Source organism: Apus apus, chromosome 11 (genome assembly GCF_020740795.1).
Source record: "Apus apus isolate bApuApu2 chromosome 11, bApuApu2.pri.cur, whole genome shotgun sequence".
In the NCBI taxonomy this organism is placed as follows: Eukaryota; Metazoa; Chordata; class Aves; order Apodiformes; family Apodidae; genus Apus; species Apus apus.
Window position 1 is genome coordinate 17,388,732 of NC_067292.1, and position 115,303 is coordinate 17,504,034.

Consider the following 115,303-nt stretch of genomic DNA (forward strand, 5'->3'; position numbering starts at 1 on the left):
GCTGTATAAATTAATGAGGTTGTGTGCACTGTAATTATGGATGGCCAAACAGCATATGAAAATGGGAGTGAGGAGTCACTCATTTGGAATGAGCATTCAATGCTAAATATAGAAGGGCTGTAAATTCTGGCAAATGGCTAGAAAGCATAACATGTTTTACACCCTTGCTCAGTTTCTAAAAGAAAAATCTGCAATTTTGGTGTGTGTGCATGTCAGAATGTTTTACTTTAATGACTGTGTTAAATGCTTTAATTCCTCTTAACTCTATTACAACTGATGTGTGACTTCCTGACTACATTAATCATTCGATTCATCCTAACCAATTCTAGTTGCATTTGCTGTGTATGTTCCCTCCTCAGCACTGATTTTAGAGTAGTCACTTCAGCGTCCAGTGCTTTCCATCTAGAAATTGTTCTATGCGCATTATTAGCTTTGAAGAGCAATCTGTGACTCGCCTGTAGGAGTTTCTCCTGTGCTTCTCTTCTGCTGTACTTTCCATAAACAGAAGGGGGCAGTTTTTTGGGTTGTTTTTAGAGAAATACGCTGGCTACTGCTGCAGTGTTTAACGATCCAGCCATTGCACTTCTGCATTCTTGCAGAGGGTGGCAATTGAGACCGCAGTTGGGTTGGAGGATATTTAGCCTCACTTTTCAGAAATTTTTATTTTTGATGTGGTGTGAATGTGCTACTTGCTCAATAACCAAAGCTGTGCTCTGTTTTAAGTATTTGCTTAGTGGAAATGTTTCACTGCTGGTCCTATGGAATTCAGTGAAGCAACTTTTTCTATCACAAGACTACAGCAAGCAAACAAAAAAGCAGCTGTGGTTTGTTTCTTGGTACTGGTTTCTCGATGCTGATGCTGCAGAAACTACACCAAACAATACCTGCCAGAGTGTGACCCACGGGCACGGGGAGAACTGTGACTTATCTTTCTTGTAGTCTGCTTGTACTCTGCGTATTAGAAACATGAATGAGAATGCAAAGATATTTTTACTAGCCTTTTAGCATGGATGCGCTCACTGTGGGGCTACCTCTAGGGCCTTGCTGGTTGGAATGCTTTTTGGAATGTCCCGGGCTCCCAGCCCAACCCCACCCTGGAATGTGAGGTTAAATGTTGGCGGCACAAATACAGAGTTTGAATATCAAAATCCTAGAGTTCCCCAGTACTGCAATTTCAGAAAGCTGGCAAGTGAACCACATGTCAGTTCAGCTGCTTTCTGATTCAAAGAGTAGGCATGCCATGGGTTGCTGGGGGAGGAGGGGTAGGTAGGATGTTTGGTTTGGTTTGGTTTGGTTTTTACTTACCCGTTATGACCTGCAGAAGGGCATGCTTCTCAAAGACGTTAACTGGCAAGATTGCAGGAGGACCCAAACAGGTGTTAGCTAGAAAGAAGTCTTCATTCACAAAAGTGTTTTCTCAACGCTTCTTTAGTCAAACCTAGAAGCTCAAAATATTTGAGAGCTGTTTTCTTATTAGACAGAATTTTATATTTGGACTGCAAGTCAAAAAGCTATGTTGATGAGATGGCCTGTAAGGCTAAAGTTTCCATCTGTACCGCAGTGCAGGAGGCCAATGTTTGAGGCTTTTATTAAGAGTTTCTGATGACAAAGCTGATGAAAAACATTAAAAGCAAGAGGCAAAGTCTTTGGTGAGGAGAGAGTGCCTTGTGTATTGTTTAACAGCAGTTGTTGGTCAGTTGTGAAGAACTGATGAGCTCCAGGGGGAGTCTAGTCCAGTCATCCTTGCTCAAAGGAGTATTAACCTCACTGTTTTTATGAGAAGATGTTTAAAAAGTAGGCAACATTTGTGTTGTTCACTTGGCTCCCAAATGAAACTGTGTTGTAGGAGTTAATGTGAATCTGCCTTTTAAAATATCTATTAGATAAATAAATAAATACTTTTCCTTTGCCCTGACATGGTGGGAGAGTTCTTGTTTTCCATTTTTAGAAAGTTATTGTCTGATAGATATCCTCTTGTGAGAGTTTAAAAAGCACCATAGTATAAATCCGACACTACTCATTTTAACTTGATTTTTCTTTATAGACTTAATGTTTATTAATGCTTCAGTGTGTCATTGTTTGATACAAAAAAATGAGCTTCCTGTTTAACTGCCTTTAAAAATTACTGCTTCGTGATTGTAACTGAAGTAGTTTTAATCTATCTGTAGTTATAAATGTGGATTTTTTTAAATAGTATTCTATTGTATAAAGCTGACAAAACTGGATTTGAGTATGGATCTTCAGTCTATGACTTTTAGCTGTTTTAAAACTGTATATACGTTTTTTTCTTTCCTAGTAAGATTGTTTGTTGGTTTGCAAATGTATCTGTGCAGTGGTAGGATGCTGCATGTGCCACTGTTGTGTGCACAGGTGTTAGCAAGGATTGTTAGCATTTGGTCACATTGAACTTCTTGTAACGGAAACTGATAAAATGGTTTCCCTTACTGTGGTCTGAGAAAAGTAAGAGCTACAAAGATATTAAACTAAGAGAGAGTACTTTTTTTAACCTTCTTTATTTCAAGTGTTGGAAAACATCCTTTTGAGGATAGACAAATAATTAGGCTCTAATTAAGCTTCTCAGTGACTTGTGATTTGATTCAGTGCACACCCATTTGCTTAAGAAATTAACTACTGCAGTTTTCTTTAAATTTCTCAAGCAGCAAAGGCACGAATGCCATTTAATACTTCACTGTTTCACTAGCCTTTTGAATCGTTATAAAATGCAAAGCAAGTTTCTCGGCCATCTGTTTATTTGCTCTACTTACATGTTCAAAAGTCCCACACACCAAACAATTCAAAAGCTGAAACCATTGTCATTGTTTTGTTCTCACTGTTCTGAAATAGACCAAAATCCTGGACACCAGACAGAACACAAGTAAACATGTCTGGGTAGAGGTACCTATAGGAACCACAAAACCCATGAGATCTTAAGAATGTTAAAAACAGTATGGGACGATGGTTTCACTTCAGCAGAAGCATGTATTTATTTCCCCTGTTTGGCATACAATGCTTTTTTTTTTTGCTATTTTTTTTCTTCAGAAGTTAATTGAACATTCAATGTTGAGACCCTTAGGTGAGAGGGTATGACAGATGGAGTGTTCACAGGGGCATTGGAATGATATGGTTACAGAAAGCTGGAATACTGAGACTGCAGGATTATGCCAGTAGATCACTATACAATTAGACCATGATACCTACCTATTAGATCAGTGTCATGGTAATTCTAGTTTACTGTCTTGCTGCCCTGTGAAGTTCTGTTATTACAGCTTTGATATTTTGCCCTCCCTGAGCATGGAAAACAGTTGTAGTACTTACAATTTTTATTGCCCTTAAGCTTTATAAGTACTGCACTATGAATCCTGAATTAGTAGCAATTGAATAAACTATCTTTTTTCCCGTTAACTTTTATCAGTGTATAAAATGTTGTCATGTAGACTGTAAAATCAGTGTTGGTTTCCTCACTAGTACAGGTAACATGCAAGACTGTGCAGTATGACCCGAGATGTGTGCATATTCTGTAATAGCAGTTTAAAATTTTCCTATAGATTCAGCATTTACCTTTTTTCCTCATGCTCATCATCTGTAATTAAACTCTTGTAAATCCATAGCAGAAGGATTCTTCTTTGTTAGGGACAAAATGTGTAACACACAACTGATTTAAAATTATGCCCTTACACTAGTGCATTACGAAAGCAAACACAGCTCAAAGCACGATGGAGGACAGAGTTTCCATTTAATTTCTTCCTGTAGAGAAACACATTGAAGACAAACAGATTTATTCCACCCCCACTTTGTTACTTTTTTCGTACAGCTTTTTTTTGTTGTTATTGCTGTTCAATTAATAGAAGTAAAAAGATCTTCCAGAAAGGGTTGATGCATTTCCATGAAAGGAAGAGCTGACCTCATCCTGTTAAAAAATATCTCGCATCTTCACCTATCGCTGCTACCCTGCCATGATGTGCACTATTTCCCCCTCAGCCCAGCCTGTAAATTCACCAGGTCACCTGCTTGGAGAGAACATTTCACCCACACAGTTTACTCTTCTCACTTCCCCTGTGCCTTAGAACCCCACATGAACCATGTCGTTGTGCTGATGTCCTCCATGGCCCAACAAAATAGTGATGTTTCTGTGTCGGTGCGTGTGTGAAAAGTGAACAGTGTCCTTCACAAACTTTACAGGGCTTATGGGAGCCAAATCTGATCCTCACACCATGAAAACTTCCCCTCTGGGAAAATGAGAGAGGTAACATAGTAGTTGTCTTGTTTTAGGATGTTCTGATCCTCTAGTTACACCCTTATAAACTAGGTACCTGGGGCCAATGGAAAATGCTTCTGTTCCAAGGCCAGAACTCTCACCTAGGTCTGTAGTTTTTTCATGCTGGCTGCAGAGATAAGTGCCTACAAGCAAAGAGGAAGGATGTTCCTCAGTTTAGTATGCAGTGACACTTTTTTTTAAGAGTTCTAGGATCCCCTAGGATCCTAGACTCTCAGAAAGCAGCTGTATTCCTTCTTGCGTTAGGACATTTGGTTCGTTTCTCTAGAACTGTAACTTAAACTGATTTCAAGCAAATACAACTTGGCCTTTTTTCCTGTACCTTTTTAACAGATGTGATACTGACAAAAACTAATCTTAGTTTATTGAGGCTACTGTTCACTCAGATCAGTCTGGATTGAGAAGGAAGGGTTTTCAAATGGTAATTCAGAATACTTTCTGCTCAGTTGTTTTCTTAGCCTCACTAAGCTAAAGTTAGCTTTTGTAAATACCATTCTTTTCTTCCACTGTAATATTTAGATTAGGCATGTCAAGCTGACCAGTCTTTTTATCTGAACATAAATAGTTACCTTGTTAATCCCTAAATTTCCATTGCAAGCCCTTATGTTCTTTGATGCTTCTATGCAAATTAGCATGGGCATTGACAAGATGAGAAGGTACAGACCAACTGGATCTGCAGTTGTCTGTTATGCTTCCTTGTGATGCAAGAAATGGAACTGGGAAACATCTGGCATATTTCTATCCATTATACTTCCCATCTATTTACTACTCAGTGTGTTGTGAGCAAGTTCCTAAGCTTTGCACAGCAAAGAAAACCTATCAAATTAATTCTGCTGATTGGTATAGATAAGTCAATTAATGAACAATATACAATATTGAGTGCTGTCAACAACCTGTGTGTATATATGTTATTAATATACCCACAGTGCATCATGAGCTGCTGTAGTTTAACATAAAACTAGCACCAGGAGGATCTTCCTTGATAAGTGAGGAAGTGGTGTGATCTGTCATTAGTTTCCTCATAACGAGAAACAAGTATCTTCAGCCACATCTTTAGACTCCCACGCCATTGTGGATATCAAGATGTTAAGATGGGTTTGTTTTAAAGGTCATCATGTGAGATCTAAGACACGATTTCTAAACTATAAACAAAACATAACTCCGCAAAAGGAAAATGCAGATTACCAAAAGTGAGTGAAACTTAACACAATGCCTAAAAATAGACTCCAACATTGCTTTTACAACTTAAAGACTTTAGCTATTATGCCCAGGGTTTGGGTTTTTTGGGGGTTGTGAGATGAAGTTCAGGACTGTGTATAGCTTCATTGTATATACTGTAGCAATATCCAAAGCAGGCCAAGTGTTAAGCATATGGAGCATTGCTGTGAAGAATTTATCATCTAAGAGAACAAACATGAAAGGCAGGGCTGACAGGATATAACTGTATACAAAGGGTGGAAGGTAGGGAGGGGCACAAAGCTGACTGACCCATTTTTAACAAGAGTAGAGGACAAGCTGGAGTACACCTTTCTGTACTTTTTTGTCTTCTCTGTGACAGAAAAAGATGGATGTGGTAAAGGAGCGGGAAGCTGATGGACTTACAATGGACTCATGTCATAATCAAGGCATGGTAGAAGAAAACTTCATATAAAGCAGCTTGAAGAATGTGTTGTTGGATGAACTGGTGAAAAGAATGTTAAAATAGTTAGGGATCTACATGAAGCCAAATCAATGTCACAGAGTAAAATTATTTACCATTTCCTTGAGTGCTTTTATTGGTGATTTAGATACGGTTCTGAGATGCTGGTTCATGTCCTAAATTCAGATCTACCCACATATCTACAAATAAGGGAAGTAGTGACATACTTCCTTATATATGCTTCTTGACAGGACATTATTTAAAATGGAGACCAGCATTGTTTCAAGTTTTCTCTAGTTGGCTAAAAAGCTTAAGACTGAATTACTTATAAAGGATGAAATGCTGGGTAAATTAGATGGATTAAAGTAACATATTTTGGATCTAAGTTCTCACAAACTTAAAAGCTATTTAGGCAAGGAATTTTGCCTCAAGCCCTTTTCTCTTTGAAATTTTTGAATTGTGTGCTCAAAAAAAAGAAAAAAAAAAAAAAAAAAAAAAGAGCTGGTATCCAGTACTTCATGGGGACTGCATGGGGTTCTTTTGAAATATGTTGTATTTTACTGAGATGGGAGGTGGATGGGAAAATGCTGAAAAGGGGTATTGAAGGACTACCAGTTAAGGAAGCTGCTCTCTGTCCTGTCATAGGTGTGTTAGAATGACACTGTTTAAACTGTGTAGCCAGTATGTTCTTGGGACTAATTATTCCTGAAACAAATAACATAATTCTCAGAGATACTCAGAGCTACTGTAGCATTTAATTAAAAATAGTAAATGCTTTCTTTCTTGAATGTGTGGAGATATAACTAAGGCAATGGACAATCAAAACTGACTTGACATTTATTCTGAGCTCTTGTATGGAGCTATTCAGGCTCACCAGTAATTCCATCCCTTTACAGTTCCAGTTCCTCTATTAGCATGGAGATGTATTTTATCAAGGCTCACATAATAGGCTATGGGTCAAACCAAGTTATCAAGTTCTTGCCCCCTGCTTCTTGTTGGAACCTCCATCACTTTTAACTCCCCCCTTGTGACACTGCAGACACTTGCTTATGGCTCCTTTTTTATTTTTCAGGTGAATAGGAGGGATATGGGGACTGCTGCAGTCAATATTTATCACCTAGGAAGTCAGGACACCACAGCTCCTCCATAAACTTCAGGCCCAGAGGGGAACCTCTTGGCAGCCTCAACTTTGCATTTGTAGATCTTGTTTACAGGCAGGATTCATATTAGTCAAATATGAATTGTAATTTTTTGCATCAAATTATCCCAACAAATTGTGCAAATTGTGGCAATAGAGCCCTCCTGCATAAGAGCACTATCCTTTGGGAAACAGTTTCCTTGGGAAGTTCTGTGATTCCTGAGGGCAGTTAAGACAAATGTTATTTCCAAGTAATTGAAGTTGTATTGTTAAAATACCAGTTAAAATGACTGGCTACTGGCAGAACAGCCAAGCCAAAGCAGATCTCAGAGCTGGCTAAACTTCTCAAGTATTTATTCAATTTTGTAGAATGTCATGCACCCCTGCAATGAAATCTGTGCTGCAAGGGTTCAGTTAAGCAGCAGCTCATACAGCTGCTGTGTAGCCAGACTGGCTGTGCCTGCATGAGCTGTAGCTCTAACAATGCCTACAGTGTCCATACACTCTCAGTCACAGTGGGAGAAGTTGATGGGCCAGTATCTGTACTATTTAATGGTAAAATAGTTGTAATTCTGATAGACTACCCATTGGTTTTGATGCATATGGCAGCAATGTGGGCTTGTGCTGAAAATCTCAATTTCTGAGCCTGTGGTTGTGATTTTAGGGAAGACCATACCTTTTAAACCCTGGACATTTTATTGCCTCTTGCTAGGCAACAACAGGGATCATAGCAGCTGATAAACAATTCAGTCAAGTGTAGAATCTAAAATTAAATACCTAGTTTTACTTCTTCTGGATTTGTGTTTGAAATTTGTGGTTTGGATTAGTGTCTGAAACACTCTTATTCCCATATAGGATGACTTTGAACCAGGCTATATAGTTCCTGGGCTATCCATGGCCCCACAGTTCATATTAGCAGATGCTTTGGACAGTGTCTCACTCCTAAATTAAAGATGAAAATAGATACTACTGAAACACAGAAGTGGCAGCTGTAAGTATTTAAAGGGTAGATATTGGCAACTACAAATGAGCTGAAATGGAAGCTAAGTGGATTCTTGCATGGCTAACAGACAAAGAGCATTCTTGTACAAAGTGAGTTGTCTGTCCTGGCAGTAAGGCAGTCAGAGTTGTTTCTTGACTGTTTAACAGATGCTGTGCCTCTTCTGTGTGCACGTAAGATAGCAGCATTTAACATTTGGAGGGAGGCTGCTCTGCAGTGAATGAAAGTTGTGGTGATTCAGAACATGGACAAGAGATCAAATATATTTCATCTGAGCAGTTTCTGAGTTAACTGGTTTTAATTGTAAAAGATTATTTTTAAAATAGAACTGCCAGAGGCTAAACTTTGCAGATCATTAAAATATAAAGACTTTTTCCAAATGCTCATCAGTTTCTCTCTTTAAAGAAACTGCTATATAGTTGCCTACTTCTATGATATTCCAGGGGTTTCCTAGTGAGTTTTCACTCCTTTCTTCTAGCTTATGGTCTTCATTCACTTTGTTTTAGAGTATTAATAGCCATGGTAACCAACTGTCAGTAAGAACCTTGTACAGTTCCTAAAGTAACAAGAGGCAACAAAAAAGAATAATTTTTTCATTCCTTTCTTATGGTTCTCTGATCATTTACCGTAAAAAGCAGATTATTTTGACAGAACCAGGTTAGGGAGTGGCTCCATGTGTAGTCCAACTGGCAGATATGAGAAGACTGGCAGTAATGTTCCTTTTCAGATCAAGGCAGGGAAGATGGAAACTCCATTCTCAAGGTGTCTTGTCACAACAAAAGGCCCAATACGTGCTCTGTTTATGGTCCGTATAATTCCTGAATGATAAACTTCAAGTTCTGATCGCTCTAGACAGGCAAATGAACTTGATTCTTTGCTTTTCTTGGCTCTGAGTGAAGCCAAGGTTTGCAGAGAAATTCTGAGAGTGTAAGAGATGGAAAAATGTAAGGAGAAGGTAAGTCTTGAAGGGAAAGAATTGAAAGAAAACTTCTTCCAGGATCCACACTAACTTTTTTTTCAGTACTCTTTCATGCGGCTCCTGAGAAGCTGCTATTTTCTAAACTAACAAGGTGATGACATCTCTAGGTTGTCTTCCTGATGAATCCAGATACTTCTTGCAGCTGCTGAGATAAGTGACTGACAAATTAGACATTGTTATCTCTGACCCATATAATGTATATTTGGGAAAGCATATGAACTTTTTGACATTATTCACTCTTGAGCTTTAAAGCAGATTGGCAAAAATAATAGTTAACTCTTATTTCCATGTTTTTATCACATCTAGATATGCCTAGATAACTTAAAAGTTCCTTTAAAAGGATTTATGCAATTTAGTTTTCATCTGACTATTTTTTTCTATAGGTTAAAAAACCCTAAATGTGCAGGATTAGCTGGAGTAATTTCTAAAGGGAAAAACTGGGGAGGAGCAAAACAAAATTGTGCCTCTGTTCCCTAGAACAAAAGTATATTCTTTGGAATCTCTTTATAGGGATTCTGTATAGGAAGCATATACCCTGATCAGTATGTGAAAGGTACTCAGTCTAGTCCCACTGCCCTTCAGAAAATTTACCAGGCTCTGGCAGTATCACTGGGGAGGCAGATAAGACCTGTAAACAGAATAAACTTTGGGGATTACCTTATGCCAAAACAAGTACTGTATTATATAGACTAATAACTCAGCCCTGTATTCATAAAAGTGGGGAATGAGCAGCTGCTTAACAGTTCTTTTCTGAGTGTTATGGAACCTTTAAAAATCTGTCTGATTTTTTTTACCGACAAATGCCTGTATTGTGTAATCTGGTTGGGGGATAGACAAACATACCAGATTTTGGAAGTTTGTACATTTATGTGTGGTTATAAATAGTCTGCATGTTTTAATTTTAAATTTTCCAATAAATTGAAAGAGTCAGTAACAACAAGCTTGTTCATACAAAAGCAGTAAGCAACTGCAACTCTATCTGGGGTGGGAGGGAGAAGGAGAAAGACCGCCTTGAAGACGAAGCAGAGTGAGTTTATTATAATAGGATCTCAACTGTGTGTGACCCTTCTTAAGTGCATATCTTGGTCCTCGTAACAAAACTCTGCATTATAGGTGGATGTTATTTATTGGAAGGAAAAGGCAGTGGCATGTATTTTGTGCACAGACAGAATGCCAGCTGAAGTATGAATTCTGAATACATAACATTGAGAGAAATGGCCCTTTAAAGATTCTGACATTTTAATAAGAACTGCCTCTGCCACACAAGCCCTATGTAAACAAGCCCAGTTTTGCACATTTATTAAATATGCTATAATATGGATTTGCAAGGAAGCAGGGAAAAGTGCATATTTACAAGGAAGTCACTCAGTTCTACTCATTCTATTTAAATGGCACCCCTGTGGTTTCAGTTTAAAAGATAGTTTTATTATTTAAAGGACAAATTTTTTGCTATCTTTAACTGACACCTTTTTGCTTTCCAATAATTTTCCTTTAATTGGCTGTCTAGATAAGTAGCAGAAGCATCTTGTGCTCATACAGGATGGCAGCTGTAGTTTGATGTAGACCTTGTGTCATGGCTCCTCAATCCCAAATCGTTCATTCCTGACAGCTTTGTCACTGTCTCAGTTATGGCAGTACAATTGTTCATGGGATTCTGTGGTAAAACAGATTAGGGAACCGATACAGGGTAAAAACACCCCTTCCACCAGCTCTCCCAACAGCTGTTCAGGGGCAACAAGGGAGAAAGAAAAGGAAGGAAACAAGGAGTCTGGAGGCAAGGCTGGTTTAAATCTGTACTGGTGACAAAAGCAGTATTTATCAGACTGTGTTCTGTAGACATTGGCTACCTGGTTGACTTGGATGTCTGTGACATTAGAAATCTGTTAAAGACTTCCCAGTAGAGCTAGTCCAAGGAAGTATAATTCACAGCCAATTGTTTCAGCAAAAAAAGTACCTGATCTGTCAAAAGGGAGAATTGCTGTGATGTGCTGTTTATCTCACTGCCCTTGGTGAGGTAGAACAGTCTGCTGGAGCTACAGCATGAACATTTATGTGCACATGTACACCATAGCCTGTCCCTGCAAATATGTGTATTTGTCAGATAAAGCTGTTGGTAAAAAAAAAAAAATTCAACAAGTCTAAGTAATTTAAAAGTTAAAGTTCTATTTTCAGAACTAATGTTGGAGACCACATTCCACTGACTTATAATGAAAGACTGATACATTTCTAAGGCGTTTTGGAAATGAAATCTAATTTTTGGAAGCTACTTATCTACTTTAGACAATGTACTCCATCCACAGCTAAGACCCTAGTCCTACTGTGCTGTGTAGTCAAGCTTCATATCAAGGCACTGCCACAAGAAGGTGGTGGTTGTCAGAGTTACTATTCAAGTTAATTGAGAGGCATTTTTGGTTTAGTGCTATGTAACTAAAAATCAAAAGTTGTTTTTCAAGTTGAATATGTGGGGATTTTTTTAACTTGTAAAATCAAAACAATGATTTCTTCTTTAACTGCATGCAACTTTCCAGTTTTCAGCAAAATTTTACTTTACCATCCCATTGTCTTTTATTTAACAAGGGGCAAAGTCAGTTTACATAGGATAAGAGTCTCACCGTAATCTTCTATTTTTAGAACTGAACTTTTTCCCCACAGCTCTTAAAGACAAAACACCATGTGAGAAGTTGACTACTCTCATCATATTCCAGCTGAGAACAGAAATAAAAGTGCCAGCAACATAACAAATAAGCCTTTTTCTCACGAGACTTAACAGCACATTTTTTTCTGACAGAAAGCATTCAGATGAATTTCCAAACTCTTAGATGTTTATCTGAACTATACCCACATTTTTTAACCTTTTGTAGTTCTTACTTATATCTGAGACTAAAAAATGTTTGTCAGGGCCATGGCTTAGAGCAACAATCATCCTTAGTGGATAGAGTGTTTGTTTTCAGAGTTACTGGTATGAATTGTGGAGAGAGGGATAAATTGATTAATTGTTTAAGTACTTTAGAGATTCTCTCTTACTTGAGGTAAGTTTCAGTCCATTTTTCATTATTTACTATTGCATACCACTTGCTCCTAGCAATCATCCTTTGAAGTAATTATTTTCTTTACTGAATACAAAATGCACCTCTGAAACTAAGGTTAAAAAGAGAGAGTTGTTTAGCAAATAATTCTGTAGCCCTGCCTTTACCACTTGCAGTAAAGCCTCGTTATTTACTTTTCAGACTTACTTTCACCAAGTTTCACTATTCATCAGCGTCATCACAGGTTTTCTTAAGTCACTGTATAGCAATATGTTCACAGCATTTAGCCTTGAGATACTGTGTTCATTTATGTCCTTGTTCACAGTTTGTTTTTTTTTTACTGGCATTAGTAAAGAACGTTGATTCCAAGGCAGTGTGTTAGAGTGTTTCTCTTGAGCTCTTGCCCCTTGTGGCTCTGCACAGTGACTGCTGCTCTGGCAGTTCCATCTCATGACACAAAGCATTTGGCAGCTGTACTGACTTCAGATATCCTTGGTCTGCATTGCTTCTTGCAGCCACTACACCATCCCTGAACAGTTGTGCTGACACAGCTTCTTGTGGGCCCACACTGTGGATCACATCAGGGAACTTAGCTGACCTGAACAATCCCCCCCACACCCCCCAAATAAAGAATGAAGCTGGGTCAGTTCCCTTGGTCTGGCTCACAGGGTGGTCTCACAAATTGTGCCAAAACAGCTGAGCAGATGGCATGCTTCTGTGGTACAGAGGGAAGGAAGAAACCATTAAGCTGGTATTGCCTAACCCATATTCTTAGTAGTATCAAAGTACAAACATGTAAATGTTAAATTTATTTCTTAGTACTTATTGTTATAACAGTGATTTACCTTAAAGGCTACATTATTTACTTTAAGCATAAATTACTAAAGAAGGGGTTTTTTGAGACTTAGCTGTTATAATTTATCATGTAGCCTAAATTCATTTATTCCAATTGATTAAAAATGTTGTTAGAGAAAGTTCTATACTTAATGTACCCAGTTGGCATTAATGGCAATCTGTCTAACTGGTGTGGATCAAAGCACTGCATCTTTTGCTAATTATTCTTTCACTGCTAAATTAATATCATCTTTGGTTTGTTATCTGGCACAGTATAGATACATGTTTCAAACAGCAACAAAGGTCCTACAAATGGGGTCAGGTCTGGCTCTGTTCCCAAGATTAGACTGTGCTCTGGCATTCAGTCAAATTGAACCAATTCCAGTGATTTCTGTACTGTGCCTGACTTGGGCTGGCTTTTCCTGCAAGTATTGTAGGTCAGAAGCCTGTGATTGTTCATTCGCTGCCCTGCATTCATTCTGTATAGATTGTTCTTTGATCCAACCTCCAGATACCCCATATTTTTTTTCTCTCTCTATTCTTTAGCACAAGGCAGACAAGGGACAATTTCTGTTGAAGCATTACCTTATTTTTACTGAAACTGGGTATGTTCAGTTGGTACAAATTTTTTATTTTTATTTTTTAAATGGAGAAGGTGTGTAGAAGGCACAAAAGAAGAACAGAAGGGGGCTAGATGCAAAGCTCTGCATTTCACATCTCTTGTGGTCTCATTGCAAGATAGATGCATAATGAGAGAGCTCTGGTACACACCCCAAAGATATCTCAGAGAACTGGTTCTGGGGCTTAGCCAGGTAGGTTGTTGGTGCAGAATATGAAGGTGATAAAGTTATGACCAAGATACAGGTTCCATCCTGCTCTTCAAAGGGGGCAAAGGAAGATCTGCTGTATAAGCTGTGTAGGCTAATGTAGCTTATTTTAACTGTTCCTGGAAAGGGAGTGTTCACTGCTCTGCTGTGGAAGCTGTGTAGGTGGCTGGGAGAGGTAACCTCTTGACCCAACCCAGCAGCAATCAGACCAGGACATGAATCCACAGCAAAGGCAGCAGGCTGAGCTGAAAAAACCTGCTGCTGCCAAAATAAAACATTTCCCTTCCCACCTTATACTGCCCCAGGCAAAAAATGAACACAGCAAAAGTGGGTGAGATGTTTCCATCTGGTTTAGTGAGTTAAGTCAGTTCTGAGGGTCATATGAGAGAAAGAATGCAGAAACCCTCCTTTCCAAAACAGGAAAGTGTGAGAGTGGTGCAGCTATCTCCCTGCACTTCTACTCTCTTGGTTGTAACCAACAGTTTATAACAAGTCCTGCTAGGCGAGCTGTGACATTCTGCTGAAAGATGTTACTGTTCCCTTGTCAGAAGTCTTAGTTTTAATGAATTTTCATCTGTTTAATTTACTAGCTGTCATATTAGTGGAATCTAAAGCTAATTATAGTTTAAGTCACTATTTAGACTGTGCACTATGGGGCTCCTATAAAGATGGTTAACCACTGACTGTTGGACAGCTGATGGTCCCAGGGGCTCTCTAGGACCTTGTATCAAACATGCACGGAAGGGAACTAGCTCAGGTCCCTCCCCTCTGCTGCTCACGCTACCACATAATGAGCCAGTTCAGGGAACGGAGACAGAAAGTTGCTTTCTTTGGAGAGCTAGTTTGTAACTGGCTCAAATCCCTGAGCTGATTTACTGCACAGTGCTCACATCAGCACAAATCAGCCAGCAGCTAAAGGTAGGGTGGAGGACCAGGCTGTGGCAACTGTAAATTAGGTTGGCTTAATGTGTTAAAGAAATACACCCTACACTGAAGCAGCAAAAATATAAAAACTTCCCTTTAAGAATACTGTTTTTCTTGAGTGTTTGAGCCACTGCTGAGAAATGCAGAGAGATTAAGTACAGAGGAATATAAATCCTACACAGTTCTGATTAAATTTTTAATTTTGAGTCATATTTGGACCAGTTAATTTATAAATGTTGAAGGAGATTTCCCAAAAAGGAACTATTCCCACCCTTTTGTTTAAAAACCTGTCATTCTGGTGACTTTATGGGTTAATTAGTTCATTTTCTGAAATGTATTTCTGGGATATTTTCCCTTTAACTACTTCGACCCATAACCTCATGTTCTGAGAGTTACTTAACCTTTGGTCTTGCACAGATTACTGGCAACCATTCCTTTCCTTTTAGGATCTTTCTTATTTGTGATTCTCTTAGCAATATAAACCACATATAGCTACTATTTCCTAACATGATGCCTCACACAGTGAACTGATGTTACAGAAGAGTTTTAGATATTTCACGAAGTTACTGACACCAGGAACATTGTACAGTAATACCAAATGTTTTACATCATTTACTGTAATAAGAATTGTAATCCCAGATTAAAATCCTACTTAAAAATTGATCTAATTTATTTTCCAACTAAAGAACTGCTGTAGGAAAGAGTTAACGTTGCTTGGATATACTATATGAGGTTCTATGCCTTAACAAGTTTGGATTTCTTTCAAGTTTTGCTCTAACAATAACAGTTCTTGGCTTACAGTTGTTTTCTGCTCTAATTTTAAACTTTTTAGAATAAGTTTTATAACAGCCTTGTTGTAACTTGTTAGGGCATTCCCAATGAGAAAAAGTCAAAGAAATCCAGTAAGACTTTTAAATGCTCTGAAGGTATATATATATACCAACTTGAAACTATTTTTAGTCTGCTCTTTTGTCTGATTCACTGGTACATACCAAATGGTTTTGTACCAAGCACACTCAGAGTCCAGTAGCCAGTTGAACTGGGTTTACAACTTTGGAAGCTGCTAGACAAATAACTTTCATGTACTGTCTTGACTGGAAAAGATTAATTTCCAGTTTATGGTCATACTGTAGAAGACACACCCTTCCCTTTGTGGTTATAAATATGAATCTGTGATACGGATCTTTAATATATTGACTGTTTTTGGAAAGTGCTACTGTAAAAAATATAAAAGCATAAAATGCAATTTTTCTTAGTATAGGTAAAACTTGAAGCAAGTTTCCCATTTTGTGCCTCTGGTGCTTTAGAAGGCTTTTCCTTCTAATGTTTCCTCAACAACTGTGTAAACCCAGAGGATTAGGGTTGGCCTGCAGGAGAGCACCAAGAGGGGCAGCTGTTGTTCTCTTCAGCATTTTTTTAGCTGAGCAAAAGCATGTCAAAGCCTTCAGGACAGTTCAATGCTACTACATGCTAAAAAAGCCATGCATTATAGTGATTGTGGGTACATACAGTCCTGCTGACTGCTTCCTGCTGAATCCCTGCCCAGCAGAAACCACTTCATGGCTGATTGATTGTTTCTTCTTTTTTAATTGAGCAAAACTGGAGATGATGTGTATGTTTTAATTCAAATGGAAACTCAGTAGCAGGTTCCAGAGACTTTGCCTTTTCTTGTTTGTGAGTACATTTAGTTCAGCAAAAGGGTTTATTAATTCAATTAAGAAATTTTCATGAAAGCACTAGCACCTCCTTGTATGTTATAATTTTATGATAGCTTATAAATATTAAAATACTTTTTAAAACCTGCCTTAGTTCCATCTTTCTATTTAGAAACCTGTCATTTTGGTGGTTTTATGGGTTGATTCTTTTTTAAACTGTATTTATTATGCATTTTCACTTGAATTGCTTCAACCTGCCTGCTCTAAGAGGAACCTAACCAAATGTATATTACTGGTATGCACACTATTGCTAAACCACTTGTTATTCCTCAGGATCCTCCCCTTGATGTTTTTTTTCTTGTACATGTTTCAGAAAACATTTTGGGCTGTTCAGTTGCAGACTGAGCAAGACTTGGAAAACAGGCATGTTTAGTTTTATTTGAATAGGAAATAGGCAGTTATCATCCTGGTATCTATTATCACCAGCTAGTGTGACATGAGCATCTATTTACAGTGACAGTGTTGCAGTCATACTACCACAATCTTTTGAAAATGTGTCCTTTGTTGTCCCACCTTGGATTTCAGTCTGATACCCTCTATTCTGTGGCTGACCAGGTAAGAGTGTATGTATGGCATCTATTTCCATGAGTTTATTTGCTGTGATTGTGTGGAGGGCACTGTTAGTGGTGGCACTGTTAGTAGTGCCTACTTGTAAGTATATTTACATATCTCTTTTCTCTCCTCTTATAACATTCCTCTTCCAGATGTTTACATTAAAACCCTTACATCTAGTGTCTGCCTATTTTCTTTGTTTACAATAGGATGAAAGTTGGATGCCATATCAGCAGTAAACATTTTACCTGGAAAAATTACCCATCTTTTGATACAGTTTTGCTTAGCTTTTAGTCCATAAAAACAGAAAGAGTCAAGGGAGTCAGAATAGGCAAAAGAATAGTCTTCAAGCTTTCATTCCTTGCAATTATGTGAATTCCCAGTTGGAATATCTTTCTTGGTGTTTTCCTGATTTATTATTTTTCTTTCTCAAATGTTCCAGCTTTTTGTGAATTTTACCCCATTGTATTATCTTTATCAAAAATGTATCTTTAAAACCTATTTGAGTTCTGTGAAAGAACACTGTGCCATGCAGTAGTGCTTTTTTTTAGATCTTCAGGGATTTTACATTCTTTTTCATCCCGATATTTGTTTCACAGCAGTCATTGCTAAAACTCTTGAGGATTTTTTTTTTTTTTTTAAGTCATCCATCTACGGAGAAGGCCTTGAAGATGGTTTGCAGAAGTGTATGGCATATTTTATTCTTCAGAATAGTGGCTGAAGCCATAGAATATCAGTTCTGACCAGAATCTGTTTCCAGCCAATGGTTTAGCACTGCTAGTCTGCAAGTGTCAATTTAACAAAAGCATCATTATTGCAAGTGTCAGTCTTTCGGCTGTGGAGTGAAGATGACAGAAGTGTGCTCACTGGAGTTCACAGTGTAGGGGACAGGTTTGTTCACAATTTGCTGCCTAAGCTGTGGCTTTTGTGCTGTTTCCTTTGGTGGTATCATCCCAGCATCTTTTACAAACCATGTCTCCCTCTTGGTTTTGTTTAAGGACAAACCATAATTGTGTTTCTGCTATACCTCATGGATGTTACATACATAGTATAGAGATGGTTTCTACTATATTTTTTTATCTTCCATTCTACTTTCTCCCTAAATAGCTTTTAACTTTGATACACTTTCATATCACCAATTTAGATACAGGCTATAGATAGCATTTAATTGAGAGATATTAAACTGCATGTTACCAATCACTTACCTTTACCACAGAGGTGATCAGTTTCCATTGCCTTATTTTCTCTTTTCTAATGACTGCAAAATGGATCCAGTTCCAGGAGTCCAGGATCCAAGCTACCAGGGAGCCTTTAAAGCTTCCCACAGCGTTAGAATCTCTTGTTTTACGTTGGTGTAATCTGATCTGAATCAAGGACAAAAGAGGGATTTGCACAAGGCTGACAGTCCTCACTGATGAGTGAGTCCATCAGGCCTCATACAGAAACCTAGGAACATGCATCTCTAGAGAAGATTAGTAGTACATTTATTCTGGCTGCTTATTAGGGTGAAAAGCTGGGAAAAATACTCTCTTGCTACCTCGAAGACAATAAATATATTGATAAATCTTTACTGATAAGCAAAAACACCATGTATCATTTCTTAAATTACAATATATAAGGAGGAATGACTTGAGCACATGAGTTACTGTGGTTATATCTTTACTAATCAAAGGATATCAAATGTATATATGGAATACAGAAAAACTGGTTCGCCTTAAACTGCACATACATTACACTTGAACACAACAGATCCCTATCATAGGAGTATCATGGTATGGATAAATCCTAGAATAGAATAGCTAAAGGCTCAGAGACTGAGGTTCCGTTTTACTGTAGCAGTTGTGACGCTTCTCTTTCTCCAGTAGAAAGAGAAACATTAGTCCAAATCATGTAGCCAGGCTGCTTGATTGTTCATACACAGTGTACAAGAAATATTCTAGACTTGAGAGTCCTTGCTCAGAGGAATTTGCAATCTAAGTGAAAAGAGGAACAGAAGTTGTTATCCTCATTTTAGAGGGAAACTAAGACAGTGGTTTAAGTGTTTATATAAATAGCAAGTTACTTGTGCCACTTTGAGAAAGTCTGAAAATTAGACTACAAGAAATTGGAAGCTTGGAACAGAACTTCTGTTTTCTGTATCCCAGTCCTGTACAAGAGAACTGTCTTCTGGCTAATGAACAGTCAAAAAGTGAAGCTGAAATATGGAACAGTAAGTAAAATGCACCTTAGTCTCTGTATCAAGCCTAAGAGCTTTTATGAAACCTCATTTGAGTTTCCACAAATATTTATCTTATGCAAACATCACTGTGCATTAAAGGAGTTTGTTCTTGTTCTGGTAGCAATCTCAGTTGTCATCTGATTTCACTCACAAACCACTTTAGGCTTCGTAATAGGACTCTAAGGTATCTGTAAAAGCAATCATTTCAGAAGCAAATACTTGTGTCTGGAGTGTCCTTATATATTGATATAAGTAATAATGCAGCTGATAATTTTACTTGGCTTTTACTTGATGATCTGAGAGCACCATGCTATGAATATAATGTCTGTGAAGAGAGCCATGCAGTTAAGTGCTGGGTTTTGAGACCCTCTAGGCTTTTTAACACGTGGGATGGTAACCTCCAAATGGGAGGACCTGCTCTGTAAAACTATATGGAATATAAAACAGCAGCAAACTTTATGAAGTAATGTCTGCTTTACATGGCAGAATGTTAAACAAATAATAAAGCTAAGCAATAATTGTTTAATATAAAAATATATTGAAGAAAAATACATTAAAGTGTACTAATATGACTGCAGTGAGTTTAGGAGAGTGATGAAACTTCTTCGGGAAAACTGTAAAATGGTTAAATGAGACTGAGACCTCATTAAGTTTTATGTAGGTATGTTTTTGTCAACACACGCCTTCTGGGCAGGTTTGGGTTTTTTTTAATTTTCTAATCTTGCTATTACAAATGCCCTATTGATCAAATGCTGAGCACAAGATCTAGACAGGAGTGTTACAATTAAAAGTCATGGCACAGGGAGTCTCAAAAGAATTGACTGCAGATTTTTGCTAAAAACTTTAAATATATCCAAGTTCAGTCACATTACTCCCTTTTACTGTGTCTTCTGTGGCCATATATTCTAATGCCTGAATTAGGACAACTCTTAATTTTTCTGTAAAACTTTCCAATGCTATGCAATCTAGTTTTGTTTTTTGTTTTCCTTTTAATTCCCCAATGGCAGAAGTTTCACATTTCACCCAGGCACTGGTAATTAGCCAAGGAAATTATTTAAAATGCCAGATGTCACATATTAAATATAAATAACCTGTGACCTTGTGTGCAGACTGCAAGCCCCTTTCCTATATGACTGCTGAATTTAACTTTCTTGAACATAGCCTCCATACTGAAAGTGTCTTTCTGCTACATAACCCCATTCTGCATCCTTAAAAAATGGATGTGCTGTGTTAGCTGTAAGAAACATCAAGGCTGTGATAATTTTGCTTGTATGCCATTTGCAAATGAGTTTTAAGTGTGTAAGGATACATTGACATCAGTCAGAAATTTTCCCCTGTTGTGTTTTTTTTCAATAGTAGCTGTAAAAGGCATAACCACTGCTGCAGCCAAGGATCACTATCTGCTGATTCCAGGAGCCTTTCTCTGTGCTTTCTCATCTACCCTTTCTCTGCCACGCTGATGTGTGTGGCTTCTGAACAGGTCCAGATTCAACCACAAACGGGAATGAGATCAAGCACATGAAATACAACCTTATGCCTTATATTCTTAATTTGAGGCTGTTTGGTTTATTGAATCATGCAGAACGAATGCCTGACCATGCTTCTTCCAAAGCCTGTTCTGGCTACAATGGCACAGCTGGGTTTGATTTGCTGCCCATAGAAAGGGGGGAGGAATCCCTATTACTCCAAGACAAATACAGATCTGGGATGTGGCTGCAGATCCAGAATTCCGAGCTATCCAGCACAGGATGATGTGTGGAAAATAAAACACAGCACAATATAGCCCTGAGGTTTTTGGAGCTGAAAGTCACAACACGCCTAGAAAATAGTCCCTGCTTGGAAAGGATTCAAATACCACAGGAAGCGTGTTCCTTACTTCTCAAGGCACATGCAGTAACTCCAGCTTCTGACCAGATCAAGGTGTATCCCCATCTGGATGCAGTAACACAGCCTAAAATCAGCACCTATCAGAAACCACCTATGTATATTAAATAAATGAATGAATAAAAGCACCCCCTCCTCACAGAACCACAAGTGAAATAAGGTTGTCCCTGTTACTGCCACAGTTTTACCTCTCGGTCGCAAGCCAAAGCCAAATCAGCCATCCATGCAGTTGGACCTCAAGCACGAGAGTTGACATAAGTCCCTGGGAATTGATGTAAGCCCACGTCAGTCATTTTAGGGCTTCTGCCAACTCACTCTCAGTCATGCCCCAATTATTCCTTAGCTGTATAGAAAGGGTTTGAAGGTGTTTTTCTTTTTACAAATTCAAATGCAGAAAGGATGCCTGTTTAGGTGCAGTAGGACAGAGATGGCAAAATGAAAATTATGGGGAAGACAAAAAGAAAGGATATTGCTGGCAAGAAGGGGAAGTTCTGAACTCAAACCTGATTTTGATGTAAAAAGTTTTAGGATACTGTAAATAACTTGATTGCTTACAATGGCATGTTGCTTTCCACATATTCTGTAAAATCTTCCTAGCTAGATATTAATGATGTAACCAGTTCCTCTGTTTTAGTAGATATAGCCCTTTTTAATTGACAGTTATAGGTAAGACTAAAAGCACTGCCTCATGACCTGCATGTATCATAGCTTTCTGAATAAGTGTCTCAAACAGGGGAGAAGTGGTTTGTCTTGTAATTCAGGGAAAGGAACAAGACAATAATATACGTATTTTCAATTCAGCATATTCATTAGAAGTATATTCAGGGCATCTTATCAAATAACATGGATGAAGTGCTTTTGTTCAAGTTTTGCCTTCTGGAGAGCACAACAAGTTTGGTAATCTTTTCCTCCAGGGACATGCATAATGAATAATCTACTGGTATAGCAGAACAGGAAGCTGCTATGGTTACTCCAGGTGCTGTAATCTGACACGACAATTATTTAACAAGATGAGAAATTCTAATATATCTGTTTTGAAAATGTGAAAGATTACCCAAAAGTTTTTAAGACAAAAATTAGCTGCTAAGAGCCATTTTATATCTATTTTCCCAAATTGTACACTGTAGACCTATTTTCATTCAGGAACACGAGGGTTTTTCTTACCTATGGTTAATCCAATTACACATTCTTTTCCAGCTTGTCTTGCTACGTGACCTTGGATTTAGAGGTAAAAAGAGGCTACAGGCCAAGTGGGTGAGAGCTTCCTTCAGGAGAGGGAATTGGCCAACCCGACAAGAGCATCAGCCTTTGGTTTAAGTATTTTAGGAACAGTAGCTGTAGTTGCTACATGTAGGTACTATGTATTTTAGGTAAAGAAATAGCTAGTGGTGTCTGGGAAGAACGGTGCTTTAGAAGATGAAGTAATAGACAAACATATGGCTGCTTTGTATTCTGGGCACTAGAAGCAGCTTCCTGTTTTCACTTGGGCAAACTCCTCCTGTCCCAAGTTCTACATAGTTGTTGTTTTTTAATACGATGCTTTCTGTTTCCTCTAGACTTGCAAAATCACTAAGCAGCTTTTCATTTAGGCTTGCTTTCTTCAACACAGGTTCCTGGCCTCCCTTACCAGTGCACAGGTGGAGAGAATTAATTGAATTCTCCTGTGTTCTGCACGTGTTCCTCTTCACATTAGCTGACTTCTCTCACTTTCATGCCTGTGTAAACATCTAGATACAAACGGGATTAGGATACGCCTCTTTGGATCAGTCTGAGCAGCAACCAACACAGAAAGACCCTGTGCATGGAAACAATTTGGGTTAATTATTTATTCATCAAACAGTATTAGCAGATAAACCTATCATTTCCAACCTTGCCACAGAATCGTGACACACTAACGCCGGTTAGTTTTTCAACTAAGTAATGAAATCTGGTCCTTTAATGTTTAAAATACATAGAAATTATATTTCTGGTTAATAAGAGTTTCACAGTCCATGACACAACTGAAAGTGTATGTACCACATCACTATTCATGAGACTGGCTGTGAGTAGTTACCAGCAGCCCCCAGGTTTCAGCACAAACCTGAAATCTTCCTAGATCATATATATTGAGGATTAATCCTATATTAAATTCACAGCACCCAGTGATGTTTTCATTAACTTGCACTTGGATTTCTGCAGTTCGCCGGCACAGCTGCAGGCTCTACCCTGCCATCCGCTGCCGGCAGCAGATGCTCCTGCTCTTAACAACGCCTTCAATTCCGCCTTTTCTTTTGCCCTTTTATCTGTATTTCGACTTGAACGTGCAGCGGCGCGTGACGGGTGGCTACTGTGCGGGCAGAGGATCCTGACAGCCCTGCTGGGCTCCCTTTTCTGACGGCACGAGTGGCTGAAAAGTGTTTTCATTGGTCTCCTCGCAGTTGCTTCATCGCCCCGGTTCCCAGGGCGCCCGGAAGGTGCGCGGCTGCGGGTCCTGCAGCCAGCACCGCGCGCCCGAGCCCCGCCAGCCTCCCTCACTGCCCGGCTCAGGAGCGCCGAGCGCAGCCCCTGTTCCCAGGCGCCGCTTCAGCAGAGGCGGGACCCGCGTCCCCCGCAGCAGGGAGCTCGCTCCCGCACGCGCAGCCCCGCAGGAGGGGCGGCACGCGGGGCCCCCGCGCCGCCCGCGTCCCGCCGGGGCTGCCCCCCCCCCCCCCTTCCCGCCCCGAGGCGCGCGGCGGCGGGACACGTGGCACGCGCAGCCCGCGCGCGGCCCCGCCCCTTTCTGCCCAGCTGGCTGCCCCGGATTGGGCGCGCGCGCCAACTACAAGCCCCGGCGGCCCGCGCGCTGGGCGCGAGGGGGGGGCGGGGGGGGGAGGGGGGCGTGGGAGGGGCGGTGGCGGCGCGAGGCCCGCTCCCCCGCGGCACGTGACCCGCCGCCCCTCCTCCCTCCGCGGCACCGGGGCCGGTCACGAGGCGCCCTCGGTACCGCCCGACGTCACCGCGTGAGAGCCCGGCTGTGGGAATAGGCGGGCGGGGGGTGGGCGGGGGGCCCGGGGGCGCGAGGCGGGGCGGGGCGGGGCGGGGCGGGGCCGGGCCGGGCCGGCCCGTAGCGGGGCGCCCCTCCCCCCGCTGACAGAAGGCGCCCAGGCAGGCACGGGAGCTCGCGCCGGGGCCGCAGCCGCTCGCGCCGCCCGCCTCCCCCCCCCCGCCTCGCGCCTCCTCTGCCCCGCGCGCGCGCGCTCCCCTCAGGCCGAGGCGGCCCGGGGGGTTATGAGGCGGCCCTGAGGGGCGGCGGCGGCAGCGCAGCCCGGCGGGAGCCCGGCGCGGCCCGGCAGGGCGACGGGGTTGCTCGTTTTCGCCTCGCCGGCCAAACCCATGACTACGGCAAACTGCGGCGCCACCGACGAGTTCGACTTCAGGCTGATCTTCGGGGAAGACGGGCAGCCCGGCCCCGGGCCGCCGCTGGGGCCTGCAGGTGCGTTCCTCCGCAGCCGGGTCGCGGGCGCTGGGCCGGGGCCGGGGCCGGGGGGGGTCGGTTTCCTGTTTTCCTCCCAGTAAGGGCAGGGGGGGCTGCCGCTCGCTCGAGACCGAGCCGGGGGAAGCGGCGCCGTCCGTCCTGCCTCAGGCTGCGGCCGCTTCCCGGCGCCGCTCCGCTCGCCCGCGGGACCGCAGGGCTGAGGGGGCCTGGGCCGGGGCTCCCCGGGCCTCTGGCCGCCCTTACAACTTTCTTCGGGAAAAGAAACTTAAGAACTGGCGTCGTGCGTGAGGAGCCTCCCCCGGGGCGCGGTGGCTTTGCGGGGGGGAGGCCCCGGCTCTGGCGGAGGCGGGGGGCGGGTTGGATCGGGTGGGCCTGGCGCAGGTAGCGCCGGGGGGGCCCGCCCTCCCCGGCACCGGCGCCGAGCCCGGGAGGTGTCGCGGGGATCGGGAGGGGGCTCCCGGCGGGGGCTCCCGGCGGGCCAGCCGCTAGATCCGGCACAGGGCGCCGAGCAGCAGAACGTTCGTGGTGCTGGACTCGACTTGTCGGGGGCTCTTGCGATGGAAAGTTTCAGCCTAACGTTTCCCCCGTTCCTAAAGCATCGTGTGTGCTCCAGTGTATTCTTACAAACTTTGTACACGAACGTGTAGGTCTCTTTCGGTCCATGTGTACGAGTACGTACACACATTTCAGAGAACTTCCATTTTTTTTCTCTCGTCGTATTGGAACCGGAAAATCCCGTTTAAAAACCCCTGTAATTCTTTCAATCGCAGAAAATAGTGTTCCCTGTCAGTGATGATTTGGGAATCAGTAAGAGCCAGCTGTGCATTGTGCAGTTGTACCAGAGTTCGATGGCTGTGTACATTTTTCTGACCTACTTGAAATAAGTATTAATTGGTAATGGAGCGTCTTAAGTCTGACTGGTTAGATGATTAGATAGCTCTGAAACATGATTGTGTCCAGGCTAGATGATGCAGCCATGTTGTTTTGTTCTCTGACTCTGTTGTCTGCATAAGTTGATTAGAAAAAAATTGTTTTATACAGTCTGTGAACACTTGGTATTAATTTCTTAGAAGATTTCTGACTTTCTTGATGCTAAGACTTAGTTTACAGATTCCTTCAGGTAATGGGAGATTTTCTTTGCCGATTTTCCAACTTACTGGAATAGCAGATGGTGCTTTTGGGAAGGCAGCCTCAGTTCTGCTAGCCAAATAAATGTGTTGCAGTACCATATGAAAACAATGGGGAATGTTAACAAATTACAACAGAAATAATTATGATGCCCCTACTTCTATTCTTTTCACGTAAAACTAGTAGTCTAAATTATAATCCTCTGCCAATGATAGAGGTGATTGAGAAAACAAGTTGCTCAGAAAACTGAAAATACTAGTGGTACTCATTTCACTTCTGTAATATTTGTATTTTGGTAGTATTCTTTAACAAGCAGATCAGATATTGCTCTGAATATAGAGAATTTTCCATGCTTGGTTAGTTAATAAAAGGCAGATTCGAAAATGTCGTATTGGGACCATGAACTGATTTGTTTGTTGTAGATATCAGTAAGAAATCCAGCATCTGTAACCTAGTAATTTCACTGTTTTGTGGAATACTGGAGATGATTTCGCCTGCTCTGCACAGATGTGGCCTTCAGGTGAAAGGGTCAGAAGTGTTCTTGCCTTCAGGTGTTCTATCAAAAGGATTTCCAGAGTTAAGCTGTTTATTATGCCCATATATTTCACATATAAAGAACTAGATTGTGTATAAGAGAGGACCCATACTGGAAATGTGATATATTTCCCTTCTCCCTCTTGCAAATATATTAGATCATCAGAAGTTCTTTGATCTCCCTAAAGTTTATATTTTTTTAATCCAGTATCACTTGCTTCAATGATGCAATCAGTTGTGCGGCAAAGTAAGGGTTTTTGGTTGTTTGTGGATGACTTTTTTTTTCCTAACGTATGCTAATAATAAAACTTGGAGATCACAGGGAAAGTTGCTTAATTTGAAATAAATAATATTAAAATTACAGTCTTCCATGGTGATGTAGAATGCTTGAAAACACATTCTGATGCTTCATGCTATATCTCTAGAAGTTTGGGATTGGCATCTTTGTGAAAGAAGTGTCTAGTTCTTGTGTAAATAACATGGAAATCTACCTTAATGCTTCTGTTCATGCTGAGACTACTGTAGTGTTGTGAGGATTTTATTATTTTATATAGGTACATATGTAAGTATATATATATTAATTTTTATTTGAAAGAAAAAGTGAACTTGTCTTTCATTTAATATACTTTTGATTTCTGAACTACTAGGAAAATGCTAGTCTCAGGCAGTGGCTTAGCCTTTTTATGACATTAAAAGGACAATTAGAGAAGTTAAATCAGCTGGGATTCTGAGTTGTTATACAGAACAATTTCAGTGGGTTGCATATTTAGATTTGTGTTAAGTGACAGGAATTGAGACTTAGGTTCTGCAGTATTGCTTGTGTATTTCACCTGAAAGTTGTAGTTCCTGCTGCAGAGGGGAGTGCATGAAAGATGAATTAAAGATGCTTAAAAGTCTGTAGTGTAATATTGCAATATTTGCAGCACGCTTCACTTGAAATCAAAGGGATAGTCCATTTCATGTAGCTCGTGAACTGAAGTAAAAATCTGCTCAGGTGTTTGCTGAGTAAGAGATTATCAAAACCTCTTCAGCTGCTTTTAAGTGGAACTTGGGTGCTAAGCACCATCTGCAAAATCTTGGTCTTTTTTTTTCTCTTATAGTTTAGTGTCCTTGTGCTAAAGAAGAAAGAAATTATCACTATGATTTTATATTGATTGGCACTCAAAACAGTGCATTGCAGTTCTAGGTACTAATGTGCCTCATCGTTTTCTGACAAGATAATTCAGGCCTCCAGTGCCCAAAGGTAATGACACAGAGCATGGAGAAGTGAACCAAGTCTCTTTGGTATACCCTTTCTTGGGAAACTGTTTAGTTGTGGTAGCATCTGATTGCATCTTGCCACCTTGTATCAGTTGCATTTTAAATGCCTAAGAAGGCATTTGAATTACAGTATCATTCAGGTCCTGTACACTCTACTGAGATAGACTGTCATTTAAGTAACTTTGTCAATTAATGGATTTGAGGTGCCATCGTGTTTCATTTTTTTAATTATTTTTTTGAGATGCAATATGTGACATTTGAATAATTGAATTTAACTTGAATACTTGTCTAGTGATGCCCCATACCCTCACCTACCCAGTTTTGCAATACTATTCAGTATAATTTTGGGAAGTTTGCCTAGAATTTAGTAAGCATTAAGCAAATATACTATGTTAAGGTCTTCACACTACGTTTTAACAAAACTCTGCTGAGGCTGTGATACACTGTTTAAATGCCAAACTGTGCAAAAGAGGGGCAAATGCAAGTTGCTATTATTATTTTTTTTTTAGCTGAATTTTTATTTTAATAGTTCATCCTCTATTTTAAAGAATTAGTTTTTACAAGGTAAGGGCCTTTAAAGAACTTGGGGTATGTAGTACTTGGATTAAGAAGTAGAGGACGATAAATTCATATTATCTTTCAGTATAAGTAATCATCATTGGTTGATTATGTTAATTTATTTTCCCAAAATATGAGGGCTTTAAAAGTGCTGATAGAAGTACCCTTATTGGACTCCTGGTTCATAATATCTGTTTTATTTTCTTGGAAACTATGAAACAAGCTGAAAAGGGGTTCTCGTATTTCCTGTGACTTAATATTTGGTTAAGTAACACTATTTAGTAATATTGTTACAGATGAATCTCACAATCTCTCTTACTTTTCTCCTGAGAAGTATGGTACGAAAAGTATGAGAAATATCCCAGTTCTGTGATGAATTTATTGACAATTCAAAACATCTTTGTGAGCTGGAGCCTCACTCTGGATAAGGACAGTATATGTGGATTTGGATCTTTAGTTTATTTGAAAACTACTATAATCTTGTTCTTCTTTGAGGTGTTTTGTTGGTTTTTTTTTTCCCCTCTAGCTTAGAGTTTATTAGCTTATTGGTTTGAGGCTGTTACTAAATATCAAGATTTAAATACACATTTTGACATTCTGACTGTCAAAGTAATAACATGATCCTTTTTTTTTTTAAGGTTTCTGTGTCTGACTTTCTTACCCTGTGAGCATCTGCGAGCTGCTCCCTAACTCAGCAGTTACCTCATGTCCATGTGTTACGTGGGCACCTTTTCCTCAGGAGCTAGGCAGAGTTCTCTGTAGCAGAAACTAGCACTATGTGTGTCATTTAAATTAGATATGCAGAAAAAGCCTTAAAACTAATGATTTGTACTGAAATATCACCACAATACTAATATTTATAGCTTTGCCTTGATTGTTAATATGCAAGTTATTCTTCTTAAATCTGTATTCGTGACAGGTGTTGCTGTCAGGGATTGTTGGTAGAGAGCAGAAAACAGTGTAAGCTGTTTACAGAAGTTTGCAGTGTGCTTGAACTTTTTGTTCTTTTCCCTAGGATGGTAATTAAGGTAAGCAATACTAAGAAAGTCCACTTCTGGTAGGAAAGAGAGTAGTCTCATGATCAGGCAGTGGAAAACTGAGGGCTGGATGCTGTCAATATTTGTGAACTTGAGATGTGAGCTGATTGTGAGGGCTGCTCTTGGTGAAATTAATTTTTGTGATCATATACTTCTGATCCAGAACTGCTACAAAGTTTGCTTTTCTTAGCTGAGTAAGAGAAGCTCATAAGACATGATCTTCTAAAGTCTTTTTAACAGTCTGTCTTGCACACCTGTTTGGTTTACCTGAAGATGTGTTCCTTTTTAAGGTCTTTCTTATGCTGTTTAGATTCGGTTGCCTATATAAATGGGTAGGAGAGAAAGTCTTTGCACAAGATGGTGACTGTGGTTAGTACATCTAATTGAAGTAATCCATATAAATACAGCTGTCGGTGCTGGTCTGTAAATATATGTTATACAAAAGTGTGCTTAAGTGTGGCTTAAGACTAGGATCAACTGGTGCAACTTTAAGAAAGCAATGAAGGGGAAAAAATATATTTTTTTTCCTCCTTTAGACTTATAATTATGTTTTTAAACAGAAATGTTTGTTTATTTATTAGATATTGAGTATTTAATGAACTGTGATAGGAACCATCACCTCAGGAAAGTTAAGTAACTCTAATTTTATTTTACAAGCAAGTGGATGCTGGTATCTGTGCATGTAAAAGACTGGCATGCAGGGACACAATGCAAATCAGTCACAGGCTGTGGTTATATAATCTTTTGATGGAGGGGAGGAGGGAAAACCAAACGGCTGCATCTGGCCAAAAATAGAGGGTTTGTGACAAGAACCTTTCGACTTCAAGGTAACTTAGAGAGACACTTGAGGAAGAACCAAAGGAAAATGTGTATTACAGTAAAATCTGGTATCAGTGGAGTCCAAGTTGCCTAGCCATTAAGAGTAACAGATTAGGATGGTAATCTTGGGAAGCTGGCATGTTTGAATATGTTGTGCTGTTTCACTGTATACTAGCTAAGTGAAGTGTTGCCTAGTTGGATAAAGCTTGACAAGGACAAGAGCATCTGGAAAAATACCAAATTCTCTTGTGTGCCGTTGCAAGGCAGTTGTAGTTGCACCTGATGTTGTTTCTTGACTTTTATGGTTTGGCATATGGTTCTTGGATCGCTACATGGTGCATCGAGAATCACTATGTAGTGAGTAACTATGTAGTGCAGGGATTTGAAAAGATCTCTCATTTGAGAAAATGTCACTTATTTTGAGTGTGAATTCATAGTCGCACCTCACCCTCTGTCCACTCTCCCATCTGAATTACAGACACAGTGCAAATGGAAAAAAATCCTGAGTGTTGGGATAGGCAGGTACAAAAGCATTTGTGCTAGTGCTTTTATCTTACATATTTCTGAAAACTGGAAATAAACTCCCTTTTCAAAGTAAAATGTAGCCCTGTGCTTAAAACATTACGGTCTTTTTCCTTTTGCTTGTATTGTACAACTGTTGTATCCCACTGAAGAGTAGCCAAATAAGTAATGTTGCTGTGAATGAGTGAGAAATGAAAGATTGGGCCTGTGTCAATAGTAAGCAGCAGTTTGGCTGTTCACAGCAATAACGTAAATATGGGAGTTGTTGCCTAAAGCTGCCCTAGTGGGCCAGGGAAGTACATGGAGCAGACTTGGCAGTAAGCCCAGCCTGTAAAACAACATCCAAGTCCTTGCATTTGTCCAGGCATGCCATGTGGGGTTCAAATGACAGTGGAATTTAAGATGAGTGAAATGATCATTAAGGCTAAGTAAAATTGCAAGGCAGGAGCAAGCTTACAAACGAGCAAGCCAACATTCTGTTCTACCTTTAGTATGCCCATTTGTGAGTATTCTTGTGAAATACCAGCAAAATACAACTTCTAAAAAATAGTGGAACTATTCAAAGTCATTCAGGGAAGGTCAGCTTAAATCCAAAGGAGTGCAGAACTGGTTGATAAACATGCTTTCAGGTTGCATTGTGGCCTGCACATCTCATGAGTTAAGAGCTGAACTTCACCATTTACATGGCTCTTCTGAATAAATGTCTCAGTGGCATTGAATATTTATGGTTACTTTTTCAGAAAAAAGATGATAGATGTGATAGAAGATACTTTTGTCACTTTTCTTTGGAAGGCCCAGTCCTGATACTTGAGGAAGGAGAGTAAAATCAGCTTTCTGGGATCTGACTACAAACCATGACCTTTCAGCAGTAAATTGATGAAAATACAAGTTTGGGGTTGGTTTGGGTTTGTGTTGTGATTTTGTTGTTGTTTTGTTGTGATTTGTTTTTTTTTGTCTGGTTGTTTTTGGTTTGTTTTTTTAAAGCAGAAACAAAAGGTTCTTTTGAGCCTCCATGAATGCCATTTGTAGGTAGAAACATGAGCAGGTACTTAGAGCTAGTTTATTAATCCAAGAAATGTAAAATCATATTATTCATTTACATTAATAGTGTTTGCTTGTTTAAAAATGACTTCTCAAATAGCATTCTGGAGATTAGTCATCACTTCTAAAAATGAGAAATATTTTTAATATAGCAAAAAATTGCTGGATGGAGTTGGATTTTTCTGTTTGTTTTTTTTTTAACAGGTTAGTTGAGAGGGCTATTTTAGAAATCTTGTAAATATTCCTCTTCAGACTTACTCATAGATCCTTTCAAACCAATATCTTTTCTTATGTGTTAGGTTATTCAGGATTTCAGGAGGAAAATAGCTTTGATTTCACTGTTAAATTAGTGTCTCCATGTTTTAGTGACTGCTAATTTTGCCTTTTAGGAACAAATGCTGTGAGATATGTCACTTTTGATTCCAGGTTTTAATTTTTAAGTCATTTTGGTAAACAGAAAAAAAAGGGAAGAACATTTAAACAGAAATTCAGTGATAAGCAGCGTTTGTATTGGACTGGAGAGGGAATGGGATTATGATTGATCATACTTGGGATAGGGCACAAACTGTTACCTTCCAACCAAATTTGTTTTAGTAGTAACCAGACCTTTGTGTCTTCATACCCAAAATGAAAACATACTCTAAAAACAGAATGATGAGCTGACAACACATTCAGGATGCATTTATTAATCATTAGTGACAATGATTACTGCTTTTGATGGCTGCATAATGGGCTGTAATAATGTCTGCTATGATTTACAGCTACTTGTGTATCTTAGATGCTTTCTACTAGTTGTTCCCTAAATCAGGAACACAAAGGAGATGAGGAGCTGAAGTAACTGTGTGACTACAAAAGGCTTTACCAGTGTCATTTGGGACAAATGTAGTCAAGTGGGAAGGCCACAAGAGAATGTGTGATTTAATCCAAAGAACCACTAAGAAAATCTGTCAACATTTTGTATTTTGTATAGGTTCTTTAACTTAGGTCAGAGTCTCTCTATTTCATCAGTGTAATTTGTCAAATTTTGGCTTTTGAGAGCAAATGTGGCTGACTTTCAAATTATCTAGCTTTTTTGGCTGGGGATGCGAGGTTGGGCTGACTACATACAGTATTTGATGAAACCTCCACTCCTGCTGGAATAATCCCAAGCTCTTTAGGACTCTACAGAGAGATGCAAAGTTTCAGGGCTTGCATGTGGCACAGCATGCTGACCTAGTCTCCCTTGTATTTTGGGGGATCATTGTGAAAATTGCTGAAAAAATGGCATTCATGCTCTGGTTGATTCTTCCCTTTCGCATTTGGCTGTTTGATTCCTATTTCTGCCAGTTATGCTTACTGTGTCAATCTAAGCAAAGTGGACTCAAGGTGTTTCTGATTCTACATTTATGTAAGCAGCTGGGAAAACAGGAAAGTTTCAGATTATCATTCTGGCTCATTTCAGTCCTTTGATGTACACAGCCTTTGAGAGTCATGTACCTGAAGTCTACATTAACGCTGTATTGTAAAATATATTTGTGAAAATCTGCAATATTAATGATTTAAAATACTGAGTTAACTATACGGTGGGAGTGCCTGCTGTGGAGTGGTTTGCCCTCTGTCATGTTGTAGGACAGCTGCAGAAGTACAGTGTAATTTTGCTGAGGTGTTAAAGGTTCCCAAACTAGTTTGTTCAGATACTATCAATACCGGTTCTTGGCCTCTGTGCCACTCTCTGTTTGATAAACAGAAAGTGACATACGCCCATTTTGGTCTCCCTTCCTCTCACTGTGCAGTGCCTCCCCACTCCAAATTCTCACCTCGACTTCTTGTATTCCTTTTCTAGCAGTTTTTACTAAGACTTCAGCGTATGTTACCATACTGTCCTAGACACTACCCATTTTCTTGCACGCTTCTGTTGTGTTCTGTTTGCTATGGCCCTACTTAAGCATTCTGGTATTGGAAACTTGGGTTCTGCTCAGTGCTTGATTCTGGACTGGAGCATACTGTAAACCTGGAGATGTCTGTATAGAGCAGCAGTTGCTACCAGCCAGCTCATTGGTGTTAGAAGTTTATCACTGGTAATGGCATCTATGTAGGTAGTTAGGTGAGGATTTCAGTTTATAGGTACAACATAAAACAGAACTTTGAATAACTGGAGAACCTTTCATAGAGGCTCTTAGTTTTGCCCCCACAAAGGAAGAATTAGGTTGTGGATGATAAATTGGCCTGCAATACCAAGAATCCTGTCAACTACAGCACAAAATTCCCTTATTCTCTTCCATCTAATGTCCTCACTTATCTTTATGTTCAGTCTTCTTCTTGTGGGTCAGCCCCAGTTTGGGACTGCTCAGTCTTCTCTCTATGCCTACACATACCAGATGCTCTTGAACTGCAGGGCTGCACGCCTTTCACAAATTCTAACTGATGATATAGAATAAGGTATGTGATCTTCAGAATAGCAGTGACAAATAGGTTCTTACTACTGTGTGTTCCTAAGTGCTGCATGGGTGTGTTGTGTCATTTTAAGAATCTCTCTAAAGGCCGTGGTGTATTTCTTAATATCTCTGAACTACTGGGTCACGTTAAGTTGACTTTCTAACACTGAATGACAAATGAGGCTTCATCAAACTCGAGGGCAACAGCTTTTGTTTTGTCTACAAGCGTATTAAGCTGTAAAATGCTCTTGAATTACATAGTCGCTGAGAAAAAGAGGAAGCAGAGAGGAGCCTGTAAAACTCGGATTGTGTTTTTTTAAATCAAAAAATATATTTTTTTAACTTGTTATGAGTATTAATGAGTAAACATTAAATACCAAACCACAGGCTCTATAAGGATGAAATTAAAAGTCATGCTTCATAGTCAACCAGAAGTACCAGGAGAGCTACAGAAGGCACAGGTATAAACATTGCCCAGCACTCCCCTTTGCTATTTTCTGTTCTTGTAACTGAATCTAGAATGATTAATTCTTATTAAACCTTACAGTTACAAGCTGGATTCTTTACCTGCTTTGTACATCACTTTTTATCAAAGTACCTCAAAGCACTCTGCTAGGAAAGATCATGAGAATTTATGTAAGAAAAGGAAAAGACTTCAATTTAGGTTAGCTCAATTTGCTTCAACGAAGTACGTAATTTTCTGAAATGTGCTTATGGCTTAAACAGATCCATTTGATTTTTGTGTTCATTTGTGTTTTTCTTAAACACTGGATAAAATTCCATTACTCTTATTTCCCTATTTGGAACTTAATTCTGCTACTTCAGAGTGAAGCTGGATGTACACTCAGGCAGCTGTTCTAGTTTTAAATGCATACCAGGCTATGGCCTAAGTGTGTAGTTGCATGGTAAATTTTTATTGGTAGTGAAAACACCTTCAGTTCCTGTCCTGATTGCTCATTTCTTCCCATGTCCTAGAGTTTGCCATCCTGTCATTTATATATTTACAGGTGTTTATGTTAGTACACTGCAAATCTGATTGCCAAAATCATCTGGGTTAAAAATACCTCTTCTCTTTTCCCCTCCCCCTTTGTATGTGAGTGTGCGTGGGAGGGTAGTTACTGCTGAAAAAAACTTAACATGTAGCTACACCCTGAGAGCCAGTATGTTCTTATTTTATTGTAAACTAGTGCAGCTTCATTATTCTTCTATGTTTCTACCAAGGATAAGGTATTGTCATCCAGACTAGAATTTGGAAAAGACTCGTTGACAAGCTCCTACTGTTGAGGAGTTTGTTTTTCTTCTACATTTCCAGTGTTCTTGCTTAACACAAGAAAACAAGTGAAATTCTGATGGGCACAATAGAGCTGCCTCTAACATACATGACTGACTGAAGTAATTTTTTTTTTTTTTTCCTTTTTGAGTTATCTGATATGAATATGAAACAGAGCACAAAATCACTGGGAGAACTGCTTCCTAAGATGACAGTTGATATAAATAATCCTTTTCTGAAAGCTTAAACTTGCACTACTGTTGTGTGTATTGCAAAACTTGGGTCTATAAGGATGTCTTCCCCCTGCTCCACCTTGCTGTCTTGTTTTCACAGTTTATACTTCTTAGTACCACATTTGGTGGCTTCCTAGTCAATTATACTCCTTATAAACTTGGTTCCCTGCTCATGGCAGGGGGTTAGAACTTGATGATCTTTAAGGTGCCTTCCAACCTTAATGATTCTATGATTAAACTAATACATTATTATGTTCTCTATGGGTTGTTTTTTGTTTTTTTTTTTGGCTTGTGTTTAAGTTAATGATTAAGCTTGTAGGAAGTGTCCTGGGAGAACTTAAAGGTTGCAATAGAAAATTGGAGTTAAATATCCAATTATAGAGCTTTAGTGTGGTAGTGTACCAGCAAGAACTCTGATATATTGTCTGAAAGTGCACAAAAGGAAAACTATGACTATTGGATATTTTGGGTTCTTTGTGAAGATCAAGAGTTCTCTTTCATCCCAAGAAATACATAAACTGCTGCAAATCAGTAGGATAATGAATTTTTTAAAATGGAACTGCATATGCGTTTTGTTCATATTTACAGCTACTTCTGTGGCATTCTTTACCATACTGTTGTGTTCAGAAAGTGATATGGGTGACTGTCATGACAGAACTGAAAAGCAGAAGTTCTTTTTCTTTTTAAAGTTTGGGAGTGGAAACAGATTATATGACTTGCCTGAGAACACACATGATGTCTGTGGCAATGCTCAAGTCTTCCCTCGTGCTATTTAAAGGACTTGATTACTGATCCTGTTTTCGCAGTAGTATTTTTATAAAGGCCTAGGTCGTGTTGCACTTTCTTAGTACCTTATAACAACTCCTATTGTTTGAACCTGTTTGTTTATGGGCTTACAAACCTAGAATAATGAAGTGGTTCAGATAATTTTGGCATGGGGCTTGTATTCAGACATTTAATAGTAACTGACCTTCCTTTTGTGGAGAAATCTGGCTCACTGCACAGCTGCACATAGTCTGTGCCAGTACATCGCTGAGGGGTGAACAACTGGTGGGAAAGCCTCACTAGTCCTGAATGTGCAGTTTGATATGGCAGACAGCAAGCAGAATGTACTTCAGGAGCAGTTGCTGTGGATATTATTTAATTATATTCTCCAGTTAGCTTATGTTGAAGCATAGTTAGCAGCTTAGTAAGGGATGAGCCAGCATTGTTCAGTAGTGAACAGTAGCTTCTGTAAAGTGGTCTGTGTCCAGGCAGGGGCAAATGTACGTTCAAAGCGACAGACCTTCTGGTCCTTATTGATAAAGGATGACACAGAGGCCTAATGTAAGATTGCAATAGAAGTCTGCAGCTTTATATAGATTATATGCACAATGGAAATATAGCCCATCTGCTGACTCTTGTGATCCCACAGTAGTAAACCTGATCTCAGCAGAGTGGGGAAGAAGCCTTCACTAAATTTCTAAAGACTCAGTGGCTTCTCCAGGCATGGTAGTGTTAAAAGTCTCAGTAAGTTAAAACAAAGCTGAGCTTCTTTCTGTGCTAGCTATCCAGAAGACCTCTTTCTTCAATTGTAAACCAAAATTTGTTTGACGCAGTTTTGTTCTTAGCAAACATTGACTCCTTGTTTTGTTTCCCTGTCTTCTTTTTAAAAGCTTCCTGGAACAAATAAACTATTAATACTACTTCTAAAACTGAAGTTAAACTTATTGGCCCATAATTCTTCATTACTTTTTAACCTTTTATTTAGTCCAGTTTTCTTTACTTTGCATTGCTGTTAACTTTGTTTGGAATTTATTCACTTGACTTTACTAAAGAAAAAGCATTTAACACACTTGCTTTTCAGGGTCATGGCAGGCTTTTGCTGTGAATGGTACTGCTTTTCGTCTGTATATTTTGCTGTATTTATCCTATCTAGTGATTTGCCCCCATGTACTTTTGGTAGTTTTTATGCTCTACCTTAGTAATTTGACCTAGTTTCTATTTATTGAATACTGCTTTCTTATATTTTATGGGCAATGAAGGCCTCATGACTTGGTCAACTTCACTTCTTTACTGTCTTTCCTCTTCAGATAGGATTGTTTGTATGTAATAGCTTTCCTATTAAGTAACCACAATTCCATAACTCCATTTTTTGCCTTGGGCTTCTCCATAGCTCTTTTTTTGCCTTGCTCATGCCTATTGTGAGACTTCTTTGAGTTTGTTTACCCTCTGCTTTCTTGAAGCCTTGCATTGTGGTTTTGTTTTTTCTTTCTTTTTCTTATTCCCATTTCTTTCACCCAAGTTATACCCATCTTTGTATGTTTACTAGTTCCTTCAGATTGGTAAGAGGGCTCTTCCAGATTAGATTCTCTCTACAGTCTTTAATTGGACAAGAGTAAGAATTGGTAAACAGTCTAGTAGAATTAACGATGTGATTTGTTGTTGTCCTTTGTATGAGCAATTAACCTGTTATTTTAAGGCATGACTGCAAGGGGGAGAGTTGGTGTGCACAAACTAAAAGAAACCCACCTGTTTTTTGGTTGCATCTGAAAATGGGTTGGGTGATTTAGATTTCAAAATACATTGTTTCCACAGCCTTAACCATGCTTTTGGGATTTGGTGTTCATTAGATGCATAGTTCTTACTCTAGGTTTCTAGCTTCCTGTTTTGCTGTGTGTGTATGTATGCTGCTGGGGAGGGGTAATGGGAGAGAAAGGTGCCAAACTCATTAGGAGTTATTTGTTGTGGAGAGGGACCAAAGAAGCCTGAGTCAGAAGAGTACTCCCCTGCCTCTCTTCCTCTTCCCCGGTTCTTTCCAGCTGGTGTTGATAATTCTGTGCTAGTCTCATCTTTTCACCTCCACGAAACTTAAATTTTCAATGTACATCTGTTTTTTATAAATCACAGTGACGTTGAAAGTAGACAATTTGTCTTAAATATTTTAAGATTTCTTTATTATTGCTGCAAGAGAAATAGGGCTCTTAGCAATGGTGAGAGTTTTAGCATAAACAATGTGCTGCTTTGTTTCTAAAGCCATTAATGACAGTAAATGGTTACACACAGGACTTGGAGACTTGAAAGTGTTTTTCTGTAACATTGTTCTTATTTCAAAATGTCTGTACCTGTAACTTTTATATCTAAGTTTTGAGTAGCTGGGTAATTGCTTTTCTTTGGTTTCCTTTTTTCTCCCTTGACCTATGCTTCTAATACTAATAATGAATTAGGAAACAAGGACATCTGTGATCTTGCACATTAATATACTGATAAATATGGGAAACATGCAACTAACTACTGTCTGCATTTCATGTTTTGTGATGGGAAACTGCAAAAAAGTCCCCAAATTAAGTTTTAAAAAATGCTTGTTATCCTGGCAAAAGGATAGGAAAATGCAGTTTTGATAGTGCTCAGCACAGTGACCTTGTGTTAACTATTTGTGCAATATACAAAATAGTCCTTCCTGCGTATCCTTTTAGTGTACGCATATTTAGAAATTAACCTGTACAATTTTTTTTTCTCTTAAAACATATAATAGTAGTTAATGAACATAGTCTGTTCCTTGGTAACAGTATCCTTGCTATCCGTTTGAAAATACTTACTTGTCTCTGAGGAGATGCTGTTTTGTTTTGTTTCTGTTTTAGTTAATTTTAAGCTGATTGCTGTTAGCAAAACTGGTAATAGAATTACTTCATTAATATACTAATTTTTTTTTCATCATGGAAAGGCCTAAAATAGATAGCTTCCTGTCTGGATATTTTATCTGATTATGAGAGAGACTAGTTTTCTTTTAGAACAAGAATGAATATTCTACTGATACCTAAAATAAAACCAATTTAAAAAAAAAAAAAAGCTAATACCCAGAGATGCAAATGATGTTATTCGGTCTGGATTTATGGAAAATAATTGTATTAATATGGTGCCTCATCATCACATTTGACATAGGAGCATTTTAGTTTGCAGAAACATTTATGCTTCTACATAATAATCCCCTGCTACTGATAAAAACAGATTAAAAAAAATACACAAAGCACTGGAAAGTGTATAATTTTAATGATGATGTTAAATGTTAGTGAAAAGTCTAAAGCTCTTAAAGTGATTAAACATCAAAACAAATTACTCAGGTTGTGGAGACAATACTGTTAACAGATTTTGAAACTAGTTTCAGTGTCTAGTGGGGATGGTCCAAGTAAATTTAATTTCATCTGCTAGGAGATGATAAACTAGTGAACTACCTGAGGTCTCCTGTATGCATATTTTCTATAATTAGAGAGGGGAAGGCCTCTGTTTTTCAAAGGGAAAGAAACCAGAGTGGAAACAGTGGTTACAAAATAAGAAAAAAGCTGCATTTTCTGTTCATTTCAGACAAATGTCTCATACTGGCAGTTAATTCAGTATTGAGAAGTGGGGCAAGAAAATCTGTTTCAGTTTGGTGACACAAAGCTGCTCAATTTGTTAACTGGACCTGCACTCCTTCTCAATTGCTTGTCTTTCTTTGGAATATTTCCGGTATTTTGGCTAATTTCTTGTGCGATCTGAGAATATTTTATTCTGCCTTTTTATGCTGAACAATTTGTGCTCAAACTTTGTGAGACTGCACTTGAAAAATGCCTTTCTGTTGGATGGGAACTTGAGAGTTTTCTAAGCAATCAAGAAAGATCATTGAAATAAGATTCTTCATAATATCTTTAACAATATTCTTTGTTAGTCCTCTTTTGATTATTTTTTTTTAGTTGTTCATAATCTTCATTGAAGTTTGAGTCACTGTAAGGTGCTTTGTAGTGTTAAAGTAGATAAACATGATATATGTGATATTCCAGTGCTTTTAACTATTGACTAGTAGGCTTGCAGAAAGTATCATAATCACATTAATGTTAAAAATATTATGGATTATTATTTAAAATGTTTAATTATGAATGGAATGTGGTTATGAAAGCTAAGTTTTTAATTGAGTGGTCCAGCTTAGGTCCTTTCAAGATTTTAAGCCCATTTTCTGTGTGTATTGTATATTCTGCCTCTGAAGATGTATATAAATGGTGGAATCTGATTGGAAACAAGATTCATGACTGAAAACTGTGCTGTAGTCATATTTAGCTGTAATTATAGTTGGGGAAAAACCAAGAATTAGCTTTATTTAGTGTGGCTAGCATAATGGGAAATGCCTAGGATGTTGAAAACTGGCCATACCCGGGAGACAAAGGGAATTTTTTTATGGCGTTTTCCAAATACTTTATTCTCACTGTGTTCCTCTTTTTTTTCTTATTTTTTTTTCAGATCTTGAGTCAGATGACTATGCATCCATATACATCTTTAATGTAGACCAACCACCATCCTCTGTAAATCAGCCAATTTGTATTCCTCGCCATGGATTGCAGTCTCACTCCTCTCCTCTGTCACCACCTACAAGACTTCAGAGTCACAAGAACTATGAAGGAACTTGTGAGGTACCAGAATCCAAATACAGTCCACTAGGTGGACCCAAACCCTTTGAGTGCCCTAGTATTCAAATTACATCTATTTCACCTAACTGTCACCAAGGGATTGAAGCCAATGAAGATGAATTGCACACAAATGGCACAGAAAATGAGTATATGGAAAGGCCTTCACGGGACCATCTCTATCTTCCTCTTGAGCCATCATATAGGGAATCATCCCTTAGTCCAAGCCCTGCCAGCAGCATTTCGTCCAGGAGCTGGTTTTCAGATGCTTCTTCATGCGAATCCATTTCCCATGTTTATGACGATGTAGACTCGGAGCTAAACGAAGCAGCTGCTCGATTTACCCTTGGCTCTCCTTTGGCATCTCCTGGTGGTTCTCCAAGAGGTCCCAGTGATGAAACTTGGCAGCAGCCTTATGGGTTTGGGCATGCCTTGTCACCTAGACAGTCTCCCTGTCATTCTCCAAGAAATAGTATTACTGATGAAAATTGGCTAAGCCCTAGACCAACATCAAGGCCCTCATCAAGACCTACATCCCCCTGTGGGAAACGACGACACTCCAGTGCTGAGATTTGCTATGCAGGTTCTCTCTCTCCTCACCATTCTCCAACTCCATCACCTGGCCATTCACCCAGAGGAAGCATAACAGAAGACACGTGGCTAAACACTTCAATTCATAATGTACAAGGCCTTAATTCTGGCCTTTCACCATTTCAGTGTTGTACAGAGACTGATATTCCTCTAAAAACAAGAAAGACCTCAGAGGATCAGACTGCCACTTTATCTGGAAAAATAGATATCTGTCCTGAAGAACAGGGTAACTTATCATCATCCCTTGAAACTGCAGTTGATGACAGCTCTGGATCTCAGCACAGCTTGAAAAAAGATTTGCCTGGAGACCAATTTCTTTCTGTTCCTTCGCACTTTACTTGGAACAAACCAAAGCCTGGTCATACTCCTATATTTCGGTAAGTGGTCAGAAAGTCCTTCTCTCCTGTTTTTCCCTTTCTATGCATCTTCAATAGAAATATAAATGTGCTTGTATTTCAGTCATGCATTAAGACTTCTTAAAGAAAACTTCTTGTAGGCAGACCAATTATATAATTGAGAAAAAAAAAAAAGCTGAGACACCAAATACCCGTAATTTTCTTCATTTAAAAATGCAGTAGATGCATTGCAACATAGGATTAGTTTTATTTAAGTGAAGTTTGCTTGCACCCATGCACAGAGCCCAGCTGATGTCTTCAGATCTTGTGCTCGCTTTGCAGTTCCATTTAATCTGAGCAGTTAACATTTTAATACAGATAAAGAAACCTGACTTCTATAATTTAATGAAACTGCAAGACCACAAGATGGGAAGCTTATTTGCTTTTGTTTTTACTTGTGTCTTTGGACCGATAGCATTCTAGAAACAGAATAAAGAAAAAAAATATGCGTGCCATTCTGAAAATGATCCAGAAAGAATTGATTTCTGGGGTTTAGTTCCAAGGGTATTTCTACCATTGTGGTGCTGAGTTAACTAGCTCTTTTCCTTTTGTAGTCCCATCCTGTGCTAGCTGGATGATTTTAGAGGCTCAGAAGAGGGAACTAGTTTGATTGAGGGGGAAAAAGTCACCCTCCTTCCCATTCTCTTACTTTTTAGATGGAATAGTTCCATGATCATTCCAACCACACAGCTTCTGGAATCACTTTGCCAGTACAATGCAGTGGGTGGAGTAGAAATGAGCACTCCTTAAGCAGCTTTGCTGCTGGATGGACAGATACTGTAATTATGCAGCATGAGTCATCCATTTGATTCCTGAACCTTTTCCTTGCTTTACTAGGTTTTAAAAATTAAGAGGTAGGGAGGTACTGGGAGGAAGAACCTGCGGGTGGAAATTTGTATAAAATTTGTGTGGAAATTTTGTATAAAAAGTATGTTATATTGATATCTGTAAAGTACATTTATCCATATAAAAGCCACATTAGAGGTCAGTGCTTCCATGTTATTCTGTATTAATTTTAAAATAACTTTGATTAAAATAGTAGAATTCTCTCCACAGGCAATGCTTAGGATTTGCTCTTCAAGGATGTGGTGGATGAAACAATTTCCTTTCCTTAGAATGGGGGCAAAGGGGTGTGGGGGGGTAAGATAGAGTAGGATTTTTTATATATATATATATATACATACACATACATATATACACATACATACACAGTCTATTTGGAAAAAAAAAAAAGTTCTAAAAGCTAATGACAAAATACAGTGTTCTTCTCATTGCAAGGTCTTCTTTGCAAAGCACTTGTTTTCACACAGTATATTTACTTGTTAGAAATAATGGCTTAGAAAATATTAATGGTTTTAACATATTCCTCCCTCCTACCACTTCCTGCCCCAAAGTGAAACAAAATACAGAAATGTATGTTTCTGACCAAATGTCAGAGATGCCCTGTGGTAGGCTTTTTTCCTTGACTCTTGGAGTTTTAAATTATTAGCAGAAAACTAGAATTAACTATTGACTGATAAGCCAGACTTAATGAAGAAATATTTTGGGAGGGGGACCCCTCTCAAAAGCACAAATGGTTGAAAAGTGGATGGCTGGTTTTTGTGGCAACATGCTAGTTTTGCATAATTTTTACATCTTGATGTATTGTTTCCTGATGAATTATCAGATTATCAAGTCTGTTGAAAAATATTTTAGAATACCTGTTCTGGTTGGATATGTGAATATTTGCAGAGGTGTCCATCTTGTGGAAATAAAAGCACCCTGCCATCTTTTAAAGATTGCTGTAGCTGACCCTTTCCACGAGCGTTTTAGGCAGAGAACTAATAGAGAAAATTAATCTGTAGCTTTTTGCTATTGAGTACTGAAGATATGTACACAAATGGGCAAAATACAAACCAATGCTTTTAGGGTACAGTGAAAGATCTTTAAAACAAATGGGAGATATTTTATAATGTTAGAATTTATTTAGAAGCTGGCACAGGAGAACTTCTCTAAATATAAAATGGGCAAGCAGGCAGAATGCAATAAAGACTACACCTGTCCACAAGTCCACTAAATAAAACTAATAAGCTGTAAACACTTGCTGCCAAAAATGTGTAGCATATGAAAAAATGTGTGTTGTGTGTGTTGAGTCAAATTTCTGTGTCCTCATCAAAGATAAGTGTAGACAAGTGACAGTGGATAGACCAGTGCAAGAAGTCTAGGAACTAGGTAGCGTCTTCTCTATCTAGGAATCATGAAATACCTGTTGATGATGCCATTAAGCAAGTGCCTAGGCAGATGAGCACTCTTTCCGTGGCATATTGAACTGGCAATTTAAAGAATATTCAGCAATGAAGTTATTTGATAATTTTATTTATTACATTATTACTGTTAAGATCCTGCTTTTTTCCACCCTTCAGCCTTCTTCAGGATGATGGATAAGAAATCACTTTATTTGTGTGTCTCATGTTTCGCTCCCCTCCACTTGGAAAATCCCTTTCTTTTTTGGATCTTAATGTACTGATAGTAGATCTGTCCCCTCATTTGCTTAGTACCCCAACATTTCATGAAGATGCTGGTTTAATGACTTTTTCTTGCACTTCTGCTGTTAGAGCTTGAGCTTTACTCACAGAAAAAAAAAAAAGTCAATTTCTTTCAGTAAATCTCTTTGAAATACCCGTTTCTAGGCTTTTGCATCAAGTCATTTCAGATTCTTTTATTAATTGGATTCTTTTTTTCTTTCACTCCTTTCCCAAATACTGGCTGTTGGAAGGGAAACATAGACACTTCAAATTACACTTTCTTATTTAGATAGCCCATGTCAGTATAGGTTATAAATAGTCTAGAAGAATACCAGAAAAAAATGTTTCTTGCTAGACTGTATTAAAATTCAAATATCTAAATTTTATTAGCTTGCTTAGTCTCAGGAACATCTGAAAGGTGTTATTGTGCTCCTGTGAATTACCTTAAGCACATCCTTAAATAGAAATTTCAGAATTTCAAGGACTTACTTAGTAAATATTTATGAAGCTATGTAATATTGGGAAGCTTTCCAAGACTCATCCCTTTTATTAAAATGTTATTGTTTAGATTCTAATCAGCCTCCTCAAGTACTCATTTGCTATATTAGGAAGATGAGTAACAAATAGTATTTTGCAGTGCTCCATACACTTGCTTTAGAGAAATTACTGTTCAGTGTTAGTGTATATAGCTCTTCTGTGTCTGATCCATCTCCCCTGAAACAGGTTTGCAGCTGTAACATTTCCAGAAAGTTGGGGGGAAAAAAAATTAGTCTGTTTTGCAATGCTTTATTTAAACTTAATCAAGGGGAATAAAAAGGGTAGAGGAATGATCTAGAAACCAATACTGAGCAATTAAGAGAATATAATATGTTTTTGGTGAGAACTTGTAGTAAAAGTACAGTTTATAAGACATCAGCAACATTTGTGATGTTAACAACCATGGTTACAGTGTTCTGGAGTTGACAGCCATGGCCAGGCCTGGTGGGGCTTTTGTTACAAGAGTGGACAATGATGAGACAACTGAAAAGGGTTGGGGTTCTGTTATTGTTGCTTCTGGGTTTGTTGTTTCATTTTCTTTTGCTTTAAGCTCATTACTTTAAACATGAATGTTTGGTGGAACAGTAAGTTTCAGATTTTGTAAAGTAGATCTTGAGGATTCAGTTTGTGTCTCAACCAAACAGGCACTTTGTAGGGTAGTAAACCTAAAAAGTAATTCATTTTTTTGTTTCTTTAACCGCTGAAGTATGTGATGGGATCAAACGGTGCTTTTGTGTCTGGTAGGTAACCCGCCAATATTCATTAATGGCCAAAAATCTTGAGATAAAACCTAGTTGCTTTTTCTGTGCCTTCCTTCATGGAATTCTTAAGAGACTTATACACCCACTGTAGATATAGTTGTAGATGTAGTGATGTAGAACCCACTATATAAACTGTTGTCTTCAGACTCTGTGTCACAACTGTAGTCTAGAGCACCAAGAACTGATGGGAGTAGTTTCTTTGTTCCAGTGGTGATGAACAGACAGGCTTTGATAGATGTATTTACAGTTCAGAAATCGGTCTAGTGATGGATACTTGGTGGCAACTTGAGAGTATTTTACTTGCAATTATCTGGCAGTGACCTCTGGAAACTAGGATTGCTGACAAAGTTGCTTTTTCTCTTTTGAAAAATAATAGTTCAAATATCATGGGAGATGGCCAAATACTTGGAAAAGTTGTTTCTTCTGTATGGATCCTTCTCTTGAAAGTCTGGGGAGTAGAGAGAAACAGAATGATGTATTTTTAACAAAACTGTTGGGACTTCAGTCTTAATTTTATAGATCTTAGGGTGTGAGTGGACTGTAGGCAAACCTAGTCTGCTAAATAGTTATCTTATTTTGATAAATAGAAATAACACCAGCTATGCTACATTGGCAAAACTTTAAAGTGAAAATATTTGCAAATCACTTACTTTGAAGATAAGGACATACTTAAGAGAAAGAGAACTTTGAACCTCTTTTTTTAATAAGCTAGGCTATTGCTGTAATGTTTACACGCCATTAATGAATCCAGAGAAATTCAGGTAGTGTTTGATATGCAACCTTTGTGCTGTACGTGTGATTCAGCTCTCTGCTTTGCTCTGAAAAGATAGTGTGTAGATTTTACTTGGCAGTATATTGTATCAGTACTCTGAAAGCACAGTTACTGCAGGTCTGCTAGTAGCAGAACAGTGATATTTTCAATGTAAACAGTATTTTAAAAGGCTATTGATAGGCCACTGTCGCAACTGGAATGACACCAAACTTACTTCAAAATTACTCCACTGGGGAGAATGTTGCTTTGTTCTAGGTAGCAAAGAGCAACAATATTTTGGCTCACAAACATTCTGGAAAAGAACCATAGTATTGCATCAGATTTATGATGTGAGATTCTCAGGAGTTTGCTGTGTTGCAACATTGACTTGTCTAGGATATGCTGTTAGTTAATATCTGCAAAAACTTGGAATGAAGAAAAGTTGTGGAATATCTATTGTATGGTCAGTTAGCTTTTTCCCACAGTGACAGATTTTGATGTGTTGGAAGGAGCTGTGAGTGGAAAATGTTATTTTTGCTGCAACTAAGTAATAATAAAAGAATCACTCTAGGAGATCTGTGAATGTCAACCAACGAAGGAAATACTTTCACAAGCATCTTGAGATCCTACTGGATATCTTTAAAAGGTTATTTCTAGAATTAGTGACTACAAAGAGGCAGGAATATGTTCATACAGAGTGGCTAAAATGAGTTCTTATACTAGTTCCACTTGTTTTCAAAAACTTTCTAAGTGGGGAGTCCAGAAGAGCATTAGATTAAAACTGAGCTAATTGCACATGTGCTTCAGCTGAGGTACCAGCCTTAGCAGTTTGTCCCTGCAGAGACCCCGCTATTTGTCCAATGAATTACCCAGGAAGAGTGCTACAAATGGAAGATAACTGTTTTAAGTTTGTAACTGTATTGTTTTTAGTGGCTCTCTTAACCTTTGCTCTTCCTTCTCTCCCACATGTACTGCTGCAGGGTCACAGTCAAATGCAAAGAAGCCCACTTGTTTCTGGGGTTGGTTTCCTCCTGTGCAAGAGGCGTAGTCAGCCCATGAGCTGGCCCCTTACATCTGCAGGTCTGAATACTGAAGCCCATCTGGACACATTTGGCTGTCCTTGTGCTGAATATTAGATGTTTCTCCATCAATTTGTGCAGCCTGAGTCAGTTGCGTTTTAGAGATGATGGTTGTAGAGGAAGACAGTATCTGTTAAATTAATATTTATTAAATTATCACTTTGGTGATCATTTCAAATGCAGTGGCTTCTCTGAGGATGTTACTGAAGGATTGCTTCTTTACTACTTAGTTTCCTTTAATAGCTGCTGTTCTCTGAAGCCTTTAATCTTGATGTGATAGGAGTATGAGCTTTTGGAGACTTGCATTAATCAGATTATAAAACTCTCCTGGTATTACTGAAAGAAGGTTTACAGATTGGTACTGTTTCAGGAACATGCTAAGAACTGATTTAATGAAAGTTTTAGAATTACTGTCATTATTTCTGTTTCCTGACATGATTTGTTGCTTTACTAGTAGGTTACTGTGTGGTTAGTAAGGTTTTTTGCTCATATAAACAAAAAAAAAATTAGGAAACGTTTGTAAAAGACTAGGTCTCAAGCTATGGTAACAGTAATTTGGCAATGAAGCAGGCAGAATTTTGTAAAGGAACACGTGGAAGTGTCTGCAAATGTGTTCTTCCCCCATCAAGTCTGAAAAGGGGGGGATGGGTTAAATAACAAATGTTCTTATTTCACTTATTATTTTGGCCTGAAATTACTTGAAAAAAGTCCACAGTCACCAGCTGATCTGGATTCTGGGTTCTGAATGCAAAATTAGATGGCTTTATCAATAATGCAAATGCTATTGTACTGTGTCTAAGCTGGAGGAGAAATGAGTCTTTTTGTAACACCAAATTTTTGCTCATTTCTGAGGCAGCTGAACTTCTTATTCTTAAACAAGTTTCAGGTATTTTAAGAGTAACGCAGCACTAGATTTTGAACTTGTCTAAGCCCCAAACTATCAGATCACTGGAGTTCAAGGCACAGTTAAAAGCTGATAAATAACTGGTGATGTAGAAGTCTAGCAGTTCTACCACTGATCCTCACCTGATAGTGCAGACGGAACAATATTTGATTGAGAACAGGTCCTTACGTGCAGTAGAGCTGGCAGCTTCAGACTTACTTTCCCCTGTGGAACATCTGGTACAAAAATAGCATTACCTGATATTGAAGTGTTCAAAATATATGGAAACTTGTTACCTCTTACCCCCCAAACACTGACATGATTCTTCTGGTTTTATATCGATTTCTACATAGTGTAAACAAACACAACAACAACAAAACCCAAACCAAAACAAACAAACAAAAACCCCAACCAATAAGAGTTTGTGAACTGTATTTTGGTGTTTTTAAAATGTATTTAGTGTCCAAACTTGTGGGTCTGTGTGGCTTTCAGAAGGTGACAGTGCTGGCTAGGAAGTTCCCATTCTGCCTCTCTCTCCCACTAGTTCTGTTTGAAGAAGCTCTATATATAGCTGAGGCTCAGGTAAATTAATAGGATTTAAAAGTTTACCTTTTGCATTTTAAAATGAGGTTAGATCACTGATCCAGTTCAGTGTGTATCTCTACAGCATTTGTCTCAAAAAAGTTAAAAGTGATGTGGAAGCAGAAATCCTCAGAAGTACTCATGGCCAGTGTACCCTAAAACTTAGTAAGATTCCATTGCTACTAAGAAGTGGGGGGTGATGGAGACAGCAAGAAAAATATTCAGAGAGAAACAGCAGTTTGGGTATCCAACTGCTACATCTAGAAAACATCTATTTGATGCAGCACAGCCTCAAAGGCTATGTAATTTAATTGGAAAACTGTGTTCTGAAAGCCTTCCAATTTTTTGATGTTTTAGGCATTTGCCCATGTGTTGTGTTTTTGCTTGCTCTCTCATGCTGATATTTCCTATTTGTTTTCAAAGAATGACAAAATTTTGAGGCTTCATTATTTTCCTGTCTCTGTGTTTGTACTAGTATTCCAAATATTTTTTGAGGAGATAATGGGAGTTTGATACAACTTGTACCACATTTTGATTAGTTAATTGCAGAAGGAGTAAACCTCTTTGAGAGGTATGGGAGAGTGGTCACAAGCAACAAATACTTCTTTCTTGACTGAGTTTATGATTAAACTTTCAGTTATACCTCCCAGAAATTGATATATTGTCTGCAGTGTGCATCTTATCCTAAGTTGTCTTAGGGACCATATCTATTCACTCTGTATGCCAGCTATTTTGACACAGAATATTTGGTTATATGGAGGGGGAAAAGGTTTCCAGAAATACTAAAGAAAAATTTCTCGCATGCTAGATTTCTTTTTAAACTCCTTTTAGTATCTTCTAATCCTGACATTTTCTTTCCTTTTTCAGACTGAAGACTTGAGTCCTCTTCTCCTTCAGTAGCTATAAAAGTGAATGGCAAGGTCTAGTTGATAGCCAATAGTAGCATTTAGGCAGTACATCTTGGCCTGTGGTAAGTATCTGGAAGGATTGGGCTTATACTGCATTCCTGCCAGTTTCCTCTTTTATTGCTGACATTACCAGTTATCTCCTACCCAGCAAATACTATTGCTGTGGAAGGACAAGTCATCAGGTCTCCTTACTGGGGGAAAAAGAGTCTTTGCTGTACACTGAATGGTTGTGGAAATGATTTATTGCTCACATCTCTTCCTTTCAGTAAGAAGAAAGGGAAATAGTTTTGTTTCTCCCATGGCTCTTGGAAAGGTGTTTCAGGAGATAAGGCTGCTGTTATGTTAGCTTTCTCCTGAGGGGCACAGAAGAGGTACTCCATGAAGCAGCAGGTCAAAAGGCTTGTAGGTTTTTCTCCTGCAGGAGGAGGCCAGCAAATGGTGCCCTTTCTTGTCTCTCTTTTCCATGCCTAGTGACAGTGGTTTTTGTAGTACAAGGTAGATGTGTGGTACTGCAGACTGAGCCCAAGTCCGTCCAGATACTTGCTAAAGACAGAGGTTTTTTCTCTCTTGTTCAGTCCAAACATTATATTCTTTCTCAACTGTGAATATGTTTTATAGGTCTTAGCTAAATTCTCCAGAAGGTAAAATTCATCTTTCTTGGACCTGTGGCTATTCATGTTTGTGGAAATTTGCATGCCTTTGGATAGGTGGTGGGTTTTTTCCTGATTTCCTGTAAAGTGGAAGGAAACTGAATTGAGCTTTCTCAGATGATGATACAAACCAGTATTTGTCCATCTCTTTAAATCCTTATTTGCTTTCCTTGTTGGTCAGAGTAAGGTAGTACTAAACTATTTTAATAGCAGCTTATTTTTATTGTAAAATTTCTTGTTTGGTCCACAATGCTATAAACATTCACTTGTAAATGCTCACAAAATAATTTGCTCTATGAGGTAATTACTGACTTGAATCTGACTGTTCATTTTATTGGAATCCTAAGTCTGTAAATCTGTGCAGGTAAAAAAGGGTAGGTATGAAAACATTGGTGATACCATGTGGCTTATTTCCCTTTGTGGTCCTTCTGTATTACTTCTGTTACTGCATTTTGTTCTCCTCCTTCCCTGGAGTGACTTTGCTACTCTGTGTATGGGTTTATATAATCTGTGGATAAGCTAGGTGTGTACTTTAGGTTTCTTTGATGTCTGTTGCAGTAAGGAAGTCAATGGGACTACTAGCTTTAAAAATCTGGATCATTATGTAGTGTTCATTTTAATTATAGTTAATAAAGTGCAGTGCTCATTGAATCATAGAACATAGAATCATAGATCTATTCAGGTTGGAAAAGACCCTTGGGATCACCAAGTCCAACCATCATCCCTACTCTGCAAAGTTCTCCCCTAAATCATATCCACCAACACCACATCTAAACGACCCTTAAACAGATCCAGGGGACTCCAAAAAAAAAAAAAAAAAAGAAAAACAAGAACAACAAGCTGGAAGATAATAATGCAGGGAGTTAAAACTTAATGACTTGCAGACTGAACTTTGCTGTTCCCTCTAAACAACATTTGAACTTGCTTGTTTATACACTTGAGAATAAAAAAATTAATATAACTGCATGATAGAACAGCACTGCTAATGTGGGGTAGGGGGATCCTAGAATGCCTTTCTTTAATCAGATATTGGAATGAAGAAATTCCTTTCTCACAACCGCAGAAGAATTACTTAATTGAAGAGTTCAATGAGCCGGCAACATTTTAGGATTTTCAAGTACCAGTTTTATTCCAATAGGTATTTTTACTTTGTCATCATTTGTTAAGAGAGTGACATCATTGTCTATGTTTTATGGTGAAGTTACTTTTGCTTGTGCTGTGGCCAAATGGCATAGTTTGTTTAACCACAGTGTGCTTGTCTTGATTGCAGCACATCTTCACTGCCACCTCTTGACTGGCCTTTACCAAGTCATTATGGGCAGTGTGAACTGAAAATAGAAGTCCAGCCCAAAACTCATCACAGAGCTCACTATGAAACAGAAGGAAGCAGAGGAGCAGTAAAAGCATCTACTGGAGGACACCCTGTGGTGAAGGTAGGAAGTCTTGAATAGAACACAGTTCTTTAACTACAATTATTAGTATTTACAATGCAGTGCTTTGTTACCTTGTGTGAAGCTGACAGTCCTATTTAAGATTTTCTCCCTCAAATGTAACTTGTTCAATACAAAAGTTAGTTTTAGATGTTTAAAAATTCACAGTTTGCTACAGTGCATGTCACAGGTTTCTCTTGGATGCAGTGCTATGCTTGTGAACGGATTCATGGTGCAATAGTGTATTACTTAACGTATTCAACGTGGGCTTTGAGAAGGAAGGAGTATGCATGGGGACAGGCAAAAGTAATGATAATAGATTAGTTGGAGCTATACTGAAGAACTGCTTCATCTGAATCAGAAATTGTGTTTCTTTTAGTGTTGATGGTGTTTCTGCATACTATAAATGCCTCTTGTTCCTGGTTTCATTAGGTTATTTCTGTGAAGTGGTATCCATAAATTCTTAACTTTCCATTTAACCGTCACTTAAATGTTTGAAGCAAATTGACCTTGACTCTTCTGTCTGTAGCATGAACCAAAGATTATTACAGTTAAATGGGAGCTATCTTACTAAGTAAGGCATCACCTACTTTGATTAGATTTGGTAAACTGTGAGGGCAAGTAAGACCTGCTTTTTTATATATATAGTTTCTCTTGTCTTAATGGAATCATACAAGCCTTTTTGTTGCTTAGAACAGTTTAGATCAGTTTTGGGACTAGAGAAAATACTGTAGCCTTATCTGGCTAACAGAGGGTTGTGATGTACTGACTCTTGATAACTGGTACCTGCTGTTAACAGCTGCTTTGGCTGGGCTCTTCTGCTAGTGCTAAATATTCCAAATGCTAATGGCATCTAAAGATTATTATTTAAGTGTTTTGCCAACACCAGCCAATAATTGTTGAGCTCAGAATTAAATGTAAGGTCCTGATAAATTAGGCTTGGCTTTCATAAGCAATCTTTGCCATCATACTCTCTTCAAAGGGAAGGATGTGAGGCTTGTTACTGTGGGTGTAACTCTGCAGGAGCTGTGACATGCTCCTCTCTGACTCTCAGAAGACAGGTGTGCATACACAGATGTCTTGCTCTATGCTGGGAGGAATTCTGGGTTACTTCGGGGTACTCACTGATACCTCCTTTAATATCCATGGTGCCAGCTGGCTTAGGCAGCTTGAAAGGGAACCCATGTTCCCATTCACTGGACATGGGAAAGGTAGTGCAGAGGAACTGTGGGACTTCTCAGGATGCCTTGATTTATCAGTTTGTCACATCCCCTTGGGTGAAAGCAGTGTCTCTTCATTTATTCACCTTGATCTTGCTTAATGATCTTTATCTTAGTCCCAAGCCAGGTTAAGATAAAATTTAATCGTTCATTTATGAGTCAAATCAACCAGTAATTACAAAATCTTAAGACAAATAGGAAAAAATAGTGACCTACTTACAGTAAGGTTACAGCAGGTTCTGTCTCTTCTCCTAAATCCAGGATATTTCCTCTTCCTTTCCAGCAATGCAGTCAGGGTTTCAGTCCTTAGTCTTTCAATACAGCAGATTTTACCTTAAAATGTGGTTGATATATTTATCCTAATCCAATAGTTGGAAGTAACTCATTACAGTTTGAGACCAGATGTAAAGTTAGTCCTCATTATTTTTTTTCCTGCTTATACTGTAGTTAAATACACTATGACTTTTTCTCCTTAGAGTTTGTTCCTTCTCTCTGGCAAGTAAATTCTGACATGCTTTGTAATTGGAACAGGTCTCATATTATACCTACACCAGTTAAGATGTCCCAGTAGAATTTAATGTCTTGGCCTGTCTGCCCCTTTCTACTTGCCTAAGCAGTACTCTCCCTCCAAGCTCTTCATCTGATTAATTTCTTCCCTCAACCTGAATTTACTAATATTCTTTGAGCTATTTATCAAACTCTGTTTCTTCTCTGATAGCTTACCTTGAATTTTGTCATTTCTCCTTTTTTCCTCTTAAGACTTCGTAGCTTTTCTTTCTCTCCCTCAAAAAATAAGGGCTGGTTATGTACATCCTGGCTTCTTTCTTGAATGTCTTTCCTTTTCCTTCCATTTTCATTCTTAAACTGAGCTCTTTATCCAACTTTCATGTTCCCTACAAAGTTGCTCAATATTTTCCTTCTCACAATACCATGGCCTAACCAGCTCCAGCCTTCCCTTACTGTCAGACCCACTAGATTTCTTAGCATAGCAGAGGCAAGGGCCAAGTGCTTATCAGGGAAGTGTATGCCACAAACCAGAGAAAACTGAGGATGCCTGGATGAGGCTGCAGTCTGAAAGCTGGCCAGGCACATTTCTTCGTGTGGAGCATTGTGTTTCTTTAGTTGCTGGAGAAAAAGTAGTTGTAACTTTCCCATGACAAGGTGCTGGCACTGAAATTTAACATACTTAAAGAGGACAGGAACTTGGGAGATTTTAGCTGACAAAGTAAGTCTCTTCTGAGCTTTTCTGAATGGCATTCAGTTTTACTACTTTTATCCCTCTGGGTGCTTGTGCCTTGCACTAATATTTGCATTAAGGGAACTTGTTTTGCTGATGTTTATAAGATTTGACAAATGCATGTAGGCTTTGTTTTGCTTACAGTACTAGATGCTTCTAAGCTGCAGTAGGAGATTCAGTTAGAAAAGACAGATCTGTAATCCCTGTGATTTACAGCAGTGGTTTTAAAGGCTTTTTATTTGCATTAGAATTGTGAAATACCTTGCTATGACAAGAAAGCAGTTTCAAGAATATGGATTAGTATTTATGTGTCTGACAGTGTCATGATTAAACACATGGATTGTACTAGGCCTCTCTAAATTAAAATGAATACAAATGCAAATCAATATTCTATTTTGTGATTTGGTCTCTTCCAGCTGGATTAGAAGGTAATTGTTGTGCTTGATGGGAGAGAGGAAGTTGTTATGAAACAAAATATTGATTTGTATTAACTTTTTACTCACTGCTGGGAAAAAACAGTGTGCTAAGGGCCAAGTGTGGTGGAAGGTACATAACAAATAGCTGTAAGCAGATGAAAATCACTTCATTTAAATACAAATGTGAAATCTTTTGTAGCCCTTCTGGAAGCTAATTATGCAAATCCAGTTTGCGATAGGCATGGCTATTTGTTTCTGACTTTTCTTTTTGGTGCTTTTAGGTTTATACCAGTCACTGCCATACTTGCAGTAAAGTGCTCAGTATTTTCTTGTGTGAAGTAAGTGTATGTTAACCAGTGTCAGAGACGAGAAAGGATGTGGGTGAATAGAATAAAGTCTTTCAGTTGGAAGGGACCCACAATGATTATCAAATACAACTGCCACGTCTTTGGTGCCTGAAGGCCTGTGACCTTTTGCTTGCTACACAATTTGTTTTGCTCTTGAACATTATTTTATAGGAAGCAGAGTATTTAACTTCCAAACTGTGAAACCTCTGCGGTTCTGTATGTGTAGTTCATATATGATTTAAATTAAAGATTTTAAGATAGTACATATCTTCAAGTCATTAATCTATTAGTGTATGTCATTAATCTATTACTAATACTGTACCATATCTGTTGCTAGGAAACTAAGCTTCTGACAAATTTGGCATCATCTGTTGTGAGTACATTTAATCAGCTTATTTCCAAATGTGAGCAAATAAAATGAGTGGAGCATCATGCTTTGCTTTCAAAGTCCATTGACTTTAAGGAACCAAATTATGTAATGAAATTAGGTTGTTTTCAGCTTTTTTTTAATGCAAAATGCTCTAAATAGCTGATACTTGACATTTTAATCTGCTTTCTTGTGAATATGTTCCAGCTAATCCATGTCACCTGGAACAATTTCTTTTACCTTCGTAAAGAATTGCAAGATAATGCTGATAATTTTCACAGGGGAGGAATCAATAACTTGGCAGAATGTTTACCAAGGAGAAAAGTGGCACGTTGAACTTTAATTGTCCAAATTATGGGAAATTTTGTATTGCATTTTCAGAAGACTGTCTGCCTTTACATTTCTAATTCAGTAGGTTAGGGTAATTACTGTACCCATCTACAAAGGCTTTTAAACAAATAGCTGCTACTTTGCATCTGACTCTAAATAAGTGATCATCATTGCTTAAATTTTCCACCCTTTCCATAGGTCAAATTGTACATCATAAAATAATGTTTACACTGACAATTTGCTACAATGGGTTCTTACTGTTATGCGAATTGGTTAGGGTTCTTCGTGAGGCTTCACTTGGATAATGCTTATGGGTCAAAACCACATAAGCCTTTTAGAGATGCTGGGCATGTAATGAGGATCTGTCAGGGATAATTGCTTTGGTTTGTGTTTTTTTACTGTTGTACTTTAGCTTTCTGATCTAAAATTACTTTTTTCCTTTTAAAACAAACTTGGTTTGTGTATTGTGTTCCTGATTCATATCGGCTTCCACAATTTTCTGAGTGTTTTAAATTATATATTTTGGTAGTAAATTCCGTAAGAAGTGTTCTGTTTTTCTCTTTTGCTGGGTCACTGGTGAAGGTGATCTACGTGATGTTCACCTCGATAGCCGCACAGTGTGATGTACTGAGGGACTGTTGAGCTCACAGCTGCTTGTTACTTCTTCTTGCATATAGAACAGTGCTGTCTGTCCTCTGTCTTTTACCACAGTGGGAATCAGTTCTGGATGTGACCTATGAAATGGGTAGTTTATTCTAAAATCATCTACAGCAGACTCTATAGCACGCAAAACAAATTTGAGGTGGGGGTAGCTATTGAGAATTTGCCTGCACCAGAAGTGTCTTTTTGCCATATTTTGAAGGGTTTATGGATAGAATAATGCAATTCCTCTATTGTAAGCAAGATTCTTACTGTGGTTGATTATGCAGTAGCAGAGGAGTGGAAGCATTGTGTAATCCATATGGACAACTCGGGAGTATTAAAACTAAAGAAAGCTGCAAGATCAAAAAAATAATGAAATGTTAAATAAAACCTAGTTTATTTAAATGGCTTTATGCTTCTAGTCACTGAGAAGCAAACAGCAACCTCCTATGTGAGGTCTAATGGAGCCCTGTGAAAGAGAGGCTGAATGTCAGCTCTGTTTAAAGTGATTGCAGAGTTTCAAGTGAGGACTGAAGAGCTGCAGTGGAAGAAAAAGTAAACTAATTGAGCTAAAGTAAACTAATTTTTAACTACTTTGAAAATTCTGAAAAAGGAATGTGTCCTCAAAAAGCCTGTCTTCTGAGTTCTTGTGGAGGAAACTATAACCTACAAGAGAGGATTTAACTGTGCAATGTCAGAGATGATGTGACAAAAATAAATTAACAAAGGATTGTCTAAATGAGTGTGTTTCCTGGCCTGTAATTCTGTGGCTGTCACCCAGTTGTTCTGTGTGGCCAATTCATGAACTACTTGAACAGCAGGTATAACATCAGAGTTCTTTGTGTTCCCTAAGACCAGTGAAAACCATGCTTTTTCTGTGTTTTGTTACCCAACCCATTCTTACTGCCTTTCACTTTTCTGTTTTTATTTTTGTCTGAAATTCTTCCCTATTTTGTATATCACTAGGCTGTATCCCAGCTCCAATTGCCTACTGTTGTTTGGTGACAAAAACCTGCAAATAAATCTAGATGGCAGAAGCTAAGTCTCACCTTGTGTAAATCATGTAGTGGGCTGTTAGAGGAAAAACACTGATCTTTGGATGGGAGTCTAATCTATGCAATGCAGTAGTTAATGTGAAAAACATAAAAAATGGCACACTGGATGATAGTCTGCTTTTTTGTATCATATGTTAACTAAAACGTGGAAAAGTAGTAATTTTTTTCCAAAGTAAAACCAGTTTATGGGTTTTTTCTATAGGTTATGTGGGAAAAACTTCTTTCTATCCTGGAAATGCTTGTCCAAAAACTGTCAATAGCATAATTTGACAGTGGGAGTTGGTATTTCAGGAACAGCACATTATTTTCAGGAGTGTTAGAAACACTGGTGATGGATAGTGTCCTGTGATGCCTAGGTGGATGTCACTGGCAATTCTGCACTGTGTGAAATTGCACTATTGGTTTCACACTATTTAGCTATGACTTGATCTCCTTTTTCGGGTAGCATGGACTGGGTTAGGGCTCACTTCAAAATATCCCTGAAATTAGTATTTAAAACACTTCCTGTTTACAAGCAGTGAGTGAGTGCTTAAGAAGAGTGTGAGATTTCAGAAACTGAAATCCAAGCCCTTAAACCTTCAGGTATGTTTTGTTTGTCGTGTAAATGTATGGTATCCTGCCCAGTAATGCACTGATATTTGCAGGTGTTCGCTTTAGCCCTTTGCAGGACCCTTTTGTCTTTGTGATGACCTTTAAACAGTTTTAAAAATTGGACTCATGCGACTATCTAATAGTTTATTAAAGTTTGTTCCTTTTATGTCTCACAATTTTTTCAGAATTTCAAAGGTTTGTACTATTTTAAAGTCAGTCTACTGGATAAGTTTATTTAGCAAAAGAGGAAGGAGGATGCTTTTTTTGATGTGCATGCTTTTCCTTCTCAGTTGATAGAAAGGTACATCAAATAATCAAGTGAAAGAAAATAGTACTGCACTTCAGGAAGGGGAAGTAGATGTTGTCTTTGTTTAACATATTTAATTTTCAAATCAGACATTTAATTTTTTGTAACATTATAACCTTTGCTGAATCAGAAGGAATTTATTTTTTTAAAATTTCCATGTGCTGTTAAGACTTTCTGAGCCAGTCGCTGGGTTATTGGCTAATAAATCTGGATGGAGTTTTCTTCCATTCATTTCTCCAGTTTCTTTTAAACAGTCCATTGAAGGTTATAGGTCAGTGCTCATTGGATCTCTGCAAGACCACAAGGCATGGCTGTGGTCAGTCTGACTTTCAAATTTCCTTGAACTCTCATTTCTTGGGGGTTTATGTATGGTTTGTTTCACACTTTTCAAAATGCAACTGTTGATAAATTGCTGATAAGTTGTACCACTGGTGTTAGTCATTGTGTGTCTTTGGTTTCAAATTATGTTTCTCTTCATGACTTTGGGTCTTTTTCATCCCTTGCTTTTATTCCCAGGCCATAGTTAATAGGTGTGCTGTTCAGCTTGGCAGAACAGCCCTTTAGCTCTTAAACCAGCAGTCTTCATGGCTCTTTAGGAAAGTAGCTGCACAGCACTTGAAAGTAAAATTCTTGTGGAGACATGTCTGAAGAAAAAGATTTGGTTCTTCAGAGCTATGCACCAGTGTGTCTTTGACATTCTTGTCCAAGCTATTCCAAGCTTATCTGTGTTGTCTGGAGCAAAAATGCTTTAAAGGCGGGTGGTTGTTGTTGCTGTTTTTCTTTAATTGGAACTTCTTTAAAGAAAGCGTTTTTTTACTTTTGTGAGGTCTAGAAGTGGAGTAAAAATTAATCAGTGAAGTTCTTTTCCTTTATGGTTGTGTAGATTTCATGGTGAATCATGCCATATCTTTAGTCATACAGCCTTCCCATACCCAATTCAAGAAAACAGCTTTATCTTTCCTTTCAACTCCGTGTACTGGGGCCTTCGGTCTCCTCTTCTGCCCTCCTTACCTTGTAACTTTGGGGGTTGTTCCAAGGAATAGAGAAGTCACTGAAATGCATCCAGCTGCCATGAGACTATCAAGGAGGACATAACTAGTTACAACGTGCTTTTCATATCAAGGTATTGAAAAGCCAAGGAAATCTCCATCTGAAGTAAATACTTAGTAAGTGCTTGTAGTTCTTTACACAGCTGTTTATTTCCTTCTCTGTTCTTCATGTTGGAGCTGAGGATTTTCATATGGATACTGGTGCATTTGTTGAAGCTAGAGATGTTAATAGTCTTTTGTTCACTGAATTTATCACTGATTTTTCCCCTGACATGGCCTGTATTTCACGACTATGCCCTATTTTTATGGAAGCCTATTTATATGTAAAAGCTTTCTTTCTAATCAGCCTACTTTACCCATGCAGTAATGCCAAAAGCAGTTAATTAATTGTGCAAAGGGGAAGAAGCACTAAAGTGCTGATAGGATCCTCATCTTCAATTTGCAAGCAAAGGAAAGGCACATAAAAAAAAAAACATTAGTATTAAACCCCACTGAAAGTTTGGTTAAACATGGCAATTTCCTAATAAAGCTGGCGAGTTTTGCAGGAAAATTGCTTTAAAATACAATCAAATGGGTTCTGGCACTATCTGAAAGTCATTAGTATAAGTATTGCTTGATTGCTGAGTGTAGAACTTAGCTAATGAAATTATTTTTCTGACTTCCTCCTTCCCACAAGTTATAATTCCTTTTATTTTTTCTTTAGCTGACATTGCTTCTGGATTCAGTGATGCTATTATCTTTTTTAATAGTGGAAGGTTTTGTTCAGAAAAACAGTCTGTATCAAAATATACTATTGTCTAATAAATACCTGTTTACTGTGAAGAGTATATTTTCTGCTGGATATTTTTCTCAAGTCTTGTTACAGGTTTTTAAGTAATCACATCTTGGGGATAATTAGTATTTACATGTGAAAAGAGATGGGTAATACTTGGGTTAATGGAGAACATAGACAGAATCTTCTTGATTTGTGGTTAATTTGTGGTTGTGGATGCCTGTTTCCTGGAGGTGTTGAAGGCCAGGTTGGAAGAGGCTTTGTGTTGCCTGCTCTAGTGGAAGGTGTCTGTGCTCACAGCAGGGAGGCTGGAACCTGATGATCTTTAAGGTCCCTTCCAACCTTAACCATTCCATGATTCTATTATTCTAATTTTTTAAAAAGGCAGGGAGGAGAGGTGAAACTTCTAAATATTAGAGACTAAAAAAGTCTTATCAGAAGCTTGTGGAGTGTTGCAAGCTTTCCTTTCAATCAGAGTATGGAACAGATGACATGTGAGCCAAATATAATCTGCATGCAATCTGGAAAAATGCTAACTTCTTTTTTCCAGGTTGATGCCTCTTATTTAATGTGACCTGTTCACTGTATTCAGCAAGGAAAAGGTTCTCACAGCTACCACAAGATTCCAGGTCTAAAAGCTGCTGTCTTCAGTGGTTAAATTAATCTATGTAGTTGAATGCTACACTTTTTTTTTTAAGGATTTTCCATATGTACAGGAGTGTATGAATGTTTCTGTAATACAAAACATGACTTCTTGATGCAAAAATCCTCTCTTTAGCTTACTGTCTTTGTAGTTACTCGGTAGGAATTGTAAGCTAAGAACTGACATGCATGCATGAATTGACTGTGTGCAGCATAGTAATACGGCTAGAACTGCTTTGACGTGAAGCTCTTGTGGCTTATCCCGTAGTGACCTTCAGTCTTCAGCCTTCCAGCTTTAGTTTAACTTACGCATGCACTGACCTTTGCTATGGAAACGATATAGAAACACAAAAACAACTTGGCTGAGTTTCCTCAGCGAAGCGGTGGGTGGTGTGTCAGTGTTCTGTTACAGGGGAGGGTTTCTAGAGGTCAGGAGTGACAGTGTGCAGGAACTTACTAGTTGTCTGCAGCACACTGTTTGCTACTCCTGGGAAAGGGTTAGATCTCTTTTTAAGTAAAATTTGTAACTTTTCTTTGTAGTGTGCAGCTCTAAAATTGCACATTAATAGAGTAATTGCTGGAAGGTGTACTTGAAAATATCCCTAGTGCTCAGCCAGTAGTTTAAGTTACTGTCTTTCTGTAAGTGACCCATGACTGAATCCTGAGCAGGCTGGTATTGTAGCCATTTATTGTAATGCATCTTCATCCTGGTGGTTCTGCAGGACTTACCAGTAGATGGTGAAATGATGGTAATTTAAATACCTGTGGGCTGTGTACAGACAATATTCCTGTATTTGTATATAATCAGTATTCTTTACTGAGGTGACCTATTTGTACAAATACCACGACTTCAGTGGACTTTTGGAAGAAACAGTACCTGTTCTTTCACATTAATTATGCAGGTATTTTCATTGAAGAACAATTAGCAATTTTTTCTTTTACTGACTTAAATGTTTGGGCTGTCCAACACACAAAATTGTGCATAGAGCAGATGAAGCGGGAGGGTGTCACCCTGCTGTCAATGAAACTAAGAACAAAACTTTTGGTTTTGTCCTTTTAAAAGGAAAGTGTTTAAAATTCCAAAATGTCTTCTTTTTTTGTCTTTTTTTTTTTTTTTTAAATTGGAAGTTGCTTTGGGGTGGTAAAGTCTCCTTGAGTATTTGCAAGACAAGTGTTGCATCAATAATGGCAACTCAGGCTCCCATTACCATCTTTCTTTTGGGGCTGAGGTGACACCATTCCTAGGAAACAGAAGGTAGTTCAGATTCTGTGGTAATTTGGTCTCCAGCAGGAAGCACATGCGGTGGCCAGAAGGTTCTGCTTTGCTTAACTCTGTTCAGTTTGTATAGGGAGAGACATCCAAGGCTTGCTCTCAACAGGATTATTCCTATACTGGACTTGAGAATACTTCCATACTCTTCAGCAGACTGCTGAATGCACCTGCAGGTAAATCCTGTTGGAGTGGTCTCAGGTACTTGTCCCATTGTCCCGTGCTCAGGAATGGTAGGAGCAGGCTGTGTTTAATTATGTGAAGCTGAGCACAGAGTGTTGGTTTCACCGAAGGCTTTGAAGGATTATGTAACAGCAATGACCTGGGATGTGCAGGCATCCTCTCCACAAGCCATCGGATCATTTTTAACGTGCTCACTGGCCCCCACAGACTCTTCTCTTTGAATACTGACACTGTAAATGCCCAGTTTGACTCTTGCAGAATCCATGTCATGCCGAGAGTTGTCGGCTCACTAATTAGACAGGATTTAAGGGCAAAATGTTAATTCTAAAGCACAAAATTGTGTAAGAGAAGTTTAAGGGGGGGTGGGGTGTCCGTTGTTTGGGGTTTTTATAATCAATATATCTTAGATAATCTCTTCAGATGCCTCAGAGTTTTAGATATTGCATGAGGCTGGCTCATTAGCATCCATTGCCTGTTAAGCTTGCTGTCTTTTTAGCTGTAAATGGTGCTGTTGGAAACACAAGGACACTGTGCGACCTGCTTATTGCTTGCTTAAGACTGTGGTACGTTTCCTGTTTGTTATCAGGCCCTGAAGGACACTCTGTTAATGTGCAAGACCCAGTTATTCTTTTCTTCCGCACCTCACCCCCCCCCCCCCGTACTCACTTAATTGTCATACTTGCTTAAAAACATGTGTTGTATTTATGGCTTTTCATTGTTTTTCTTTTATGTTATCATTTCTGCAGCCTCTACTACCTTGCCAATATGATACTTTTCTGTCTAATCATATACATTCCAGTACCTTTAACAGGACCTCATCACAGACCCTTTACAGCAATTAATTTGAAACAAAGCCACAGCATAAGCAGCCAGTTGGGCTTGTTGGCTTGTTTGTTTTGAGACTGGTTTACAGTAGCATGGATTTTAACTACATATGAAAATTTCAGGTTTCTGTTCTGATATTATTCCAGAACTTTTAAAATTACGAGATGGCTTATTTGTATGTGTCAGTATTATACTATGCATGGGTTTCTTCTAAATTACGGTTAAAGGGTCTTCTGTTTCATTATGTTTTTATTTCCTGGGGGCACTGGATTGCTTGTTTGTTTGCATTTACTTTAATATATAAACTGGAAGGAGAGTGACTAAAGGTGGTACTACTGTGTGGGGTCTTGTGAGGCATTTATTGTTTCTTCTGGAGCTGCTGTAACATAGTTTTGCATTTCTGCCTTGGTATGTAGCCAAGGCAGGGCAGTGATGTGAGACAGTCAGCCAGCGCACCAGCCTATCTGGCAAGAGCATCCCACAGAAAAGGCACTTGTTAACCTGCTGATATAGAACTGAGCTCTTGGTGGGGTGGGCATTTTTTGTCAGCCTTTCCCACTGCTTTCCCCTCCCACCATATGCTTAGCAGACACCGGGGCTTCCTTATCATAGCATATCTGGGTGAGCACAGGGGGTGAACCTTTGCTCAGAGGGATGGGAGCAGTAGTGTTGGACAGCTTTGAGTAATTCAGATGTAGTCAGTGTCTCACAGACACTGGCATGGGGTATATTTTGCTTCACTAAATTAAGGTCCTGCTCTGTATAGGCTTCTGTAGAGGACATTTTCTCCACTGCCTGTTTTTTTCCACCAGCTCAGTTTTAGGAGTATTCCTCCCTGCTTCCTCCTGCCCTTCTCTTGTATCACTAGTATCTTTAACTGTTGTGGACATCCATTGTTATGGAAGGGGAAGGTACCTTTAATTGAGAATCAGTTTTGTCACAGTGACCCCATTTGGAAGTTATTCAATTTTTTGAATAGGTCTAGCTTGTAATTTATATAATTCCCAGTATCAGAGTGATCACAGTTAACAAGCGTCACATTTAGGCTCTATTCCATTGTGTCAAGATTTAATTTTAACTCTGAAGAAAATGGAAGGTGGAGTCACAATGTTGAGAACTTGGGACAAGATGTTTGCTGTAAATGCTAAACTAATACATGTCCTTAAACTTTCTTTAAACTCCTAAAATAATTCAGACTTATAGAAATTATGAAAAAATATTAATTTGGGGTTTTTTTTAATATTATGGAAAGATGAAGTCCTGCATCCAAGTTTGTTGGGTTTTTTTCTGGATTTTGGTCTGTTCATACTGAGATCTCCAGAGGGAACAAAAATATTTTATATATTTGACAGAATAAAGGTCTGCAAGTAATATATATAAAATGAAAATAAATGAAAATACAAATATAAGAAATTAGTTGGAAATATTTCAATTGTAAGACAGAAAATTGTATTTGATAAAAGCTGCCCTGGCTTTTAGAGATATCTTGGCTTTTTATGGCAGATATTTTTCCTTCATTCTAATGAAGGACTGAAGGAGTAAGGATTGTTAAACCCATGAAGAGGTCTGACATTTTGTTTAAGCATCCTTAGGTGTGTTTGTTCAGCTTGCCTGTGCATGAGTTCTCAGTCGCAGCTGGAATCAGGTGAGGAGACAGATGGGAATTCATGGAGTTGAGGCACAGAACCCAGCCTGCTTTAGCACAACCTTGTTTGTAGTCTATGTACAATGTGATGCAAACACAGTCAACATTTTATGGCAAAAGTTGAACTGGGCTGCGCTCTTAAAGGTGCAACAGCTGTGAGATGTGGTGCATCTCCCAGGAAAGGTGGCAAGATTTGAGGACAACAAAATTGGGAATTCATTGTCTACAGCCATGAAAAGCAGGACAGACTCCTTATACCAGTAATGAACTAGAGATCTCTCAGCCCAGAAAAGCAATAGACACAGTAATTCTGAACTGGTTTTTATTTTATTTTCCCTCCATTTATTAAAAAAAAGAGAAAATCTTCTCCAAGTGCAATCTCAATGCTGTGATTGTAACAAATACATTCAATCTATCAGCCTTTTGTGTCAGCTGCTCAGTTGTTGGTCAGTAACAGGTACATGCTGTGTCTCTTTCCTGAATTATTTTAGATTGTGTCAGTGTGCTGGATATGAAAAGGTGAAGAATGAGTTTCAGTTGTTTTGGGTATAACATTTAAGCTCAATGGGCAAATGGGATGAACACTCATTAAAATATGACCATACTGTTGTATGTATACTAGATGGATTAATTAATGAGTATTACATCTGGACAAAAGCATTGATGTAAAGCTGAAAGCTATGAGAATGGATCTTTAAAGTTTCAGACTTGGGTTGGAAACCAACTTCTGTTCTTGATTGAGAAAGCTCTAATAAAAGTGACAGGAATGGTAGGTGCAGTCAGGGCCATGACTTGACTACAGAAAGCAGCCATTCAGCTGCTCTATGTGACATAAAACTGACTGCCCATAGTGCAGGGAGGTGCCAGGGATCCGTAGCGCTGCGTCTGATTTCTGGGCGTGGGTGTGCTCTGTGCTTTTGTACTACTGACTGCTGGAGTTAAATTACTCTTCTAAGTAGGTTAAATTGACATGGTTTTGTTTGTTTTGTAAGTGTTGGTTCTGTAAAGAGCTTAGACAATATTGTTGTGTGACCAAATAACTCTCCCTAGAGACAAAAATATTGAAATGACAAACCACTTTCAAAGAATAACTGTCTGTCCTTCCTTCCGGTTTGAACATAAGTTGATGTCAAAGTTGATGAAATGTGAATTTTCTGCATTGCTTCTTAGAAGTTACATAACTTGCAGTGTGCATCATCTGCCAAATGCAGGAAAGAGAAGTAAACTTCCTGGATTTTTTAAGATGCATTTTATAGGTTTTGGACTTAAAATTGCAGTGGCTAAAGGAATCTTTCATATTACTGTTGGTTAAATTTGTTTCCTTACATCTTCTGGATAATATGTTACCAAGGTGCTATCATAAAACTAGCTCTTCTTTTAGAGTTCATTTCAGTTTCTTCTTTTCTGCTGTTTTAATGTGTTTTGTGTCTAGAATTACTACTGTTAGCTCAAGCAACAGGTGATGTTTTGACTACTGAGTACATTGGTGGTTAGTCTTGTATTTGAGAAAAGGGAAGATGCATGAATTACCATTTATCAAATTTTGGGGTTGATTTTTTTTTTTTTTTCCAAATAACTCAGAGTTGATTTTCTAGCTCTAAATTAAATTTTCTTTGTCCTAACGTGACACATTTGTATTTGCAAAACCTCTTAGCTTTCATAAACTCACTATTCCATTCCATAGTAGAAAAACTAATTTTCAGTATTTCTAGAAACCAGGGGCATCTTAGTAAAACTGATAATTCAGCTTTGATTAAAAACACTATCAGAAACACATCTATAATGGAGCATAGTTTGGTGCAGAAATTCTGAGCTAAAATGACTGTCTCTTTGAGAAATTCAAAACTAATAGGGGTATTTTAATAATAATTTGTTCTAGCAAATTCTATTGCTGGTATTTGGGACAGATAGCTGTACTGTTTTCTGATTCCTGAAGAGATTGAAGAGGACTTAAGTACTACGATTTGACTCTTAAGTCTTTGTACTAGTTGTATACTTATATTATGCATTTCTATTTCTAATATTTTAATATTACATCTACTTTTTCATCAGCTCCTGGGCTACAGTGAAAAGCCAGTAAACCTACAAATGTTCATCGGAACCGCAGATGATCGTTACTTAAGACCTCATGCGTTTTACCAGGTGCACCGAATCACTGGAAAAACAGTTGCAACAGCCAGCCAGGAGATAATCATTGCCAGCACAAAAGTTTTGGAAATACCACTTCTTCCGGAAAATAATATGTCAGCCAGGTACATTGCAGCATAAATTATCTGTTTAGTTGCTATGTGTCTTTTTTGTTACTGTTATTTTTCATTTGTACCAAGGTGAAAGAAAAAAACTTGGAGACTAGCATGTTTTCCACAAATACAGATCATGATTAAGAATAGACATACCTCTTTAAACATGCCACTATGAAAAAATTAATGTTCAGAGACAGGGAAGCTCATAAAATTGACAGGGAGATGGGTAAATGCTTCTGGAATTACACTTCCCCATACAATCCATACATATGTATGATTCCACGTTGTAGAATTGCCTGTGGGTTAGTGCCTGGTAGAGTTTTGTGTGATTTTACAAAAACATATTACTTTTTTTCTGTGAAAATAGTCGTACACTTGAGTTGCTTGTTTCTTAATTGTAAATGCTGATTTCAGTTCAGGTATCTTGGCAGGCCTTTTTCTTGTTTTGATTATTTTTTTATTTTTGCAGGTCTTGCCAGGTAGAATGTGCTAAGTAGTAGTATGATGGTTAGTTACAGCAACAAATAAACTGCTCTAGTCTAGCTTGGAGTGTCAGCAAACAGAGTGAAGCATGAGTATTTGTTTATGTAGCACTTTTATTTCCTATGTAGACTTCTGAAGTCAGCTCAGGTTTTCCTAGTTACAGTCTTGATGCCAGTTCCATTGAATGCTGTGAGCCCACGATGGTGTGCAAGATAACATTCCTCACAAGCTTCTGTATGTGTGTTGCTTTAATAAGTGTGTGTGTCTCATATGAGCAATCAGTAGCTCTGTGCAATGGGAGCTGGGATTCAATGGCTGCACTTTTCATCTTTTTCTAGTCCCTCCTAAGGTAGAATTAAATATACGTCACTCCTTGTAAATTATGTTGACTTAGTTTGAAGGTTAAACAATGTGCAATAATGCATAATCTCTTAGTTTCAAAAAAGCAGCAGACATTTTTGAGACAAAATGTTTCAACAGAATACTTGCTGCCATTTTTGATACTAACAGTCTTATAATCTCAGACATATATTATAGGTAAACATGGGGGAAAAATAGAATGCTCTTCATGCGTTAACAAAAGAAAGGCTGACAGAATGTACTTTGGCAAGAGTCTGATTAATTTTCTTTCATTTCTCTTCTAATCCATCCTCACCTCTCTCCAGTATTGATTGTGCTGGTATTTTGAAACTTCGCAATTCAGATATAGAGCTCCGTAAAGGAGAGACAGATATTGGAAGGAAGAACACCAGGGTGCGCCTTGTGTTTCGTGTTCACATCCCACAGCCTAGTGGAAAAGTCTTATCTCTGCAGACTGCTTCCATACCTGTTGAATGCTGTAAGATTGTTTTAACTATACATCATTTATATTCATGTTTTCTACTTGTGTCTGTAGTACTGTCATTCTGACAATTTTTATTTTCAGAATTACATATACCAAATGGGTGTAAAAAGCACTGTGTGCAAAGAGCTACATTACCAAAAAGTAATACAGCTTTATTTAAAAATAGTATTTGCCAAATGGCAGCCTGAAGGTTTGGAGGAAAAAGAATGTTTTAGATTTTAAACCAAATACGGCAGTCCCCCACAGCTAGCAGCTTCATTAGTTCCTCTCTAGGAGCAGAGGCAGCTGATACATCTCAGTGAAAATAAGTATTAATTTCAGTAAGAACTTGTACCATTTCATTTACTACAGTCTGTACCATTAGTTTTCTTTATGAAGTATTATCTCATGAAGAGCTGAACTTCTAGAGAGTTTGTTAAATGCTGGCACTGAGGAATCCAAACATGACCTCAAATAATCTGCTTTTCTCCTAGAATTCATTTTGTCTATAAAATAAGAAAGTAATTCTTGGACTAATATTCCTAAACTAAAAATGTCATTTCCCTAACCGTAGAGAGTGGTCATGTCTTCTTTGTATTTCTTGTCTGTAATTATATAATTTAAACATAATTTTTAAAACTAGGATAAATCATACACCAGTATTATTTATGTATGCAAACAGATGGTTGTTTTTGTTTCACCCCTGATTCTTAGACTTAGGATCATCAATGACACTGTGATTAAAATTGTGAATAATAATTTTTCCCTTTTATTTTTTTAAAGCTCAGCGATCTGCTCAAGAACTTCCACAGATTGAGAAGTACAGCATCAACAGTTGCTCAGTAAATGGAGGTCATGAAATGGTAGTGACAGGATCCAATTTTCTTCCAGAATCCAAAATAATATTTTTTGAAAAAGGACAAGGTAAATACTATCTTACTTGGTTTTTATTGAAAACAAAGCCAAAACCAGTACCTGAGCGTGGATGTAGGAATTAAGGATGTTTAGGAAAACATAAAGTAAGTCACAAGTAGTGACCTGAAAGTTCATTTTGGGTACTGATCACTATGTTGGTTGGCAGTTATTAATGAAACAGTACTTGTGATTCAGGTAGACTACTACAGGCTAACTACATTTGAATTGTGTATAGTTGAAAGATACTGTTGACAGATCATACCGTGTATTTTCTCATTATAAAAACCTAAAAAAGTGAAAATTAATAACTCATGTAAATGTAGTATTTGTCACTGATGTCATGTTACATCTGATTCAGTCATTGCATAGGAACAGACTTACTCCTAATCCAATGAAGTAAACAGTAATTAAAAAAACCCTACTTTCTTTTTCATTATAGCTTCATAATGCTTTTCTATAGAAGTTACTCCTAAGGGATGAATTTTTTAACAAGTCTCCAGATCTGGCTATGATCAGGTGTGCAGTGTATGCTTCAGCTGTGCCTCTGACAGCAGGCAGGTGTGTGTGGGGGCACAGCACTGGCAACAAGCAGTGTCACAAGTAACAGTCATCTTCTCTAAGTGTAGTAAACACTTGTGTGCTCCACAAGCCAGTCATGTATTTAATTGCCAAGAAACCAGAAATGTTATAGTCAAGTGTATTTACATGATCCTCATTCTCCAGAATCCAAAGGTCAGTGTTCTAGGCAGCACTTAGTCATGGGTGAGAACTGCACCACGCTTTACTTATGTATCAGTAAAGGGAAATATTATGTTGCAGACTTGCATTTCAGTTGAGGTGAACTATAGACTGTCTTCTTTGTGCAGTGAAATGTCTAGAAAAACTAGAAAATTTAACACTAATAAATCCTATAAAATACTATTTCTTTTTAATTCACTACCAGTGGATATAATGAGTGTTTTGCAAGTTTTTGGTTTTGCTTTGCAGTATGCACAGGTGTGCATGCACACACACTCAGGTACACACATGGTACTCAAGGATGTTTTTCAGTTACTCAGCATTCTTGCCTGGATCTGTAGCTCGTCTGGATATGTGTCTTGATCTTAAAGCTTCTTAGACTAAAATGCATGAAAGATAATTGAAAATGTAGGACTAGCTATCCTAATACATAGAGTTCCTTTTCTTCCCTGATTGTTTCTTTAAATATAGAGAGCATAAAATCTGAACAACTTACATAATTGCTGTGACTTGAGTATCTGATTTGAACTTCTGGAAGAACAGTAGCAAAAGGTATTAGGAAGTTTGCAACCAAGACCAGCTCTTCTGTATCTTTGTATTTCCGTAAATACCTATGTTAAAGAGTTGGGGCATTTTTATTAGCAAATGCAACGTCAGGGAGGTTTATGCAATACTGTATTTTGACACATGACTTGAACACCTTGAAAGCAGCCCTACTGCTAGACAGGAGGCTTCCTGATACTGTACAACACACAGTAACAGGAGACCCAAGTGCTAGACTACGGATAATGTGTTTGTGCTGGGTCAGAGCAGAAAGAGGGTCACCAATGTGATGGATGTGCTCGGTGTTTGAACTGCAGGGTCTTTTGCTTCAGGGGAGGGTGTTTATTTTAACTCTATAACCTGTGGGTATGTACATGAAGATATGGTCTATGTTATTTCTCACATGGTGACTTAATGTGCAAGTGATCAGCAAGTTTGTTTAAATAATCACAAATGTTAGTAGTAATTCAACTGCCTTTCAAAAATGTTTTTATAAAAATGGGGGGGAAATCCCTCCGTACATTTATAGTACACACTGCCTCCTTTGGAGTTAAATCTAACTCTATAATCAGCAGGTTCTGTTAAAATATAGAATCCTGGCAACGATCAGCTTGCAGACCACATCTGCAGTGTTGAAAGTCTTGAATAATCTCTGTACTTCACATTTTGTTTACAATATATCTTTGTCAGTATGTGTCATATCAGTAATATGATATATCAATATATCATATTAGAATGACCTCTTTATGACAGAAAATAAGTGCAGTTTCATATTAAGTACTTAAGTATTTTTAAGAGTAAGTATTTAAGTGGTTTGGAATATGCTTTAATTATTTGTAAATTTCTCTCAACAGATGGACGACCTCAGTGGGAGGTAGAAGGGAAGATCATTAGGGAAAAATGTCAAGGGGTGAGAAACAATTTTTATTACTTTAGAAAGCTTTTAAAATGAGGAATTAGACATCATTGCTGTTCTTCTTAAATTTAGACTTCATTTTGTAAAGTAAGCAGATCATTGGCTGATTCAGACAGACAACTGGAGACTTCTAAATTGGCTTAATACTGTAAAGCAGCCATTAAGATGATGCTTTGAAGGAACTGGAAATAGTGTGCTGCTTGTGAAAGCAAAGAAAAAAACCTGAAAATTGACAAGAGACTACTGAAGATAATTTTTCTAAGATGACAGATGATTTCCAGTGCATTAAAATTTTTAAAAGATTAATGATCCAAAATGCAGATCTTTGCTAGAGTTTTTTAAGATCTGGCAGAGAACCAAAACATCCTTTAGATGATGTGTCTATTCAGTTAAAAACATTGCCTTCAGAAGGCTCATGTTAAAACAAGTCTCAAAATAAATGTTTGCTTATAGTACTATTTTACTATGCAATATGCATAAACTTGAAGTTTACCAATTTCAAAATATCATTATGCTTTAGGTTTGTGACGTGTTAGTTTTTCTGTAATTAATAGCAGTTTCATTTGCATTTGATATGTAAAATTTTTTTTTCAACATTTATATAGGCAAACATCATACTTGAAGTTCCTCCATACCATAACAAAACCATTACAGCTGCAGTTCAGGTGCAATTTTATCTCTGCAATGGCAAAAGGAAAAAGAGCCAGTCTCAACGTTTTACTTACACACCAGGTATTAAACAAAAAATTAAAAGTTGCATTATATTTTGTTTTTTAAAGTAGACATTTGAAAGCAATTCAGACAGTCTTATACCTTTGCTAGATAGATAAAAGTAGCTATGAGTTGTTTGTAAAACTGCTTACTTAAGCTTGTCTAACTAAAAAGCTTAGAATATTAAGCTACAGTGCTGTTTCTTACAGCCAGGTATTCCCTTGTTACATTTTCTGCAGTATTCTTTGCATTCTACTTTCCTTTCAGAATGATGGTGAAATTCAGAAGCTGCTTTTCTAAATAACCCTAGTGCTGAGGATAATGAGATCATAGAACAACAGGCTTGATACATTTCCCCCCTCCTCAAATGTAAAAAAAAAAAAACCCTAACCAAACCAAAACACACCAGATTTAGGTACAAGGAAGACAAAAAATATTTTTTCCCCTCTCTGGACACATTGCAGCATGTTGAGAGAAAATAGTTTGTAACTTACCCAAAAGCAAAATCTGTACATGTTAACTGTACACATAGTTAAAACATCTTAAGCCCCTCTATTTGGTACAAGGAGGTAGTTACTACTAGATATGCTACTTACTGTCTTTTAAGAAATTCATACCTATTTAGAGTAGTCAGAATTCACAGGGTACCAGTGATGGTGCTAGACGTTTGGTATTGTTTGGAGGACCTCAAGTCAGGTATCTGATGGAATCTTTAAAGTCAGATATGGGTATTCAGATGAACTTATTAAAGCTAATGTGTATGTGGACAGAGCCAACTACCATTAGTTTACGCTATTTGAAATAAGTTTGGGTCACTTGTGCTCTAAAATGACCTACTAATTAAGCAGTGTTACCTAGGTATTTGGTACACTAAGTATGCATTACTTGTATTATCAAATTTCTGTGGTATTTTTCAACCATTCTTAAAAACCATTCTTAAAAAGATTCCTAGTTACAAGACACATCTTAAACTATTTTTTTTTTTATAAATCCATATTTCAGTCGTGGAATGAATTAATGACACTTTCTTCTAAAATAAGCAAGTTTAACTATAACTGCAGCTGTTATTGTACAAACATTTTAAAATCCATTTTATCTATAAATGTATGTTTCTTTAACAATGGATTGTATCAAGTAGGAATTGAGCTGTTAAGTGTTGGCATTTTTCTACTATTTGTATTTAAAATCAGTATGTTCTCATGAGTCTACCAGTAGCTTAAAAAACAAAGAAACACCACAAACAAAAACACACACACATACACAAAACACAACACACAAAAAAGTGTATCAATTTGTAACTGTACTATAAGAACAAATTGTTGCCATCACCAAATTTCGGGCATATGCTGAAAGAGCTACTTTAATTAAAACAACACCCACTATGCAAACTAGTTGAACCGTGGTTCCAAAGTTCAGCTATAATCTTGATAAGAGGCTAAGGGAAGTTTGAGGCCAGCTAAAAATTTCATTCATCTTTTCCTACTGCCTGATACTGAACTCTTGTCCTGCCTCTTTTCAGTGAAGCCCAGCAGCATCCCATATGCACACCTCTGATGAGCTGTACTCTTTAGATGTACTGGACCTTCTCTGACTGGGTTGCAGATGTCTTTGAAAACATACATTGCATAGGAGAGTACTTTAGAAGGGAACATAACTGCCTTTGAGTAAATGCTAGGAGAGTTCTGGCTTATAAGGGTTAATATAGCAGGCATAAAGTGAGAAAAAGAGCAGAGCAAAAGAAGGGAAATTGGAGCAAGGACATAAATGATACTATTGTGGCTGTTAAACAGCAATCCATGTTTATCACAGAAAACAAATATGTTGGAATTGTAATACAGTGTTTTACTTCTTCTAGTTATTATGAAGCAGGAGCACCGTGATGAGGTGGATTTGTCTGCCGTTCCATCTTTGGCCCTGCCTCACACAAGCAACGTCCAGGGCCTGCACGCTATCCGAACTCCATTGCCTTCACCAGAACAAGGGCATCCACATGACAACTTACTGTCTACATCACCCAGGAGCCTTGTGTGTCCAGTTCAACCACCATACACAGCAATGGTGACCTCAGCAGTAGCCCACCTGCCACATATGCAAGGTAGAAACCTCAGTCCAAGTGAAGAGTGTCATGTTTTGCCTCCTGCTGTGGTTCAGTCTTTTCAGGTAACAGCACCTCCTCCTGTGAGGCCTTCTTACCAGCCTATGCAGTCTAATGATGTATACAATGGACAGTCTGGTCTTCCTATGAACTCTGCCTCCAACCAAGGATTCGATGCTATTTCATTTCAGCAAGAAACAGCTGTACCTCATCTGATAAATCTGAGCTGCCAAGCTTTACCACCAATGCAGTTTCATTCGTCAAATACAGGTTCTGTGTCAACATCAAGTACAGCTGGGCACCCGCTGGCACACCCAGCTCATTCAGGACAGTCATCGTCTCACCTACCATCAATGGGATACCACTGCCCGAGCGCTGGGCAGGGCTCCATCCCTTCTACAATGAGTCGATCCCTTGGGCAGTCTTCTCCTCAGCTGCAGCAAGTCCCTTACCATTCTACAAATCCAGCATCTGCTTCATCCCCATCCCCAACAGCTTCCCACCCTTTGGTCCATTCACCACTGTCTGGACCTTCTTCACCCCAGCTACAATCTATGCCTTATCAATCTCCTAGCTCAGGACCTGCCTCATCTCCCCCGCCAGCTGCTGTGAGTCACTCGGGACAGCCCTCCCCTCAAGCACACAGCCCAGCACTGGGAGGTCTGAACGCAGCAGCATCCCTTGTACACCACACCATCTGTGATTCATCTCCGTTTTCACCAGATGGGGCAGCTGTTAACATTAAACCTGAACCTGAAGATCGAGAATTGAATTTTCAGACAATCGGACTACAAGACATCACACTAGATGATGGTAAGTGGATATACTATTTTAATACTGAGATATAATCTACATTAAACCACAGATGGGTGTGGTAGGTTTGCTTTGTTTTGTTTAGAACACACTCCTCTTCACAGAAGTAAATTTGTGTCCTTAAAATGGAGTTATCCTTTTGTCTAAAAACAATTACTTATTTAATTATATCGGATGTAAAGCTGTAGTTATGCAGTTCAAGTACTTTAGTCTAATTTGCTCTTAGACTTTGTTTCTATCATAGAACAGGGCCTGAGGATTAACTCTGATATATTGAAGCCTTATATACAAGGAATTAATTTGTAGCCTTTTCCAGTTGTCTTCTTGGTATGTTTCAGTGAAAATCATAATAATAGATCTAAGTTGCATAAGTGTAGTCTGGAGTCTTGGTTCTTGGAGTTGTCCCAGTTTTGAAGAGTATGCTAGTTTTTTTAAAAATACCATGTTTTGGCACTGTCTTAGTCTCTTCACAGACATTCTGTAGATACGCTGTCATCATTCAGCACCTCTGTTCACTGTAGCTGTTTGCTTTCTCCCTACCACCCTGGCTACCTTTTTGGAGACATTTTCTTGTTTAACATTAACAGAACAAGGACATTCTAGTGCTAAAAGCCAGGCTGTAAAGTTCTCTGTTTTAAATACTTAGTGTTAATTTACAAAACTTGTCTAGCCAAGTGAAAAGGAAGATATATTGGATCCTAAATGTCAGCCTATTTGAGGCATAGATGCAAAGCAATTTCAAGAACACATCTGTTAATACACCTGCGAGAACAAAAGGCCTGGCCTTAAAAGGTGTGCAAAAGGTGTTTGGTATTGATGATGGGAATCTTACTAGTATCTTTTTTTCTACAATAGCCTTAAGTGTTGTAGTGGTTGTTGTAAAAATTATCCCTAGTAATTATTTAACTGCATCAGCAATAGTGTAAAAGGTTTAAGTGTAGGCCATCTGGTAAATATCCATGTCACTCCCAGTTCCTTTCATAAATGAAGCTTTGCTATTGTTACTTCCAGTCAGTTACAAGAAAATTTAGTAAGAAATGCCTTTAAAGACAGAGCATATTAGGAAAAAAATGAGAGAAACTGGTAATATAGGTGGGCTCTCCATTAAATGGCCGTGCCAGTCATACAAAGCTCTCTTTTTAGAAATACTTTATGAATCAACTTTATTTAGAAAGGAAGATACATTCTGTCAAAGACTTCCTAGGGAAAAAAGAGCAAAGCTTTATGAAACAATGCAACAACAACAAAAAAGCATTTTCAACTTTGGTACTAGAGGAGTGATAAAGCAATCTCATGTTTCAAGAAGTTTCATGTTAGAACCTACCTTTTTCTCATCTTTCTTCACTCCATGGCCACAAAAAAGATGTAGAAATTAATAAAACACAACTAAATACTGTAATTAAGCTTTTCAGAATATAAGCAGAAGTGTTAAGCATTTATGAGCATCTTGGCAGTTTGTTTGTACTTGTTCAGAAATTAAAATTAATGCACAGTAATGAAAGCCAGTTTTTTTCCCTATATCACAAATACTCATTTGTTTTAGAAACTATTTTCCCTGCTGAACACAATGAAATTACTGAGTTGTTTTCTGTGCTGACAAAGAATCACAGGAAAACTGGAAGTGCCACACTTAAAGTGTGGCCACTTGCTAATAGTTTAGAGAAGTATAATCAAGATGCATAAAAGTCAAATGGCTATAGCTTTAATAATTTCTTTGTTTAAAGAATGCTTGCTAAAGAAGTTTAAAGAAGGTCTGAGAAATGATTGATAAACTCTACATTTATATGGAAAATGGAACATGGCTTTTTAATTGCTAAACTAGCATTGGTAGCAACAGTATATTTGCAAGCATAGATATTATCTTCATTTCAGCATAATATTTTTGCCAGTGATTACTTGGAGGGTTATTTTGGTTTTTTTCATTGCCAATCTGCAAATACAAATCAGATATTTAGACTGAAACCTGCTGTTCCAAAAATCTTGCAGGGCATAGTGACAAGAAGCAAGCTTCTCAACTCTCTCAACATGAGTAAATAATTCTGCTTAATCATCTGTAAATAAAATGTTTAGACAAATATTTTTTTTAAGATTTATCTAATATATTACTGTGCTTTAAAATATAGTTTCAAAATGTTTGTGTATAATCAAATTTTAGTTTCCCTACAAATAGAGTTAGAAGACAAATAGCAAAACAGTTAATCTACAGAACGTTACAACAATTAAAGGGGAAGAAAAGCCAGACATAATTGCATACATAAATGAATGTTGATACAGTATGTTCTCCCAGCTAATATATCAAACCTGAAAGGCTTCTAAGGGTTACCAATGAAGGTAAATAAACCTCTCAAAACACTAAGGCAACATCAGCTGAAAATTTTATAAATACTGTGTGGAGTACTGACCTCAAATATTAAGTCAATAGTCTTAAAAAAAAATAAAAATCCCTTAAAACCCCTAATAACATAAAAAAAATCTTTAAGTAATGTGCATTATTGCAAAATTAGTGTAGTATGTATTTTCTTTGCCAAGACAATAAAATTTTAAGAAATTTTAAGCGAACTTGAGCATAGTATGGAAGTGCTGCCTCATGATAAAATTAGTACTGGAATTACTAATCTGTTTAGCTTTATAGCATATGATTTAAAATTACTTTATAACAAACAAACAACAAAATACACAGACACAGCTCTCTCCCTCCCTGCCCCCAAACCACCTAAAAAAGTGGCAGTATGGGTAGTAATTACATACATTCCTTTAAGCAGGACTCCTAAAAATGAACCTTACTGCCTCTGCCTCCTCAGCTAACATTCACGAAAAAAATAATCCAAATCCACTACTTAATACGGAACTACAAAGCCAAGAGCATCTGGATTGGTCTTGATCCAGCATCTCTGGAAGGTATAACACATCTGAATTCACCATTTATAGCTTCTCTGCAAAGTCAAATATGTTGCTGACCAGAATGGAGTCTCTTGTCTTCTGAAACTTGTTTTATTCTTTTGCTCTTCACTGTTTAGAACAAGCTGGGCTCTATTCTGACTGAGTGATAAAGGTTGTTATTTAAAGGCAGAGCTTCTACCTGGGTGTCTGCATAAAGTATACCCTTCCCCATCCCTTTTTTTTTAACTTCTGAAGTTTGTATGGCTCTTTTGTTTTCTTGTTTTTCAACAGGATCCGATTGATGTCTTTAGGCTTTTCTAATCTCCACCTTGAATTTGCTCTTTTGTTTGGCTTTCCCACTTCCCATCCTTGCTTCCTATTGGAAACACTTTCTAATTCACTTGAAGAAACGCGGGATCAAAATGCATGATGACACCTAGATATGAAATTCAAATTATATTACAGAAAACATCTGAATTCTAGCACAAAGTCATTTGTATTACTACTTTAAAAGTGTTCTGAAAAAAAAAAGTACTTTTTTCCTGCTTAGGTATTTGCAGTAGTCAATCTGCACAAGCTGGTAAACTTTTGGACTGGACCTGTGTAAAAGCAGCCTCTTGCTCTTTATTTATCCCCTTCACTTTTCCTCCTCTACAGCCCCAACCCCTAGTATGTTGGGCCTTCTTTTTCCTTTAACACCTTTCAGCAAGTCTGCTCTCTGCCCTGTTTGTCAGGCTAAGTAGATTGTGGAATATTTAGGGCTGCAAATAGGTGTAAACATGGCAGCTAAAATTACAAGAAACAGGCAGTTGGTCCTTTCCTTCCTTTCCCATATCCATCATCCATACCATGCTCTGTTGTATACTCCGCAAATAAAATTTATTCCCATTTATTTTGCACTTCAAAAAAGAAGCTAGTCCAAGTTAGACTCAATCTAATTATATGATGAGTTCTTAATTTTTTTCTCCCACTCTGTTTTTAGAAAGTGCTCCTAGTGTGGTGGTTTACCTATCCCACTGTCAAGTTTTAGATATAAATCTATTCTAATACTGTTGATCAAAAATTTAATCTTGTGTTTTGCAGTTTAGGAGTGAGTTTACCTTGGATTTCATGGCTTTCTACAGTGGTGAAATTTCTAACCTGTACAACTGTATTTAAACATTTTTAAGGTATTATGTTAGGCTGTATTTAGCAAATCAGGATGACCTTCTACTAATCCTCTTATATTTTGTTACTCACTGCATCTCCATTACATAAAGCTGGAGATTAGAAAATCCAGTATGTGGATTTACTATAAATCATAACTAGAAATCCTCTAACCATTTTGTGTACATAATGCAGTAAGTCTGCTTTGTCAGACACATTCCGTCTAGATTTCTAAGCCATTTGCATTAATTCGTTCATGTTAGTAGTTCTGTGGTAACTCTCTAGTTGTAAAATTTTCTTGCTGGGAAGCTCAGAGAATTATTCTGGTCTTTGCTAGAAAATGTGTACTTCTTTACAGGTAGCTTCTTACTGTAGCTTCAGCTTAACATCTGGAGAATCACAGCAGTAACTAATAAGAAAGTATAGGAGAACGGCCTTTGTGTTTCTACATATATGCAGTATATAAGCAGTATGGAGATAGCATAAAAAACAATTTACAATTTTAATTCTTTTAAACTTATGGACTCTCAAAGTCTAGTGAGGTGGCAAGGCAGAACCTGAACTGTATTGGAAGAGAATGGGAATGTACTTTTAGAAACAGGTGTTAAGAATGAAATAGAGGAAGATAATAACACTGAGCAGTAGATTAAAAGGAAAAGGCTGGAACAGTGAGGAACAGTGAAGAGAATGTTATCCATCTGGGGTTGTCAACAGTTAAAGGATGCCATGATTGTACCTGCTAGCGGATTCATTCGCCGTGTTCATAAAATGTGTACCAAGCAAGGCATTTATTGAGAAGACCAGTTTTAGACTGCTGATAGGTTAAGAATTTAAGCTAAATCTTCAGGTATCCATGACCAGCTAAGGTATGAAACTTCCTATTTGCCACAGGACACCTTGTAACTAATTGAAAGTAAGCTCAGCTAGTTGCACCATGGAAAAAAGATTGCCATTTAAGAATCAGAAGTGGTTAGAAACTTATTCTGTGAATGCAAGTGGCATGTCTACATGATGGTGCAGATGCTCGCAATAGTAGCAGGCATGCCCTTGTGACACTGGCAAAAATATGCTTAGGCACTTTCGCACTGCTTTCCATTGCGCAGCATGTGTCCTCTGGCTCCAAGGTTCACGCTTAACACCGACTATGTTAGACTCATCTGTCTTCCTGAGAGAAAGGGGTAAACATATAACTTCAATGAGTGTGTTTCACTATGATATATAAATGCAAAGTCTGACATAATCATGACATGAACTAGGATATTTGTTACTGTACCAACTAACTCCAGAGCTTGTGTTCTGACTGCAGGCACATGCAATCTGCCTATATAGCTATAAACATAATGCACACAGGACAACTGTACTACTAGCATTTCATGCAGCCTGATTTTATTAGTTAATTTTTTAAGTACTTAGTAACCCTGAAATTACTAAAAGTAAGCCTATCTTATGGCTTGAAATGTTAACTTGAAAGACAACCCAACATGTCCTTGATTGTCTGCCATTGCAAACGTGGCCTGCCCCATGACTTCTTGATCACAAACCAACTGAATCTTCTGGCTCCTCCATAGCAGAAAGACTGAGGGTTAATTATAGCCTGGCAGCGTGCTTTTTTTTTTTTTTGGGGGGAAAGTTGACACTGGACTACTTGCTGGTCTGGTGTAGTCAAACCCAGGCTAAATATACTACACTAAAGAGTGTGATGTAGCTGCAAGGATTCTTAAATAAATGCAGCTGGTAGAACTTTATCTGGAGATGAAAAAAAGGCAGCCTATATCAAAGGCAGTGCATGATGCAGTCTAGCCATAATGTTTTTGAGATTTACTGATCCTGATTATATCTATAAATACAGCAATTCACTGATCTGTCCTCTAAAATACAGGAATTCCTTGGTGGATGCAGCAATACTGCCAAACCTAGACAGTTGAGATGATCTGCCATACAATTATATCTCAGTCCCATTTGAAAAGAATATTTTAAACCCCATCCTGCTGCTTACTCTAGCAACACCACTAACAATCTTGCTTTCTAGAATACTTCTTGGGATCTACTTTCCTAAAGTCAGTCCATCTAGTATTTGAAGTCCCATTGCCTTCAGAGCCTACTTCAGTTCACGAGTAGTGAAGGATACACAGGCTAAACTTTGCTACAAAAAAATGAAGTTGACTCCTTTAGGAAGAGATCCTGAAAACAAAATGGTATAACTCCTGCAGCTTGTTGTTCTGCCTATATCGATAATAGAAGTCTCATTTTAAATTGACTTACTGCCAAATCTGGTGCAGGTAACTGAGGTTTTAAAGTTAAGAAAAACTTTACTTAAGTGAGGAGCCAAGACAAAGAGGTTGTTCATAAAAGCATGAAATTTTGATCAGTTAAATACATAGATCTCCAGGATGTCAGTTTTCTTGATTTCTAGTTAAATTTAATAGTTTCAATTTTAGTGTTACATTCTCTGTGTATAAAACACATTTTAGTATTGCTTAAGGAAGTAAAAACCTATCTCCAATGTTTATGAAATTGAGGTAGAAGGATATTTTTAACGTATGTTTATCTGGAACCTCAAGTTCTACCTAACTTGTTTTGCTTGAACCAAAGGCTGTTGCTTTGTTTACCACATTTCATAAACAACAACTATTGTGTGCCCAAGGCAAGTGCATGCTTCATTACAGAAGGTGCTGGCAGGAGGCATGTTACATATGCTCTGCATGACACATTTTGTCAAGAATTTATGAAAGCAAAAATTCAATATTGTCAATAGCTTTGCTAGGACATCAACAACCTCAGAATCTCTCCATGTATGAAATTAATTAGTAAAATTGCTCAGAATTTCTCTGCTAAAGTGACAGATAATCCTTACTGTATAAGCTAGGCAGACTTTTTGGTGCAGAGACTGTTGCTTACAAGAGCTAATCAACTCCACTGTTCTGGAGGCCTTTTTCAGTGTGTTTGTTGTCTGCTCCTTTGAAAGCCTGAGCTGTAAATAGGATTGTCCTTAAAAGTTAATGTTTCATCCCAAGGTAGTTTTCTGCCTATCTCTCTGGATTCAGTAGTTCTTTATTTACATGTCACTTCCTTGCTGGTTCTACCATAGTTGGTGGAAAAAAAATGTTCATTTCTTAATCTCCTATTATTTGACAAGAATTTGTCCTTCATCTACTCCCTTTGAAGCTTCAGAATAACCATGGACATTTGCATTGAAACCCAGGTAATGCTATCCATTTCCTGTTTAAATACATGTAACTTTACCTTTACACAATTAAGCATAAGTTGTCTCCCAAAGAAAAGTAATTTAAACTGCTTGAATCTTGTGAGGAAGTAAGAACAGACTCTCCCATTCTCCCAAAAGTCCTATCTAAACTGGGCTTAGAAATCATGCTTGCAGAACAAATGTGTGGCTCTATCTAGAAGGCACAAGTTAGCCAGTTTCTAGAGTAATTTTGTTAACTGTATTAAAGCCTAATTTACTAAACTTGCAGCTCTGGCTTGGGCAGGAAAGGAAAAAAAACCCAACAAATCCAACCCAGTCTACTGTTGTAAGGTCTGCACAGTCACTAATCAGACTGAATAAACATGCCCTTGTTGAAGTAATACACTATTCTACGCTAATTTTTCCTCTAGGATACGGTTCAGTGGAATACAGTTCTCTACTTCACCTTGGTCTGACAAAGCCACTTGTACCAAGATGTGACTTAGTTTTACAACACTTCAAACTGTGTGTGGCCTGACTGCAGATCAGTAACTTGGGCAAAACGTTCAGATAGTCTGACAAGTAAAAGGGAAGCTAATAGCCATTCACAACAATAGCTTCCTTTCTTTAAAGGATAAAGGGGGGGGAGATGTACTATTTACCAGTGCTCTTTTGCCTACCTTGTTCAGTGGAGGTTCTGTCAAGGGGCACAAGCACTTTTAATTTGATCACAGGAAGTAAAGCAGATTAAGAAAATTGCAAGAGAAGTATTCTAAACTAGCACAAATACTTAAATGAAATTTATGATGATACAATTAGGTAGACTTCCAAAAATATTAACCATAACTTTTATAGCTTTGGCTGATAACTGAAAAGGAACTGAATATACAAGATAAGTGATATTGTTTCTACTAGGCACTCTGATAATTTATAAATAGTTACTTATGTCAACATACGCAGTAGTTGTGAATGAAACTTGGTATTTAACGTTAGTGCTATTAAAAGAAAACTGAAAGTCACTTCCTGGTTGAGTGAACTGTAACTTCTTGGTTTAGTCCAGTCAGTAGTTATGTCTGTCTTCTTCTCTGACACAGACAGTTTTATCTCTGACCTGGAATACCAGCCATCAGGTTCAACAGAGAAATGGACTCAACATTCAGCACTCATGTCCAACTCCTATGTGGAAAATCTAGAGGGTGAGTCTGCTTACATGCTTCAATGTTTTAAATTGGAGCTGGAAGGAAAGGGGAAAGTGTTGTAATAGTCTTAACACCTACAAGTAAGAAGTGCTGTGTAATACTCAAGTATTGCTATAACTGGACACCTGTGCATTCTCAAATAGTTGGAAATTCAGAAGTTGTGAATCAGGTGTACACTCATGCAGTAAAAACCTCCACTTAAAGTACACATAGCTGCCACAGAACTTCCTGAGTGCTGTAGGATCTAGTAAAACAATAAAAGAGGATATGAAAATCTTAAACCAAACATTGGCAAGGTTGTAGAGTGGCCAGATCAGTTAACTATGAGAAATTTAGAATGTTTTTTCCTTTTTTAAAAATACAAAGCAATGTCTCTTAAATTGACTGGACACAGTGGTGTGCACTGCCAATCTAAGTATTAGGAGTATAGATTTTGTAAATAGATTTCTAGTTGAACATGCATTATAATTGGGAAAAATTGTCTGAATTTATTTTAAGGTGCTTTAAATCTTCATTATTTCACATATAAACAAGATAATTCTGCACCATGGTGGAATGGCAGTAACAGTATTAGAAGCTGACACATGGTATGTTGGTTCTGTTTGTCTTTACACTCATTCTTAAATTTTTCACTTCATTACAAACATGCCTAAAATACCAAAGAACTAAACTGTCTTTTTTCCAATATACACACACACACACACACATAAAAACACATTTAACACACTTCACTTTCCCCAAAGAGGAATACCTGTAAGTCTACTGTAGATTTGTGGTTGTTAACAGTAAACACACTGTATAGCCTTAATAATATTTTCACACATTTAGCATGTAGATTGATCTTAACTTTGCCCGTGAATGTCTGTCTTTTACCATCTTTCAAAAAAATAAGTTCTGCTTTCCTTACCTATCAAAATGTTTTTAGTAAGGTAAGTAGCTATTATTCGCAATGGCAAAACTAGAGCAAGGACTGTGTTGGTATTCCTGTGAAATAGCAAATTGATTGGTAAAATATCCATACAGCTTAGATGACTTCTCTGTTCTAGCCTTTATCTTCTGCAACTCAAAATAACTGTTGAAGAGCGGGAGTTCTTTAAAACTGAAAACTCACTTTAATAATGAAATAACCCCCAAATACTAGTATCATCAAATGAAGAGTGACACAGGTTGGCAAACTGTGAAACATGCTGACAGCACTCAGACAGAAAACCACACCCAGAGAGAAATATGCCTACACACAAATGCTAGCATCTGAGAAATACAATTAAGAAACATGGCATTTTTAAAAATTAAAATACTATTTTGGTTATTCAGTGTAAGAAAGGCAGTCAGTGGGGTACTAACACCAGAGAGGTGTTTACACAAGAAAGTTAGTACAATAGCTCTGTACCTTGAAGAACACTTAGCGTAAATTGGACAAGCTATCAACTAGTAGTACAGAATGCTTACAGATTTAATTTCCAGGTTTAATTTAGGAAGAGTATAGCTTCTAAATTATGCTGCTGAACAGGAGAGCAACCCTAACTATAGTGTGCTGCAGGAGATCAGACAATCTGCAAATGCAGGAAGTACACTAATGGAATACTTGAGTCATCCTTTATAGAATGGGTAAGTGTGTTATCTGCTTCATGGAGATGCAAGTTGTGAGAAGAACCCATAAGGGGAAAATATCTCAGTATTTGGTCCAAAGAAGTTTACAGGAACTGCTTAAAAAATATAAATGTTTTATCTTTGTTCTGTAGCAGTTTCAGCATTGAAGGCTGTGACAAACTTCAAAAGGAGCACTACAGGAAAACAAGAGGACTTTAAGAATAGGTGGTTAAAAGGCTAAAATAGTTGTAAGCAGTCTAAGAACTCTTTATGAAGGTTCAGCTTAAGTGTACAACCACTCTGCAGTAGAGGGAATACAAGCTGCTTCCAAATTCAGAAAATGGAAAAAAACATGAAAATTATTAGGTTAAATGTGAAACCTGGTCAACAGATGACAAATCCGAAATTCAGTTAAAATTAGATAACTTAAAGGTTTTTTGTATTGAGGTTCTCAGTTGAGTGACTAAAGATTATAATCCCAAAGTCCTTTGAAAAAGGGACATATTGCAGGACCTGTCTCAAGTTGAAGTGTCAGTAAAAAGGTTTCAGAACAGATAGACAGTGACAATTCACCTTAATTAGATGACATTCCAAACAACAGCTCTGAAAGAGTAAGCAACAGTTGAACTATTAACTGTAATGTATAACATCTTGCTTAAATCCGATTTGGAGCCAGGGGACTGGAAGTTGGTAAATGTAACACTGCTGCTACTCAGCTATTCAGAGTAGTAAATACAAAAACCTGTCCAGAAAACTCTACAGAACAACTGTGTGATTAAAGAAAATCAGTTAGTTAAAGGAGGGAAAATTTAGGGTAAGGAAAGGAAAAAACCCTGCCCTAGTTCTATATATACAGCAACAAGCTCTCTGAACTATTCTCATTTAAAGCCATGTTGTGTTAAAAGTATTCTTAAAGACATGAATAAATGCAAGCAATAATTAAGAAGTTAGCAGACAATAACCAATAGATCTGCTATATGTCCACATCTTTTTCCCTGATGTGTCACAAGAGAATTAGATGCTTACATGTTGGTTTGTGGGGTGTTCTGGTTACAGGCAACTAGCATGACCAAAGATTTGGAACACAAGTTAAAATTGAATCAGCTAGGACTCTCCAATGAGAAAAACAAATGAAAATATTATGCCGAGGATAATAAAATGAATGGGTGGCACAGAAAAGGTGATGGAAGATACTTCTTAGGAGAGAAGATAACAGAAATGCCCATCATGTAAGCAAGTTCAATACATACAAAAAGCTACAGCTATACCTAGTTAAGCTTTGGAACTTACTATCTCAGAATGTTGCAGATTACAGAATTTTGCACAAATGTAAAAGACCACGAGGAGAAAAATCTAAATGGGACCATCTGGTGCAAAAGATAATGTCTCTGGCTCGGGAATTCTGTAGGACAAACATTTTGGAGGCTGGTAGAACATCCTTGGGGAGGATAATGAAGTCTTTTTCTTAGGTCTCTACTACTACTCATTACATTCCTAGTGGTTTGTAATCTGAACAGATTTGCTTGTAGTTCTCCATGGAGGTTTTCAGACTGTATTTTTGACCTACGTAAACCTAAAATGCTGTGCAACTGCCTATTAGAGAGATTTTCTTGTCCTGTTTAAAGTCTTGATGCTGATTATACATTATCAGCTTTGTGCAAGGGAAGAGAGGTCACACACACTATTCCCAGAAAGGTGTTTAGTTTCAGGGATTGCTTGTGTTTTCCTTTGTGCTCCAGCACAAAATATTTGTCTCTTAGCATTCATAGAGATAGGGGGAATTAAGTGCAGAGCAATTTAGAAGCATGCTACTATTTGGTTGGCAATTGATTTAAGACGATAATGCCTTTGCTTCTGATGTTAGAACTGCAAACAAGTATCTTGGAGATCATGCTACATCTAAATGTGTTTTTATTCAAATATAAAATACTCAGTGAAGTGGTAGAGGTATACAAGGTGACTGACCAATTATGGATTGGTCTCACACTGAAAGAATAAATTAAGGTGACATTGTAGGTTGATTAAACAAACTAATGGAAAAAAGTCTAGATCATATCAAAGCACCAGTTCCTCTTTTAAGAACTCAGTACTCCAAAGTTGTACTCAAAATTTACACTAAATTTACTCTAAATTTGTAAAATCTAATTTATCCAAAACACTCAGCAACTTATTATTAGAAGCACCAGCTTCATAATACAGGACCTTTGTTCTGTTCAACTCAGGTAACATGGCTAACATTTTGTAGTTGAGAGTTTCTCCTTGGAGGCTGGTCAGTACTGCTCACACAACACATCTCTATTGGAGCAGCTGCCAGGATGACTACCCCTAGCTGCAGGTGTTTTTCACTGCACAAACAGCTGCACTCTTCAGCCTAATTTTAGTTTATCTAAACCTCTGAATTGCAAATTGCAACAGTTTTAAGAGATCTTCATGAACAGTCTGGCTGTTCCTGCAGCAAACAGCTGGAGCAATAACTTTATCAGGTGTCCTACCACAAGTCTTCAGTGACCAAGAGGTAAAACCTTCAGGCTAAAAAATAAGGGCAAGGGAGGGAGGAAGAGGCTTCCAAGGAGCTGTGTGGCCCAGTTTTCTATCGATCTCAGTGGCTCTGCTGTCTTTCATGTGTGCAGTCAGTAGGGACTTAAAAAAGCAAACAGAACACTATGTGAAATCAAAACAGTGGGAACAACCCAGTAAAACAGAATGTGGTTGCTCTTGTTTCACAAGCTGGACAGCAGATCCCAAAGTCAGAGATAGTTATCTTCCACTCTGTGCTGCTGGTATTGACATTAGTATGCTGCTTAGTTTATTTGAAAAGTTATAGGGGCTTGAGCCTCCAGATGACTTTCAGTGCTTTACCAGTGCAGCATGCTCATGCTTTTTCAGTGCAGCACAGAAGGGGAAGAACAAAACCAAAACAAAACACAAAAATACTTTGCAATGCAATACAACAGTATCACCAGCATTGACGAGTCCAATTTCATCTGACCATAGCAAAAGATTTTCTCCCCACCATGATAAATTCTGTTCTGCACAATCTATTTTTAACTAATAATAGAAATTCACCAGTCAGCTTACACTACATGTAAACACTAGTGAAGAAAAAGGTGGAACTATTGCAAAAAAAGTAACAGCTGAAATTCTTAAATCTGGGCTAACTGCCAAAGAGGTCAATTAAGTAGACATAGGAAAGTTGTTAAAATAATTTCCTTTTCCCAGCCTGATTAAAAAAAAAAAAATAAAGCTGTGTTGCACTTTGATCCATGCCATATCTCAAACAAGTTTTTACAGTACAGTTATCACTTTTGTAGTGGAGGACTCTGCCACACTTCTATACAGTGTAGTGTCTGCCACTCCTTTCTCTTTCAATCTGATTCAGGGGTTATTTTGAGAATAGCAACCTGGATTATTAGCACACAAAACATTTGACAACACTTTTCATGTTATTCATGCAATTTACACTGATCATTCAAAACAATTTAGGTGATTAATAGGTATTGAATTAGTACTAAATGTTAGCTACACCTCTAGAATTATTTAGTATGTAAAATATTTCTGATTTCTCCTCTCTTTGACAGTAGAGGTCCAGGGTATGTATTAGCAGTCAAAACACCTGGCATCAAACAGGGCGTTTCTAAACAAGGTCCTACTCATGTAACATTCACCTCTATCTTAAGTCTCATGAGATTGGCTGTCCTTGAAGAGGCAACAGAAGAATAAACTACACAACACAAACGAATCTGGCAGACACACCGTAGAGAACCTTAACAATATACTCAAGATCTGTTGCTGAATCCTGAACAACCTCTGCAGCCTCCCCTTTTGCTGAAGAAAGAAAGGAAGCTTTATCTATTAAAGAAGCCATGTATATTGGTTTCCCAATATCTAGTTGCTAACTGGGTGGCTCCTAAGGTGAAGCAAAAAGGCAAATGCAATCTTTCTAGCTATTTCTAAGACAGTGATAGTCAAAAGATAGGAAAGTGGGACAAAGTGTTTTTCTGCAAGTATAGAAAAGTGATCTTTTGTTTGTAAAGCATCATCAGTATAACCTGAGCTGTCCTTTCTGAGGACTGTTGACATTTACTTTCTTTCCAAATTTATCACCTAAAAACTTGGATCTAGCTGCATAACAGTATAGAACACATGGGTTTATTATGCTCCTAAGTTTTCAGTTTTAATCACAGACCACTAAATGGTCTGTGATTGACCCTGCATGGAAGAAGGTAATGTGTCAGGCATTCAAATACTAACCTTTGGATTTCTGTTTTAGACTTTAATATGATTATCTCCATCACAAATTAATACAAAAAGTAAAACACTGTATTGTTTCACTTTCAATCTTACACATTCCTACACAGGATTTTAATTCTTCTTACCAACTACATGATTTACATTTTAAACCTCTAAATTTATACCACTCCACTGTCTGAAAAACAAGTTAATTAATTACAATAATGCTGGTAAAGACAGGATGTCCTTCACGTAAAGCCAAATGCTTTCCAGTTTAGATGTAGGCAGGCATCTCATTATTTGCTGCCTTAGAGCTGAGTTGTGCATCTCTTCAGTGAGCTGTTCCAAAGGACTTCTGGGCTGCCTAATTTTGGTAGATATTGAATATGGCTTCTTTACAATGTTTTGGGTTTTTTTTCAGGCTTTAAAAGACAAGCCTTTTCTAGAAAAGCTGGTTTCCTGGTGTAAATGTCCATTCCTCCATCTCCTAGCCTGCACGCTAGATCAGTACTGCCCACTGTCCCCATTCATCCCTTCCACAGCTCACAAGTGTGTTGGGCAGAGCCAGTCAGGCAGCAGCCCATGCCTCACTTAACCTCTAGCATATCACTCCCAACAGGGTCCTGCCTGGCTGTCTCAAACCTGTCAGGCAGACTACTGCACCACAAGAGGTTCGAGCACTTTGATCTCAGCTGCTGGCAGGCTGAGTTTTCTTTGAAGCATCTTTACCATCATCATCTGTACATCTGTTGCTTACAGATTTCCAGACAGCCAAAATGGGCACTCTTGGAAAGTATAAAGTAGGAAGATGCTTTAGTCAGGAGGCTATGGTCTGTGAAAAAACACCTTTGCCAGACACCAAAGAAAAAGGATTCTGGCTTTGTATTTAGGTATGCATGGTGCTCTGACAAGACACCAATTTAGATACTTATTGGGGAAAAAAACCAAAACTAATAACAACCACCAAACCACATTTGAATACTGTCTATGTTTACAAGTTAGCAATCCAAACAAAATCACTGTGGCAAATAAAACTGCTAGAATTTTCAGTTGGTATTGCATTTCCCTTAAAAATGGTAGATGTTTCTAATGTAAATCCATATAAACAAGATAAATTTTTATTGACTGCATGCTAAAGATGTTACCAAAAAAAGTTCTCCAGTAGCAACATTAAAGTTGACAGAGCTATCACACTGAACTATAAAACAGCCTCTTGTAAACAAATGAGGATTATTTAAAAAAAACAAAACAGAAAACAACCAAACTAAAAAACAACTAACCTGTGACTTTTTACTCTACATAATGAATTATGCAGAACTTTGGCAAATAAAGCATCACATGACCAGCTATTGTATTCACAGTGCAATATGATTTAAGGAAACTCCAGTGCCACATGGCTACATGCTGTTCAGTTAATAAACACCTTTGCCTCTGGGAACTACAAAATGTTTCAACAATACAGGGCAGTTTGTTCTGATATGGTCTGCTACAGATAAACTATCAAAACTTAAAGGAAATAACCACCCAATAATTACAAAATATAAAAAGGTATTAAGCTATGTTGCTTTTTATTGTACCACTCAAAGTTCTAGTAGTACTGAACAACTGTAGTACTTGATTTGCACAAAATAACTGTTCCATAGCATACAGCAGATAAGGGCTGTTAGCAGTCATGGAGCTAGGGCAAGCTGAGTGCCCAGGCAGAAAACAATGGAGCATAGTTCTTATAAGTGACCATCTATATTTTGTTTAAAAAAATAATAAAAGGTGGTCTTTTTAACAACTGTTTACTTACACATTGCATTGGCATAATAAAAATACTTGAAAAAGTATCCTACCTGCAGTGTCACAACTGGCATTGTAAAAGCAAATACTAAGTTCATTGAACAAGACCTTTTTTTGAAGCCAGCTAAACTGCCATTCTGCAACACTTGAGGGAATCAGTTATTACATCTATACTGTTTCAACCTTGGGGCTGCCATAGTGTGTATTTTTTACAAACTGTCTCTGCATTCATGCAAGAGAATACCCTTGCCATTGACTGACTTTTAGATAACAAATACTTCCTCCATGGTTATATACAGGCATATGACATAAGGTGATTTGAAAGCCTTCCTAAGTAAACTAAAATAATATAGACAAGGCTTGTTTTTGTAGTTGGGTTTTATATACATTATACATACTTCAGTGCATTCATAATATTAAGACACTTTTTTTTTTCCAAACTCACTTGTTACTGCTGCATCAAAAGGCTATGCTTAGACTGTTGAACACTCTGTTAAACAAGGAGCAATTTACAATATTTGTAGATTGATTTTTGTTATGCTTCTACCAGACAGGAATAGTTAGTAGGAAGGTAAATCCTGCTATGGAAAAATAAAGGAAGCATTAAGAAGGGTGGTGAAATATATCAGTATTGTTCTGTGAAGTTACCCAATGGAAAGCAACAGAGCAAAAGCCTAGGTCCCAAATCTGGCAAGATTTAGAAGCAGCTTACTAGCAAAACAAAAAGTTCTTTCTTATTCAACAAAAGGAAGCCAGTAAATGCCTCTATAAAAGGTCCATATTCATGTCAGAAGCTTTTCTTTTATTACTATAATTTGGCATATTCAAAGTCTTGCTGAGTAAGAGATACTTGATACCTACTGCCACTCAGTCACAGAAAACAGCATGATTGACTGCCTCTTCAAACTATTAATAGTTTGTATTTCTATTATAATCTAATATTTATCTGAAATTTGTTGTTACTACTCAATGTAATATTTTTCATGACCACTAAAGATTATTCAATTCTCTTAATTAAACTTGCCATTGCCCATTTTGCAAAATGAATGTTCATGTAACTGCATTTACACTTACCCATTAAAATAATTACTTTTGTTATCTTCCAAGCTCAATTGTACTGCCATGATTTATCTAGACTTTAGAGCAACACTCCAAAGTTGTCATTTGTTGACAACTTAAATGCTACTTTGTCATATTCACAGTGGCATCCCTTACTTGTAAATAGTAACTGTTGACTAATCTGCTGAATTTGACACACAGACACACAAACTGATGCATATTAGTCAGTCTTAATTCTTGGCTATAGAAAAGCTGACTGATAACTAAGGAAGATTTTATTACTACAATTTCAGAAATTCAAGTACTCAGAAAACTGGCCTATTAAATAGTTACATGATATTAAAAAGTATATTAATGTTGTATGAACCCAAATGCAAGTTCTGAGGAAGTTCTGTAAGTAGCTTGAAAAGAGCAAGGAGTTTATTGGAGTTATTTGTTGTGCCTGTAACACTCTTCAACAGAAGAGTTCTGACCTATGCTCTGCCTTTCCATTAGCTGATTGTCATGAGTATGTATGTGTTAGGCATTCTCCAACATGGATTACGGTAAGGACACACTGTAATACCAAGAGAAACTAGGACTTGCTCAACTGAAATTAGGTCCCTCATTCATCCTCTGTTACTTATCTGCATCAAGGCTTAGCACAGAAAAAATTATGTTTTAGAAGGGATACACTAGTGAATTCTACCTTTTGGAAAGCATGAAAACAGTTACTTTTCAATTGTGTTTTGTTTTTTTCTTTTTTGTAGTGAATGAGATCATAGGAAGAGATATGTCACAGATCTCAGTGTCTCACGGAACAACGGTGGCCACCCAGTCTGCACGTACATGTCCTGGATCTCTGGAGACAAGAATATCTGATGGAATCCAGTAATGGATAAGCTTACAACTAAACATCCATGAAAACTCAACAGTTCCTCTCAATATTTCTTCATCCTCTTCCTCTTTAGACTTACTGTGCTTCCAACTCTGTGGCCTTTATGAACTGGAACATGGGATCCTTGCAGAGCCCTTTTAGTGGGTAACATTTTTGATGTAGAGACAGAGCATTTATAATTATAGTTCCTCAGAAGCTGTAAAGAGACTTCTTAAAATGGACACACAGAATCTACACCAGATATTTTAACTGTTTTAAAGTTACAAACAAGCTTTGCTTTTTTGCATTTAAATAGAATACTTTTATATTGTAAGTGCTTCAGATGTGTGGAGATGTTAGTTTGCTCTTATAATATTCACAGTACTGAATGTGGAAAAGGATTTAATACACATCTTCAGTGTGCTGCTTTCCTTTAGAGATAGTATAGTTTGTAACTGATTATTTGTAACACCTTTTGGTCATTTTGGAAAGCCTTTAAGCTTATCTTGTTTAATTTTTTTTTTTTAATATGATCTTCCAGTGGCAAAACGTACATGTCATCTGAAGCCAATGCCATGGAAGCCATTGTGTATAAAAATACTGTAGTGTTTTCTTTCTTAGATTCATAGGAAGCAAAGCCAAATGTAGATCTGCACTTGTTTATAAACTGAAAATGTTACTTGATAGGCTGCAAAAAGACCATTCCATCATGCAAGTGTTGGGATAGAAATGACATTCCAAAATTTAACTTTTTTAACTTTGTGGATTATCTTCCTGTTCTTTCGTAGTACAGGCTCCTTCTTGAAATAGCTTTTTCTTAGAAAGTTACATTTGTAATAAAATTTGAGCAGTAGGATTTTAGATTAAAGAACAGCAACATCAAAGCCATTTGAGAGAAATACAGGAGAAATTTTAATATTTGCTGAGGATTTAAGTGTTCCTATTATCCCTACAGAATACAGTTTTGAAATCACCAGTTCAGTGGCATTCAAGTTTTCCATGCAATAAGTCATTTGATCACATCTGTATCTTTTATATGCTATATGCCTGACCACACCACTTGGAAGTCGTAAGGAGGTAACAATTACAGTCCCTAAATTTAAGCTGTTTATAAAGATCAGTTTGCTAAAAAGTAATTTACTGAATTAATGATTAGGTAGTATAATTTGGCCATGTTTAATTGTGTATGTGTGAACCAGAAGCTACCAAAGAAATTCAAGACTAACAGCAGTAGTAAACTGTGCTGTACTCAGAAAGGATGTGTTCCCCTTACCCACATAATTTGATACATTTGAAACAACCTGTTTATATATTTACTAAAAATCTCAGGCCTCTATGATTAGAAACCTAGGAGAGGATCTGAAACTGCGTGCTTAAGCCACAAACATTTTGCTCCCCAGACAACAGAGTAATTTACACAGCTTTCTTATATGGAACATACAGGGTACAACAATCACAGCCTAGTAATATCAGAGATACATGGAACCTCAAATATGTTAGTTTGTCATTTGGGTGAGCCATGATGCTCTAACAAAAATTAAGAGCAAATACACTAAAAAAATGTGAGAAAACGTATTTGCATTGAAACTAGTTTAGACAATTATGGACATTTTAGTGGTTTAACACATGTGGAGCTCATGCCTCTTTCTGTAGAAAATTACTATAGATTTAAAATTACAGTAAAATGGTCTTAAAGTATGGTAAACACCAATTCTACTGTTGCTGCATTTTGACAGACAGTCACAGGGAAAACTTGCCATTGAGCCTTTTGCAGGCAGAACATTACACCTAAAAATTAAGTTAGTGCCCAGGCAATACCATTAAAGTAGCTATAATTGCATCTTTGTAATAACTGAATCACAAACTTAAGAAGGCCATTATTAAGCAGGTGAAAGTATAACTCTTTATCATATACTTCCTTTTAAGAGGATAGCCTAATGCTACTTTCTTGATGTTTCATAGTTATTTCAAATAACATAATGCAAGGCCACTATGTGCGTGCTGGGAATCTTAAACATCCTTTTTGTGAATGTATTGTTCAATGGTGCAAATCTTTAAATTTGCAGGAAAAAATGGCAGGGCTGTAATCTGAAAAGCATGATATTATAATCGTCCCTCAGTGACGGTGCTTTATTCTGTCCTCTACTCATTTACATTAAAAATCCCAGAAGAGGAATCACATGCTGAGAAACACTTCTACTTACGTTCTTAATACTCAAAAACAACCAAAAACCACACAACACTGAAAACTATGTAATTGTCTTCAGCTTGTGTGCTGGTGGCAAGGCATATTCCAGTTTTCAATCATGTTTCAGGTCTTTTGCATTAACCATCATTTGTAGGAGAATTCTAACTTTAAAAGCTTTTCATACTGTATGGGATTTATGCTCCTTTATCCTACTGGTACAGACTCTCCTTGCAAATTCTCCAAGTAGCTCGAATTCACACTGTACCTAAAATATAGGAGCCCAAACAATCCGGAGTTGCTATGCACTAAATTTTCTGATGCCTTTAAATACCTTGATGCCTGTAGACATAGAGACGCTTTCCTATTTAAAAATGAAATTTAAAAGAATATAGCTTTGGATACTAAAGCGGTTTTGTATTTGCCTTGTAAAAGCTTCAATACAAGGGTCTTAATTTTATTTTAGCTTGTGTGATAACATAGGTAAAGACTGTTAATCTTGTATAATTTTAGTGATATAAAAAGCACACAATCTCTATTGGACTATGCAAATTTGATTAAACAACAGAACCTGGCAACTGTTGATATTTTGTGGGCATCTATTTCCTTGCCCTTAAGTCCTGTCTTCTCCCTGAGTACTTCTCCAAAACTTTTTAATAACTTAAGATAATCCTAAAGGAAAGCCTTAATGATGAGGGAGCTTTTCTATAAGGAGGGTCAAAGATTAATGTTAAAAACAAAATTAAGGGGTAGTGTGTGTGGGGGGGATTTCTGAAATTACCATAAACTAGCAATCTGAATTTCTGTAGTAAAACTTGCATGTTATCAGGGGAACTGCCATACTTTTTAAACCAAAGAATGAAATAACGTGACAGTTTTGTTCTGATACAAACAAAGCTTTGAAACTCTATTTTTGATACTCATAATGGATGTCATTCCTTGAGGTTCAGAAATTGTTCAAATTGAAGTTTTATATTTAAAAATGTGGGACAATAAAGATTAAGTTCTAGATGTTTACAGAGCCTTGTATTGTAATTTCATGTACATTTTGTATTTTAAACATTTTGTAAGTTATGATTGCAGTGCTACTTGCAGAAATAAAGGGAAGAACTTGCATTTAGGCTCTTAATTAATAGTGTTAAAATAAATAAAAAGAAAGCAAATGCGTTGTCATTTATTTAAAATGAAGGCCCAAATGCACAGAAGAAACTCCCTATTTGTGATAGTGGTAAACAGCTATGTTCTGTAGTGATGTATTAAATAAGGGACATTTACTATTCCCCCTAAAAGACTGGCAATTTTCAAGCCATATGGTAAGAGTTTGGGCTAAGAGCTTAGAGCCAGGAACAGTGGGACCTAAACATGTGTAATGGATGATCAGCAAATACCCCCAGAGTCTTTGCACCATAACTAGTGATTTCCTATATCCTATTTGTTTCAATTAGATAATCACAAGATTATTCTGAGAAATTATTCCAGAAATTATTAATCAGGGAACACATAATAAACTGTGATTTCCAGTTAAACCGTGTCAGAAAATCTGTGCAAAGCCTGAATTATTAGCCGATTCTTGGCTGGTCAAGGAATAGTGAGGGAAATGCATTTGGAAATGGTACAGTAGATTCAAGCCTTAAAAGTCTACATTGTACCTCACTTATGGTAGTGGTACTGGAAAGATTGTTATCTCCTTTGTAATTTTGTTGCAGGGCCTTTTACTTATCTGTGGAATCCCTAGGTCTTTTAAGGTATGCAGGTGTTCCAAACTGAACCTTGAAGCTAAAGCTCTTTGGTTAGCAATGCACCTTCCCAAGAGAAAAAGAGTAGTGATCACACAGTGATCTCCTACTCACATTCCACAGTGAGAAGACAGGCCTGTTTAGGATTAGCCTCTTTAATTAGAGTGCATGTCCTGCCCAGTTACCTTCAGCAATGTTTTTTATCTATAAATAAAGCAGAAAGGAGTAGCTACACCACCAGTAACTAAAGACAAAGTAATTAGAGTTTTACTAAAATAGCACAAGGAGTTTGAGAGCTGTTCCACATGTTTTCTAGTATGATTACCCAGTATGTAATTAGCATATACCAGCACTAGTAATAATTCACACACTGACTGCATATACTTCACTGTCAATTCAAGTCTTCTTTCAGATGCAAATAGGCTGAAGGCTGATTGAGTAAGATTGATAGGCTAGGACAGATGATAGGCTATGCATTCATGCCAGGACATTTAAAGCTGAGCATGGCTAACCCTGAACACTCACACTGACACCTGTTAATCAGCTGTGTTGCAGAGAGGAGATTTTATTCCAGGCATTGTGAAAATATGGCTTCTACCTTGCAAAAAACTGTTTTTAAATTCAGGTAATGAGAGAGAAAGAATGTTTTGTTAGCAGTCAGTTCCTTTAGAAAAGCAATACGTTTCTGTTCATTTAGGACCCAAACCCACAGGAAGTGCTGGCAGAAATCAAGGGCTTTTAATTCTCTTATTGTAGCTAGTATTTTCTTACGATACTCCCCAGCAATACTTGTGCTATCTGCTTTCCTGTTTCTGAACTTCTTTCTATGCCTTCTCCCTGCCAACCCTCCTAGCCTAACTCAAAATACCACTGTAGGCTTTGAATCCAGTGCTTACTCCTGTAATGAATTAGGTGAGGACTGAGATTTTTCCAAATAGTCCCCTCCTGCCTTCCCCCACACACACTTTGGCTTTAATTAATTGGCAAGAATAATATTCAGGAACTAGGCACTGCTGTAGCAATGAAAGCATTAAGGTATCTGAAAGACTATTAAGAGTCCTCAGTCTGTACTCTGTTGACTGTACATAGGAAGGAAAAGGATTTCAAATATATTTAAATTAATGCCTATTTTTGCATACAGACTTGTCCGATGGCATTAGTCATTCTTAACACAAAAAGCATTGTCACTTGCTGAGATTCTCTAAGAAACAGATTATTTTTACAATAACCTACAGTTACCTTTGTTACCAGTAACATCTGGTACATGTGAAAAACAGAAGGAAAAAAATTAACCAGACTTCAAGATAAAGAAGCAATAAAGGCAGGATCCTTGTTTTGCAAAGGCTTGCATGTGTCATGGATTTTGTTTTAGAAAAGATGGATCTGCTAGAGAAGTCAAGCTACACTTGTTCTCCAAGCTGTTTCTGCAAATTTGAAATTTTTGATGGTTTACTGTTATCCATTATTATTTTTTATCTTTAAGTATTGCCTGAAAACTGGGGGGGAAGGCAGAATCAAACCTATCTCTTCCTGTCATTGTTGTGACATCTTAAGTTTGTAGTCTGTGCTTGCTCTCCTTACAAGTGCTCTTCCTCAAAAAAAAAAAGTTACATTTCTTGACAACTTATTAATAAAAAGTGCCTAGTTAAGCATTGGTGCAATTGACGTATGTCCTGGAGAAATGTATACAGTCATAGATACAATAAAACTTCAATAGCTTTTGCCTAAATAAGGCAAACAGAAGTCACGTTAAGCTGACTGCACATAGCCTAGCCTGTTAACAAACTATGTTAACTTCTTTCCACAATTAATAATTTATTTCTGACTTCTTCATAGACTGCAGAAGGAGTTAAACCTTCCATAAAGAAGCACTTAGAACAGCTCTCAGAAACCAAATTACGTATCTTTATATATATGATTATGATATTCAAGCATTTAAGAGGAGAATAATAAAACTGGGTGGGCAAATAAGCTAAGAGCAAAAACTCTAAGACAGTCACTATGTTTTTTCAGCAAGGTCAAGTTTTGGTGCAACATCATTAATTAACCATTCTTTTAAAAAGTAGTTTTTGTGACACCTGGAGAGCACAGAGATTTTCCTCTAATCAACAATTGGATGCTCTAGAGCCCAAGCTTTGCACGTTTATTTCAAACACAACGTTGCTTTTCAATTTTTCTTACAGAAAGATTCCCCATGACAAAGCAAATAAAAAAGGCAAATACATCGACAATAAACCCCTCTGCATGTAGGAGCTGTGTTATCCATAAAGATAAAAGGGAACCAATTCAAGTATTGAAAGTTGGGTCTGGAAGAAATAAAAAAATATGTACAGCATGGCAAATTCCTGGAGGTTGGACAGACTGATTATCTAGGAAAGAGGGTGGAAAGTATGGGCTAAAGGGCCTGAAAATTATACAGGCAAGACAGTCTGAAAATAATAAAGAGCCGTTCTGATCAAAAAGGTTCTGCCCCTTGCATCAAGAAATTCAATACCAACTCTCTGATAGTTCCTATTTCAAGTAACTGACAGTGAGTATTAGTGTTTGCTTTTGGTTCCCCCCCCCCCCCCAATATTAATAATCAGACTCCACTTTTGTTTCTAGTTCCATCCTCTCACCCACTCCCCCCTCTTATTCACCTGACATCTGGTATATGAAAAAAGCTACTGCTAGTCTGCTGTCTTCTGTAATTTTTGATGAATGTGCCACAATTTTCCAGGAAAAATGATGGACCTAATTAGAACTCAGACATTAATGAAAATAATGCTTTGGAATGCAGTGCTAGATAATCAGTGGTATCACATGAAATAAGCAGGCAGGAAAATGGAGCACCTACTTTTAGACGTTCTTGCATCAGTGCAACAAAAAATTACTGATGACTTGAAAAAGTCCTTGTAATAAAAAGCAGAGAAGAAAAGGAAGCCAACTGTTGAAAACCCTGTCAGTTGGGAAGGCGAGTGTTTCTGAGAAAGCAAGTAATTTTAAAAACAATAAGCACCTCTACACCTTAACAACTGTATCCAAACATTCAAGTTCCTGTGCCAAGTTTTTTAACATACTAGATCTTCTGCAAATAGCAAGAGTAAAGTTGCATAGTGCTGACTTCAACATCCGCTTTCAGGATTTAATCTGGTATTGAGCATCTTTTAGGACAAGGCATGAAAGTTCAGGTTTGCTTCACTAAATTTGATATAGTTTGGGACAAAATGTGTGATGGATTCTCTCTGCCAAGGTGGTAACAAGCACTGCAAGAAACATACACAACACACAGTAGCTGAGCAGTCTCCCAGTCCTCTTATATACATAATAGATTTTTCCTAACTGTAATGCAAGGATCTGATTGTAAACATTCCACTAGTTCCCTTGTGTATCCACCAGCCAAATATTTCTTACAATGTGTTGGAAAAGAATGAGACAAACTTTTAGAAGTTAGTGTGCCACTGTTTTCAAGTAGGAAATTCTGTATTATGTCAGATTTTTCCAGTCTTCTGTCATTTGAAGAAGTGCCTGTTGCAAAGCACTGGTTTTGTATGATTTAATCACTTATGTTTTCAAGGTCTGATACTGTAAGAAATGCATCGTCATAAGAGTTCATCCATGTACAAATCAGAAACAGTTTCAGTTCACAGCAAATGTGCAGATTTCCCTTTTAACTGCTATTAATCCAACACACAAGCTGTGAGCTTTCTATGCACTGTCTCTGAGTATACTGGTTGCCCAGAGACTATCCTTAGAGCAGCCTGGTGCTTGGAACAGGTCTGTACTGCGATCATCCTATGTTCTTGTAGTAATTGTTCCGTTCTCTAGCTGCACTAATATGCATGCTTACTGTTTTGCTGACACATGCATTTGTGCAACTCTGTGTTCCCACAACTTCCCTTACCAGGAATAAAAATTTGTTTATAAAATCTTCAACAGAAAGAACATATGAGAGGTTGAGGATAACTTAATTCAAGTAACAGCAAATACAACTCTGTGACATTTGCCTGGCTGTAGTGACAGTAAGAGGATGAACAGTACAAGTCACAAAGCCAATACGACAAATAAGGGAATACTGAAACTGAATTAAGTGCTACTATGGGATTATTTTTCTTCTAAGGATATGAGAGAGAAAAAAAAAAAAAAAGAAGCTATGCCAAGAATGTCATCATTGCCATCTGACCTCACCACTGACAGAAATTATAGTGGAAAAGTTGCACAAACAATGAAGGAAACAAGCAATCCAACACTAGCCAAATACTCCGCTGAATGACATCGTGGTTTGGAGAGACAGCAAGACATACATTTTGTGACTGTCAGCAGAGTTTGACTGAGAGTCTAAAATGCTGATTGTCTGAGCCTATATCCTTTGGTACTTAATCCAGCTGCTAAAATGACAATGGAGATGAGTAAGGTTTTCTTAGCTAGAAAGAGAAATACAAAACATACAAAAGGAAAAAGAAAAAAAGTGCATATATATATATATATTACTGAGCAGGTCTGTCTGCAGTTGCAGTGTTTCACTACTACAAAAGATGAACCTCAACTTCTACTTCATAGCAGAAAGCAGAAAAATATCTTGCAAAGTTCTCAGCAATACTTTTTAGATAGCAGTTAAGCTGTATAAAACACTCTTTAGATAAGCAAGAGTTAAACATACCACTGGCTATGCAGAGCATGTTCCCATGTTTATTCAAATTTTTTTGTGCCATTTTTGTCCTCACTCAATGATCCCCCTTACAGTGACTGTGCCTTCATTGCTTTATATCACTTGCACTTTATATTACACTGTGCTCAAGATTTTTTCCAACAGTGCATCAACTCTTAGAAGCCCAAACATCATACAAGCTGAGTACAACAAAATTATTTCAATTTTAACAAAGAATCCCATTTGATTAAAAGGACCCAGCCTAAATATAGTACAATACTGAGTGACATTAAATATTTACATAGTGACTAAGCCTTTCATAAACAAAGTAGTGAATATGAAAAAGGCAATTAAATGCCATCTTTCCACTCAACTTAAAAGATAGATTTTAAGCTACGTTGTGTTTCTTTAATCCAAAATACACTAGAGTAGCTTATATATCACTGAAGGTCATCTTCTATGGATGGGCCCAAGCAAGCAGAATCATAACTGGATATCATGCAACATAAAAAACACTCAGTTATGATGTTAAAAAAAGGGAAAAAGAAAAATCTCATTATTGAGATACGTGGAGCTCACTTGTTGAGCTGTTCTTAAAGTGTTACTCAAGCTCAGATTTGTTTAAAACATGAAAACATCTTCAAAACTTAATTTGCTATTGCTTGCATTCTACCGAGTCAGGAAGACAATCCAGTTTTCTATTCTCAACAGCATAATGACTTTGCGGATTACTTTTTTTTTTTTCCAGACATCAAACTGCGGCCTGGGGACAGGGTTCTACAACATTCAGCCAATATAGAGATCCCATTTTTATGCATGCTGTTCTAATTCCCCACAAGAAAATTCAGGAGTAAGAAAAAAAAAAGTTGACAAACAATTAGACACAACTTGTTTTTTCACTGAGTTATCAGGATGCTTCTCTGGGGTCTCTTTTTGTCTAACAAATAAGGTGTGATCACTCACAAAACACATACCTGGATCCAGGTTGTACTTCATGAGCTTCCTAGACACACAGACATTGGGCACAAAGTGCGAAGCCAATAGAACATCAGCTTTTAGCTTTTTATTTTCAACTGAGGGGGGTTTAGGATTAGTTTAGGATGCAGTTTGAATTATTTCTATTTGCATATTCTGAGTCACTCTCAGCATAACTCCCACAAAATAAACATAAGCAAGCAGGAATAGAAGATGAAATCTCACATGAAGAAAGGTCACTGAGAAAAAAGAGCTTTGGCCCACCTGCATTGAACCAAACTGAGCCAATCAGGAGGTTCACAACTTCTACATGTCCCTCTCTACCAAGCTCCAGTGAAGCCATTGCTGCTTCCACTTCAAATTAACTAAGGACTGGGCTGTCTTATACCTTTTTCTGACCATAAACAGTAATATAAAATAGCCTTTCCCAGAAGACACTAACGGAATGACTGCTGACCAAGATACAATATCTCCAACTGAAAGCAAAGGCCATAATTTCTGGTACCAACACTAATATGACAGTCACGTATACTTAATAATAGGGCTGAGAAAAAAAAGGCAGAAAAGTTGAGTGGAAATTTGATTTTAAAAAGGAAAAAATGCTAGGAAGCCTACAAAGAGGTAAAGGTTTAAAATCTGCTACTCCTGAGTGGTGGGTGGTGTCTGGTCTCTATCAAAAGCCAGTAAAAAGCTACTTAAAACTACAGCATGCTGTGTTCAGTGTGCAGACAGATAGAGAATACAGGGCCTCAGAGAACCTGTTCTACAGCAAGAAGCAGTATCCATCAAAGGGAAAGGAGAGAATTTAACACCTCATTGAAGAAAACAAACAGTTTACTAAAAAGAACTGATTCTTAATATGTGGAAATATTTATATACACACGGAAGGGAAACAGCTTTTATTCTAAGAGGGTGGCCCAACAGTCTCCTACTCAAGAAAAGAATAGGATCTGGAAAAAGCAGAGCAGCAGGAGAGATTAACCCAGTATAAATTCTCTAGAAGATGTGTCCCCTCTTGAAAGGGAAAAATGGCTGTAAAAGCCAAATACCCACCAAAAAAGATGAAAGACACAAAGGCTAAATCCTCAAGTAGCTATTATCAGAAGGGGAGAGAGCAAAACTGTTTACCGGACAAAATGAGAGCTTTCTCACATAGTATAAATGCAACTAGACTAAACATGGGGGGGTTTCTTTATTTTTACCCTTTTTTAGAAAACAAGAACAAAAAACTGATTGCTCTGAGCATTATAATTAAACACTGTATTCACAATCTAAATCACACTTCATTCATGCCAGTTAAAGCAGGCTGGCTAACAGCAAGGCATTCTTTATCCTAACACGTGGTGAACCTCTAAACTGAGACTTTAGGACACTAGCCAGTGACCTGGCTACCCAAGATGTCACCCAGTCAGTTGAAATAGAAACAGAGAGGGTTCCCAATTCAAAAGGCATGGCTTGGAGAACAGCTGACAGCACATGTGCCAGAGAGGCAAAAATAACTTCTAGTAACTCCTGGCCATACTTTAGGCTCTCTGCTGGCCAATCAGTTATTGTGTACAATCTTAAACCCCAAGGCTCACAGGGGGCAGAACATCATGAACCAAACAAGACTCTGCAAAATGGACAAAGATGTCTTGGCATGTACTAATTTTTCAGTATCACTGTATCATAGACTATTTGAGCTATAATTTTGGTTTTAACCCACTTTACATTATGAGATATTTCAAATACATGCGAAGGAAAATCATGCTAGTCACCCAGAAGACAACATCCACTCAACTGGAACGCAGTAAGTGTTCAGTCTCAGTCATAGGAAGTCAATAAATTGAGAAATATCACAGCCAGCTGAAATACAGAGAAGTATCAAGTAGGTATTGCATCATTATCCGAGTTTGTGCGGGCCACTAGGGTAAATGTTTTCTTAAACAATCATCATTTGAATTCCATCAAGTTATTTGTCACTATGTCCCACAGAGATAACTATAGAATCAGAAAAGTTAGGGTTGGAAGGAACCTTAAAGATCATCTAGATGTAACCCCCCCTGCGCAGGCAGAGACATAACCTGATCTAGTGGGACATCTGAAAGGTTCAGATGATGCACACATAACAGGTCCCCAGCTCTCACTGTATTCATGAAGGAGGTAAGCTGCTAAGCAGCAATTGTGTCAGAAGAGGGACAGGACACTGCTATTCAAGTGTTCCTGTTATTTGCAATATACGTTTTTGCTGGCATTATTGCCTCCTGCCAGTTCTTTGGTAAAAGCTGCTTGAATTATCTCACTTCACTCTGTTCCTATTATTTCATATTAACAGTCTTCATTTTCAGCTCCAAATTTCTACTGTTACCAGAAGCTACTCAGGTTCACCTGATGCCTTATTTATGCCACAACATCACATTCACTTAAGTAACAGATGGTGGCTGATGAACCCTACAAATTTTTAACACATGCTTTCTTCTCACTTTCATTAATCTAAAAGTAATCAATAATTTATAGATAAACAATAAATTCAGTGTCCCTCTCTTGTTCCTACCACAGTACAGAACCATCCAAACCACATGAAACAATTGCCTCAAACACAAGCTATGCTAAACAACTGCTCAGAAAGTCTTCAGTCTCCCCTTGCCACAAGAGGAACTACCTGAAAGGTAGTATTACACAGATGGTTGTTTCCACAAAACAAATGCACAACTGAAAAAAAAAAAAAAAAAGAAAAAAAGAAAAAAAGAAAGCATGAAGGTGTATTTATGAAAGGCAGCATTAAATCTTATGGAGTGGCATTTTGGTATCCCAAAATTTACCATGGTGCATGCAAAAAAAATAATGTGTGTGGGGGTGGAAACCCTCTACAGCCTTATTTGTCTAAAAAGTATTGCAGAATTTTGTATGAAGAAATCTCCCTTTGTAAGAAGCAAGATGCTTCACAAAAAAGGGCTGGATTTAGAGTCACAGCCAGGTAGGACTGATGAGTCAGTTAGGGCTTTCAGGAAGAAAAGCCATACCAAAAGGAAAAGCCTTGTCCTTCAGGAAAACTGCTTACTAGTAGTAGGTTAAGAGGAAGTATTTGTTTGCTCAGTGTTGGGAATATTTAAATTATTTTCTCTAAGAAGTCTGCATAATTAAGGCTGGCCTTAGTTGGCCTTCCAGCAACTACTGTAGCTGCTTCACTGGCTTCACACAGCTGGAGCAATGTTTACAAGCTGAAAAGCTGAGCTCTTCTCAGAACATGGTGGGTGGGCTGGGAACAGTAGGCACAAAGTGTGCTCACACGGTGCAGCAGCAAACCAAGTATTCAACACCAGCACCCACCCCTCTGGTCCAAGTTAAAAGCCAAATTATGCACCTTGGTTCGTCAGACACCCCTTGATACTTTCTATAAATATCTTCCCATCAGCACATCCTCCCAGAAACATCCATTACATTACTCTTACAGTAGTGCAGAAAGGATTATTTATAAAGCTCCATATTAGCAATCTTTTAGGGAACATTGCAGTAAGATATATGCAGAGGCACTTACTGAAGGAATGCTTTCCCATCACAAAGCATTATCAGGAGAACATTATCTTCAATACTTTGATCCATTTGAGTCAAAAGGCTGTATTTGTGGTTTGACTATTGGTCTGAAATGGACTGCATTTACTGTATTCACCTAGAAAACTAGCTTTTTTTAAAAAAAAAAAGTTATTTCTTTGTGCTTCTAAATGAAATTCTGAACAAGTGGCGAAGGAAGTTATGAAAAAGTGACAAGTTACTTATTAATGCTGAGATCCTATGTGAAAATAGAACTTGTAACCAAAGAAAAAATTAAACTAAATGTTAACATAACATTTCAAATAAAACTAGATAAGCTCCTTTCACAAATGAAGTCTTGATTTGGGGAATATCATAGAATCATAGAATGTCTGGATCCAACCCTGTTGGAAGGGTTATCTAGTCCAACCCCCTTACAATAAGCAGGGACATCCCCAACTAGAACAGACTGCTCAGAGCCCTATCAAGCCTGAATGTCTCCAGGGATGGGGCCCCCACCACCTCTCTAGACAATCTGTTCCAGTGATCCACCACCCTCATATTAAAGAACTTTTTCCTCATGTCCAACCTAAATCTACTCCTCTCTAGCTTGAAACCATTACTGCTTGTCCTATCATTACGTGCCCTTGTGAACAGGTCTTTCCCAGCCTTCTTATAAGCCCCTTTCAGGTATTGGAAAGTCATTATAAGAGGAAACCTGGGCAGTGCTGACTGATGCTTTTGGCAGATTGCTGGCCTAGACTGCTTGTGCAACACATTCAGAGAAAGGGTCAAGAAAATCACACAATATATCACCAAATACAAAATGCTCACTATGCAGAGCTTACAAAGTGTCCACCACACAGAGTTGGGGTATATTCTGAAGAGGAAAGAAACAAAGAACAGGCCAGAGAAATGCAGGACCCTTATATGTGAAACATTAAATATAGGCTGTGCCACAAAGGCATTCTGGAAGCATGATTTGAGGAGCATGTGCACCAAAACCATGGAAAATAGCTTTCCTTTCACATTACTTTTATTATATCACACTTGGAATAAATTGCCAGTTCCATTTTCATATTTAAAAAAAACCAAACAAACAAGCCTACCATGCTTTACTTTTAGCACTGCAAAGTCACCACAGTGGCGGGGAGTATTTTGGATTATGTTGCATATTATTCATAGTAATCCCTTACAAACCTTGTCATTAGTGAAGAAGTGAGGTTGAGTTAGATTTTATTTGTCATTCATTAAAAACATCTTGTTAACATATCAAATGTGGAGTGATTGAAGGGCAGCAAGCATGAAACTTTATACAATTTTTAAAGCACACCAATATAACCTATTTAAGACAGAAGGGGGATAACTGGTATTCTCTTCAATGTTCTACCTTCCATTGAAGCAGATTGTCATACTAGTTACTATTCTGCACAGCACAGCTACATACATAAACAACACGGATCTGCAAAGCTGTGTGTGTTACTTGCATCAAGAAAGGCCCCAAAAGCCTAATCTCTTAGATATCAGTGTTCCACTGTTGATCTGGGGAACTAAGGATGGAGTGTTTTTAATAAGAAAATTCAAAAAACACCCTATGGTTTATGTGGGTAAAAACATAAAAATTAATTATAAACCACAAAGTCTTATTTTTCCTGGGTACACTGAACAATAGAGAAAAACATTCAAGTGGGGGCAGGGAGGGCAGTGGTTTTGAGCATTCAGGAAAAAAATGCAAGTCCTCTTGCACAAAGGGTTTGCAGAGTTCAATTTTAGTGGCATAGTCTATTAAACAGCAACCATGTTTTTCCTGCATACTTCACAAACTTTATCTCCATAGCTAACATGAAATGGAATATTTCAGAAATTAGTAACAATATGTAGGAATGAGAAGAATTTCTGAAGAGACATGCTGTGCTTGCTAAATAGAATTCAGAAGTTATTCATTAATTCAGTAATAGCTTATCTGAAGAATTTCTGACTCAAATGCCAGAGTAACAAATTCAAGGCTCTCAAGATCCAAGGGTGTCTGCTTCTTTACCAACTCCAAAATTATACCTCAAAGTTATGCGGTTTTTACAGTGACATCAATAAATATTATATGTTCCCTCTTGCTAAACAAGCTTTGTTTTACAAGGATGAAAACTGAGGTGCTAGCATAAAAAAAAAAAAAAACAGGCAAAAAAAAAAAAAGCAGCTGTTCTTTGGCTCTTCCTTCTGATTTCAAATCCAATTTCCTATTCCAGAGGCTAAGCCTGCATTTATGCTCAGGGGCAGCCAAGCACCAAAGAAACTGCAACTGTATCCAGCAACCTTCCCCCCATTTAATTTATGTTAGTTGTCTCAAAAAAAAAAAATCTAGTCCATCATTTTATAATCAGTTGTGACTGACTGCAGCTCACAAGACAAGCAACATGACCAAAATGACCTCTGTGCTTTTAACTGCATTCCTGCTTGTCCAGGTTTTTGACCTAACTAACCTGCCAAGGCTGCATTGCTGGCAGTTCCAGAGCTACCCAGCTCAAAGCTGGTTTAGTCAGATCTGTAAAACGCTTTCACAGATTTTTCTCCTCACCTTCTCTGCTCCATTTCTGGCCTATCCAGAATTATCCCAAGAATAGTCTGCCAGCAGTAATGCCCTTTGTCTCTAGCTCACCCCATCCCAAGCCATGCTACCCACAGTTTTGGCTAATACTGCAGATTGCCTCCTCATCATATTTTCAAACTGCTTTTCCTGTTCAAAACAGGTCAGAAGGTGATCCCGCCTTCTAGATACTTAGAAGAATAATGATAATCCATGCCACTAGCCAAAACAGTGTAGTCATTACAAATGCTCTGAAAGCTACAATATCCAAAACTGAACTTGTACTGTAGTTGGAAGGCCTTCAGGCCCATTTCTGTTGTGAGGTAATACACTACAACATCACCATGCTATTTCCTCAGAGTGGCTGTATTTAAAAAGGAACAATTGGATGATCTCCTAGGGACAGTGTACAGGAATGCACCTCTCAATACTGTCTTCACTGCATTTACAGTTTCTGCTGTTGTTAGCACACTGACTCTGTGACACCACCATCAGTGTCTAGGCCCATGACACTACAACTCATTTTTCCAAACCATTTCCAAAACTGTGCCCACAACCTGAAAATTCTGAAATTCAGAATCCATTCTTTTCTGACAGGCTTGCTTCTTATAAAGTAAGGTCAGGTTACTCTAATAAAAACACTGACATGCTGTTATCTCTGACACAAATCTCTCTTAGCTGAGCAAAATGATCCAATTTAGGAGACAAGCAGAAGCCACATTTCCTTGAAAACATGGAAGCTGCCATCCTTGATATGCCTTTCCCTTATCGCAAGCATGAGAAATGGTTTATTATTCACATGAGCCCTAACAGGCTTTTTATTGCTTGTTTGGCAATATCTATTTTTTAGATACATCTACTTATGACCGGCAGATCACCATCTAACCTGTGCTCCAGATCCTATCAGGAAAACAATGTACTTGCCATCTGGTAAGTAATTTTAGAAAGATTTAAAAGGTAAATACCACACACAAAACATTGTGCAAGTGATCTTACAATATAAGTGATCTTATACTAATCTGGCATAGATTACTTCAGTGTCAGCAAAAACTAAAGAAAACTTACTGCATTTTTAAGAAAAGGTAGTGCTGGCTGTTTCAAGGATGTTTTAATTTAATGCTATTACTACAATTAAATGTATTTTGCATGGAATTTCAAACAAGAACTGCATTGCATCAAACAAAAGACAGACATCTAATTCAACGGGAATAAGCCTACATTTTTGTAGGTATGTTTAAATAAGAATTAATTGGATCAAGTCATAGCAACAAACGTTACACTCAAGGTGAGGTATAAACTGTCCTTTCCTCACTTAACCTCTCATGCCTTGACTAGAGATGAGGAAGCACCTATTCCTCACCTAGCTTTCTGCTATTCAGTTACTGTGCACCTTTCCTCTTGTCCCACAACAGGTCTCTGCATACCTGCCACCCATGATAAATGCAGTACACACCTGGACCTGGGAAAACAGATCTCTGACAGTAAAACAGTACAGAAAACATCAGGAAAAGATCTTACTCCTCCTCACAAGCTCACAAATGCTAGCTTTGAATGCAGCAAAGAAAGCTAAATTATACTGCTACTCCATTGCACACATGTGGGAGGTTTTTCCAAGAAATCCTATCAACAGTTTTTCAGTTTCTGGAAGAGAATTCCCATTTGTTTCCCCCTCCCCAAAATGCCACTATAAGTTTCACGCCTCCTCAGTTATTCTGATGTGGTTTCCTTTCACCTCTAATCTGTTTGTGTAAATGGTGGTAAGAAGAAATATAACAAAAGTTTTCTTCATTTTGCTCTTGCATACTTTTTAATATCATTCTCCTAAAAGCACCCAAAGTAAAGCTTTTTGCACATCAGTACGTATTTTAAAAGCTAATTTGCATTAATTTCAAGCATCCCAATTTATCTTTAAATGTTTAATTTTTTACTGTCTCCTGGCAGTAGCACATTAGCTTCCCCTCCACTCCTAGCCAGCAGATGAAGTGCTGGTAACAGGTGATGACTGAAAACAAAAAACCAGCATCACCGACAAAAAATTATTATGCTCTAACAGCCAAGCTAGAAGGTAGGGACCAGTACAAGGTATAAACCAGATCAACTGCACATTTTTCAGGTCTATTCTAAAGGCTCCTCTCCCAAAATAAAAGCAATGCAATATATTGTTTTTCACATTTTTACTTATTGCTCAACAAGAGAAGAATGTCCTTAAAGGTGTAAAAACAGTAAAAGGCATTGAACATTCTCAGGCTTTTGATCCAAATTGGGTTGCTTTCTTAGATGTTTAAATTTTTTATTCTATTCTATTGGTATTGGTTCACTTGTTTCTAATTATTCCTTTGTACTTTCTGCTATCTCAACAATCCTAGTGCAGGGTCAGAAGTCTGAGTAAAAAAAAATACCCATTACATTTACAAGAAGAAGAAAAAGAGAAAGGGAAAAAAAAAATAATTAAAAACCCCAGCATTAAAAAATTAGAGTTTATAATATAAAAAAAACAACGGGTTTGTATGCTTTCCCTTAAAAACATGCCTTGCAAATGAGCTTATTGTATTCTTTTAATGAAACAATGCATGTCCAACTGAGGCTGCAATTATGTTTTTTGATAGCAAATTTAATCAGTCATAAACCCTTAACTTGATGCTATTGGTATAAAGTTCTTTCTTCATTTCTTTCTTAAAGCTGGAAGACTGGAGTAACTTTGCTTTTGTTTCTTGGTCCCACAGTTTCTGATGTTCTGAAATTGTATGTTCATATTTGGGTCATGCTTTTATCCAACTATTTCCACTGGATTTAGTTATTGTAACGATTTCTTTTTGTATAGCAACTTTTAAAAGTGGGTTTGTTTCCAACTAGTCAGATACTGCTGTATTTTTCACAATTTGAAAGAAATTTTTGCATCTCTAAACAACTTTATCAAATATCAGTGAACACAACACTCCACACGGAAAACATTTAAAATAGAAAAATAAAAATGAAAATTAAAAAACAAAAAAACTCAACTATTTTATAGGAAATATAATTACCTCCAACTTTAAGACTTGCAAACATTAGATTATTTCCTGACATCTGTATACATAAGCTTCTACCGTAGTCGGAAACCCCCAGGCTCCCAAACATTTACATTCCAAGTACACTACTTCCAACCCCTGATCCAAAGGGGACATCTGCTGGTAACAGAAATTAGTGTATGCGGTAAACACCAAATGAACAGTTTAAAAAACTACAGTTCCAAACTAAAAAGACACTGATGCTCCTGTCTAAGAACTCCTGATCCTACCACTGAAGATTTAAAACAAAACACCACAACCCTAAAAACCCACAGCAAAATGTTCTCTCAAAGACACAGCTAACATACACAGACATAATTATAACAGTACTTTACTAATGTTTGCAGAACAGAGACTATTTTGTTTAAATTCTACTTTTTATTATCAGCACATAAAAAGCAACATCAAACAGCTAGGTATTAAAAATAAATAAATCATCAACTATATAAAGTAAAATTTAAAAGAAATATAACAACACACCAATGTAAGAAATAGCTATTAGAAAGTCTAGATTAACATACTATAATCTTAATTTGAATATTTACATTGCCCAACTGCATATCCAGCCAAATAATGCAGTGGCCCTCACCCAATTATATACAAAGAAAAATAAAACCCAGGCTCTGGTTCAAAAGTCTTACACTGACTACTGGCAAAATTTTGGCACATATCAGAAGAGTTTTTTACTTTAGAATATTTCAGGTTATTTTTATATGCAATCAGCTTTTCAAAGATACTGTGAGTGGTAGACTCAAAATTCATTACCATGAACACTGTCAAATACAGATCTATACAAAACAGGATGCAACTGGTTAAACAGAAAGTCTTATGATTCATTTTAACTGACTCAAATGAAATAAATACCATTTCAAAAATAAAGGTGTTGAAAGTCTTTTTTCTTTAAGAAAAAAAAAATAAGACCCAAACAACAGGAAGCAAGTTTGAAAACACCTTAGTTCGCACAAAAAAGCAAAACTTAGAAGCATGTCTAGCACAGCTCTGCTCTGCAGGTGAAGAAGTTCCAAGACAAAACACCTGATATCAAAACACAGCTGCAACTATTAAAACGGAGAACAGCCATTTCAAACTCTTCAGTCTCACTTCATCTCAAACAAAAGTAACATGAATAAGCAACCTTCTCTCTAAACTGGGGAGGAACACCACACAGGCTGACCAAGATACAAATAATATCTCAGTAAAGATACCAGAATCAAGAAGAATGGGAGAAGAAATACAAGAACAAAGATACCATCTCCAAACTAGCACTATTAAAAGCATGAAATACAAACAACACTTATTCTGTTCTTCAGTTACACAGTACATCAATACAACTGCAGGTAAGGCATTTTGCTGATTGTGAGCACAGAACAAAGCTGCTTTTTCAAGAAACAAAATCAATGGCTGGTGACAGCCTTAACAACAGTAACAGCCAAATCACAATTCTTTCCCAAATGTCACTTCCTTGATGAAACACTTAGAGCTTAATGCTTATCTATATTCCTTTTTCTTTTTGCATTAAATCACACACATGCAAACACAGCAATTCGTTTGATAAGGCTTCTGCAACACAGCATGATCTAAAAATTCAATCACAAGGAATAATGCATCAAAGAGAGTAAAAAATATTTAGGCCTTACCTCAAGTTCCCAGCTTTGTCCGGCGATGCAAGCCACCATTCCAAGACGTGTGAAGCAAGTGTTTCAGTTCCATTTGTAAAGGAAAATTCTTGGATTTGCAAACATGTTTACCAACTACAAAGCCTCTCCTGCCAAACTGCAGCAAAGCAACTCCTAACTGAGATTACTTCCAGCGTGTAACTCATTCTGGAAGTGCAGCTAAGGTATAAACGTCAGCACACTAACTTCCAGAAGTTAGCTGCCACGCCTGAACTCTCCATGTCTGCCTCAAAACCCCGTCCTCGTGGCCTGAGGGCAGACACACCCCCTCACAGGTGAGCCTCTTAAACCCTGGGGGCAGCCCACCTGCTGGGTCACAACCACCAGGCTAGGAAAGGAGAGCCTGATTAGATGGGATTTGTTCCTTAGCCTGCCGCAAGAAAACTTCAAAACACCAACTGCAAGCACAGCCTTGCTGTGCAAGTGGCGAGGGAACAAACTTTCCAGTCAGATGCCAGGTCTGAGGACATGGTAGAGAGGCAGACCTGGGGTGGGGAGAGGGGCCCTCCAGGGCCACCGCCGTCAGCTGCGGAGGCTCCAGGTGCCCTTCTCATTTTTACCGCGGAAAAGAGAAACACACCAGGCAGCACGTGCAGGCTGCCTTCGCTTACCTCCTCACGTTGGCGTTGGGTGGCTGGGTAGGCCGAGATCGCCGGGAGGGGCCGGTCGCGGCGGGGCTGAAGGGGAGACAAGGGCTGAGGGGGAAGAGGAGGGCTGAGGGGGAAGAGAAGGGCTCAGGGGGAGACAAGGGCTGAGGGGGAAGAGGAGGGCTGAGGGGGCAGACAAGGGCTGAGGGGGAGACAAGGGCTGAGGGGAGACAAGGGCTGAGGAGGAAGAGAAGGGCTGAGGGGGAAGAGAAGGGCTCAGGGGGAGACGAGGGCTGAGGGGGAAGAGGAGGGCTGAGGGGGAAGAGAAGGGCTGAGGGGGAGACAAGGGCTGAGGGGGAAGAGGAGGGCTGAGGGGGAAGAGAAGGGCTCAGGGGGAGACAAGGGCTGAGGGGGAAGAGGAGGGCTGAGGGGGAAGAGAAGGGCTGAGGGGGAAGAGGAGGGCTGAGGGGGAAGAGGAGGGCTGAGAGGGAAGAGAAGGGCTGAGAGGGAAGAGAAGGGCTGAGGGGCGAGAGAAGGGCTGAGAGGGAAGAGAAGGGCTGAGGGGGAGACAAGGGCTGAGGGTCAGACAAGGGCTGAGGGGACCAACGGCCGCGGCGCGCGACGGCCGCGCGGCTGAGGGGGCAACGGCCGCGGCGCGCGAGCGGGGGCGGGGGCGGCCGAGCCGCGGCCCCTGGAGCCGCGGGAGCCCCCGGAGGCTCCTGCGGCCGCTCCGGTGCCAAAGGGGTGTCTGGTCTCCCCGAGAAGCTCTGACTGGCCTTGCGGTTGTTTCACACAGATCAGCTCTGAAAGAAATGTAACTACTCACTGGTCCCACGTGTTAAGTCTTATACAAGCACAGCCTGAAATGTCCAAGCTCGATTTCTGTAGCTGGTTTCCACCACCCCACGCTAAAACAGGTATTAAAACAGCAGTTGATAGTTTAAGCTCCTTTTTCACAGATAGCTAGCTACAGGCTTTGCACGTGGCAGAGGCTGCTGCCAACTCCAGCTCATGTCAGAATGCACGGAATCATACAGTCATAGAACGTACTGGGTTGGCAGGGACCTATAAAGGTCATCTAGTCCAGCTCCTCCTCCTGCACATTCTCTCCACTCCCACCTGATTGTGACAAAGGTTCAGATAGGAGATTTTAGTTATTTCATGTCATGGGATGCTTCTGACCAGAGAGGCTAGTTGAGTGGACAGTGAGGAGGATGGAGAGCTGACTGTGTGACAGAACTCAAGAGGGTTGCGATTAGTGGGGCAGGGTCAAATTGGAGGTCTGTAACCAGTGCTGTCCCCCAGGAGTCACTACTCCAGTCTTGTTCAACATACTCATCAGCGAGCTGGACGAGGGGACAGTGTGACCTCAGCAGGTTTGCTGATGATACAAACTAGGAGGGGTGGTAACGCTCCAATGGGCTGTGCTGCCATCCAGCAGGACCTGGACAGGCTGGAGGGCTGGGCAGAACCTCATGAGGCTCAACAAGGGAAGTGTAGGGTCCTGC

At 38.1% G+C, this 115,303-nt stretch overlaps 1 protein-coding gene and 1 long non-coding RNA gene across 3 annotated transcripts; one reads left to right on the forward strand and one right to left on the reverse strand.

Moving 5' to 3' along the window:
* The first annotated feature begins 24,107 nt into the window (after positions 1-24,107).
* Positions 24,108-96,219, forward strand: NFATC3 (nuclear factor of activated T cells 3). 2 transcript variants are annotated; one of them, XM_051629072.1, is made up of 11 exons: positions 24,108-24,460; positions 40,530-41,661; positions 51,605-51,767; positions 66,715-66,914; positions 68,054-68,226; positions 68,995-69,135; positions 71,262-71,317; positions 71,929-72,055; positions 73,890-74,942; positions 83,247-83,348; positions 92,765-96,219. In XM_051629072.1, exons 1-11 carry the CDS (start codon positions 24,361-24,363, stop codon positions 92,887-92,889), a joined length of 3,372 nt encoding a protein of 1,123 aa, XP_051485032.1. In that variant the 5' UTR covers positions 24,108-24,360; the 3' UTR covers positions 92,890-96,219. The 2 variants fall into 2 exon arrangements, with proteins under 2 accessions (XP_051485032.1, XP_051485033.1); XM_051629073.1 differs by lacking the exon at positions 83,247-83,348.
* Positions 44,963-53,501, reverse strand: LOC127389024 (uncharacterized). Its single transcript, XR_007890542.1, has 3 exons — positions 53,205-53,501; positions 48,338-48,430; positions 44,963-45,929 (listed from the first exon to the last, which is right to left on the reverse strand). It is a non-coding gene; the product is annotated as an uncharacterized LOC127389024 (long non-coding RNA).
* Positions 96,220-115,303: the final 19,084 nt, after the last annotated feature.

Coding starts and splice junctions, on each gene's coding strand:
- NFATC3 (XM_051629072.1), top strand. CDS start 24,361: ATGACTACGGCAAACTGCGGCGCCACCGACGAGTTCGACTTCAGGCTG. Junction 24,461..40,529: donor GCCGCCGCTGGGGCCTGCAG/GTGCGTTCCTCC, acceptor TTTTTTTTTCAG/ATCTTGAGTCAGATGACTAT. Junction 51,768..66,714: donor GAGGACACCCTGTGGTGAAG/GTAGGAAGTCTT, acceptor CTTTTTCATCAG/CTCCTGGGCTACAGTGAAAA.